This window comes from Daucus carota, chromosome 5, assembly GCF_001625215.2.
Source record: "Daucus carota subsp. sativus chromosome 5, DH1 v3.0, whole genome shotgun sequence".
NCBI classification, from domain to species: Eukaryota; Viridiplantae; Streptophyta; class Magnoliopsida; order Apiales; family Apiaceae; genus Daucus; species Daucus carota.
This window is the reverse complement of record NC_030385.2, coordinates 11,181,343-11,313,435: the sequence shown is the minus strand read 5'-3', so window position 1 is coordinate 11,313,435 and position 132,093 is coordinate 11,181,343. Positions and strand designations below refer to the sequence as shown.

Sequence of the window (132,093 nt, the reverse complement as noted above, 5' to 3'; positions counted from 1 at the left end):
CACACATATTGTACGTCTTTATTTTTATTGCTCGTAAGTGTAGATAAATTTTAGGTAGATTCGTTGCAATTAGAACAAAAAAGAAAATTCAATATAAATTTGAAAGCTAAATTAAGATCAATTGCAAGAAATCATATGAGTACTTGGTAGTTATCAGTTCAATATAATTACTCCTTTATAGCTAGACACACGCCACTTTACCTATGGGTATTTATGACCGAAAGAGACTATTAGATCACCACAGAAAGGGGAAATATTTGGGGGAGGAGGGTTATGATGTTGGTGTATAAGCATAAAATTCTTTTCTGCATTTTCCGAAGCTGAGTTAGGATGATGTCGATTATTTATTAAATTTATCATAAATTATGTTTAACACTAGAAATTAATGTCAAAACTCAAATGTTTTGATATGAAATTTTATAAAATTAATTAAATATGTAACTATTTAGGATATTATTAAGGTATATATTTATTAAGCTAAGCTATGATTGAAGCTCAATCTTTCTGAATTTTGAGGTATGATTTGATCTATCTTTCTCATTGTTAACATATGACCATCACAGCTTTTTCATCACTCAAATCTCTCTAGTAATTAAGGCCTAAGGCCGTTTGAGCGTAATTCGATCTACTAGAATCTTGTTGAGTCTCATCACTCCATAGACTCTCAAGATCATTAAATACCGACATACGAGGGATTGTTATTGATAGTGATATCACCCACGAATGACTGAGTGTGTCCTCTATGTAAAGATATAGCCGACACTAGTAATACTACATCAAGCTATTGTAACAATTTTCTTCATTATTGTTATATGTATTACTTTACGCATGAATTTTCATGCTTCCAATTCGGTAATATGAGGTATTTTAGTTCGAGTGATTGACACTTTGCACCCCTTATGTTTAGGCGTTTTTTAGATTTGGTCTCAAACAAATTTTTTTGGCAGTATGCACCCTAAAGTTTGAAAAGCGCTTCGCTTTGCACCCCTTTGACCACTCTCCGGTAATTGACCGTTAAAGTTAACAGATTTTAGGTTTTCACTTTGCACCCCACAATTTTAATTTTTTTTCATGAGGATTATGAAATATTTTATTTTTTTAAAAAAATATTTTCCCCAAGACTCTTATATTCTACAAGAGTCTTAAAATACGTGTCAATAAACCTTCTATGTCCGGTACGTCACAGAGGGAGTATATTATAGGTGTCATTATATGTTTACTCAACGAATGGAAGTGTGCTATGTGTAATGTTAGTTCATTTGGAACATATCAATAAGCATGAATAACTGTTAGTATGAAAAATTCAAACCCCATAAACAAGTGTGAATTGAAGAAGAACTAACCACATGCGGCCACGTTAAAACGTTTTCCCCACTAATTGTCTCCACCAATGGTTCTCGAAATGCACACTGTTTTGCCAAGGGTACCAACGGAGACACTGAAATAGACAGAAGCACTCAAGGAATGGCACCTAATGATTTGATAAATTCCAAATTAACAGAGGGTACATAATGAAAACAGGACCTTAAATTTTATATTAATTAATTAATTAGAGCATCAACGTAAAAGTGCGAGTATTAATTCATATATAATACGAGAAGGTTAAGAGGCATTAGACCGAGTGTAGTACGAGTCAACTAAATGATATAATATCACTAACAAAATTAAGAACCGAAACCAATAACCCGAGGTCTACTGCAGAGATTGAAATTTATCGAAAACATCAACCAAACCCCCTAATTTTGCATTGTCTCAGAGCTACCTTGCTCGCTCACAATAAACTTGGTTGTGTTTGCTTTTGCTAATCCTAATAATTGTTTTGTATTATAAGTATTACTTGTGGATTTTCTATATTTTTTGCTAATTAACAATAGTATTTATAGATTGATAATTGCTCAAAAAACATAAAATTAGTTTGAACAGGCTAACATTTGTGGTGAGTGTATGAGGGACTACATTTAAGACTTCGCAACATAAAAGAACTTGTGCAATTAGTCTTACAGTCAAAGTAGATCTACTCTTATAGACATCAAACTGCAGATCGTCAAATTTCTCATGTTCCTTGGCATGCCATGCACTTCTATGTAGAAGCCAGGGATGAGGAATCCTGACTGTTCACTTGTATGTGACACTTAAGGACATTCGATAGTCCCCTGTATTACCTCAATTCCTTTAATATCTATTCTTTTATACCAGATTACACTGATCATCATAAAAAACTATACACATGCACATGTCATAATTGAGGCTCTTTTTATTCGATTCAGCAAAGAAACTGAAGTACTGGATCTTAATCACTCGTCCAGCAACATAAAAGTACTTGTCACACAATTAACATACACCAGAGAGTTATAGAAATCACACACTCACACACACATATAGTGTATAGACGTGATTAATTTGCAATGAGATAGGTCTCAAAAATATTTTTTTTTGAAAAAAAATATTTCTAAATACTTATGAAAAAAAATTAAAATTGTGGGGTGCAAAGTGAAAACTTGAAATCTGTTAACTTTAACGGTCAATTAACTGAGAGTGGTCAAAGGGGTGCAAAGCGAAGCGCTGTTCAAACTTTAGGGTGCATATTGCCAAAAAAATTGTTTGAGACCAAATCGAAAAAGCGCCTAAACATAAAGGGTGCAAAGTGTAAATCACTCTTTTAGTTCCTTTTACATTGATCTAAGTTGTATCCACTATACATATACTTAGATCGCGTATTACAATTAACTGAAGGTTAAAATAGAAAAACTGTTCCAAACCGTTTAGTGATGGTAAAAAGATAAAATTGTGACCAAAGTGATATGTATAATGGATAGAGGTCATAATAATTCTAATTATCATTATCAGGTTACTAAAACCTTAGAATATAAAGCCTAGTTGATAAGGGCATGAAACATGAATTATTAATTGATTTTGTAAGCAATGAATATGGGCTAAAACGAGGCCCACTGGACACCCATACATGAGCTACATGGATGGTCAAAACTCATGAATTGAGCCCCCAACCCCTCTCAAGGCCCGAATCTGTAATCCTAGTAAAAAGAGGAAGAATGATAAGAAATATCTGAAACTCGGAGTTTTATATGTATTTTAACTCCTCAAGGATGACTATCTAGAGTCCTATAAAATCATCAACAACTGAGGATAATGATCGAAAATCATTCTATCCTACTTAAAACACTAACACCTATTTCTGGCCAATCTCTAACTCTTAAGATTTATTTATAAAGGGCTCTACACCTCCAAACTAGAACAATGTTATTGACTTGATTCTTCTTATAATTGAAGATACAGAGGCATCTCGATTACCGAGAACAGTCATAAAGTACGAAACTCACCTTTCGTTTTCTAATCCATAACATTTGGCTCCGTGTGTGGGAAGAAGACAACAACCATGGTGAGACCACATGGAACTGTTATTTAGAAATACATGCCTCATCAACCGGAGAGGACACCGGAACCCAGAATCCACCCGTTACTCACCACCCAAGGGGCTGGACCTTCAAACTCCACTACCAGTGCACAACAAGTCACGCTACCCTCACCAGAAGTGGCCATAATACAGCCCCTCAAACCACAATCCCATTGATTTTCGGCTGTATGCCCCCTATGACCAATGTATTGGCAACAACCACCGCTACTAGAACTCACTACTCAACCGTCATGACAATTCGACCCCTAATCACTCAAGCACGAAGTACCTCGAATGAATACGATGCTTGGTTAAAAAGCAGTGAATGTTCTGATGCAGCGATATGGCGAACTACAATCTACATATAATTTGCTTTAATTGTAAGAGTTTTTTGAAACATAGATCTAAAACATGACATGTATTCCTAACTATATTGTTAAATGCACTCACAAAAAAGACTCGGATTCTAGCAAAATGACCATGTACGAGTGTGCTAAAAATTAATTCAACTTTTCTACTTTATTGAAAATAAAATTCAAGAAAATAAAAGCAATATTCACATATTTTCTAAAAGAGTACCCATAGTTTATATAGTAGTTGAGAACATAGAAATTCATTATTATAAATAATTAGGCCTCAATGAACAAGGTGTCGTCATCAACCTACACATAGTTTCTTTCGCTCAAAAATTTCATTGAAACATAAATCTGAACCCCAAAATGTGTTCTTAACTATATTGACAATGGACTCTAAACATATTTTTATGTATGTGTCAAAAATTAAGTTAAATCTTTCTATAATATTCAAAAATAAATTAAATGTCATAAAAGCAATAATCATGTTTTGTCTAAAAGAACTCCGCATAATTTATGGTGTCATGCATGACATAACAATCCATTACTATATACAATCTCTCTATTATATACAATGACCGGAAAATAATTTTGTAATATGATTAATGCCCTAAACAAGCCCGAATAATAATTTTTATAGCAATTAACCACACCTTCAAAATCTAAATGTTGTATTTAATACCATGGACCAAACACAAGGATAAGAGATATAAGATGCGAGACAATATGCTTGACTTCTTTTAAAAAAATCAATGATAGATATTGTTGAGATAGAGATTACACACAAACACACACATATAACTTAATTGCATATAAATATTGCAAACATGAATAATTATGATAACATTACATTATTCAAAACACAGTTACAGACTAAAAAAGTCTCGTAGTATAGCCAACAATTCTACAACTAACACTTTTAGGTTTTGAAAAAAATTCCAACTTGTACAAACTATATCTTATAGAATCTTAATTAACTTGTAAGTATAGTTTTGATTTCAAATTACTACTTATTTTTATTATAAAATAAATAACTCATATTAAAATAATTTTAAATCATACAACAAAAATAAGTATTAAACATTAGTAAAGATGTCTTCCACTTACGGAGAAGTTATAGGGTTTGGAGCATCTTTTTAATTCATTTCTTGAAATATAGTCCATAAACAACTCATGGGTACCAAGATCAATATTTGTGGTACCAAAATGTGAAAGCAAAATCTTAATTATTAGCATCATGATAAGAATTGTTAGAAAGGTATTCAATTCCCCAAGAAACTTAAGAAAACAAATTGCATATATATTAATTTATAAATAGTACAAGTGTTATTCAGACAATTCAAATAATAAGTTAAATTGTAGAAGGGGGGTTGACTACAATCTACAAAAGTTTCAACCAATTTTTGCTGAACAGATTATATTCATAGCTACAAGAGAATATTATAACTAAAACAGAAATTTAAAGAACAAGGATTTTAAAAATTTCAGGTGGATTGTTTGATCCACCTGAGAGATTTTTATATTAAGAACCTTCCAAGTAAGAAATACTTCGCTGCATACAAAAGAATGAAGAAAGAATGAAGAGCAGAAGCTTACAATATCTTGCTTGCTATCTCAATTGCTTTGCTCTTCAATTCTCAGTATTTGGATACTTTAAAATGAAAATTACAAAGTGAAGATATACTACGACAAACAAAACTAGTCTGCAAAAATATTTTCCTACTCAGTTTCTAGCTATTACAAATGTAGAATTTCTTGGACTTGATAGAACTTTTGGCAGCTTGAAATTCTTGTTGCTTTGCCAGAAATGGTAGGCTTCGAGGTTCTCAATATTTGACTAAACTGCTTTTGGTTTAGCTTTTAAAACTGGTGCAGCATCTGTCAAATAAACCCATGTGCTTTCTATACTTTACTTGTCTTGTAGCTTTAAACTGCTAACTATCAATTGATAAATATATCGATTGATAGCATTCTTGAACTAGCGATTGATAGCCTTCCTTGATTAGCCATTGATGAGTTGATGTAGCGATTAATAAACTTACTATTTAGCCATTGATACTTCATGACTAGAGATCGATCTTCACTTCACTTGGTTAGATTATATGACTTCAAATATTTACAATTATGTCACCTATTTACTTATCCATTGATAGATCAACTGCTAATCTAAAAGTATAGATTATTAACATATCAACTGCTAAGAAGCTCCAGCTTTGTTACAGTACCACATCATCCGTTGATGGGTGAATCTGATCAATTGCTACTGCTTTAGCATGGGGTTAATAGGCAAAAAGATCACTGAACTCATGACCAGCTAGCAGTTGGGTCACTCAACTCAAAAAACTTGCAAACGGATCACAGAACTAGATTTAAGTTGCAGTCAACTTACTGACCTTATAAAAACTTGCATTTAGGTCACTACGTCGTTAAGTTTTAAGATTTTCTTCAAAATTTTTAGATTTTTTTGATTTTTTTCATATTTTTTCAAAATTTTCAACTTTTTTAAGTTTTCAGAATTTTTATTAAAAAAATCAGATTTTTATATTTTTCTCAAGGTTTTTTATATATTTTTTTAACGGATTCTGTTAAAGTCAACTAATACTTAACGGCACAGTGAACTAAATGCAAGATTTTATCAGTTCAGTGAGTTGACTGCAAGTTAAATCTAGTTCTGTGATCCGTTTGCAAGCTTTTTGAGTTCAGTGACCCAACTGCAAGTTGGTCATAAGTTCAGTGAATTTTTTGCCTATTAACCCCTTTAGCATGCTAGCCATTGATTGACTACATTTAATTTCATTCTATGTAAGAATAAAATAACTTTGTATCATCAAGCCTCACATATTCCTAACAACAAGGATGAAATTGAATTATGTTAACATGATTATAGAGGATCTCTATTAATATATATGAGAGATCTATACCATGTTCATGGAATCATCTAATCAAAAAGTGAAATACTCACACCGATAAAAAATCATATCACTAGAGAACATCTTATTACAAAATGTGTTACTACTGTTGTAATTTGTAATCAAAAAAGCAATGAAAAAAAATAAACCAATGATATTATACACTCCAAGGAATAGGATGAGAGAACTAGACTTATTAAATACAAGGGGCGGGTGTGTGGCCAACCCTCTAAAAACTAGGGATTATTTATAAGAGATTAGAATTATGGTCCACAAGGCTTAATGGGTAGCCCAGAATTATATATAAGAGATTAGAGTTGTTGTCCAAATAAGGTTTTACTGGGTTGCCCAATTTCTTAAATCATCCGCCTAACTCTTTACTATATATTTCATATATCATACTCACGGCTTAATTACTCAACCAGTTTGAGATTTTTTAAGGGATATATTAACAATATAATTTTTTTTCCATATAAATTTAGAAATTTATATTATTTAATTATAAGAAAAACTATTTTAAAATATAATTAGTAAGATATTAGTTTGATGATGATATTATATATTTCACAAAAATTGATTTAAATAAAAAAAAAACACTCTAAATCTTCATTATGTAATGTTATGGTTAAATAAAAACATCTATATATCTAATATTATATATTAAATAAGATAATTGACTCAGTCAAAAAGTTCTTCAAATTTCTCACTTGAGCGTAAAAATATAGCTCAACCTTCAAACTCAGAGTAAGTAAACAAAAGGAGAGAAGTATCTTGAAGTTATTAAAAGAGGATGATGGAGATAATGAGATAAATGTGATTGAATATGTCACATAAAAATCTCATATATAAATATTATTCGAGAATATAAATATAAATAAATGAAATAAAATAATAACATGTTTTATTAGATTAACCAAGAGTGTTAGTTAGATAATGCAGAACACAATTTATACACATAAAATAAAATATCTATTGGGAAATAACACACTAGTTCATACACAAACCTATAGTAATGAACTAACTTATTTTATATAATAGTTCATTGGCTACATACTATGTTAATTGCCCACAACTACATCCAAAAATACACCTTCATTATATATATATAAAAAATTGTGTGTTCAACACTTTTTATAGAGAAAGTCATTAGTGATAGAGGTAGTATTTAAATAAAAATTGTATAATTGCCTTCATTACTTTATACCCACCTCCTTCATCATTCAATCATCTTTACATGTGATGGCATTCATGAAATCTATTATCCAATCATGATCGGTGGATAAACTCTTCATCAAACTCATAGTTTACCCAAGATAATTAATAATTATTCTTCCGATACAAATGATGGGAAATATAGATGTATTTCAAATTTGTTGCTTGTAAAATCTAGTAGAGCCACCTAAGGTTCCACCCCAAAGGCACTACTATCGAAACCGTGTTTTACAGTGATGTTTTGTGCAGCCAATTCATCATGATTTGACTGATTTTGCTCACCCGGTTCTTTAGTAATATGAGAATTGTTTGACCATTGAGATGATCTCTTAAAGACAATCTCAACCGTCAAAAACTTTCAACCTAGTGAAGAAGAGGTAGTTCATAATAGGTCAGATCAAAATGAATTGATTTCATAAGTAATGCTTCTCAAGTGGAACTTTATATGCCTAAACTAGATTTGATAAGCAATCGAACACCAACATAGCCATATTTCTCTACAGAGAAATTACTACATCCGGTAAATTATCTATCAAATTTAAATGATCGGATACTAAATTTTGTGACTCCCACCCCAACTAAAAATGATTGAATGATGAAAAAGGTGGCTACAAAGCAAGGGAGGTGATTATATAATGTGTATATGACTCCTATATGTGTCAGTAGACACTCTTTGTTCCTTCCATTATATTATATGGGAAAATCAATTGATACGTCACTGAACTATTCCGTTTTTATTGTTCAGGTCCCTAAACTAAAGATTCCGCATAAGAGGTCATTAAACTTTTGAATTTTTCCTGATCCAGTCCCTCCGTTACGGAGATTCTGACGCCCGTCAGAATCTAGCTGATGTGGCAGACGTTTTTTACATGTAAGCAGCTGATTTGTACACTAATTAAGAGAATAAGCTAAATTTAATTCAAAAATAGTCTAAAAATATATCACATGTCCCTCACGTGATATATTTTTATGAAAACATCTACTTTATTAAGTAGATATATACATTAACGTATTGTAACGTTATATTAGAAAGGGGTTTAGGGTTCATTCAAGTGTCTAGGGTTCTTAAGAGGCTTCATTAAATTAAAGGAATCTCTGATTATACACGCACATATAAGGTATGTTATTCGATTTTCTTCGGCTTTTAAACACAATTAACACCATACATCTTGCATCGCTGTTAAAATCAATATGTTTTTGTGCTTTCACAGATGCAATCGGGCATTAATGTGGTGATTCATCACGGGGGAGAGTTCACTGAGAAGAATCGTCTCAAATATTATAAAGGAGGTAAACTCGAGTTTGCTTTTAATCAAAGTCCTGATGTCTTGTCTATTCCTATGCTTGAGAATTACATTCGAAATGAGCTTGGGCATAAAGAGTTTAAGATTTATTGGCACAAATCTGGTACATTGATTAATGATAGTAATTGTAAGTTATTGTGGAACGATGATTGTGTTAAAGAGATGATTAGCTATGGACAGCGGTGTCGTAAAATAGATTTGTACATTGACCATGCTTGTGATGACAGAGCTAATGAGGTAGAAAACAATTGGGAAAATGAGGGTAATGAAAAAGTCACTGGTGATCAGAGTGATAAGAGGGATGAAGAATTAAGGGGTGATCAGAATGAGAAGGGGGATGAAGAAGTTAGGGGTGATCACAGTGAGCATGAGGGTGAAGAAGCTGAGGGTGATCACAGTGAGCATGAGGGTGAAGAAGTCAGGGGTAGTGAGAGTGATAATAGTGAAGATTTAGATTTTAGTGAGGAAGGTAGTGGAGATGATAGTGAGGATGAAGATTATAACTATAATCTTAGTGACCTTGATGATGATTGGGATGAAGTGATGACTAAAAAGAAGAAAGTGGTTGAAAACAAAATCAACCCTACTCAAAGTACTGCTGTAGAACATGATCTGAACATGCCTTTAAGTAGTTTGAAATCTCAAAAAATAAAAAAGGATAAGAAGAAGGTTGTCGTCGAAGATGATGAAAAAGGATGGGATAGTGAGTACGACTCTGATTCTTACAAGATTATGGGGGAAGAAAGTACTGATTCTAGTGATGGGGAGCAGGGTAATTCAGTAGGAACAAAAAAGAAGGTGAGAAAGAGTAAAAAGAAGGTGCATCCATCTTTTAACAGCAGAACTCCGATGAAAAACATTGAATTCGAACCTGGATTAATGTTCACAGATGTGAAGACTTTAAGAAATGCAGTAATAGATTATAGTGTTGAACAAAAGAGGGAGATATGGTTTAAAAAGAATGATTCACAGAGGTTACAAGCCAAATGCAGAGAAAACTATCCATGGTATTTGTTTGCTAGCAAAGTGGATGAAACAGGTGCTTTTCAAGTGAAGACTTATGTCAAAGATCATAACTGCATACTTGTGCACAAGCACAAACTTGTGAGATCAGATTGGTTGGTAAGAAAAGTAGGTAATAAGGTGAGGGCCAATCCAAAATGGAGACTTAGGGAAATACAACAGCATGTGTATGAGGTGCATGGTCTGGTGACATCAAAGAACCAGTGCTGGTTAGCTAAGAAAAAAGCTCTTTCAGAGATAGAAGGTGAGATTGCTAAGCAGTACAAAAGGCTATATGACTATGGTGCTGAAGTTATTAGTTCAAATCCAGATAGCACAGTTAAAATTGGAGTAGACAGGGCTGATGATGTTTCTACATTCAAGAGAATATACATATGCTTTGGTGCTTTGAAGATTGGTTTTAAACAGGGCTGTAGGAAGATCATAGGCCTTGATGGCTGTTTTTTAAAAAGTTTTGTCAAAGGAGAAATACTAGCAGCAGTTGGTAGGGATGGAAACAATGGGATGTTTCCAATTGCTTGGGCAGTTGTGGATGTTGAATGCACTGAATCATGGGAGTGGTTCATTAAACTGTTAAGGGATGATCTTGAGCTTGGCAGTGGTGCAGGGTACACCTTGATTATGACTGATCAACAAAAGGTCTGTCTCTTTTAATTTTGTTTCAATTATGCTTTAATAACATGCTTCAATAACTTGCTATACTTATGACTCACCATTTGATATGCTTGTTTTTTACAGGGTCTGAAGAATGCCATAGATAACATCCTACCTAGTGCTGAACATAGGTGCTGTGCAAGACACATTTGGGCAAATTGGAGGAAAAATCATCCAGGAGCAGCTCTAAAGAATCTTTTTTGGATGGCTGCCAAGTCAACAACTGTTGAAGAATTCAATATGCACATGGATGAAATTAAAGGTATTTCCCCACTTGCACACTCAGATTTGTTGAAGACTGAACCTAGGTATTGGAGTAGAGCATTTTTTGATACAATTACAAAATGTGATATGGTAGACAATAACTTATCAGAATGCTTTAATAGTTGGATTGTGGAGGCAAGATATAAGCCCATACTTGAGTTGTTGGATGATATTAGGTTACAAGTAATGGAGAGATTATATAAGAAAAGGGACTGGATGAGTGGAGTTGAAAGCACATTGTGTCCTAGAATAGTTAGAAAGTTGAATTATAGCATTGAGGGAACTAAATTTTGCAAATCAACATGGGCTGGTGGGGATGAGTGTGAAGTAAGGGATATAGAAGGTGGTCAGTGGGTGGTAGATATGGTTCAAAAGACATGCAGTTGTAGGAGGTGGGAACTATCTGGCATTCCTTGCACTCATGCATGCCAAGCACTGCAGAGCATGAATGTGAGGCCAGAGGACAGGGTTGATATTCAGTATTATAAAAGTCTTTACATTGAGGCTTATTCTAACCTCTTGAGACCTATGAGAGGTGCAATTTATTGGCCAAAAACAGGGTACCCTGACATAGTTCCTCCTAAGGCAAGAAGGATGCCTGGAAGGCCAAAGAAACATAGAAGGAGAGAACAAGGTGAGAGGGGGGAGGCTCCAGACTTGGTAAAAAAGGGGTGATGATGCACTGTAGCAAATGCTTGAAAGCAGGTCATAACAAATCAACTTGCACTGCAACTCAGGAGGAGGTATTTGAAATACAAAAGGCTGCATCTGAAGCTAAAAAAGCTCAGAGTGAGGCAGCAAGAGCACAATCAGCCCTTAATGTAAGTCTGACTGTCTTTAATTTTTTGTAGACATAATGCACTTGTAATTTGTACTTACACATTTATTTTGTCAGAGGAGTAAGAAGGCAACAAGTCAAAAAAAGAAGGCATCAAATCCAGATACACAGCCAACTCAAGGTGAACCACAGCCAAAAAGAAAGAGGGGAAGGCCTCCAAAAGCCAAAAATACACAAGTGTTGCCTCCACCACCTCCCATACCACCATCTGGAGTTGGTGTGTACAAGTGTGACACAGATGGACATGTGTATTTCTCATCTGTTGGAGGTTCAGTTACAAGAGTGTCAGGTTCACAGCCACCACCTACAAGGCCAGAAAAACCAAAAGGGAGAAAGAGTGCAAGCCAGCCATAGCTTTTACTTTAAGACTTCTGAATTTGAACTAATGTAATCTAAGTTTTTGAAGCAGTTGCACTAGTATTTAGAATGCTTTGGATTCTAATTTAGGATGCTTTGGATTACAATTTATTTTGAACAATTAATGAATTTGGGATGCTTTGGACATGGTCTTTAGACATACAACTATTATGTAAGTAAACATAGTGCATTAGTATGTACCTCTCTATATACAATACACTCCTTTTATGTTATTACATAAGTGTGAACAAACAATTTGTTTATGCAAATTAGGATGGATGTTTTATTGCAAGCAGATCTAATTGATACTCTTGCTCAAGACAATAAAAATTGTAATTAAAAGTAATTTCAATGACTTATATTCATATTGTTAAATAATATTCAAATATGAGGGTTTTTTATTATTCTATATGAAGGAACAACAATTATCATGCCTTTTGGATACATTGGTACTAAATATTTTAGAGAATGATATTACAAAATTATACGAGATCATGTGTCGAAACCTTCACTTGCTCCTAGCAAAGGTTTTCATGGTATGAATGAGAGAAAAAAGCACTAGTGGAAATCTAAAGACATGACAATGATGAAATTTGTACAAATAACTTATATAACTTAACAAATATGATGGTAGCTTAGAGCAACTCCAATAGCTATTTAGCATTCTCCTCATAAATAACATTATTATATTAGCTCTTAGTTTTTCAAGCTACAAGATCAGCTTCACACTCCAAAAACCCTCCTCAAATCCAGAATCTATGTTATATATATATATATATATATATATATATATATATATATATATATATATATATATATATATATATGTATGTATTCACATTAATTATTCCGTACCAGCTCGGATCAAACAAGCGATCCACAATATACTCCTTTCATAGAACTTTGTACAACCATTCCCTCAAAATTTGAATTTGTACTAGCAATCTGTATGGAGTTTAGGTCCACCACCAATGTATAAAGAAACATGATAGAAATTATTTCTTGACTTGGCAAAACACTAAAGTTAAAGTATTTGAAGTATCCTATATAGGATCCGGACATGGAGGAGGAAAATGGGTGGCTCAAATCCTTCTTCCTAGAAAGATAAGCGCATATGGTTGGAATCTTTTGATACAAGTGAAGAGGCTTCACCGAAATATGATTTTTCTTCATTTTATATATATGGCCAGCACCCTCCACATAATTTATTTATTGAAAGAAGTACTGAGGTTGCTAGTGAGCTAATTGGTGGTGAGAAATTTCCTAGTATTCTATAAAATATATAAAAATATATATACTTCTATGGGGACTCTTAAAGATCCAGCTACTATAAGAGCATCGAAACTATCAAAAACTTTTCATCGTGTTGAAAAACTTGTAGTGCAATATGGGTCATTTCATGGTAAATTGATTGCACAAAAGGTTACTCTTTAACTCGTTGCCTCAAGTAATGCTTCTGAGGTGAACCCTTATATGCCTAAACCAGATATTACAAGACATAGATTGGCAACAGAACCAAAATTCCCATCATTTAGACGAGATGAGAAATTACTTTTTGAGAAAACTATTTATTTGATGAAGAATTTATCAAGGGATCAAATGATTGGATACTAGATTTCATGGCTGCACCGAGGTAAAAATGATTGAATGATGAAGAAGGTGGCTACAATGCAATGGAGGATATTATATAATGTACGTGTATTTGAATACTATCTTTGTCCCTATACACTCTTCATATAAAGTGTGGTAACACACAAATTTCTTTGAGTATTTTATAGTGGAGGTGTTTTTTGATATAGTTGTGGGTGATAAGAAAGTTTTCTCCATAAAAGTGTTATGTAAAGTTCATTGTTGTTGATCTGTGTGTATGCATTAGTGACCTTCCATTTAGTTATATAAATGTTTAAACTACCTTAATATCAATAATTTAATATCAATAATTTAATAAGCATGAACAAGAATGCAATGGAGAGCTTTGATACCACTACTACAAAACTCAATATCAAAAGCTTTTATTAAAAACAAATATACTCCATCCCATATTTATATTGAGAGTGATACACAATAATTAGGACCCATCAACTCAAGAGTCATTACATTAAAACAATTATTACAAAATCTGTGTTACCAGTTTAATTAACACGCCGAGTTGGAAGGTTTTTAGTTTAGTCATTAACAATAAATATGAAAACACAATTTATTTTGAATAATATAATGGGTGTTTTATATTATTATGGATGGTCTAGTAGTAATCTAATTCATACGATTTTTAACCAAATAATACATATTTATAAAATTTTAATTAAATTCCATATGTTCATATTGATGAAAAATATTCAAATACAAGATTTTTTATTATGATTTTATAACAAGGAATAACTATCATCATGATTTTTGGATACATTCGTTCTAGACACCAACTCATGAAGAATGCTCCTAAAAAATTCATTTTCTAGGAAATAATAGTACAAAATTATATGAGATGAGTATGTTGTGAAAACTTTCCTCCCACCTGGGCTTGGTCTTTATGGTATGAATGAGAGAAAAAGGAATGGTGAAAAGTTAAAGAGAAGAAAATTCTAAATCTCCCCTCCATGAGTAATATAATTAGCAGGGAAAACAATATCATAGCTTCTTTTACCAACAAATTCTAGTATATATTTTAATTTTCCCCTCTCCGCTTCAGTAAAGAATTCTATATATGTAGATCCCTGCAACATGAGGATTTGGAATTTCATATAAACATGTACGGTGTTCATATAAACATGTATGGTGGAACATGTTTTTCTCAAAATATCGTTATTGTTAATGTAAAACCCCCACAAACCTAATTTTAACTTTTAACCATGACTGAACGGTTTAGAACAGTTTTTCTATTCTGACATTCAGTTAGTTGTAATACGCAATCAAATAATATGTACAGTGGATACCACTTATATCAAAGTAAAAGAACTAAAGTATTTCGTATTATCGAATTGCCAACATGAAAATACATGTGCAAAGTCATGTAGTGTAACCGGTGCCCGCTTCAACATCTCTTTACATAGAGGACACACTCAACATTATTAATGATCAGTGAGACTTAAGAAGATTCTAGTAGAAAGACACCCTAATGGCCTTAGGCCTTAATTAGTAGAAAGAGTTGAGTGATGAAAAATCTCTAACTGTCATATGCTCACAATGAGAAAGATAGTTCAAATCATATCCTAATATCCACAAAGATTGAGCTTCAATCATAGCTAGATGTATTAGCTTAACAAATATATACCTTAATAATACCCTAAATAGTTACATATTTAACTTAATATATTAAAATCGCATATCAAAACATTTTAATTTTAACATTAATTTCTAATGTTGAACATACATTATAATAAATTCATTAAATAATCAACATCAACCTACAATAGCTTTCAAAAATGCATAAAATAAGTTTATGTTTATACACCAATATCATAACCCCCCACCCCAAATGTTTCCTCTTTCTCTTCTGATCAAGTAGTCTTTCTCTCTGTGGTAAATAACCAAAGGTAAAGTGATGTGTGTCAATGTATAACGGGGTAAATTGAATTGGAAATTAGCAAGTAGTGATATGATTTCTTGCAATTAATTCTACTTTTAGTTTTGAATTTATAATGAATTTAAATTTTTTATTTCTAATTGCAACGAATCCCGATAAAATATACTCTTTTTCTTTTACGATTATGAGCAGCAAAAAGTAAAGATGCACAAGGTGTGAGGGATGGCAAGGGTAAGAAAAGAAGTTTATGGCTGCCCGTGCACCATCAAAGCTATTTAAACATAATGGTCCTCATTATAATATTAACAACTCTATGTATTTAGCTACTATTAATTATGAATTTATTATTTGTAATATTGCTCATGTTATGATTTTATATTTTTTTACTTGAAATATAAGAGCTATAAATCACTATAATATCTTGGGGTTGAGGTTGATGTGTATATTATAGAGTTTACTAACTAATTTAATAAAACTAAATTATTAATACTAGGATTTATTAATGCTTGAATATAGATTCTTCATTATTATTGATGGATATTAATTTGTGTGATATTTGAACTTTTTACTATGCAAAACATGATTCTTCTAGTATTTAGATTGTTATTTTTAAATACAGATATAACTTAAATGTCTTAATAGTTAATTATTCTTATTATATCATGTACTATAATTTTAAATTCTCTCTAAATTGATGATTGATGATTATTCCAATGTATAAATTAGAAAACCAAATAAATCACATATGAATGGAATAATGTAGAGGGGCCTCAATGTATAAATTAGAAAACCAAATAAATCACATATGAATGAAATAATGTAGAGGGGCCTCTAAACACTGCTTAAAGAGACAATTTACAGCTACATCCTCTAACCTTTAATTCCAACCCAAAAATGCCCATATATAACATACAACTATTTACTACTCCCTCCATCCCATTTTAAGTGTCCTGTTTTGACTTTCAACGGTCAAACTGACCAAATTTTGACCAAGCATAAATAACAAAATCGTTATTATTTTAAAAAACTAAAAATTACATTTTATAGTATATTATGTGTACTTTATAATGACATAATTTTTTTTATTTTTCAAAATTATATTATATGTGTAAATATCAGTCAAAATTTGGTCAATTTGACTATTCAAAAGTCAAACAAGACACTTAAAATGGGATGGAGGGAGTATATGATATCACTCTTACAATCTTATACTTCTTGCATTTCTAAAACACTAAACTTCAAATACTTCATCTCTGCCGGACATGTATATCCTTTTATGTGTATATGTGTTCTACTCCTTTTATAGTCACAAAGATTTGATTTCGACTATCTGGCCTCCTATTATTCTGAGTACTAATCTAAAATCTTGTTTACCTGAAGTTCTTGTTTGTTTCTTTGGAGAAGTTTATGCTTTGTTAATTATGCAACCCGGTGAACTTAAAAATGTAAAAGTCTGTGACATTTAATCTCTTACTTAGCTCTTTAAATGTTTTTATGAGTAAATTGATACACTTATGAGTGTATCTCTGTTGGTGCATCAAGCTTTTTGTGTATGTTCTTCCTCTCATTTTGTGAAGTAATGTGGTATGAGATAGAAGTTAAATTATAATATGATGTTGCTAATGTGATAATATTCTGGTTTTATTTTTTAAACTTGTAATGCCCAAGATTATCGCCATAATGCCTGAATAGAATAGCATGTTGTGTGAGTTGTGACACTTCCGGTAATAAGATGATACATAATCAAGGACTTGGAAGTTACTTTAAATTCTCATTGACAAATTATTTTCATGGATCAAATCACAAAGTTAAAAATAAACGAGGCTAATGAAAGATAGAGTACACAGTTATTTGATCCATGAAACTAATTTTCCAACCAAAATTTAAAATAAATTCCAAGTCCTTAGATTATGTGTCATCTTATTCCCGAAAGTGTAACAACCCATACAACATGTTATTCTATTCAGTCATTATAGAAAAAACCTTGGGCACTACAAGTTTAAAAACAAGACGAGAACAATGTCACATTACTAACATGAGATTATAATTTAGCTATCACATACCACATGACTTCACAATATGAGGGCAAGAACATACACAAGTAAGCAACAACATATACTTGATGCACCAACTTAACAATGATACACTCATAAGCATATCAATTTACTCATAAAAACACTTAAAGAGCTAAGTAGAAGATTAAACTTCACAGACAGTACAATTTTTAAGCTAACCAGGTTGCATGCTGAACAAAGCATAAACTTCTCCCAAAAAACAATCAAGAACTTGAGGCAAATAAGTTTTAGATGAGTAGACTCAAAATAAAAGCATGTGAAATAACCAAAATCAAATTCTTTGGACTATAAAAGGACTAGAACACATATACAAATAAGAAGAGCATATATACATGTTAAGAAGAGATGAAGTGAAGATTAGTCTTTTAGCAATATTGCAAGAAGTGTATATTTTAAGAGTGATAGCATATGTTTAGTTGTGTGTTATGGGGCTTTTTGAGTTGGAATAGGGGGAGAGAATCATGATATAGCTGTAAATTGTCTCTTTGGCTGTGTTTGGAAGCCCCTCTAAATTATTCCAGTATATGTGATTTTCTTGGTTTCTTAGAACAATTAAGGGAGTCTCAAACTTTAACTAATTTATATATTAGAATAATCATCAATTTAGAGAAAATTCAAAATTTTAGTACATAGGGTTAAAAATGGGGTGGGGAAAATGGGGAACCCGCCCCAACCCGCTCCGAATGGGGCAAATCTACCCGCTAATATGGGGAATGGGGTAGTGACGGGGAATGATTTTCTGCCCCGTCAAAATATGGGGCAAGTATGGTATTTGTTGAATCCTGGCAGGGATTCCCCGCCCCGCCCCGCATATATTTAATATAAATAAATAATATATTTAATATAATATATTTATGATATTTACTATAATATATTTATTATATTTACTATAATATATTTATTATATTTACTATAATATATTTATTATACACAAAACTATAATTTTACAATGTATAACATGTCTCTTTGATTTCTATTATATTTAGTTTTTTGGTTTTAATATACATGTCTCGTATATTTTTATTAAATTCTGAAGAAAAAATTATTAAATTTTATAGTAATTATTTAAAGTGTAATCTTATAGGGGCGGGGCGGGGCGAAATTATATTAAATCGAGGGCGGGGATGGGGATTGAAAATAAATCCGCACGGGGAATGGGGCGGGGACGAGGCAGGAAAAATATATATGGGGCGGGGCTGGCAAATGAAGTCTCCGCCCCATATTTAATTGTACATGATATAATAGGTATAATTAACTACTAAGACATTTAAGTTATATTTGTAACTTTGTATATTTAAAATTTTAATCTAAATACTAGAAGAATCATGTTTTGCATATTAAAAACTTCAACTATATCACACAAATTAACATCCACTAATAATAATGAAGAATCCTATTCATGGAACATTTTCGCCCATTAGTAAATCCTAGTTTTAATAATTTAGTTAGTAAACTCTACAATATACACATCAACCTTTAGATATTACAATGATTTATAACTCTCATATTTTAAGTAAAAACTTATAAAGTCATGACATGAGCATTATAAATAATAAATTAATCATAACAAATATGGGATAAATGCATAGAGTTATTACCGTTATAATGAGGAATATTATGTTTACATAGCTTGGTTGGTGCAGGGAGGCCAAAGAGTCATGCAATGAGATTCTTTGCTTACCCTTCGGATCCCCACACATTGTATCCACACATTGTACGTCTCTACTTTTACTGTTCACAAGTGTAATAGATCAAAAGTTAATTTTTGCTAGATTTGTTGCAATTAGAAATCAAGAATGGGAAATTAATATAAATTTGAAAGCTAAAATTAGAATCAATTGCCACAAATCATATGAGTACTTTCTAATTATTAGTTCAATGAAAGATGAAATATTCGGGGGGAGGGGGGGTATGATATTGGTGTATAAGCTTTTGCTATTGCAATGATTTTCCTTATTGCTATATGTATGACTAGGGTAAGTTTTTGTAATGATTTTCCTTATTACTATATGTATGACTTTAAACATGTATTTTCATGTTTGCGATTTGATAATATGAGGTATTTTAGTTCCTCTTAATTTGATTAAGTTGTATCCACTATACATATACTTAGATTGTGTATTACAATTAACCGAATGCCAAAATAGAAAAACTGTTTTCAACTGTTTAGTGATGGCTAAAACATAAAATTATGATCAAAGTGATATGCATAAGTGATACAGGTCAGCATATGCTAATTATTATTATTATTAGATTATTAAAATCCCAAAAATATGAAACCCAATTAACAAGGGCCCTGAAACATGAATTATTAACTTATTTCGTAATTATTCAATATGGGCTAAAATGAGGCCAACTAGACAACCCATACATGAGCTACGTGGACTACCAAAACTCATGGATTGAATCCCCAGCCCTGTCAAGTCCCGAATCTGTGATCCAAGTCCAATTAGGAAGAACGATAAGAAGGATCCAGAACTTAAGAGTTCTATATGGCTTCTAACTCTTCAAGGATGACTATCTAGAGTTCTAGGTAACCATCAACGACTAAAAATATTGATCAAAGATCAATTCTATCCTACTTCAAACACTAACAACTACTTCTAGTCAATCTCTAAGTTTTGAGATGTCTATATAAAGGGCTCTACCCCTCCAAACTAGAACGACATTTTTTACTTGATTCTTCATAAAACTAATGATATGTAGGAATCTCCCTTTTCAAGAACAGTCATAAAGCACGAAGCCCGCCCTTCATTTTCCAATCCATAACATTTAGTGCGGTTAGTGGGAAGAAGACAACAAGAATGGCGAGACCATGTAGAATCGTTCATTCAGATATTCATGCTCCATCAACCGGAGTAAACACCAGAACCCAGAATCCACCTGTTATCCAGTCACCGCTGCATCTACTACAAAACTGATTCCATTCACACCCAGGGGGCTAGAGCTCGAACCACGCTATCACTATGCCACAACTCTCCATGAACCTCACTCGGAAGTGGCCATACTACAGCCCCTCAAACCAGAATCCCGTTGATTTTCGGCACCATGCCCCCTCTGACCAACGTCTTGGCTACAACCACCGCTGTTGGAACTCATTACTCAACTGTCATGACAATACGACCCCTAATCACTCAAGGACGAAGTACATCGAATGAATACGATGCTTGGGAAATAGACAACGACTCTTCTGATGATTTCGAAAGGGAGGTCGATATTCTCTCATGATGGAGGAGAGACGGAAACTAGGGCCATGGCACCCAAAATATTCCAGGAAAAACAACCCCGAGCCCCGTGGGGCTGCAACGAATCGAGAGTACAAATATAGAATTCGAGCTTTTGAAGAGCAAATTGCTCAGTTAAGGAGAGATATTCTTGCGAACCAAGGAAGGCAGAAACAGCCCAAACTCTAAGGACGAGACACACAGTTCGTTTTTTTGAGACACCGTCAAGGACTGAGAATCCTTAAAACTTAGGTGTGAATAGAATCCATTTATTACTTGCCGGTAATCCTGATAACCCGATTCCAACATTTACGAAGGAGATCATGGATGCAAGCATCTCAAGTAAGTTTAAGTAACCAACTATTAAGGCTTACGATGGAACGGGTGATCCCTTCAATCACATGTGGACGTTCATGAAGTCATTGTTGTTGCAACTAGTTGTAGAAGCTATCAAGTTTCGATCTTTTCCCCAAACCTTGAGTGTGATGTCACAACACTCGTATACCAAGTTACCTATGAATTCTATATCCTTGTTTGTAGCCTAAAGTAGGGCTTTCATAAGCCAGTTCATTGGAAGCAAGACGCATGCCAAGAGTACTAATTCGTTGATGAACCTCCACCAAAGAAGGAATGACTCCCTCCGAGACTACATGAACAGATTCATGAAGGATGCACTCAAGGTCACAGATCTAGACCCAAAGGTAGCAATGATTTCCTTTCAACAAGGAACGACGGACGATAAATTCCACCGCTAACTAGCCAAGAGGGCCACAGATAATATGAATGAAATCTAGGAAAGATCAGGAAAGTATATCAAGGCAGAAGAAAGCTTGAGGAAATCCCAGAACAACCAGGACAGACCATGAATTTTAAGAAACGTGACAACGTTATTGAGTATAATGCCGATAATAAGTATTCAAAGAGAGACGACTGTGAAAAATCACCCACCAACAAGAAAGTAGGATCAAGATTCACTAAGTAGGCAACGTTGAATGCGCCTAGGAGTCAGATACTGATGGAAATTGTGAAAGTGGAAGGAGCTCGATGGTAGAAGCCTAATAGGACTGATCCCGAAAAGAGGAACAAGGACCTATACTGCAGGTTTCATAAAGAGACGGGACATAAGATCAATTATTATCGGTAGCTGAAGGACAAATTTGATTTTTTGATTCGGAAAGGCAAGATGTCCAAGTGTGCCACAGATGGTGATAGGAATTTCTGTGACAAAGATAATCGTGACAGGGATAATGACAACCGCTGCTGGTAACTCGAGGAAAGCTTATGCTATAGAGGTAATGAGTATCGTTGGGGAACCTCGGAAGAGGGCTAAGATTGAGGTAGCTCTGACCTTTGATGATTCTAATTAAAAAGGGGCAAAGTTCCCCCTTGATGATTCAGTAGCTTCTTTCCAAGATGATCAAAAATATTCAAGCTAGAACTAGAGAATGTTCCTTCTCACTTTCCCTAGGATCAACCTCCTTTTGGGGTTGGAATCCTCCTTCTTGCCGTCTTCTTCAAATCCAGCCGAGTAGGCGTGATTTCCCGCGTCTTTTTTTATCTTTCAAGCTTGATTTTCAGTGAGGTAATCTTTTTGCTCATTCTCTGTATTTTGGCATGCATTTGCTCGCGTGTCAATTCTCCACCGGAATCATCATCATCACTTTTCGCATTTTCCTCCGGTGTCTTATGATTTCCAGAATATTTTGACATCTTTCTTCTCTAAGATATACTAAAATTGCCTATCCTTCTAGCGCTAAAAAGTGTTGTGAGAGAATTTAATACACCATCCCCAGAGTTATATATCTTAATTATGGGGTTGTCCGTGATTTTTGTATGAATGACACGCTGCGCACAGGGGCTGCAACTCCCGGAAAATATGGAGATTTGGTGATGTTTTAGCGATGAGTTTGCAACACAGCCAGCCAAGGAAGCCAGAATAATGTTACTCTGTATCACTAATGCTTGGAAAATAACCACAAAAGTTACACGTGCCTTTCTAGAGTGTAGAAATTGTGCGTCTGAACCCTTTGAAAAGTACGTGCATACCCTATTTATAGGATAAGCCCAATGTAGTTATTGAGATAAGTATAACCAATGGATAAGGCCCTTATCCCACCTGATTAGGTGATTATCCTGATGTAGATCAGCATTCATTGGAGTACTCCAAGTATGTTACTTGAAGTCTTCTTATCCCATGTAGAAACTAAATATATCCATGTAATTTCTATATATATGTAGTAATTATCTCTATATACATGACTTAATTAAATAGATACACTCTCAATCTTTATCCAATTCGCCCACCTAAACAGTAGGAAGAAGAGTCCTAGCAGGAGTGTTGCTAGCCTGCCTGCCCAGGAGGCTGCAACCCTGTGACTGAAGCCCTGCCAGATGTAGCCCTGCAACTGCAACCCGAGGTGCACACAGTGGTAACCCCTGAAACGTTACCAAATGAAGCCCCAACCATATGGAAGCCTCCCTAATGTCTCCAATATAAGCCTTCAAGCCTCCTTATACAGCCTTATTGGGTTCAACCCTCCAGGTTTGAAGCCCACTATCCTTTACCAAACAGCCTAAACAAGCACAAGTAATGTAATTGGCTATAAAACTAGGGAGATTTTATGGCGTATGGATGTTTTCTTCTGTGTGCATGGATTTAATTCAGTAGCGATTTAATTGAAACTTTTGGTCAAGGCAACTAATAAAACATGTAATTATCATTTTATTTTAATTCCTTATATTCATATTGGTGAATAGTATTTCATATATGAGATGTTTTTTACGCTTATATATATAGGCCAACATTCCAGAGAGGGACTCCTTATATGGAGTTACATAGTGCGCCACTATAAATCATCAATTTTATTATAAATTCTATTATAAAATTCATATAAAACGTGATTCTAATTTCGAATACTATAAAATATATCTATTTTAAGTAATTTAACACTTAAAATTTGATGGAAAAAAGTATATTTTCGAAACTGATTCTACAACAGAATAATTCTGGATGATTATTATTCTGTTATAGAATCATGTTGAGATATTGCATAATTTTAGATGATCTTTGGAATAAAAAAATTGTATAACTTCGTTTTCGGTTTAATAATCAAAATTTGCAATTATATCTCATAAAAAATATAATAAAATATATATTATGTGTATATTTATAATGGTGTGCTACGTAACTCCATATAAGAGGGTATGCTATGGAGTGCTACCCTATATATATATATATATATATATATATATATATATATATATATATATATATATATATATATATATATATATATATATATATATATATATATATATATGTCAAAGAAGAATTTCCATCATGCTTCTTCGATACATTGGTGCTAGACCCCAACTCCATGAAGAATGGTTCTATAATATACTTTTTGACGGAAATGTTGGTACAAAATTAGATGAGATGAGTGTGTTGTGGAATTCTACCATCATGTTTCTTGGGTACATTGGTGCTAAACCCCAACTCCATGAATAATCGTTGTATAATATTCTTTTTTGACGGATGATGGTACAAAATTATATGAGATGAGTATGTTGTGGAAATCTTCCTTGATCCTAACCAAGGTCTTCATTCAATGGATGAGAGAAAAAGTAATGATGGAAATTTGATGACAAGAAAATGCTCAAATATGCACAAAATAACTTCTGGAACTTAACAAATGTGATGGCAACTTACTTTCGTATTGGGCAACTTACTTTCATATTAATACCTAAGTTAGACATTACCTTCAATAATTATACACAATCTCTTTTTAGAAGTATACACCATACAAAATTGTAAGTCATGGTCAGATGACATTACAATTAGCATTGCCATAGGTGACTGCAATTGCACGTAGATGGAAGCAAATGAAGTCGTTCATGAGCATATTAAGTCTCATCTCGAATAGGAATAAATTTATTTATTATTATCATACACAAACGCTTTTGAGAAGTATATAACATGCAAAATCATAAGTCATAGACAATGTCCATTTCGATCAATTGGAAGTAAATTAAGATATTTAATCTGCTTATGTACAAATAAGCTACAAAATTATTTGGGATATTTTTAAAAAATAATTAATATTTACCATGAGGGGAACCGAACACCGGCACTTGCAGGGATATGGCCAACTACAATCTACACATAGTTTCTTTCATTATAAAAGTGTTTTGAAACATAGATCTAAAACATAACATGTATTACTGACTATGTTGTTAAATGCACTCTCAAAATAGACTCGGATTCTAGCAAAATGACCAAGAATGTGTGTGCTAAAAATAAAATTCAGATTTTCTACTTTAATGAAAAGAAAATTCAAACACATAAAAGCAATATTCACATAGTGTATTTTCTAAAAAAAGTCCCAAGAGTTTATTCAGAACATAGCAATTCATTATTATAAATAATTAGGCCTCAATGAACAAGCTGTTGAAAATATTGACTATTATAGCAACACAGAGGCAATTATATATTATATTAAACAAGCCAAGGCCAAGTAAATCATAACAAAGCGCGAAGGTAAAAAGCATGCATATTAGCAACTGCAAGAAAAGAGGAAGAACAGAAATTGTACCCGCAACCATAGCTTGAGCAGAATGATAAGAACAGGTACAACAATAAAAAACGGACAGCTGAGTCGCCAGGCCTTGTACAAAGCCTTGACTGCTCTTGAAGAGATAATCGCCCCCACCTGCTGCACTGGGGATGCTTGCAACACCTCCTCCAGGATAAAACAGCTCCGAGCTTTGAATTACAGCACCTCCAAAGCTCAACTACGACTGACTCCTCACTCGCCGGAAAAACCACTAACTGACTTGTGTTTGGGAGAGGGAGAGAGAGCAGAAAGGAAAAGTGAAGAAGAGAATGTAAGGTGTAGTGTGTTTGCAATCAGCTGCTTAGGCCTCTATTTATAGGAGAGGCTAAGTGTAACTGATACACCTCCATTTAATATAGAATAAAAACCGTCCGATTTAAATAAATAAATCAAAACGTATGATTTGTATTTAAATAAAATAATAACGGTTTTTATACATTAAAACCCACATTAAACCAGCCGTTTTGATATATATATATAATTAATTTATCATCAGTTACATGTCCAGGTCACTGAATCTGACTTGGCTTTGACTCGGCCCAGTCCAAGAGAGCCCAACGGGAGACAATAACCCAGCCCAACTGATTAAATATAATATATTTAAAACACAATCAGGGACTTAAAAAATCTCGTATTCATTTATTGTAGTATAGCAAAGAAAACCGACAATTCTGTATCTAACAATTTTAGATTTTGAAAAATAATTTAACTTGTACAAATTATATCTAATAGAATCTTAAATAACTTACAAATATAATTTTAATTTCAAATTACAGTTTGTATTGTATTTTAAAATAAATAACTCATACTAAAATAATTTGAAATCATACAACAAAAATAAGTGTTAAACAATATCAAACATGTCTTTCACTTACCGAGAAGTTATAGTGTTTGGAGCATCTTCTTCATTAGTTGAGATATAAATCCATAAACAACTCATGGGCATCAAGATCAATATTTGTCCTACCGAAATCTGAAAGCAAATTCTAAATTATTAGCATCACCATAAGAATTGTTAGAAAGGTATTTAATTCCCCAAAAAACCCTAAAAAAACACAAGTTGCATATATATATATATTAATTTATATCTCAATTAGTATATAATGATGAAATTGAATTGTGTAAACATGATTATATAGGATATAATAACATATTTCAGAGATAAATAACATGTACATGGAATTCAACAAGTGAAATACTCACACTGATAAAAAAATCATATCATTGGAGAACATCTTATTACAAAATCTGTGACTACTATTGTAATTAGTAATCAAAGAAGCTGTGAAAAAAATAAACCAATAATACTATACACTTCAAGCAATGTAGGAGGAGAGAAATAGACTTATCGGGGTAGGTGTGTACTGGCAAACCCTCTAACAACTAGGGATCATATATAAGTGATTAGGATTATGGTCCAAAAAGTTTACTGGGTAGCCCATAATTCTATATAAAAAATAAGATTATGGTCCAAAAAGGTCTTACTGGGTGGCCCAATCTCTTAAAATTGTGTATGGGCCTAACTCTATAACATTTCATGTATAACACTCAGTACTCAACAGGTTTGAGATTTTCTTAGGGATATATTTACAATATATTATTTTGATTCAAGATTTGGTAATTTATATTATTTGGCTTTAAGATATTCTAAAATATAATTATTGTATTAGCTTGATGATATTATATATTTCACAAAAATTGATTTAAATTAAAAATAACACTCTAAATCTTTCATTATGTAATTTTATGGTTAAATACAAACACCTATCTATTTAATATTATATATTAAATCAGATAATTGATTCGACCCAAAATTTTTTTTAAATTTTTTACTTAAGCATAGCCCAACCATCAAACTCACACTAAGTAAGCAAAGGAGAGAATTGTCTTGAAGTTATTCACAGCGGATGATTGAGATAATGAGATAAATGTGATTGAATAACATAAAAATCTCATTAATAAATATTATTCAAGAATATGAAAATAAATAAATGAAATAAAATAATAACATGTTTTATTGAATTAACCAAGAGTGTTAATTAGATAATGCATAACTCAATCTATACACACAAAATAAAACATCTATTATGATATACTAAAGTAAATTCTGTTTCATAATTACAAAGAACCACACTAGTTCATACGTAATGAACCAACTTATTTTATATAATTGTTCATTGGCTACCGACCTTGTTAATTACGCACAACTACATGGAAAAACACCTTCATCAAATAAGTCACTCAACTCATGGTCAACTTGCAGTTGGGTGAGTTTTTTTGAAGTTTTCGGAGTTTTTTTAGATTCTTTAAAAAAATTCAAATTTTTATATTTTTTTCATATTTTTTTCGATTCTTATCATATTTTTAACGTATTCCGTTAAAGTCAACCTATATTTAACGGCATGACAGCTACCTAATATAAGTTCTTATTGATTCAGTGAGTTGACTACAAGTTAATTCTAGTTCCGTGATTCCTCTTCAAGTTTTTTGAGTTTAGTGAATCAACTGCAAGTTTCTATGATGAGTTCAATGATTAAATACACGGTTTTATAATTACCTTCATTGCTTTATAGCCACCTTCTTCATCATTCAATCATTTTTAGGTGGGATGGCAGTCATTAAATTTAGTATCCAATCATTTTGATCCTCTCGATAAAATCTTCATCGAACTCATAGTTTACCCGATATAGTAATTGTTCTTGGGGTACAAATGATGAAAAATATGGATGTATTTCAAATTCAATGCTTGTAATATCTAGAAGAGCCACCTAAGGTTTGTGCAGCCAATTCATCAGGATTTGGCCGATTTTGCTCAACCGGTCCTTTATTAAACTGATAACTTTTTGACTATCTCAATCGTCAAAAACTTTGATCCTAGTGAACAAGAGGTAGTCCATGATACGTCATATTATAATGAATTTATTTCACAAGTAATGCTTCTCACGTGGAACCTTATATGCCTAAACTAGATTTGATAAGTAATGGATTGGCAACATAGTCATATTTAGGGCTGAGCAGAACCGAACCGGAACCTAAAAACCGAACCGAATTGTGAAAATTCGGTCCGGTTCGGTTCCATTTTTTTCAGAAATTCGGTTTTTTCGGTTTTTCGGTCCGGACCGAATTAAATTTCGGTTCGGTCCGGTTCTTTTGAAAAAAATTCGGTTCCGGACCGAATAGACCGAACTATTTAAATTAATTAATAATATATTAAATATAATATATGATATAACTTGAGTATGCTGACTTTAGTTGTAAGCCACAGCCCACAGCCACATACTCCCAGTTCCTTGCTCCTTCCCTGCAGCCGCCTAAACCCTAACCAATCAGCACCGATTTATACCCACTGGCAAGTATAATCAAGCTATCCAAGAATCATAATCAAGCATGGGAGATTCAAATTTCCAACTAAATAAGATTCAAACTTCAGAATCGCAGATCCAAATTTCAGAATCGGATGGCAGTAAGATTTGATGGCGGTAACCTGTACTCTGTAGTTTATTCATATATTAACTCTATGCTTGTGTTTGAAAAATATTATGCTTGAATCCGGATGTGCAAGAAGTGATTAACAGAAACAGACCATGTGAGTTTCATATTTTTGATAAAAAAAAGTTCGGTTCTTAAGGAAAGAACCGAACCGAACCGAATTATTTCGGTTCGGTTCCGGTTCGGTCCATACGTTAATTTCGGTCCGGTTCGGTCCGGAAAAAATTACAAATTCGGTTTTCGGTTCTTTCGGTTCGGTTCGGTTCTGGACCGAACCGACCGAATGCTCAGCCCTAGTCATATTTCTCTACATAGCAAATACGACATCTAGTAAATTATCTATTTGATGAATAGTTTATAGAAACCAAATGATTGGATACTAGATTTCATGGATCCCGCCGTCAACTAAAAATGATTGAATGATGAATAAGGTGACTACAAAACTAGGGAGGTCACTATATAATATGTATATGACTGCTATGTGTGTCACTAGACAATCTTTATTTCTTCATTATTTTATATTGGCCGTGTTTATTGATATAGTTATGGGTGGTTAACATGGTCTTTGGACATACAAATATTATGTAAGATAAAGTACTTCATTACAATGTACCTCTTTACGTACAGTACGGTCCACGGTCCTTTTATGTAATTACATAAGTGTGAAGAAACAAATTGTTTATGCAAATTATGACGGATGTTTAATTCAATGACTTATATTCGTATTATTGAATGATATTCATATGTGAGTTTGTTTTATTATTCTCTATGAAGGAACAACAATCATCCTTTTTTTTGATGCATTGGCGCGAGATATTTTAGAGAATGATAATAGGTACAAAATTATATGAGATTATGTTGTGGAAACCTTCACTTGATTCTAGCAAAGGTTTTCATCCTACGGATGAAAAAAAAGAAGTGGTGGAAATCTAAAGACAAGACAATGATGTAATATAAACAAATACCTTCTTTAACTTAACAAATATGATGGTACCTTATGGTCATGTTGACACTTAAGTCAACCACTTTGTACTTCTAGTTAATGTAGATTTGGAAGCAGATGAAGCTCTTCAAAAGCATATCTACTCATATCCAGATTAGGGATAAATTTACTTTTAATAATCATACATAATCTCTTTTAACAAAATCGTAATTAATGGTTTGATGACATTACAAATAACATTGTCTGTATTAAACTATACACAGTGTCCTCCCTTGTAGGTATTAGTATTGAGGTTTCTAGTGAGATAATTAGTGGTGAGAAAGCTACTAGTATATATTCTACAAAATATAGAAAAATATACATCTATGGGAACTCTTAAAATCCTGCTACTATCAAAAAACTTTTCATCCCGTTGAAAAACTTGTAGTGAAATATCAGTCACATCACGTGAATTGATTGCACAAAAGGTTACTCTTTAACTCTTTGGCTCAAATAATGTTTTTGAGGTGAAACCTTATATGCCTAAACTAGATTTTACAAGAAATGGATTGGCAACATAACCATATTTCCCATCATTTAGTCGTCAAGAGAAATTACTTTTTGGGAAATCTATCTATTTGATGAAGAATTTATCAAGGGATTAAATGATTGAATACTAGATTTCATGGATGCACCCCCACATAAAAATGATTGAATGATCAATAAGGTGGCTACAAAGCAATGCAGAATATTATATAATATAATGTGTATATGAATACTATGTATGTCCCTAGACACTCTCCCTATAACGTGTGGTAAGACACAAATTTCTTTGAGTATTTTACAGTGGAGGTATTTTTCATATATTTGTGGGTTATTAAGATAGTTTTCTCTATAAAACTATTATGTAATATAATGTAGTTCATCATTGTGGACGTTTGTGTATGCCTGCATTACTGTCCTTCCCTGTAATTATATAAATGTTTGAACTATCTCAATATCCATAATCTAATAAGCAAGAACAAAATACAATGGAGACTTACAAAACTTAATATGAAAAATATTCATATACAAGATTTTATTATTATTTCATAACAAGGAATAACTATAATCATGGTTTTTGGATATATTGGTGCTAGACTCCAAACCCGTAAAGAATGCTTGTAAAAAAATCCTTTTTTCTAGGGAATAATAGTACAAACTTATATGAGCTGAGTATGTTGTCAAAACCTTCCTTCCACCTGCACTAGGTCTTAATGGTATGAATGGGAGGAAAAGGAATGGTGAAAAGTTAAGGAAAAGAAATTCTAAAATATGCACAAATAACTTCTTAATCTCACAACTATGATGGCAAGGTGTCTAGACTAATTTAAGTTATGTCCATTTGCGTGTACATTTGGAAGTAAATGAAGCCTTTCATCTATATATGTAGATTAGACATAAATTTATTTTCTATGATCATATTTAATCTCTTTTAAGAAGTAAACAACATGCAAAATTGTAAGTCATGGTATGATCACATTACAATTAGCTTGTCATTGTTCAGCACTTTGTCCTCAGGTCTATTGGGATAATTTGGAAGGAAATGAGATGTTTAATTACCTTATGTACTTAAAAGCCAAATAATTATTTGGGATTTAAACTATCAATTTTCAATGTCAATAAAATAATATACATGACCAAAAAAAATCCATCTTATATAAAGATAAACACACATAAACATAAATCTTTTTTTTTGAAATCATAAACAGAAATCTTTTAAAATTAAGTTAATTATTTACTAGAGGGGAGATTGTATTATAATTTCCTCTTTTAATATACCTAGTGGTGCGCCCATTACAACCTACAGATCATTGATTTCACTGTATATTGAAATATACCTCCAAAACATAATTTTTATTACTAACAAAATTGGTGAATTCACTTTCAAAATAAAACCATATTGTAGAAAAAGGACCATTTATGCATGTGCTAAAAATAAATTAAATGCAACTTTACTTCTTTATTTAAAAGACAATTCAACGACATAAAAGTAATAGCCACATATTGTCTAAAACAAATCCCCATAATTTATAGAGTAATTGATGACTTAGCATCCATTATTATAAATAATTTTACAATATGATCATAGATGGCATAATCAGTTCCTGTAAATTTTTTTAGAGCAACTAAATTCATCTTGAGGATTTTAATGTTCTATTTAATATGTGGGGTTATTAATGCATATTTTGACCACCAAAGACAAGGATGACAAGATCTAAAATGCCACAAAGGCACAATATGCTTAATTTGTTAAAAAAAATCAAATGATATATATTGTTGTGACAATGATAATATATTGAATGTGTCGGAGAGTGAAAAAAAAAAAGCAAAAAAAAAATGTAGCCTCTTGCTATTCCATGTACCAAACAAATGATTGTATCTTTATTCTAGTGAAATAGAAAGCTTGTTGTTTTAGTAAAAACCCAACACCTTTTGAAAAGGAAGTTATAATGCTCCTCAGTCAAATCATCATTTGCTTTTATAACTTGGTGTAAATTAAAATCCTTCACTTCAAAAACTACATATATGTCTTTGAATTTTCTTCTAAAAGGAGGATTCGATGTGTTCGATGTGTTCGATGTGTTTGATTTTCACTATGTCTCGATGACGTAGGATTCGAAGTAGCTTGATTTCACGAAGAATGCAGTGGCATCGAAAACATGCCGGTAAACATCATCTATATTTTTTTCATGGCAACTTTCTCCTTGCTATGGGTATCATAAGGAGAGCCGACACCATAGCTTCCTTTACCAAGAAATTCTAGTAATTTCATGTTCTCCCTCTCTAGATTCAGTAAAGAATTCTATATTTGCACATGTGTGTAAAACATAGATTTAGAATCTCATATAAACATGTGCAGTGGAACATGTTTTTCTTAAAAAATCCATAATGTTTATGTAAAACCCGACCCCACAAAAATTATACATATCACTTTGATCACATTTTTATCTTTTAACCATAACTAAACGGTTCATAATAGTTTTTCTATTCTGGCATTTGGTATAAATTTTTGTGTATAGTGGATACAACTTAGATCAATGTAAAAAAAACTAAAGTACCTCATATTATCAAATTGCAAACATGAAAATACATGGGTACGTAGAGTCATACATAGAACAATAAGGAAAGTCATTACAAGAACTGACGGCTATAGTCATCTCTTTACACAGAGGATACACTCATTTGTGGGTGATATCACTATCATTAACAATCCCTTGTATATGGGCATTATTAATGATCTTGAGAGTCTAAGGAGTGATATGGCTCAAGAAGATTCTAGTAGAAAGACACTCAAATGGCCTTAGGCCTTAATTAGTAGAGAGAGTTGAGTGATGAAAAAACTCTAAGAGCATGTCCAAGAATGTCCTGGTAAGTGTCTTATAAATACAATAAAAGATAGTGTCCTCATAATTTAGGACATCTTTTTGATACATGAACTCCAACAACATGTCTTATAATTGTGCCTTATTATTAAACTAATAATTTATTTGAATTGGTGTTGGAGGGAAGTGAAAAAGTAAGAGGAAAGAGATGCATAAAAATGGTGAGAACTTAATATTGAGAAAATTAGTTTAGGACATGCTTAGTAGCGCCTCAAAAATGAGGCACTTGTTGGACCTGTATAAGTGATGGTAACGTCAAGGGCACATGCTCATTTGCAAGTATCCTTAACAAATCACCACACACCCTTTTGCTTTGAACCCAGCACTTCAATTTGTTATCTGGCTGTGCTATATCTATCTAGATTCTTGATTAAATGGTTAACAATAATCATTAAAAACCGAGCAAAATATATATTCTTGGCCCTTCCCTCATGAGGACCAAGTTTAGCAACAATTTCAAACATGACTAACTCCCCAATATTAAATAATCATCAGTAAGCATCATATGAGCAATAACTTGAATAGACATGGTGAATGCATCATAATTGGACACTTTACTAGAGAAAACTTTAATAATGAAATCACATAAGAAACTCCACTCTTTACGCATATGACGCCTAAGAATCTTGCCTAAGATAGACAAATCACCATTATAATGCATGTCTCTAAGCATCCTAATAATTTCACTATCATTAGGCAACCTACTTGTGGAATTAGCAGGCAACTTAAGTGCATTTCTAACAACCTCACCAGTAACAGCATACTCATTACCATTAATAACAACAGTAAGAGTTTTAGTTTCAGTGTTGTACCTGACAAAAGTCCACATTTGCTCCACAATCTCACAGTAGATAGTAGGAGCATGAAGCATGGCGAAGCAACACTTACACTCAGAGATAAAATCCATCATTGGGTGAAACGCCTTCCCAGGTTTAGTTGTGGCACTTTTGTCCACAAAGGCCACATGGTTGTTTTGCTCATAGGTAAAGCCAGTTGCACTTACGATCTTGTTTACTGGTGCCATTGTTGAAAGTGAAAGCTTACACTGAAAGGATTAGAGCGCAAGAGGGTTTTGGAAGGGGAGAGAGAGAGAGAGAGAGAGAGAGAGAGAGAGAGAGAGAGAGAGAGAGAGAGAGAGAGAGAGAGAGAGAGAGAGAGAGAGAGAGAGAGAGAGAGAGAGAGAGAGAGAGAGAGAGAGAGAGAGAGAGAGAGAGAGAGAGAGAGAGAGTAAAGTTTGCAAATGTAGGTAAGAAATGAAAGAAAAGTAAAGGCAAACTATTTATACTCTCAGTAAAATTAAATGAAATAACCGTTGAAAAGTAGCCAAGAGTCATCAATCCATATATACATATATGTATGTATACATCGATCGATAGATTTACAGGAGACTAACGGTTAATATTTTAATATATCAATAGCTGAGATTAAAAGCAAAATAGTCATCGATATAGTTAAAATCCATCCATCGATAAGTAATGGACTATCAATTGCTAAAAAATAGCGATTGATAGTAACAATTATGATTTAGACAAAGTCTTAGTCAAAAATTACATATCAACGGCTGCAGACAAATACAAAAGTTAACTAGAGAAATTTAACATACCAAGTTCACTTACTAATCTTGTGAATGTTGATTCATCAAGTGGCTTGGTAAAAATATCAGCTAGTTGTCTTTCGCTAGGAACAAAGTGAAGCTCAATTGTACCATTCATCACATGTTCCCTAATGAAGTGATATCTGATGTCCATGTGCTTTGTTCTTGAGTGCTGCACTGGATTCTTTGTAATTGCAATTGCACTTGTGTTGTCACATAAGATGGGAATTTTGGAGATTTCTAAACCATAATCAACTAAATGATTCTTCATCCATAAAATCTGTGCACAACAACTTGCAGCAGCAATATATTCAGCTTCAACATTTGATGTGGAAACTGAATTTTGCTTTTTACTGAACCAAGAAACCAGCTTGTTTCCAAGAAATTGACAGGTGCATGTAATACTCTTTTTATCAATTCTACACACTTCATAATCAGCATCTGAAAAGCCAATTAAATTAAAACCAGAATCTCTAGGATAGCAAATGTCAAGATTTGGAGTACCCTTGAGATATCTGAAGATCCTTTTAATAGCAATCAAATGAGATTCCCTAGGATCGGCTTGGAATCTAGTACATAATCATGTAGCAAACATTATATAGGGTGTTATTTTACACCAACTATGAGAAAGATTGTAGAAGGGGGGGTTGAATACAATCTTTTGCAAATTTAAAAGATTCAAGAATGATATACTAAAAACACAGTAAACAGAGAAACACCAAGTATTAAAAATACGGGTGGATTGAATGATCCTCCCGTGAGATTTTATATAGAAGAATCTGTGGATTGTTTACAATTCACACAGCTGCTGGTTCATCACTCAAACAAGTTCTAACTATCAGATTTTTCTCTCAAGTAATTTGAACAAGTTCAACTGATGCTACTAACTTGGTTATATACTCCAAGTTTTACAAAGCTTTTAGCTAGATTACAAAATGCACTCTAATCTAAAAACAATGCTGCACAACTTTGTCTTATGCATGCTTTCTGAGATGTCTTCATCTTTGACCATCACCTTGATTTGATCCAGATTGCACTGCATGAGATAAGTATGTTTCTGCTTCTTCTTTATTTTCCTAATTAGGCTTCCATGTCTATTTTAGTGTAATTCGATCCATGTGATTTGTCAGACTTAAGCTCTAGTCACTTTCAACTGCTCTTTGCTTCATCAGTTGAAAGTTCTGGTTGCTTTCAACTGCTCTTGACTTTATCAGTTGAATGCCTGGCTCATCAGTTGAATGAATTACAAACTCCATCAGTTGAATGCTGTTCCAGTCTCATCAGTTGAATTCCTCAGCATTATCAGTTGAACACTTTGTCTTCAGTTGAATGCTTGATTTTCATCAGTTGAAACATCATCCAGCCTTCATCAGTTGAACAGTTACATCTCATCAGTTGAATATCCTTCACTTAGATAAAATTACATGGCATTGGATATTTACAATTAGCCATCCTATTCTACCCATCCGTTGATAATTCCCAAAGACAAGAAACGTAACAATTACAACTGAAATTTGATAAAGATTCTAAGTAAGACATGTTACAAAATGTTTATGTTATCATCAAAAATTATTGATCCCTAACAATCTCCCCCAATTTATGACTGGAGAAGATGCAGACATAAATTCTACACTTGATGATAACAAAACATTAATAAAATAAAATGCAGAATTTAAATACAAGAGTTAGAAAAGATTACAGATGATTATGCTCCTCTAGACTGAGCAGTTACTTGTTCCTAGAAGATCTTCTTCTTCTGGACTTAAGTTTTTCTTCAAGAATATTAATCTGCTTCTGAAAGATCCTGTAGAACCATTCTTCATCACTATCTTGTCTGTTGAGCTTGGATTGGAGAGTCTTCAGAGTATTCAAGCTAGCAACCTTGAGTTGATCTTTAGGTCTGAAAAATCTCCTAACACCTTGATTGTCCCTAAATTCCATGACTGGAGTAGGTTCATGATGAATTTTCTTTCCAGTGTAGGGAATTTTCAGCCTTCTTTGTAGACTAGCATCTGAGTTCCATTCCTTCCTGATCTCAAGGATTCTCTTTAGTACCATTTGCTTTGCAGGTGGTGTAAATCCTCCAGTCATCTTCATAGATCCATATATTTTTGTTAGAGAACTGAATCCCTCAGAATTCAGAACTCTGTGAAGAGGCCAGATGACATCACCCTTATTTTTGTAAGAGAATACCAATCTTTCAGGTAACTTTGAAGTTGCTTCTATTCCTCTTACTTCTTGAAGATCATCCAGCTCCAGCTCCAACTCAGAAATTTCTTCAATGTTAGCAATGATCAGATAGTCATCAGGATTTTCAGGTTCTTTTGGAGGTTTAGGAGGGTTAGCCATCCTCTTAGCCACAGACTTGACCTTCTTCTTTGGCTTGGAAGATTCTTGGACAAGAAAAGCTGGAATTGGAATGTCTTCCAAGTCAATTGGCTCCTCCTTTGGCATTATTGGCTCATCATGGAAGTTGACATCTGGATGTACTACTGTGGTATCCTTGATTGGAGAAGAAGGCTTTGAGATAGGCTTTTCTGGCACTTCTTCTCTTCTCTTGGCTGCCTCAGGCATCTTAGTTTTAGATTTGACTCTCTTTTTCTTTAAAGAAGATTCAAGAGGCAATCCTTTCTCATTTAAAAGCTCAGCTGCCAACTCCTCTTCCAGCTCAATAGCAAACCTTTCATCCACCTCTATTTGGTTTAAAGAGAGTTGGGATTCTCAGATGAAGGATTTCATGATAATCTCAGATTTGAAAATGAAGGTGAAGGTGATCTGTATGACAGTGATGATGATGATGACATTATTCAAAATGTTGGAATTAATCCTGGAATTAATATTCCAACTGATGACTCTCTAGTGCAAGAAACAACTGCAATTGGAAATTCAACTGAAGCATCAGTTGAAACTACATTGGAGGGATCAGTTGAAACACCTCAAGGATCATCAGTTGAAAGAATGTCTCAAAGTTTCAATCAGTCTAGAAATAATGAGATGTCAAATTTAGGGGGAGCTTTCCAACATGGAAACCTGAACTTCAATAATGAAGCCACATCATCAAGACAATCACTTCCACCACAAAGAAAGTGGACAAGGGATCACCCTTTTGAGCTAATTATTGGAGATGCAAATGCATCTGTACAAACAAGAAGAGCAACTCAAGATGAGTGTTTGTACAGTGCATTCCTTTCACAGGATGAACCTAAAGTCATAGAAGATGCTCTCAAAGATGCTGATTGGGTTCTTGCTATGCAAGAAGAATTAAATCAATTTGAGAGAAACAATGTATGGAAGCTGGTACCCAAACCTAAAAACAGAACAATTGTAGGAACAAGGTGGGTATTCAAAAATAAGGTGGATGAGAATGGAGTTGTCACCAGAAACAAGGCAAGGCTTGTTGCTAAAGGATATTCTCAATCTGAAGGAATTGATTTTGATGAGACCTTTGCACCAGTTGCAAGACTAGAAGCAATAAGAATCTTCCTGGCCTATGCTGCTCATGCAAACTTTAAAGTTTATCAAATGGATGTCAAGAGTGCTTTTCTAAATGGTGAACTGGAAGAGGAGGTATATGTCAGTCAGCCTCCTGGTTTTGAAGATCCAGAATTTCCAGAGTATGTTTACTTTTTATTAAAAGCACTCTATGGACTAAAGCAAGCACCAAGGGCATGGTATGACACTCTGTCTCAATTCTTGTTAGATAATCATTTTTCCAGAGGAACTGTGGATAAAACACTATTTTACAGAAATGTAAATGGTGCCTTTATTCTGGTTCAAATTTATGTAGATGATATAATTTTTGGTTCTACAGATGAGAAACTTTGCAAGAAGTTTGCTAATCTAATGAAAAGTCAGTATGAAATGAGCATGATGGGAGAGCTCACCTACTTTCTTGGTTTACAAGTTAAACAAGTTAAGGAAGGTATATTCATAAATCAAACTAAGTACATCTATGATCTACTTAAAAAGTTTGATTTATTGGATTGCAAAGAAGCTAAGACTCCCATGCCAACAGCCACCAAATTAGAGTTAAGTCCTAATGAAAAATCTGTGGACATCTCTAATTATAGAGGCATGGTTGGTTCTCTTTTATATTTGACAGCTAGTAGACCAGATATTATGTTTTCTACATGCCTCTGTGCTAGATTTCAATCTGATCCTAAAGAATCACATCTTATTGCTATAAAAAGAATATTCAGATATCTTAAGGGAACACCAAATCTTGGTATTTGGTACCCTAAAGACTCTGGATTTGATCTAATTGGATATTCAGATGCTGATTTTGCAGGATGCAAAATTGATAGAAAAAGTACAACAGGCACCTGTCAATTTCTTGGTGACAGACTGATTTCTTGGTTTAGCAAAAAGCAAAATTCTGTATCAACCTCTACAGCTGAGGCTGAGTACATTGCAGCTGGAAGCTGTTGTGCACAATTATTGTGGATGAGAAATCAATTACTTGATTATGGATTAAATCTCTCAAAAATCCCAATATTTTGTGACAACACCAGTGCTATTGCTATAACTGAAAATCCAGTACAACACTCAAGAACCAAGCACATTGACATCAAATACCACTTTATAAGGGAACATGTGATGGCTGGTACTGTTGAAATGCATTTTGTTTCAAGTGAAGAACAGATTGCAGATATTTTTACAAAGCCTCTTGATGAATCCACATTCACAAGGTTGGTAAGTAAATTAGGTATGTTAAATTTCTCCTAATTTAGAGTGAATTTTTCTGTAATTTGGCAGCCAGAATTTGATTAATTTTGATTTATCAAAATTGAATTAATTATAATTCTGGATAAAGTCTATAATATTTCAACTGATGAACTAGTGAAATTGTTTCAACTGATGTTTGAAACAATATCCTCTTGCGTTGTTTTTCATTCAACTGATGACACCAGTTGAAGACGCCTTCAACTGATCTTCATCAGTTGAATAGGAAGTTTAAAGAGGCGCTTATTTCATCCGTTGAAAGTATTATCAGATCTGAGCCGTTGAAATTTCTTTTGTCTCTCACCTACTTTATACACACGATCGTGTGTGTAATTTTTGTAGAGTTCAATAAGAGTAATTTCTTCTCAACGGTAATTTCTCAGCCAATCACAGCAATTTTCTGAGAAAGTATTTAAGTGTTTTAATTCATTTTCACTTCTTTTCATCTCACTCTTTCGAATTCTTCAAGTTCTCTTCTCTCTCTCTGTGCAAAAGCAAACTCTAATTTTTCCTCAAGCTTTCTCTGCAACTACAATGGCACCCATGAAGAAGTATACTGCACCAAGTGGGTTTATCTATGAGAAGAACAACTTTGCGTCATTTGTGGATACTAAAGCTGTGGAGGAGAAGGAGTATCACAGGATGATGGAGTTCATCAAGTCAAGCCAGCTCTCTTATGCTATGACTGAAGCTCCTATCATCTACCATGAAATAGTGGAGGAAATGTGGACCTCTGCAGAGTTTAATAGTGAGCATGAAACTCTAACTTTCTCTATTAAAAATGAAACTCATTCTGTCAATGCTGATGTTATGAAAGCATGCTTTAAGATTCCTGAAGATACTGTTTTATCTTTGCCTAGTGATAATCAGTTGGTTAATTTACTTTATGCCATGTATTATGTTTTGCCAACTGATGCCTTAGGTAAAATAGAAAGAAGGGGTCTTAGGAGAGAATGGAGTTATTTATGTGATGCTTTTATTAAGGCATTTTCTGGTAAGATTAGTAATTTCAATGCTCTCACTTCCCAGATTTTACAAATGCTTTACATGTACCTGACTAATGAATATTTCAATTTTGGTGGTTTGATGATCCAAGAAATTGGGGAGAAACTAGGTGATAAAACTGGTAGACCTAGGAATATTTATTATGTCAGATTTCTTATGATGCTAGCTAATCATCTCAACAAAAAGCTGGTTATTACTAACAAGGAAGCCAAGCTTCCCAGTTTTGTGCAGGAAAAGAGAGTCTTTAAAGACCTCTTCAGGATGAATTTGTACCCCTCCTTGGAGGTGGTGTACCTGCCAATAATGGAGGCTGGAAAGCAAAAAGAGGTACATGGCTTTCCTACTACTCTTTCTCAACCCTCACTTTCTTTGCTTTCTGCCATCAGGGCTGTTGAAGAGGCCCATCAACAGTCCACACAAGTGGCAAAACCTTCTAAAAACAAGTCTTCTAAACCAACCTCAGATGCCTCCCAAAAGGCACCTGTTGTAAAAACCAAGAAAAACAAACCTGAGGGGAGTGTGATTGGAGGTTGTGAGGGGGAGGGAAAGGGTGAACATCAAAGAAGCCCTAAGCATAAGGATGGAGAGGTGTGTGTTAACCAGCCTGGCCACTCTGCAGTCTCCCAAAAGACTGTAGATGTTAATATGGAATCAAACTCATCCCTAGCAGCATCCTCCCAAAAGGATGTTGCTATTGAAAATAGTCCCCAACCAAGGACACAGTTAAAAAGGGGGAGGGACACCACTTCTTCACCAATAAAAGCCTATGGGAGAAAGAAGCTAAGAAGTGACAAACTGAAGCACTCTGCACACACACAGGCATCCATTCTGGATTTTATGCCTTTAACTTCTCAAAGTCAGATTGATGTGACTCCAATAAATGTGGAGTCACAGCCCCCTTCTTCATCTCAACCAATCACCCATATTTGTGATCTTACCATCTCTACTACTCAAACACAATCCCCAACCTCTTCTGTGGATGTGGAATTAATTCACACCACACTTGTAAATTCTCCATCTTTGGATTTCATGGAGAAGCCCCCTTCTGAGATTGATCATCATCATTTTGATGATTTGTTGGATCTTTCTCTTCCATTTCCTTCTTCTGTGACAGTGTGTTCTGTGGATTTTCCTTTAAAATCAATCACCACAGACTCAACTATCACAGCTTCTAAACCTATTTCTTCATTTTCTTCAACTGATCTCCCTCATCAGTTGAACAGTGTTTGTCCTTCAACTGATCTGCTTAACAGCTCTCATCAGTTGAATGCATCCTCTACTCATGTTTCAACTGATGTCTCTCATCAGTTGACAACTGCTGCTACTTCAATTACTTTACCTTCTTCTACAGCAGTTGATCACATGGTAGCACAAACACTTTTAGGATTGAGTGGAGTGAGCTATGGAGTGGAGAGGCAGCCTAGTGAGCTGGCAAAAGGAGAGGGTGTGGAGAGTCTGGCATTTTCTTCTGGCCAGGAAAAAGGAGAGGATAAGAGTGACCCTTTAGTAAGGGTAAGTGAGGGAGAGGTGAGTTGTGTGGTGAGCCAAGGGGAGCCCTTGATGCAAGAAAAGAGAGAAATTGAGAGAAATGCAGGTGTCAATGAAGGGTTTAGTGAACAAGAGTTTCAAGCTGAATACAGATCCATATTGGATGGTGTTTCACTAGACCCTGAGACTTTTACTCATGGGATGTCTTCCATTCAAGATTTTGCCAGATTGGATAATCAAGCAGCTGAGAGGCACCTCAATCTGATTCACACTACATCTTCTATGCTTAGAGCAAAGGAGGCATTTACAGCTCTGCCTGCCAATGCTGGAGATGATTTTCATTATGATGATAGTGATGAAGACCTCAATGATGCTCTTGAGGAATCCCTTGGTGAACAACCTACAACTTCTCTACCTTCATGGCTCTCCATGCAGTCTGCCAATGCAATTGTTGTTAGCATGGAGCTGGAAAGGCAAGCCTCCACTATTCTTCAATCACAACCTGGAAGCTCATCCTCCTCTCAAGCCATCTCTGCCACCATTGCCAGTCAAGCTCTGGAAAACCTCAAGCTTCACAAATATCAATCTCTCCACTTTCAGCAAGAGATAGAGCATCTCAATTCTCTCATTGGCTCTGTTAAGACTGATCTGACCAAACAAATTGATGAAAAGCTTCCAGCTCAGGTCAAATCAGCTCTTTCTGCATCTGAGCAAAAACAACTACAATTGGAGAAGCAAGTGGAAGCTCTGGAAGGAAATGTCTATATCTTAAACTCTAGAATGGATGAGATGTTGCAGCATCAAAGAATTCAGACTGGACTTCTTCAACATCTTCTTCTTGCCTCTGGTGTTTCACTTCCCAGTCCATCCCCTACACTTGCTGCTAACAAAAAGGGGGAGAAAGAATTACCAACTCCTGCAGAATTGATCAGCCAAATTCCTCCTCCTTTCCACACTGAAAGGGAAAAGCAAAAGATTGAAAGGATGAAAGAATTGGACTCCATTGCAAAGAGAGTGGCTCAACTGGGCAAGAAATCTTCCACATCTTCTACAGCCACCACAGCTCAAATCTCTTTTCCAACCACAACCACAATTCTCAGGGTGATTACACCTGAGATTGTTATTCCCTCCAAGACAGAAAAGGGTGAGCCATCATTTCTGAATGAGTTCAAGCCAATTCTGTTTCCAAACAATTGTGGTTACTCCAGGCCTGGAAAAGACTCAAGCTCAATCTACTTTCCACTAGCCAGGCCTGACAAAAATGAATACAAGCTTTTGGGCCAAGAAATCAAAAGTTATAAAGATTGTGCAGATGTGGCCTTAAAGGCTCATTTTGCCATCATCTACAGAGAAGGCCAGAAGCTGTTTATTGGAACTGGCCATCCTCATTACTCATATGCAAAAGCTGAAGAGGTGGCCAGAGAATGTGAAAAAGAGGAGTTTGAATCCCAACTCTCTTTAAACCAAATAGAGGTGGATGAAAGGTTTGCTATTGAGCTGGAAGAGGAGTTGGCAGCTGAGCTTTTAAATGAGAAAGGATTGCCTCTTGAATCTTCTTATCATCAAAAACCACATGGATTGATTCCATAACAATGTTGGTTCTCAGATTATATACTCTAAATGATTTTCCATCAGAGTATCCAACAAAAATAGCTTCATCTGCCTTGGCCTCAAATTTTCCAAGATTTTCACCTTGATTTCTTAGAACATAACACTTGCATCCAAATACATGAAGAAAGCTAATTGTTGGCTTCTTTCCTTTGAAGAGTTGAAAGGGAGTTAGATTATGAGGTTTGGTAATTAGTGAAATGTTTTGAGTGAAGCAAGCAGTGTTCACAGCTTCAGCCCAAAAATAGGTTGGAAGTTGAGCTTCATTAATCATGGTTCTTGCAGCCTCAATAAGAGTTCTATTCTTCCTTTCAACAACACCATTTTGTTGTGGAGTTCTTGGTGCAGAGAACTCATGAATAATTCCCTCTTCTTCACAAAATTCTTTCATCACAGAGTTCTTGAATTCTGTCCCATTGTCACTTCTTATCCTTCCAACTTTGACATCTGGATTGTTGTTTAATGCCTTGATATGATTGATGATGATTTTCCCAGCTTCATCCTTAGAATGCAGGAAGAAAGTCCAAGTGAATTTTGAAAAATCATCAACAATCACTAGGCAATATTTCTTCTTTGAAATAGACATGATGTTAACTGGTCCAAACAAATCCATATGCAAGAGCTGAAGGGGCTTCACAATTGATGAAAGAGTTTTGCTTTTGAAAGAGCTTCTCTTTTGCTTTCCTAGCTGACAAGCTCCACAAAGTCCATCTTTGGAGAATTCCAGCTTAGGTAGACCTCTTACCAAGTCCTTCTTTACTAACTCATTCAGGGTTTTGAAATTTAGATGAGACAGTCTCTTATGCCATAGCCAACTGTCATCTGTGCTTGCTTTGCTGAAAAGGCAAGTGATAGATTCAGACTTTACAGAATTGAAGTCAGCTACATACACATTTCCTTTCCTTTGTCCAATTAGAACCACATTGTTGTCATCTTCTTTGGTGACAACACAGGCTGCAGGAGTGAAATTAACTTTGTAACCTTTGTCACAGAGCTGACTGATGCTAAGCAAGTTGTGCTTAAGACCAGACACCAATGCAACTTCATCAATGATGACATTCTCTTTTGCAATCAAGCCATATCCCATAGTATATCCTTTGCTGTCATCTCCAAAGGTGATGCTAGGGCCAGCTTTCTCCACAAACTTTGTGAGCAGGGAGGAATCACCAGTCATGTGCCTGGAGCATCCACTATCCAAGTACCACAAATTCTTCTTGTGGTTTCCCTGCACACATTTCACAAACAGATCAAGTTGATTTTGGTACCCAAATTGCTTTGGGTCCAGATTTGTTAGTCTTAGCAGCCTTTTCCACCTTCTCAACCTTTTCCTTGGATTGAATAGGTTCAATCTTTGGTTTTGGTTGAGAAACTGGAATATCAACTCTGTTTTCAAACACAGGCTTTTGAGGCATGCATACATTGTTCACTCCATGCAAATTTGAATGAAATTGAGGCATGTTAAAGGCATTAAAATAAGGATTGAACATATATGGCATGTTAGACTGAGAATAAGGATTGTGAGGCAATAAACCAGGCATCATATTCATAGCAGATAAATTCATGTGAGGAACAGATGTCATAGGAATAGGCAAAGACAAATTAGGAGCAATCACAGTGTTACAATTGGCAGATAAATGATTTACACTACCACACTTGCTGCAGGTTTTCCTAAGAGCACTAGCATTGGGAGTGTAATTGGTGTGCTTGTTAACTCCTATTTTGCCATTTCTATTTCCTTTCTTCTTTTTAGTCTCCTCAGATTTATGCTCACTAGTATCCAACTTCTTCTTGTTCTTGTTACTGGAATTAAGAGTGTTATTAACACTATCACTGGTCTCAGAAGAACTATTCTCACCTTTAACAAAATTCTTTTTGACAGGACCATATTTCTTGTTAAGCTTCTTGAGAACACTCTTGTCAACTGATGAGTTTTTGTTCAACTGATGACTCTCATCAGTTGAGACTTTGCTCTTCAACTGATGATCATCATCAGTATTCTCATCACCTGAACTGTTCTCAGATATCTCAAGCACTTTCTTATTCCTCTTCCACTCATTCTCTACAAAGGTCTCTCTACCTTGCATGTTGATGATATTGGTGGAAACATCCCTACCAGATTTCCATTTGGCAATAATCTCTTGTTCCTTATCAAGCTGCTTTCTTATGATCTCTTCTCTTTTCAGAACAACCAAGAGATCATCCTTGGCTGTCTGACACTCAATTTTCAGCTTCTCAAACTCAATAAATTGAGCTTCTAAGACACTGTTTCTATCACTAAGAAAGGTGTTAGCTTCCTTAATCCTACTATTTTCCTTAGTGAGAGATTTTAAAGAAACATGCAAATGATACAATTCTGTAGACATTTCATTAATAGTAGCATTGCATTCATCTTTAGTTAACTCAACTAGGTTTGTAGTGAATACCTGACTACTGCTTCCAGTGTTTTCTTCTTGATCTGTGGAGTTGGCCATTAGAGCTAGATTGACAAACTCCTCCTCTTCATCAGAATCATCTCCAGCTGCCCAATCATCCTTTGTGATGAATGCTCTTTCCTTTTGTTTGAGAAGTTCATAATATTTCTTTTTGTAGTCAATGTTTTCACTTGACTTCTTCTCAACTTTAGGCTTTCTGCACTCATTTGCAAAGTGACCTGCATTCCCACAGTTGAAGCACTTGAATTTTGATCTGTCTACCATGCTTCTATCAGACTTGGGATTGCCTTTAAAAGATTTTGCAGAATTAAAATTCTTTTTGAATTTCAGTTTGGAGAATCTTCTTGACAGGAAGGCTAGATGCTCATCAATTCCATCACTTTCTTCACCAGAATCAGCTACTTCTTTCTCCTTTCTTCTTCCTTTGCTTGACTCTGAGCTCTCCTCTTTGACCAACTTCTCAGTTTCTTCAACTTGAGACTTTCCCTTGTCCTTGACAGTATCCTCCAGAGATGCAACTAGAGCCACAGATGAATGCCCTTTCTTTTGGCTTTTCTCAATCTCTTCATCTTGCTCCATTTCAAGCTCATAAGTCTTTAAGGTTCCATACAGTCTCTCTAGAGTATAGTCTTTAAACTCTTGTGTATTTCTGAGAGAGACTGTCATGGGTTTCCACTCTTTGGGAAGAGCTCTTAAGAATTTCAAGTTTGAATCCTTAACTTGATATATTCTTCCAAAGAGCTTTAGACCATTTAACAGTTTTTGAAATCTGTTAAATGTATCACTCAAACTTTCACCAGCCTTGAAATGGAATGACTCATATTGTTGAATCAGAAGCTGCATTTTGTTCTCTCTCACTTGCTCATTCCCTTCACAGATGGTCCTGATGGTGTCCCAAACTTCTTTGGCACTTGTGCAGCTAATAACACTATCAATCATTTCTTGATCCAAACCATTGAACAGAAGGTTCATGGTTTTCTTGTCCTTGTGCACTTCTTCAGTATCTTCTTGAGAATATTCATGGATAGGTTTTGGAATCATCTTACCTACCATGTCTTCACCATCAGCTCCCATACTTGTGCAGACCTTCATGGGGACATGAGGTCCTTTTTCAATGCAGTTCACATAGCTTTCATCAATGGACAACAGATGCAGATGCATTCTCACTTTCCAGTGAAAATAGTTGTCTTTGTCAAGAACAGGAATCTTCACTCCAGCATCCTTCTTTCCCATCTTTCTCTAGCAGTGTTGATCTTTTTCCCTGTTTGTTGGCAACCTCGCTCTGATACCAATTGTTATTTTACACCAACTATGAGAAAGATTGTAGAAGGGGGGGTTGAATACAATCTTTTGCAAATTTAAAAGATTCAAGAATGATATACTAAAAACACAGTAAACAGAGAAACACCAAGTATTAAAAATACGGGTGGATTGAATGATCCTCCCGTGAGATTTTATATAGAAGAATCTGTGGATTGTTTACAATTCACACAGCTGCTGGTTCATCACTCAAACAAGTTCTAACTATCAGATTTTTCTCTCAAGTAATTTGAACAAGTTCAACTGATGCTACTAACTTGGTTATATACTCCAAGTTTTACAAAGCTTTTAGCTAGATTACAAAATGCACTCTAATCTAAAAACAATGCTGCACAACTTTGTCTTATGCATGCTTTCTGAGATGTCTTCATCTTTGACCATCACCTTGATTTGATCCAGATTGCACTGCATGAGATAAGTATGTTTCTGCTTCTTCTTTATTTTCCTAATTAGGCTTCCATGTCTATTTTAGTGTAATTCGATCCATGTGATTTGTCAGACTTAAGCTCTAGTCACTTTCAACTGCTCTTTGCTTCATCAGTTGAAAGTTCTGGTTGCTTTCAACTGCTCTTGACTTTATCAGTTGAATGCCTGGCTCATCAGTTGAATGAATTACAAACTCCATCAGTTGAATGCTGTTCCAGTCTCATCAGTTGAATTCCTCAGCATTATCAGTTGAACACTTTGTCTTCAGTTGAATGCTTGATTTTCATCAGTTGAAACATCATCCAGCCTTCATCAGTTGAACAGTTACATCTCATCAGTTGAATATCCTTCACTTAGATAAAATTACATGGCATTGGATATTTACAATTAGCCATCCTATTCTACCCATCCGTTGATAATTCCCAAAGACAAGAAATGTAACAATTACAACTGAAATTTGATAAAGATTCTAAGTAAGACATGTTACAAAATGTTTATGTTATCATCAAAAATTATTGATCCCTAACATATGGCCTACTTGCAGTTAAATATAAAAGTGAACCAACCATGCCTTTATAACTTGAGATATCCACTTTCTTTTTCTTAGTATTCAACTCAAGTTTAGTTGCAGTGGTCATGGGAGTTTTAGCAGTTTAGCAATTTACTAAATCAAACTTCTTTAATAAGTCATAGACATATTTAGTTTGACTAATAAATATGTCATCACTAACTTGTTTGACTTGCAAACCAAGAAAGTAGGTCAGTTCTCCCATCATGCTCATTTCATATTTACTTTGCATAAGCTTGGCAAACTTTTTACAAAGTTTCTCATCTATAGAACCAAATATTATGTCATCCACATAAATTTGAACAAGTATACTAGAGCCATTAACATTTCTATAAAATAAAGTTTTATCTACAGTACCTCTTGTGATGTGATTCTCAAGAAGAAACTGTGATAAAGTGTCATACCAGGCTCTAGGTGCTTGCTTCAGTCCATAGAGAGCTTTCAAGAGAAGATACACAAATTCTGAAAAATTTGGATCTTCAAAACCAGGTGGCTAACAAACATAGATTTCTTCTTCAAGCTCACCATTCAGAAAGGCACTCTTGACATCCATTTGATAGACTTTGAAATTAGCATGTGCAGCATAAGCAAGAAAGATTCTAATTGCTTCCAGTCTTGCTACAGGAGCAAAAGTTTCATCATAATCTATGCCTTCTTGAGAATAGCCTTTAGCAACCAATCTTGCCTTGTTCCTTGTCACAACACCATTTTCATCCATCTTGTTTCTGAACACCCATTTTGTCATAACAATAGTTCTGTCTTTTGGTTTGGGTACCAGCTTCCATACTTTATTTCTTTCAAATTGGTTTATCTCTTATTGCATATCAAAAATCCAATCAGGATCAAGAAGAGCTTCCTCAACCTTTTTAGGTTCTTCCTGTGATATAAAACCACTATACAGGCATTCATCCATGGTTGCTCTTCTTGTTTTGACACCAGCAGCTGCATCTCCAATAATGACCTCAAAGGGATGATCTCTTGTCCATTTTCTTTGAGGGGGAAGATTTGATCTAGATGAACTAGCTCCATTGGTAAAATCTTGCTCATTTTGAGAAGCTTCCCCTAAGTGCATGGGCCTTGAACTACTAGCAGTTGATGAACTAGTAGTTGATGGAACATTAGCAATTGATGAAGTTTGATTTACATCAACTGCTGGTCTAGCAATTGATGTGTTATTAGAATTGATGGAATACTTCTACCAATATTGGAGTTTCCAACAAGGTCATCATCATCACTATCAAGTTCCATATCACCTTCAATCTCAATTTTCAAATTGAAGAGCTTCATGAAAACCTTCATCTTCAAGCCTTGAATTTTCTTGTCATCAAACATCACATGAGCATATTCCATAACAATGTTTAACCTTAAATTATAGAATCTGTAGGCTTTTCCAGCTGCATATCCAACAGAAATTCCATCATCTGCCTTTGCTTCAAATTTACCAAGAATTTCACCTTGATTTCTTAGCACAAAACATTTACATCCAAAGACATGTAGAAAATTCAGAGTTGGCTTCTTTCATTTGAACAATTGATAAGGTGTCATACCTTGTGCTTGATTAATCAAAGATATGTTCTGAGTATAACATGCTGTGTTAACAGCTTTAGCCCAAAAATAGGTTGGTAACTTTGATTCCCCAAGAATTGTTCTAGCAGCTTCAATTAGAGTTTTGTTCTTTCTTTCAACTACACCATTTTGTTGAGGAGTCATTGCAGCTGATAACTCGTGATGTATCCCTTTTTATTCACAGAAATCTTTCATAGTTGAATTCTTGAACTCAGTCACATTGTTTTCTGATCCTTGAGACCCTTTTTTAGGATCAATATTGTCAACTATCTTAATGTGATTGATGATGATTTCACTTGCTTCATCCTTGGAATGAAGAAAATAAGTCCAAGTATATCTTGTAAAATCATCCACAATCACAAGACAATATTTCTTCTCTGAGATAGACATGATGTTGACTGGTCCAAATAAATCCATGTGCAGAAGCTGTAGAGGTCTATCAATTGAGGATTTCAGTTTGCTTTTGAAAGAGGACTTTCTTTGCGTTCCTAGCTAACAAACATCACAGAGAGGCCATCCTTGGAAAATTCCAACTTTGGCAGTCCTCTAACAAGATCTTTTCTTACAAGATCATTCATTGATTTAAAATTCAAGTGGGACAATTTCTTGTGCCATAGCCAGCTGTCAACCAGACTTGCTTTGCTGAACAAGCAAGTAATTGAGTCTACATTTGTAGAGTTGAAATCAGCTATGTAGACATTTCCCTTCCTATTTTCAGTGAGCACCACTTTGTTGTCCTTTTTGTCAGAGACAACACGGGCTTCATTTGAGAACCAAACTTGATGTCCTCTATCACATAGTTGACTGATGCTAAGCAAATTATGCTCAAGACCTTTGACTAATGCAACATTATCAATGATGGCATTTCCTTTTGAAATCAAGCTATATCCCATAGTAAATCCTTTGCTGTCATCTCCAAAGGTAATACTAGGGCTAGCTTTCCTCAAACTTGCTGAGCAGGGTGAAATCTCCAGTCATGTGCCTTGAACAACCACTATCAAGGTACCAAAAATTCTTTCTTCCTCCCTGCACAGATCATAAACACTTTAAGTTGACTTTGGTTATATACCCAAGCAATCTTGGATCCATTTTTGTTAGAAACCACCTTAGGCTTAGAAACATTAGTCTCTTTGGATTTAGAAGGTTTTGAAACAACTTCATCCTCAGAGTTATGCTTCTTAGTTTCAGGCAGCCCAACAGAATTAGAAGATCCAATATTAGCAGAGTTCATAGAAAATTGATTGGCATAAGCATGATTCATACCAGTATTATGAAATGGCATAGCAGGCATGTTAAATGCACTAAAATATGGATTAGGCATTAATGGCATGTTATCATATTGAACAGGAGCATTGGAAAACATAGGCATGTAAGGCATGTGAGGATTTATCATAGGATTAGGCATGCAATGATCAGATAAGACAGTTTTTGCAATTATTGGCAAGATGATTAACACTACCACATTTAGAGCAAGTTTTTCTAACAGCATTTTTATCAGGTGTGTAGTCATTCCTTTTATTGATCCCAATTTTGCCATTCCTAGAGCTCTTCTTCTTTCCTTTTCCAGCCTCCACAGGTGCAGAACTGTGACCAATACCTTCTTTCTCAGTTTTCTTAGAACTACCAGATTCTTTCAAAAAGTTTTTATTGATGGGCCCAAATTTCTTGTTAAGCTTCTTAAGCTTCTCTTCATCAACTGCTGTCTGACTCTTCAACGGATAATTCTCATCCGTTGATGGAATATATGTCAACGGATGATCATTATCCAAAGAATTGTCAGTTCCATCAAAAATCTTTTTGTTCTTCTTCCAGGAATTCTTGCAATATTTTTCAAGAATTTGAGTGGAGCACATATTCTCAAGAACATTCCTGGACTCCTTCCACTTAGCAATAAGCTCTTGTTCCCTTTCCAATTGCTTTTTGAGAATCTCTTCTCTTTTCAGAACAACCAACAACTCATCTTTAGCAAGCTCTGCAGACTTTTTGAACTTATCCATCTGGATCAATGCTGTCTCAAGCTTTCCATTTCTCTCAGCAAGCAAATCATTAGTCCCCTTAATTCTAACATTTTCTTTTGTTAAGGATTTTAAAAAGACTCTAATATTATAGATTTCATTTGACATTTCATCAATCATTTGTTTGCATTCAGTCTTAGTAAGATCAGATGTGTTGGTGGTTTTTACCTGTCCATTACTGGTTGAGATAGAATCGGCTTCATCTCCAATTGCCATCAAGGCCAGATTGACATGTTCTTCATTGTCAGAGTCTTCTCCATTAGCTGCCCAGTCACCATCCTTAGTTATGAATGCCCTTTCTTTATTCTGCTTGAGTAGATCAAAATATTTCTTTCTATAATTCAAATGAAGATCCCTTCTTCTCAGCAGGTGGCCTTCTGCATTCATTGGAGAAATGCCCAGCTAGACCACAGTTGAAATAGTTGAATTTTGATCTTTCAACCATTCCGGATGGTTCGGATTGATTTCCTTTATTAAAAGGTCTAGAGGTGACAGTATTTCTTTTGAACTTGAGTTTGGAGAATTTTCTGGCAAGAAAAGCTAGATGCTCATCAAGATCATCAAGCTCATCTTGAGTTGAGAATTCCTCATTATCTTCAATGATTTTGCCTTTGTTCTTTCCAGCTTCATTCTTTCCTTCACAAGCATTGCTACTTGAAGCTTTACCAGCAACCATAGATTTTAATGCCTTCCCCTCTTCTTCTTCCTTTTCAGCTACAAGGGCCACACTCTTCTCCTTTCTGGAGTTCTTTTCTAGTTCCTCATCTTGCTGAATCTCAAGCTCATAAGTTTTAAGAATGCCATAGAGTTTGTCTAGAGAGTATTCATTAAAGTTTTGAGCTTATCTCAAGGCAACAGTCATAGGCTTCCAATCTCTGGGCAAGGCTCTTGAAAAACTTGAGATTTGAATCTAAAACCAGATAGATTCTTCCATAGAGTTTTAATCCATTTAAAAGCTTTTGAAATCTATTAGATAAATCATTTAGAGATTCACCAGACTTGGACTAAAAGCTTTCATATTGTTGTACAAACAACTGCATCTTGTTTTCTCTAACTTGGTCAGTGCCTTCACAGAGTGTTTGAATAGTGTCCCATACTTCTTTAGCAGTAGGACAGTTGATAACACTATCAAACATGTCATCATCAATGTCATTGAATAGAATGCTCATGGCTTTGTTGTCCTTGTGCACCTTTCTCATCTTCTTCTATGAATTCAAAGATAGATTTGGGTACTTCAATATCTTCAGCTTCACTTCCATCAAGTCTCACAGCAATATTGATTTTGACTGGAACATGTAGTCCTTTCTCAATGCAGTTGATGTAGCTTGGATCAAGAGAGAGAAGATGCATCCTCATTTTCACTTTCCAGTGAAAGTAGTCTTCCTTAACCAGCATTGGAATTTTGACTCCTTCATCTCTTCTTCCCATTGTTAATTGTCTTTGAGATCTTTGACTTCTTGTATGTTAGAAGACCGGCTCTGATACCAATTGTTATTCAGACAATGCAAACAATAAGTTAGATTGTAGAAGGGGGTTGAATACAATCTACAAAAATTTCAGCCAATTTTGTTTAACAGACCATATTCAAAACACAGGAGAAATTTAAAACTAAAAGTGAAATTAAAAGAACAAGGATCTTAAAAATTTCAGGTGGATTGTTTGATCCAACTGAGAGATTTTTATATTAAGAACCTTCCAAGTAAGAATTATTTGGCTGCTTACAAAAGAATGAAGAGCAGAAGCTTGCAATTTGTTGCTCACTGTCTCTAATGCTTTGCTCTTCAGTTCTCAGTATTTGGATACATTGAAATGAAAATTACAATGCGAATATATACTACTACAAATAAGAATAGTCTGCAAAAGTATTTTCCTACTCTTTTTCTAGCTATTACAAATGTAGAATTTCTTGGACTTGATAGTGCACTTGGCAGCTTGAAATTCTTGTTGCTTTGCCAGCAATGGTAGGTTTCGAGGTTCTCAATATTTGACTAAACTACCTTTAGTTTAGCTTCCAAAACTGGTGCAGCGCGCATCAACCCATGTGTTTTCTACCCTTTACTTGACTTGTAGCTTTCAACTACTATTCATCAACTGCTAAAATAATTAGTGATTGATAGCTTCTTGAATTAGCGATTGATAGCCTTCCAGGTTTAGCCATTGATGGAATTGATGTAGCGATTGATAGTATGTTTATTTAGTCATCGATGCTTCTTGACTAGTGATCGATCTTCACTTCACTTGGATAGATTACATGACTTCAAATATTTACAATTATGTCACCGTATCTACTCATCCATTGATAGATCAACTGCAAATCTAAAAGATCATATTATTAGCCTATCGATTGCTAAGGTACTCCAGCTTTGTTACAGTACCATATCATCTGTTGATGGGTGAATCTGATCAATTGCTATTGCTTAAGCATGCTAGCCATTGATCAGCTACATTTAATTTTATTCTAAGCTCACATATTCCTAATAGTCATATATGTGTATATAAATATGTATATTCGCGAGATATGCTATATATAAATTAGTGATATGTTATGTACAAAATAGTGATTTCTATAGTTAAAAATAGTGATAAAAAACTGACCGGAAACTGATTTTTAGTTTTTAGGTTAATTTGGTTTGTATTGGAGTATGACTCTATATATATATACACCTATATAAAGGAGGGTTCCGGTACAAACTTACAAACCTTTTTTTATTTTTCGTATGTGTTAATCATTAGTTATGTAAGGTACCCAGGTTGAAAATTATTGAAAATACATCGTTATTTCATTAGAAAACATATAAATAAACTATGGGTTCAACACATATATAACTTGAGTTCAACATTTTTTAACATATTTTGTTGAACATCGATGAAAATTGTGTTGGAGAAGTACATAAACTAATTTTTCAATGTAAGAACTAAGTTAAAAGTATTATATAACCAATATTTATCTTTCTAGACACTACCAATACCCTAGAAGTATAGTTTAAGCATATCTATAAATATGTGTTGAACCCCTATTACAAATGTGTTGAATGCAAGATTTATTTATGCATTATTTTTAAAGATTATACTATTTTTTTAATAATTTTCAACATTGATACTTTCTATAACTAAGGATTAACATGTTGGGAAAATTAAAAAAAATCAAAAAAAAAAAATTTTTAAGTTTGTGACTTAAAAAAGTTTTTATTCAATCCTATCCTTATATATTTGATTTCAAATTACGATTTTTATGTTATCTTAAAAGAAATAACTCATATTAAAAAATTTAAAATCATACAACAAAAATAAGTCTTAAATATTATTAAAGATGTCCTTCACTTACATGGAATTATTTAATCAAAAAGTGAAATACTAACATCGATAAGAAATCTTATCAGAACATCTTATTATAAAATCTATGACTACTATTGCAAAATCAAAGAAGCGATGAAAAAATAAACGGATGATACTATACACTTCAAAAGAGAAATAGACTTATCAAATACAAGGGGTGGGTGTGTGACCAACCCCTTGACAATTGGGATTATATATAAGAAATTAGGATTATGGACCAAAAGGCTTACAAGATAGCCCAAAATTATATATAAGAGATTGAAAACCAATATCTACTTTTTATTAATTTCTAATATTGTTCTATCATGAGGTAAATATATATAACTAATTTGCCTCACCAGAACTAAGATGCTCAGTCTCATCTTACTTGATCATCCATTGCTAAATAGGAAATTCTTATTCATGAATTTCTAAATCTTGAATTCCCCCTTACACTGTACTCTGCTACAAGCTTGGAGAATGAAGATGATTTGTCCTCCAGCAACTTTGTAGGAACATCATATTCTTGGATCAGCCCTATATACACAAGTAAAATAATATATGCAATTTAGTCTTTTGGAATGAAATTTAAGCAATAAACAAAAAAACGATACAAAACAAACCATTCTCCAAGAGAAGCACCATATCACTGTCAAGCACAGATGTTATTCTATGCGCTATTGTCAAGACTGTGGAATCCTGAAAGTGTTGCCTCAGGGTTTTCTGAATCATATTATCAGTGGCTGTATCAACTGATGCAGTAGCCTCATCGAGAATTAATAACTTGCTTTTCTTGAGTAACACGCGACCGAGACATACTAATTGCCTCTGTCCAACACTCCAGTTCTCCCCATTCTCTGAAACTGCAACACGAGGGGACACATCAGCAATCACACTGCAGCATTATACAACTTAGAAGATGTAATGCTGTAGGGCTGGATATAGATGAAACTAACCTGCTGAATCGAGCTTACCCTCCTTGCTTTTAACTTCATCGCCTAATTGACACATGTCAAGAACCTGGCAATCATGATAAGCAAGATCAACTGAGGGTATACGTAGATCAATGTGCATGATAATATTTATTTGATCTTAGTAAATGAACTATGACTTTCACCAACTCACTTCCCAAATTTGTTCATCTGTATACTCTTCAAGAGGGTCCAAGTTGCTTCGAACTGTCCCCTCAAACATCGTTGGATCTTGTGGAATTATGCTTAATCTAGATCGTAAATCATGCAATCCAATCAAGGAGATATTGATACCATCTACTAATATAACCCCGGCTGTTGGTTCCACAATACGGAATATGGTTTGTATAAGAGTTGATTTTCCACTTCCGGTTCTGCCTACAATTCCAGTCTTTTTTCCTCCTTTAAACGTGCAAGTAAGACCTCGCAACACCAGGGGCATATGAGGAGCATACTGAACCTAATAACAAAACAACAAATTCCTTTTAGAAAAGAGAATGTTTCTGTACAATGCGGCTACAAAGTGCAAATAAAACATGATAAGAGTACCTGTAGATTACACATTTCAACTTCACCACATGATGGCCAATGATCATCTGGCCTATTTACTTCTATAACTAGAGGAGGCTCATTGGGGATACTTGTGTACTGAAGTATCCTTTCGACTGATATTATTTTATTGTCGAGATTGCAGAGGTTCCATATCACTCGAAATTGTGACATGTTTAGACCAAGTCCATATGTAACTGCTAACCCTGCTATGCCTACAAATCAAAATGGTGTTATATATGAATTAAAAAAGGACTAGAAAAGAAAGAATGATACAGTAACTTTTTTAAAATGGGCTGAACTTAGAATACGATAATAAAAATATATATGATTTACTAACTTGGGTCAATTGTTCCTGAAGGGACAGAGATTAGGAAAACCAAGGTAAAGGCAAAGGTGAGATTAGAGAACATATCCAAACGGAAGCATAGCCATTCCATGACACCCGCACTGTGAAACTTTGGCCGAGAGTTTCCGTCAATCAATTTCATACTTGTTTCCTGAAATCTGTGTTCCTGATCAAAGCTCCTGATTGTTGTTGATCCTGAAATTGTTTCCGCAAAATGTTGGATAACTGGAGCTTTAGACACTCCAATTAGGCGTGCCAGTTCGCGTGCTGAAGGTATGTAATATTGCTGAAATATATTAAAGTACATTTCATTTGAGGTAACATTCAACAGAAACTTAATAGGATTATAATTTTGTCTCTAACTTCAAGTGTTGCTCCTCATTCTGTATTCATTTTTATGTGATCAAGATGTACTTAATAACTAGTTCATTTCCTGTTTTGAAAAATTAACTTGAAATCACATTCATGATTCTCCCTTCTATTATTAGCTCAAAATCTGTAAGATTTGAATTCTGAAAGTGAATGCAATCACCACCAAAATAGCATCGGTGGGATCCAGAATGATCCTGACAAACAAAACAAGATAATAGACATTGAAACTTCAGTTATCTATATATTTTTTGTCTTAATTCTAGAATGAAAATATGATAAAACCCAAGTTTATCATCGCTTAACATATAAAAATTGCCTTTATTGAGTAACGCAAAATAAAGAAGTTAATAGAAAAGGATACGAAAAGAAATGTTGCACTGCAGAAAATTAAAGCCTTCGAAACTATATATTACACTCATAAGTTAGCTGTTAAGTTTAAATGTTAGCAGTTGAAAGGGTTAAGCAACAAGCTCTGACTCTGTTATGAATTTGGACAAGTGATAAAAAGAGGCAATGGAACTACAGATTCTGTAATAGTAATCAGGTATCTAAGTTCCAAAGTTAAATGAGAAGGGACTGCATAAAATACCTGTAACCAGATGCAAATTGCAATGACAGGAACAAAAACTACGAAAACTTGCCATGCCACTAGCGCCATCACAGCAATATTTCCAAGGAGTTGTATAATCGAAAAGGCAAAAAGGCCAACTTGATTAGGCATGTTCATATCTATAGTGCTTTGGTCCATAGATGCCTGCAGATATCCAGATGTAAATTATAAATCATAATACATTCCTACTATTGCTGATAACCAATGTTTTACTATAAATATTAATAATAACGTAAATAGAACAGAAGATTCAAGTTAGTGCACAGACTCTATTTAAGATGCGGCCACTTGGTGTGGAATCAAAGAAAGACATTGGTGCACGAAAAATACACAAATGCATTCTTTGAAAGAGTATAGTTGCTGTCTTGTACCCAGCAGCTGCAAGAGACATAGCTCGACAAAAAATGCAGAAGGAACTTCCTATTGCCAACGCTACATACACTATAATGAGAGTAAAATTTTGAACAGGAGGTGCTTCATCCCCTGACACAGGAGTTGCCCATGCCATCCAATAATTGCTTCCAATTTGAAGTACCTGAAAGAGAACTTGTGCCAATAATATAACGGGAATAAGTGCACCCCCATACGCTGTTGTAATATACTTCCAATAGACTGAGAATTCAACTCTGCCTTTCTCTCGTTCTTCTTCTTGAACAAGCTGTCCTTTTGTGCCCTGGACATCTTCTGGTGGTTGACTGTATTGAACATCTGTGGTTTCTTCAGAACTTTTATCGCTCTTTGTCTTGCTGTCCACACTGATATTCATATCTTTCAAGGCTAATCCGGCTTCTAGGAGATTTATTGCAGATAAAGCTTTCTCATGTGCAACCACAAGTTCAATAAATTCGTTCCCTAAGTTGAGTATATCACCATATTTTCCAGCTTGTGTAATATAGCCATCTTTCATCACCTAATTAAAAGGGTATTATATGAAAATTGTACATTTATGTGTACAGTAAAAGTTAATGAATAGATCTTATCTCACAAGTATGAGGTCTGCTGAAGGTAGAAACTCCACTTGGTGAGTAACATATATGACTGTTTTTGACTCTAGAATCCCCTGTATGCACTCCTGCAATACATATCTTGTCAAATGATGTAATCAACAAATGTATAACGGAGAACTAGCAACCATACATAAATCAGAGTCGCTTACAATGTTCCTTCTACAAAAAGATTAGTAACTGATCAGATGGATAATACCTATTAAAACAAAGATTACACATACTATTAGGATGTTGTCATGTGGTACAGTTTCAGTTATAATTTAGTGCATCAAGAAAATTTAGATGCAAAAACAGTTACCTTAAAAATATGAGATCCCGTGTGAGCATCCAAAGCACTAAATGGATCATCAAATAGATATATGTCTGCATCTTGGTAGAGAGCACGAGCAATTTGTACTCTCTGCTTCTGACCCCCGCTTAAATTAATTCCCCTCTCGCCTATTATTGTCTTATCTCCATAGGAAAGAATTTCCAGATCCTTTTTAAGGCAGCATGCTTCAAGAATCTTCTCATATTTTTCTTTGTCCATCCCCTCACCAAAGACTATATTCTCTTCTATAGTTCCACTCTGTATCCAAGGTGTCTGGGAAACATAGGCCTTTGTACCACTCATCTCGATGACACCTGAAAGTTTTGGCACTTCCCCAAGGATACTTGACAGTAGACTTGATTTTCCTGAGCCAACCATACCACACACTGCCACCCTCATGCCATGAGAGACTCTGAAATTGATATCTTTTAGTGTTGGATTAGGTGAGGAAACATCCCAAGAAAAATTTCCATGTACTATCTCAATTGCAGTGTCTAAACTTCCTCTTGGAAGCCTCCTTACAACATTTGTCTGAATGTCATCGAGACAAAGGAATGAGGCAATCCTGTCAAGTGAAACTTTAGTCTGAATTGTTATTGATATTGTATCCGGAAGATTATAGATAGGCTCTTGAAGTATTCTGAACGTCGCAAGAGCAGATAGTATCTTTCCAGAGTCAAGTGGGATCCCTATAAGCATACATGTTCCAAATGTTACCACAGCCACGAATGTAGGAGTGCCCCAAAATACAAAACTGACCATTGCATTGGTGTACACATACTTTCGCAACCATCCTGTCTCATTATTTCTGAGCTCCTCAATTTTAGATAGAAATTTCATATCCCAACCTTGGAGCTTGAGAATCCTCATGTTTCTCAAGATTTCTGATGTTGATTTCATCCTTTGATCTTTAGATTCCATCAGGTTTGTTTGAAAATTCTCCTGTAATCTTCCCAATGGAAGATTTGCCATCATCACAGCCACGGTTGCAAACAGTGTTGCAATGGAAGCAACCCCCAGAGTTCTATATAAGATTACCAATGCCAGACCAACCTGTAGGAAGACAACCCATGGATCATGCATGCACCAACTAAAGTCACCTATCCTCTCAGCATCTACAGTCATAAAATTAATGATCTCTCCAGTTGTGTGACCCTGCTTCGATTGACATGACAAAGTCAATCCTTTATGGTAAATCAAGGCAATCAAAGCTGCTTTGATCCTGATTCCTACCTGTTGCAACGTAAAGAACCAGTGCCTCAGCGTCAAACACTCAATAAGCTTCGCAATTATAAAAGCTGAAACTAAGATGTAGCCTTCATTCTCACGCTCCCGATGTCCGTTCAAGTATTGAACAAACACATCAACAAGGTAGGGACCAACAAATGTAGCCACTGTGTTTACAATGGCTAAAAATGCAGTTAACAAGAGTTCCTTCCAGGTAGTGAAAACCAGTGCTTTTATCAGCCCAAATGTAGTCACACTATTATGATCACCCTGATCAAACACTAACTTACCTCGTAAAACTGGAAAGGCCCCATGTACATTGTCAATTCCTGCAAGCTGAGGAACATCCTCAAGGTCTAATGGCTTTTTATAACCCAGTGCAACCAAAGAACCAAGCCAAGAAAATGTCAAGACACTGAATAAACTAGCCGTAGCAAAAGGTGTCACACTTTCACCACCGCACTTCTTACACTCCTCACCATGACTCAATCTACTCGTACAATTCCCACTTATAAGGGGTTCTTGTAAAAGATCATCCTCATCTGATCCAACTCCACCCGAAAAACCCACACAACAGAAATACAACCCGGTGAGCGAATACAAGATATCAGAGACTAGAACTCGAGGCTTTCTGTCAAAAACACAGTGCACAACAAGACAATAACAAGACAACAAAAAGAAAACACACCACCAAATTCTCAATACTAAAGGATACCTAACTTCACTTGACAGTTGAGTGTATAAATAAGCAGAAATAGCTAACCAAGCAATAACTTTAAGTACTAAATCCAAAAGCACCAAAGCATCCATTGCAAACCAACCATTTTTATACCAACACAAGATGTTGAACAAACAAACAACAAGACTTAAAAGTGACAGACACAAAGTAGAAAACAAAGTGATCCTATTCCTATAATAAGATAACCTTAAATTACAGTTCTTGGATCCTTCTGTTGCACTAATTCTTAAAAATCTATTGTTTAGCCATGGAACAAATAATATGAGCAAGATTATTAGATGTAATAAGCAAGATAACCCATGTAAGATTATGGTTTTAAACAAGAAATCATCACCTTTAAGTGAAATAAATGACAGATTAGAAGACATGGCTCTTGTAAATACCATAATTTAACAAGATAATAAGCTGCAAATAAATAACAGTTATGAGTCTTTGGTGGGCTATAAATTTAGTTGCAAAACATGGTCCATAAGTGATAAGTTCTGGTGGTTGTGTTTCAGCAAATTGTCTATATATAGAAGTTTCAAGTTGCGAAGTCAGGGCAAAAGTGATAGAGTCGAGGAAGTTGAAGATTAGCGTTGAGCATTCAGAGGGGCCCACAAGGTCCCCACGGCAACTGAACAAGATATTACGCAACTTGACTAGCTCCCATGAAGTCAGATCAAATTGAATTTTGTTTTCTTGTTCGTTTGTCTTTCTCATCTAGGACCATTTAATTACATGTATGAACAATGAACTTGTGTATGAAGGGTTCGGGGTGTATTTTTAAAGTTTTTAAAATCCATCGAAATTTTATAATATTCAAATGTTGATGGATTTTTGTGGATTTTACATTTGTATGAAGGGTTTGGTGTGTATTTTTAAAATTTTTAAAATCCATCGAATCTTATGGTATTCAAATGTTAGATGGATTTTTGTGAATTTTAATGATGGATTTTGTGAGATTGCTCAGTGTATTATAATTTTTTTTTTAAATCCAGATTTTGAAGCATTGTGCCCAAATCCATGCGTGGTATTTTATCAAAGATCCGCACAAAATCAAAATCACGTACAATCCATTAAAATCAACCGAAAACAATTACAGGTTTGAAAGCAAAACAACCAATCACTCCGTATTACTTGCGCGAAAAAAAAAGAGTAAAAAACTAAGTATTCTTTTTCTTATTTACAAGTTATCAGCTCCTGAAATATGATTCTTCTTACTTCAAAGGAAAAATGATAGTTGTTTAATCTAGTGATCCTCTAATATATTTCTAGTAGAATTGGGCCTCATCTATATAAACCATTCATCATACAATACAATGAAGAAGATGTCGATACCATGTATTAAAATGTTCACTGCTGCTGTTTTTCCTCTAGGATGTTCTTTAGTGTACTAAAGTACATGAACTTATTCTGTCAAGTGCTCCTGAGGAATTAACATTATACTCCAGACATCTTACACTGCTAGTAAATATGGAATTTTAGTGCTTACGCCTTCTGAGGAGTATACGCGACAGGAATAACATACAGATCATGTTTTCTGCCAGCTGTGATGCCATAGGCCTCACTCATGTCTAGCTCTTCATTCTTTAGTCCCTCAGGGAGTTTCCAATCAAAACGATACAACATTTGCGCGAGTGGCAACTCAATCATAGGTAATGCAAACAACATTCCTGGACAAATTCTTCTACCCGCGCCAAATGGTATGTACTCAAAGTTTGTTCCCTTAAATTCAACTGAGCTATCTTCAAATCTTTGTGGATCAAAGGTGTCAGGATCAGCCCAAAATCTTGGATCTCTTCCAATCGCCCATGCGTTGACAACAATCTTGGTCTTGACAGGTACGTCGTAGCCATGAAGTTGACACTGTTCTCTGCATTCTCTTGCAACTAACAGGGGTGCAGCAGGGTGTAGTCTTAGTGTTTCCTTGATCACCTGTTTTAAGTAGCTTAGTTCATGAAGCATTGTTTCGTCGATATTTTCTTTTCCCTCACACACCTTTCGTATCTCTGCCTGTGCTCTTTCCATCACTTTTGGATTCTTCAGCATCTCGGACATTGCCCAATCTATAGTTATGGATGAAGTTTCACTACCACCAGAAATAACATCCTAAAATAGGAAGTGTACAAAGTTAAACACATAAAAAACCAATTATATCTTTTTTCTTTTTAAAAGCCAAGCAGGTTTTGACAGAAGCCCTTTACTTAATTCTTTCTTGCAGATGCCTACACTTTAGTTTCTATCATGTTCTTGCATTTGGGAGATCCCCAAAAATTGATTGCAGGAATTTACTATTAAATATGCAGTTAACTTCAGACAATATCGTTAAAATGAATACTAGAATGATAAATTAGCAACTTACTAAGATGACCGCTTTGATGTTGTTGTCAGTCAGAGGAGGGGTAATGAATTCATCCTTTTGAGTTTTTAGAAGAACGTCAACTAAGTCTTGAGGATCCGCTTCTCTGTTTCTGTCTCTATGTTCAGTCATAACGCGTGCAAGTACTTTATCCATATCTTTATGCACCTTCTCTAGTCTCTTCCGAAGTCCACTGATCACATGAAGAACTTTTAGTGAAGGGTACATGTCAGCAACACTAAAACCTGCTGACAACTCTAACATTTCCTTTAAGGTCATAGCAAATACTTGACTGTCGTTAATTCTTTTACCAAAAGCAGCTCTTGCTGTGATTCCACTTGTAAGTGAGAAAAGCTCTTTGCTAAGATTGATTGGTAATCCCTTGTTCTGAGAAACTGAATTAATGAAATTCAAGACCTCCTCTTCCCTGATGGATCGGAACTTGTGCACACTTTTTGAACTGAAAATCTCCAGAGTACAGATTCTTCGCATCTGTCTCCAGTAATCACCATAGGGAGAAGAGGCAATGTTGGAAGAGTGGTAAGAAAGAATATCTGTAGAAAGTGAATATGGTCTTTGAACGAAGTTGAGATCGTGTGTTTTCATCATGTCATGGGCAATTTCTGGAGAAGAAACAACAAAAACAGAAACTTCACCAAGCTTTAGGGACATCAGGGGACCATACTTGTTGGCTAAGTCCTTGAGGATGTGATGCGGCAGTGAACTAACCAGCTGGTGGATGTTTCCGATAAAAGGCAGTTGCCTAGGCCCTGGAGGAAGTTTTGATTTATCATTTCTGAAAACTTTTGCAACTTTGAGTAGAATGAATACCAAGAGGATCAAGGCAAAGGGAGTAACTAAACTTGATATCTGCTTCTCCATCAGGATTTTACATGCGTTGCTCAATTAAGTTACACTATCAGATTTTCTTTTATAGCCGTCTGGCCTTGTGGCAAAAGATGTTAATAATGAAATAATTGTGAATAATTGCTAGCAAAAATGATCATTCTTATCCTTATCGATTCTTCTTCTAAGTTGTTTAAGAAGATGACTTAACTCAGTTGTCTAGTTCCTCTGTATATGCATCGAGCATGATGAGATCCTAACAACTTGTCTGCAGGAGAAAGCCGTGCTTATGGTCACAACTGAGGTCAAACTCCTATCAAATGATTCTATATTTGGATCAAGTTATCACATAGAGTGATAGAGGTAACTTATCCTCCTATCTTATCTCATTTGCTAAATATATATGGATTTTGTTTGATGAAGCTCAGATTCAGACCCCTCCGCGAGCTTGCATTATATTACTGACTAGCGCGGCTAACAGAAAAGAATGGCATGGTCACATACTACACATGATTGCAAGATTGGACTAATAATTGATGCCACTGTCTGCACTATGTGAAATGAGTTTGTGTAGCTCAGTAATTTCATCATGATGCTATGTGAGTGTATGAGGATTACGACGAACATATAATGATGCAGGTCCAGATGCTTTTGTAAGTTACACAAGTAAAATAAATGAAGACTAACAAGGAGAAATGGATACATGATTTATGTGGCTCAATTTACATTCAGATTTAAATTTTTAGAGAAGATCAACTAGATTTATTCTTTTGTGGCCTCCTAAATTGATGTCATCTTTGTATGTTCACAGTGTTTAGATGAATTTGATGGATGAATATTTATGTAAGGTGGACTGAAGCTGCTGCTTCTGCTGCTACTTGACTATCAGCATTACTGCTATTTGGTTTTAGAACTGGGAAGTAATCTGTGGAATGCATTAAACTGTATTCACATGACAATAAAATTTAAAACTGATATATATTTACAAATATATTTACTCGGCATGATAATATAATAGTCGCTAATATCATATATTATCATCCTGTGAAACCATCCAAATATCAGGCCAAAAATTCAAAGACAAACCTCACAATAATACCAAAGCTAATGACAGAGGGCAAGAACACTTTCCGGTCATGTCTCGTTAACCGATCATAACGACGTCATGATAATGATAATTCTTGACACAAATTGAGAAGATATATTTACAAGTTACAAGAGAGAAAAAACAGCGGGACTGTTTGGATGGTAGATGGGAATTGGAGGCAGGATTGAGAATGAGTATCCAAAGAGGTGTTGAAGAAATGATCACCCACCGAGTGGGGACCCATTCTATACAATGACTGAGTGGGGACTCACTCCATACAACGAAATTGCTAATCCAAACACCAACACATGGGTTTGAGGTTCCGATTTCCATTAACAAGCTCATTAACCATGAACCAAATGTCCCTGCTGATTCCAGTTAGCTTAATAAAGAAAGACACTAGTTCCACTAGATGAATCAAAAACTGAAAACTCAAAAGAATCATTCCATGTAAAGAAAAAGACGCAGAGGGGACTTGGAACTAATCTCTTTAACCCCAACCCAGCTACAGTTACCTAAACCCAAAACAACAATTTGGTTCAATATCTTCTTTGATGTGAACAAATAACTGCCAACATTCCAGCTTATTCTTCTGGTGACAGTTGTTCACATCTTTGTAGCCATACAATAGCTTTAAACATCTCTATGGCAGATATCGATATAAACGGACAATATCTGTTTGTTGGGATTTGAGTAATTTCTACTTGCATCCTACCTTTCGTCGACACTACCACTGCATCTTGCATACTATTTTTGCTTGGATTACTTTAGTTTAGACATTATGAAAGAAAATTGTCTTAGAAGAAGAGAAAAAGTGAGATCCTCATTATGAATTGTGGTTATAATCCTCATGAAAGTGCATCCTTGTAACAGATCTGCCAAGGCTCAATTTCATACAAGTGACAACTTAAAAAAGGGAGACAAAAAATATATATTTCTACCAGAGAAATACAATGCTGCACAGACCAACACCAAAGCTTGTTCTAGATCACTTAACCACAGTTTCACAGAAGCAAAAGAACAAATTAATATATAAAAAGAAATATTCAGAGACCAAAGAGTTTATTCATATAGATGAATTTTGAGTAATACATTACAAGCTGTTCTAGCATTCTAGAACAAGTATACTTCACCAGAATATCTAACAGGAGAACCTCAATTCTCACTTGTACACATGAAAACAGAAACCTTAATCAAGTAGAGTCTAAATAACATAATCAGACCAACCAGAAATATGTGAAGTATGGTCCATAGTAAGACTTGGAATCTTATCCAGCCTAAATGGATTCTCCTTCCCTCCAATCAATCTAGCAGGGTTACCAACTGCGGTAGTTCTAGCAGGTATACTTTTTAACACTACAGAACCAGCACCAATTTTTGCCCCATCACCAATCTTAATATTCCCTAAAACACAAGTTCCCGCTCCTATCAACACCCCATCACCAATCTTCGGATGCCTATCTCCGCAGGCCTTACCAGTACCGCCCAATGTCACATTATGTAAAATGGACACATTATCTCCGATAACTGCTGTTTCTCCAATAACAATTCCAGTAGCATGATCAAACAATACCCCTCGTCCGATCTTTGCCCCCGGATGGATATCCACAGCAAAAACCTCAGACACCCTACTTTGAATCAAAAGGGCCAATATTTTCCTATTTTGTGACCATAACTTATGTGCCACCCTATGAGCTTGACAAGCTAAAAATCCCTTAAAGTTCAAGAAACAGTGTACATAACTTATACAAGCAGGGTCTCTTTCCCTCACAGCCATTATATCAAACACAACACATTTCAAGATTTCTTGATCATCTGTGAACACCCCAAGAAAAAGATCATAAAGGGTCCCACTTGGTATACTTGCATTACTGAGTTTCATTGATAAATGATTGGCTAAAGCTCTTCCTAAAGACTCATGAGCCAAGATTGAGGTGTAATAGTAAGTTGACAAAATGGGCTCTTGATCAACATCTGACCTTGCTTCCTCTTTCATTTTCTGCCATACAAAATCTTGATTTTTATCAATACAACAAACGTGAGATTTCTTTTGGTGATACGATGAAATGGGCAAGCAAGAATCATAATCTTGAAAATTGGGTCTGCATGATTTTATGTAATTATAGACACGAACATGGTCATCGATTTGGGACCTGTTTGTATTGCGAGAAATGGGCTTTGTTTGGATACAAGTTGCCATTGAAGCAGAGAGTTTGTGATTTTGACAAGAAAGATGGAGAATTGAGATATATATATAGATATACATATACAGATGTATATGTATATAAGGTTCGGGAGGGAAGGATTATACCAGAAGAACTTTCATGGAAAACGATTAGTTTGTGCAACTGAAGAAAAGAGATTATAATAAGAGCAGACAAGATCATTCAAAGTGTAATATTGTTTTTTATCTCTTTTCAACCCAAGGTAAGCAATGACACAAGCAACATATTTTGTTTTATTTTTCGTTAATATCTGCCTTTAAATTTCTCTTTACCATCGTTTACTCCAAAGTGTTGGAGTAAATTGCACAATGATCCTTCAAACTTACTCCAATTTGAGTATATATCCGGGAAATCTCAGCCTGTAGTTTGACCTTAGTAGTGTATTTGGGTTTGCTTAAAAAAAGTAATTTTTTACTTAAATTATATAAGTGAAGTAGAAGTGAGAAGTAAATAAATTAATAAAGTGTTTGGAAAAAATTCAGAAGCTCTGGGAGAAAAGTTAGCATTCTCAGATCTTTAAAAGTGCTTCTACCTATTTACACAAACGGATCAACAAAAGCAGAAGCCGGAAACGTTTGCGGAAAACAAACCCCCTGTGTATTGTGTACAATATAGATATATTGAAAATCGTTCATTGTTGCATATGTTTAATTATCCCACCAATCTATCTTTCAGATAATCAACGGTCAAATTAAAATAAAATTTGCATATTTCCGATATATAATGTAGCGTATTCGTTATAGATAAGTACAGAATTTGTGCATAGCATCTACTTAATTTTTTTGCCTAAAACTAAAAAATTTTGAACTTACACTAAATTATATAGATAAAATACTGAATTTGTACTTAATTTTTTTACTTTAAACTAAAAAATTCTGAACTTACTCTGCATTATATAGAATAAGTACAGAATATGTACTTAATTAGTACTTAGTTATTTTGCCCTAGAACTAAAAAAATCTGAACTTATTTTGTATTATTGGGAGTAAGTACATAATTTATGCTTAGTTTGTGCTTATTTTTTTACCTAAAATTTTTTTTAAAAAAAAAACTCTAAACTTACTCTGTTTTATATAGACTAAGTACAAATTTGTGCTTAGAGTTTTCTTTGTTTAAAACTAAAAACTTTTGAACTTACTCTATATTAGAGTAGGCACAGAATTCATGTTAAGTTTGTACTTAGTTTTTTTTTGTCTAAAATTAAAAAATTCTAAATCTTACTCTCTCTATTACATAGTTTAAGTTCAGAATTTGTGCTTGGTTTTCGGATTTTAGATTTGGATCAGGTTGGTATTAGATTTCGGATTTCGAACTGATATATCCAGTATCCAAATTCAAATCCAAAAAATTTTTATTTTAAAATCCTAAATACAAAATATCATGTTTGGTAAATCCAAAATTTCGTATATCGGATCAAATACCGTCAAATCGAATTATTTTATCATCACCGATATAGTTAAATCGTTAAACATTTAAAAATATTCAAATTTTAAAAATATTAATTTAAATAGTTTAATTATGAATATTAGAAATGTGTGTAAGAGACGATATTTTTATATACTCTCTTTATGCATCTTCAATTCTTTATCTCGAGGACAAAAGGTTCGGCATGTATTTCAAACCTTTTATAAAATATAGTTTCATAAATTATTTTAAATATTTGTTAATAAAATATTAGTTTTTAACTAAAAAAGATAAAAATAAATTATAAAAATTACCGAGAAATCGGAGGTACGAACGTCATATAATTTTTTTCGACGTCACCATTCCTGGGATACGCGCAGCTAATATAAGTAGGGCTGTGCATTCGGTAAAAACCGAACCGAACCGAACCGAATTTCGGTTAACCGAAACCGAAATAGTGGAAAAACTGCTGCCGAAAACCGAACCGAAATATGTTCGGTTTTCAAACCGAACCGAAGTTTTAATTTCGGTTAATACCGAAACCGAAAATTAAAACCGAAATTCAGAAAATTCAGAATAAAATTCAGAAAAACAAGTCACAATTCACAGATATTACTAGTTTACTTTCCATCAGAATAAGTTTCAATACAAGAACCCAGATAAGCATAAGCAGGCTCTACAGTCCAGGTTGCATCAGATTGACAGTACACCATTGATCTTTCTCCCCCACAAAAATCAACATATAACCCATGTTTCAACCCAACTACAAGATCCAAGCAACAAACACCACAATTAGAATGAGAATCGACATACCTCCGCGGCTCTGTGCGTCGTTATTGAGAGAATAGAGGGGTTTGCTGTGATTTGGACTCCAAATCTTTAATTAGATTGCCTTCATTTGGGTTTATGCAACTCGGCTGTCGCGAGAATCTCTGCTGGGTGCATCGTGACTCGTGTGTTGTTCAGGGAAGTGAGGAATAGAAGTGAAGTTATATTAATTATTAATAGATATTTCGGTTTTATATTCGGTTTTTCGGTTAACCGCGGTTAAAAACCGAATTACCGAAAAACCGAATTTCAGAAAAACTACTACCGAAAACCGAACCGAATTATGAAATTCGGTTAACCGAACCGAATTTTTTTCGGTTATTCGGTTCGGTTTTCGGTTAACCGAACCGTTTGCACACCCCTAAATATAAGGGTCAAATTGACTGGATTTGGCAGGCTCCAATTTGAAATTGGCTTCCTTACAACTTTATCAATAATTAGTGGTATCATTATTGGAAGTCGAAGCTGCCTGGCGGCCGAGTTGAATAAAAATCATACTATAATATCAGGAAGGAAGCATTATTCAGTTAACACAGTTAAAAGCAAGTCCAATGCTAGATGCTATATATCTATTGCTCTTGTTATAATATAGTACCAAAAAGTGTTTTTTCTGTTAAAATAAAACTTGCACTCCAATGCTAAGTTCTATAACTAGTTTCAAATTTAACCAACTCATTAATTTTTACCTAACTTCTATAATAGAACCAAGGATGCATTTATGCATGGATGCATCCAAATATAACACATCTTTGGAGTTGAGTTTCTTTACTTTTGATGTTATAATATAGCAATAGAATCAAGTATAACATTGCATTGGAGTTGCTCTAATAGAACGAGAATATAAACTACAAATGCAAGAGAGTGAAGCTTACGTTTGAGATGACTCTCGGGGCTTTTGACAAGTCTTGACTCTAAATATTGTACTTCACATGTCACTTTCGTTTATTTACGAACTCAGTCTTATAAAAATTATATTAATAATTCAATATTTAATATTTATAGAATGTAATAATTTTGTGGCTGTTTATAAAAAGTATATTAATGATTAAAAATTAATATTTATAAGATAAAATAAATTTTATATTATAAAAATCTTGATGTAATACCAACACTAATATATAAAATTGCAAAATTGGATTATAATTCATGTTGAAAAAATGAAAATAACTTTCTACACGTAATTAAGAATTTAAAGCACGACGAATCTTAATTATATTTGTGTTTTTTTTTTTTGAAAAATAATCATGTTCTTACATTAACACCTTCCTCCAATTTTTTTGGATTGATTGTGCACAAAAATATCTAACTTAAATCCGTGAGATAACGGTCTATAATTACCCTTATTTGTAACAACCTTTATTTTTTAATGCTATATGAACAGTCTTCACTTAAAAGTTGCTTGAACGGAGCAAATAGATAATGCATGAATAATTTTTTCATGTGTACAAAGTAAATCATATAAAAATTAACAACAACAAACATGTCCGATGAACAAAACAAATACTCTAAAAGAAGAACCAACAAACATACATCACTAATAGTTAATTTATTGATATCTTCCATCAATATCATGTCAAGACTATATTCTTCTCCCATGTGGATTTGTCGACTCCCACATAGCGATCTATAACTACCTTTGTTTACAACAACCTTTATTTTTTTTAATACCGTATAAACAGCCTTCACTTATCGTTGCAGAAGAACGGCACAACCGAGTTAGAAATGGAGCAATAGAACTATCACCACGGAGAGGTAGGGTTGTGGTATTGAGAGAGAGTAGGTTGACCCTACAACCTATAGGGGTATTTACATGTGCAGAAAGCTTGTGTGCTACTCTCACCCATAATTAAATAATTTGAAACAAAATCAGATTAAAACTTTCAAGTTTCTATATTCCATAAATAATCTGAAACAAAATCAGATTCTGAAACTTGCTTCTAATATATCCGAAACTAAAAAAGGTAGTTCTAATTTTTGATATTTTTCATTCGAAAATTCCAAAAAATTAGAAAAATAGAACAGAATGATGTGAGAGGCGCCACCTACACGCCCCTCACTTTTCCTTTATATAGAAACAAAATCAGATTAAAACTTTCAAGCTACTATATCCCATAAATAATATGAAACAAAATCAGATTCTGAAACTTACTTCTAATATATCCGAAAGTGGACCGAAACTAAAAAAGGTAGTTCTAATATTTAATATTTTTCATCCAAAAATTTCAGAAAATTAGAAAAACAGAACGGAGCGATGTGAGAGGCGCCACCTACACGCCCCTCGCTTATCCTTTATATAAGTATATTGATATTTTTTTTCATATTATTTGACACGTATTATTTATCACGTGATCTAGTATCATATTAAAATAATACATTCCATTTATAACAATTTAAAACAATAATAACATACTACATTTAAAATATAGCCAATCAATTAATATATTTAGTATCTCGAAACAAAATGTGTTACATGTTGAGCAAATTTTACATAATATCTTATGAGTCCAATTGAGATTATTTAAAATACGTTAAAATCTTGAGTTATTTAATTAGAAATTTACATTTGGGTATAAAATCCGGTGGTATTTAATTATGATTTTAAAATATGCTTAAAAATCCAATGATATTCAATTGAGATTTTTTAAAATCTGATGGTATTCAAATGCTCGATTTTTTTTGAATTTGATAAAATGATGAATTTATGGATCGCTCAGTGTATTTTAAATTTTATGAAATCCCATCAAATCAATGAGATTTTGAAGCATTCTGCTTAGATTTTAAGAATTTATATCAACTCTCCGACATTTTATTAAGAATTCGTACAAAATCAAAATCACATATATATAATTCATTAAAATTCATAGATTAAAACAACCCATTAAAATCTCTATCAAATACACTCCAGAAGTTCTAATTATGAGCTTACTATTATTTTATATGTTTCATAAAATTCCTTGACAAAATTATATAACATGTCTCAACTCTCAAATAGTATTTGCTTGTTCTCCATCTCTCATAACAAGGGTTAATATCAAAATAAATTGCACTTAAATGTGACTCACATTTCTGAAGGGAAACTCATTTAAACTACTTAATTTACCACATATTTTATTTTGTTGAATTTCTCAAAAATAATTATGATAAAAATGACAAAATTAATATAATTATTCGTTCTTTTCATACTTTATCAGTAAAATAGGTATCCTGCAAGTGTTACATCAACACCAAATCTCCATTATATCATATCCTATTTTAATTTTTGTAAGAAATTTAATAAAATAATATATAAAATAATTTAAACGAGTCCCCCATTCACAATGATGAATCGAGTAAAATATTTAAATACAATTTATTGTAACTCTGATATAAATCCCTCACAACAATGATACACAATATTGCTTAACCCGTATAAAAGTATTGCACATAAGTGTATTATGCCATCTACAACCATAATTCGTCCTAAGCTCGTATTACAGTGTTGGGCACTAATCATATTCCCTCCGTCCCTTTCATTTCTTTACACTTTCCATTCGTCCTAAGCTCGTATTACAGTGTTGGGCACTAATCATACTCCCTCCGTCCCTTCCATTTCTTTACACTTTACTTTTTGGGGTGTTCATCCAATTCTTTACATTTCAAAACTTACCAAATGTGGTCAATGGGTCCCACCACTTCTCCACTTTTCTTTCCTTTTCACACTACTTTTACTCCACTATCTCCCTTTTATACGTTAAAAATCAGTAGGTCCCACCACTTCACCCACTTTTCTTTCTCTTTTCAACTATTTTATTCATATTTCTTAACCTCCGTGCCCAACCCATTCGATAAGAAATGGGAGGGACGGAGGGAGTAATATTTAATGCATTTAAAAAATGCTACTGTAAAAGGTAAATATTGCGAGTATTTTCTCAGTAGGTACTCGTACTTAGGGACGGATTTACACAACGAGGTTTGACGGCAGTTGCTCCCACCGGTTTCATTAATATATTAGGATAGTATCGCTTTGAAAACTCGGGCTTCGGATCCGGTTTCAGAAAGGAAAGCGTGCTAATTGTGCCTTAATTGAGGGCGGTAATTGTGCCTCGTTAATTATGCCTCTTTATTGAGGGCGTAAATTGTGCCTCAATTATTGAGGGCGTAAATTGTGCTTCTTTATTGGGGGCGTTAATTGGGCCTTATTTTAAGCATTAATTGTGTCTTAATTAAGGATATTAATATTTTATTATGATGCCTTAATTAAGAGCTTAATTGTCTCAATCATGAGTTATCATGATTGTGGGAATATTTTGATGTAATCTGTTAAATATATCGACTTATATTTTTTTTGTTTCTCTTGTTTTATTTTCAGGATTCTTGGAAGAAGGCCGGTTTTCTTTTCGGACATTAAAGTTTTATTGTCTAAATTTCCCCGGTCATCTTGCATGTCCGACGGTTAGATGATAAGCTTTCTTGAATGAAAGAATTATCACGGTGAATTGCCGATTCTCGTTGAGATTTATTCTCATTTTCAAAAAAAAAAAAAAAAAAAAAAAAAAAAAAAAAAAAAAAAAAAAAAAACTCGGGCTACCAGTGAATGAGGGTTCTGAATGGCTTTCTTCTTATTTTTAATGATCCCATGATTAATGCAAGTAGTTCATTATCAGCTGCTTTTGGATTTAAATTCTAATAATTTTGCTTTAATATATTATATATTTCTTATCAAAAAAATTATATCTATCTAATTAATTAACTCTTATCCCGCTTAACTAGATTCCTAGATCCATCACAACACGTACTTATATTTTTTACAAAATTTTCAATTAGTTAAACTTGAGTTATCATTATTCAGGTGTTCGCTCTCATTATCACTATATCCATCATTAATATCTTGAATATCATCATCTGAAAAAATGATCGCAAATACCATTTATTAATGCTACATCGCAGTGGCAGACCGAGGAATATATTTTATCGAGGGCACAACAATTAACAAAAAAAGTTAAAGACAATATACTATGATGAAAAGTGATTTATTAGAGAGAGTACATTACTTCATCTTATTATAAACTAATCCAATTATAATTTTGATGGGCTGGGATTTACTAATAAAATACTTACATAATGCATTCGCCATTCAGTGTTAATATTAGAGGGACACTTGTGTTAGATCAGCATTTTTCCTCAAATGCCCTGAATTATCACTATCTCTTGGACTTGTTCTAAATAGTAGAGGTGATTCACTTACTCTTCTAAGGTGCTATTATTGATATGATTCCTGACTCTAAGGTTGCATGTATTTCCACCAAAATCAAACAGACAGAACAGTTGTCACTTGGGTGCTACTGCAAACGGTTGGCATCTATAGATCACCTTCTGTTACTGTTTATTTGAGGGACAGGATATATTTTGCAGAATTCAGTATAGGCAGTTATAGGAAGTGATGGGATGCAAGCACTTGCATTGAGGATGAGTGCCAGCTCCAAATCCTCAAGTTACAAAGAAGCAAGGCCCTTTCTGGGGATGGGATTTATATATGCAGCAAAGTGGCTGAGACTCAGTTATGTCCAAGCCATTCTTTTGCATTTAGCATGCCAAAGTTTATACAGAGGAATTATCCACAACTAGAAGACCAGAACAATATAGTGCCACAACATTACATGTGATTCAACTCTCTCCTAAGGATGCAACCAAGTAAAGCTTGTCATGAAAGGAAGAAAGAATCAAGTACATACACACGGTATAAGTTCAGACTTGGTTTAAAGAAACCATCACAATATAACATTTATGCTGTAGAGCAACTTTAGCTTTATATCTAAAAAAACCTTCATGTCGGTGATGAACAAACCAATACAGACACATCCACAAGGTAAATACAATTTAGAGAAACTCCAGCTTACAGGTGAGCTTCTACTTGAGAATTTCCATTACAATGGTCTACTTGAGAAACTTCTATCACAATGGTCCTACATAATTAGTAAAATAAAGTCCTATCAGACGGCTAATCTCAGTCTGGTATACACCCAACTCCCCGCAGTCGACAAAAATGCCGAACAGAAGTCATGTTACATCTATCTTTATATGTACGTCTATCTCCAACTACATTCCGATAACAATAGGAGACACCCTTTGGAAGTGATCCACTTCCATTAATGCCGGCTCGGGTTTCCTCTCAGAGTTTTCAGATTCTTCTGGTGCTATGCTATTGTCATTGCTATCCTTGATTAGTAAAACGTTATTATCATCACAAACATTCTGAACAGTAATATCACCACTATGATCATGAGTACGGTCTGCATCGTCCATCCCATCACACTTATCGGTAATGCTTTCATTACTTTTCTTCCCCACGTCTTTCAACTGTAGTTCCAACTCATCAGCACAGTTCATTTTTTCCAATATTACATCCTGTAGCGAGGAACAAGCTATATTAACTTTAAGCTCTGGACAACTATCCTGTGGAGCCAAACAATCTAACTCAAGCTTCTCCTCGTTGGTAATTTTGACGGAATTGATCAAGTCTGTACGACCTAAAGCTGGAAAATCATCTGACTTGGCCTCGTCAAAAGCATATCTCGTAGAAATCTTGTCATCTGATATGTTTGCAACAGAAATGGCTGAGACAATGTTGCCATTTGCTTCAACATCAAGCCAACAATCGCCCACCCAATCTCTTGAAGCTCTCAAGTTCTTTCCATGTACATTGAGAAACAAGTTTTCGCCTGATGGAGATAAGAGAACAAAAATTACCAAACATACTTGGAAGTTGGAACATACTTAAAAGGATATAAAAATTATTAGCATACTCGGAACAAAAATTTGCAGTATTCCATCTTCAGAGTTCCCAATTCCAATTAATACTCCTTCCCACCAACCATCACTCCACCATGCATCTACCGCAGCTCCAGCCACCAGATCCAGGTGTGATTCGATGCAAGAAAGAGCTGGCCTGATTGTTGGGCGCCCTTTATGCCTCATACCAAGTTTATCGGGCAATGCGGGCCTGAATGCTGGTATCCATTCCTGTAGGGCGTTCCAGAAATCACCAGGTTTACAAGCATGCACAATAATATATTATTATCAGTAAAAGAAATAAGTTACATGTATTTTACAGACATTAATATTTAATTTCATGTTTTTAGATAGCAATATTCCATGTGGTCAAACACTAATCTCAGAGGAGACTATTTAGGAAATATAGTAACTGAAATGCACTCTGGATGGGTTATCAATATTACCCCAAATGAAAAGCATAGAAAACTTGAAACAAAGGACTAGTTCATTGATTGTTTTTAAATGTCATGGCATACCTCAAGATTGCTACATCCATCAGCATCGTTTAGGTCATCATACTGGACCCGTATCATATGTCGGGAGACCTTCAAAATCGTACACCTAAACCAGCAACCTCGAATTCCACTATCTTGGCAAAGTAGCTCTATCTTGTCATTAACCTTGAACAGTGTAGTTGCCAGAGGTGGGCATTCAGCACGTTTTGAATGGATTAACTTCCTCTGCACACCATACCTCCAGTTCCGGCCTGATGATTTATATGACAATGGTTGACGATCTCTACAACTCCTGGTTCGCTTACTTCCTAGTTTGACATTGTCTCGAGGCTTAGATTCATCATCATCCATTTCATGACCCAAATATGAAAAAATTGGTTGATTAAAATAGCCACACAATTTATTCAACTTGAAAGGCTTCACACGGTTACTTTTGAACTGTCTGAAGCACAGATGTACTTTATCTAGCACATCTTGCGGAAGTACAGCCACAAATTTATCATAGTGTTCACGAGTTACAACTATGGCAGGACCGTCAACACATTCCACACTGATGACTTGAACATAAGGTGTCATGAAAACTTCTTTAGGGTGAGAATTTTGTATAGAATCAACATTTTTGACTTCTTGATTAAGGTGGAACCACCTCACTTTGACTTTCTTCTGGCCTTTTCTGTCTTCATACAAATCTTCAAGGTATGCAAGGTGATGGTTCTCTTCTTCAGCCATTACAAAGACAAATGATTGTATCTGACCCATGAAAAGAGATGGAAAATCAAAAGAAAGTTAGCATTAGAAATGAAAACAAAGGACATAAGAAATTGGTTTGCCTAATTTAGTACGAGTAATTAGCAGTAGGCCTAATGGTCAAGTTTTTACTTCTCTCCTTCCCTTTTGCTACTATGACTCTTTCAAAGGATTTTCAGCATTTAAAGAACACCTCAGTCCACCCATTAGATTTAAAGATGCTCATAAATGTTTACCGCAATAGTAATCCCATTCTTGCGAAATGCTGGATAGTGTTTTAGTTGTTTTCCGCAGGCCCATGATTCACCTGACCACTCAATGCCTGAATTATGAACTTTCAGATTCCTTGAATGACAGCCCTAACAAAAAAATTACAGGTAAGAATCTACTTGTACAACTAAAAACAGCAAGAACTAAAACAAACACAATATTACCTTAAAAACTGGCATACGGAACTGTTGAATAGCAGAGATCGGATCACCTTGTGAAGATTCTGCAAGAATGATAAAATTGTTAAACTCGCAATATTCATTTCCAGCTACGCATTGTCGTGTAATGAAAATTTTAAATTACTTTTAGGCATGATAAAAATGTTAAAGTTTAAACTTGATGAGCAAATATAGAGGGTACTTGAGGTCCTCCGATACCCAAAACAAACAAACCAGTGAAGGAGCTAGGGATGATGTGTCATGTGCCTGAGGTCACCCTCCGGGTACTAGGTTATAACATCCTCCCATGTATAACGGAAGGCTAGTTTTATAATAAAACAACTGAAATATGAATTTACAAATGTACCCTTATGCTTTTACGTATAAAATCTTTTAATATCAAGCTTGTTACCTGAAGGTGTCCTCAGGCCCATTATTTTCTATAAATAGATATTTTTAACAGCAAGCAATATTGCACTATCTATTTTTTGAGGGGGGAAGTTATTACATACAATTACTAATATATTATTAAAGAGTGGGCGTACGACACCCAGTACCATACTTGGCAGGATTTCCACTGAAAACACTTGCATTGGACATGAAGACCGTGTTGACTCAATTTTTTCTTATTAGTTTAGACTTTAGTTTAACAACTACATTTTTACACTACTAGGATGGAGCACATACAAAGTAAACCTCATCAGTTCTAATGACAGTGAGTTTTTTGGCTTCCTTTATCAGTGTTGTGAAGTAAATAGTAGTACCGTCAAAATCGGAATCAATCTTACTCGCTGAGAAACTGCATGAATCATGATGTCACATTAATCAAAAAGAGTACTAAGAGAAGTTCTTGAATGTATTACAACCAGTGTTCTAAAAGGCGCTGATAGGTCTAAGGGAAAAAACCTTTTAGAGCAAGTCCAAGAGTATGTCCTAGTAATTTAGGACATACTTTAGTAATTTGAACTCCAACAATGTGCCTTATTCTCACAATATGTCTAATATTTTATTTTCATCATTAAAGCATAATATAAAAGTAGAGAGAGAAAGAGAGTGTTGATGAGAATTTATAATAAAATATAGAATTGGGCAAGGAGAGATGTGCCCCAAAAATAGGGCTTGAGGAGGTTGTCCTAGTGATATAGGGCATCACTAAGACATTGTTGGATCAAGTTTTTTCATCAATTGCCCTAAATTATAACTTAGGACATGAGATAGGGCATCTCTTGGACTTGCTCTTAGCACTTGAGCAGTTAAGCGGACACTTGAGAGGATTTTTAAGTGGATCATCAATGTATATATAAACACGGTTCCCCTTAATTCAAACCTATAATTAAACAATGACTAAGTAATAACAATCTAAATTCGGATAGGGCATATTCTAATAAAACAAAGAATTTTCAGTGTGCAATATAACTTATTTATAAGAATCAAATATCGGCAGCAAAACCTCTTTGGACACTTAATCCACTTAATTGGCCTCTTAATCATTAAAAAAAAAAAAAAAAAAAAAACTTTTCCACTCGGTGTAAAGATCACGATTGATTAACTTCTCAGAACACAGATTAAAATATAAATAGATATTTAATGAGTAATGATTCATACTTATAAATTGTTAAATATTACTCAATACTATTTAATACTCCCACCTTCCCGTTTTTATTATTCCCACTTAAAATTTTCATTGCCCAAAATATGTCCAAATCAAATAACTATGGTAAATTGATAAACTTATTTCCTCTTACACCCTAACAGTTTTAATTATTCATAATTTAGTAGTTTGTTAAAGGGTAATCTTGGGAAAAAAATTATAATTTAGGAAGTTAACGATTCATTTAATTTCATTAAATAAAAAGGTGGATTTTGAAAGAGGACCAATAGGAATGGGACAGAGGGAGAATCTAATATTCTAAAAGTATAATTATTTTCTAATTTTATAAAGTAAATCATTAATACAGGTATAAGTCATATTGACACTACATATTTAATATTTATATACCAGTGTCATTGAACATGCAACCCGCGCCGAAGTGCAAAGGCGACTTCCTAGAGTAAAAGCGCAATGCGCAGATTCATCTAGGACAAGTAAAAAGACATACATGGTATACAGTGTAAAACATTATAAATTATAGATAATAAGACATTTATAAGCAAAGCTAAATTATCATAAATGATGAGACAACTAAATTCAGCATACAATTCAAAGTATATTACAGTTTGAAGTCAAAGTAACAACGAAATGCATAGCTAATTCACCATTCTTTGTCTATCTTCATACAACACCTCAAATATGAATATATAATCACACATTCACACTGACAAATAGTATAATAAATGATATGTAACTATATATAGCTCAGTATAGACATATATAGTTTAGTATATACTAACTAGTTACAAATAGACATAGAAAAGATAAATATAAGCATAAATAGTGTATATAATCAGTAAATATAGTATAACCTATGACAAAGTATCACTTGTTAGCCAAAAATTTGGGTTAACCAGTATGGGTTAAAAGGATGTGCATCTTCAAATTTGCTATTTGCTTCTTTACTGCAGATCACCACCGGAGTTTTGGGTGGCCGGCTGACATTACTGCATCAGTGCGTGTCTGATCTGTATATCAATGTCTACATATAAAGTTTAACAGTGTGTGTGTGTGCGCGCGCGCGTGGGTGCGTGTAGTAGAGAATATCTATGTTTTAGTCACAGTTGATATAGATGGGAGGAGAAGTTGAGTGTATACGAGTGTCTGCTGAGAAGTAGGGTTTATATGACCCAGTCAAAGATAAAGTCAACATCTGAAAATAAGTGCACTTCAGCCGTTCACGCACCACACATAAGCCTGCGCTTCACTGAAGGCATGTTTCTTCAGCAGAGCAATGCGCTTCGCGTTGCACATATATGCAGCATCTCACATAAGCGAGCACTTATGCATTTAGCACCCGGTTTTCAAGTACTCCCAATTTCAAAACGCTGGCAAATAGTGAAAAACTTGAAATGAAAATATAAATATTATATAACATTGTATATTTTATAATGATTAAAAATTAATGTTCTTTCCATACAGATTTCCATAAAAAGACACCACTCGTGTCGCCAATTTTCAGAAATCCAAGAGTCCAACACTTGGATTTGTGTCATTACTACCCAAGTCCAAGCAACATAGCCTCCATTAGAAGAAATTAAAGAAATGAACAAAAAAAAAAGTAATGCTCAAACAAAAACTATAGAATGTAAATACATCTAATGTAACTCACTATTCCCACATTGTACATAATATAATAAAGCTTAATTTTTGGCAGAAAACATGAGAGGCACAAGTTGCTACAGATATAACAAAGCCACAACAGAAGGAATAACATACTAGAATTGTTACCAAGTTGATGCTGCTTCGATAACATAGATGTGAGCCAATTCACGACCTCTCTCCTTGCTCTCCATTTGTACCCGGCATAGACTGAATTCTCCGCTCCATAAGCACTCAAGAACTGATCAGAAACAACATAAAACATGTGCCTAACACTCCTCTCGGTTCCCACAACCGCTAGAACAGATTCCCCTTCAATGTCCTTCAAGTAATAATGCACAACACGGTTTCCCCACTCTTTCGAAACAATCTCCTCTCTCCACTCGATAAAATATGGGGTACCGTTATTAGCCATAATCCAACAATTTTAAACAACCCCTTTGACTAACTAACAAAAATAATCACAATCCTAGAATAAACCACTTACATGGAAGAAAGAAATCATAACCCACCCACAACCCACCTAAATCAATTGCCTAAAAGCTAAAACCTAACTAAAATTGAGTAAGAAAACACAAGCTTTACAAGTACTTAAGGCCAGAGTATATCAATCATCTAAAACCTTCTAAACTATGTTGGCCCACGAAATCCAAGGAACGAATAAAGCTGCATACTCATGGGGTTTTGGAGATCTGCAACATATACCAAAAACCCAGAAAAATTAAGGCAGTTGAGCAAAAGAGATTAAGAACAAAAGAAATGAAATGGGGATATTCCTATAGAAACAAATGAATTTCAAACACACATACCTCAGAAACATGATTGAAATCGCAGAAAGCTGAGGTTTTAGACTTGCAAGAGACTGAGCATTGAAAACGCTAACAGCGGAGGCAGCACACATGAGGTGATGCAGGTGAAGAGTAAGCAGGGTGAATTGGGGACGAAAATAAGTGGTGTGTATACACGTATGTATTTATTGCTAGTACAAGCTACGCTAGTCGCTAGTATAAAAATTAAAAAGACCTATACTTAGTGGCATTTCCGACTTTTAAACCTTGTTTATTGATATATATCCGGTTTATAGTTGTAAATTCAAAAGCACGGGACCTTTTCAATTGTTTTATAAAATTTTATTTTTTATATATTAAAAATGATGAAAAAATTATTAATCAATAATAAATCATAATTTTAAATTAAATAAAAATAACATATGAAATTCTATTATTTTTTAAGGCAGAGCCACTTGTGCATTACTAACCTCTGGTCTGCTCCTTTTAGTTAGGTCATAATTTTGATCTTTATCTTCATGTTTGTTCAGTAGCATTGTTATAATGTTCGCAATATTATTTATTATGATCATCTCTTTATTCTTTTATGTATCTTTTGAAAAAAAATTCATGAAATTTTATGCTAAACTTTTTTTTTCCTCTGAGATATTCATATTTTGATATTAACAAAAATTTACAAAATGATTTTTACAAAGATGAGAGGAGAAATTAATGAGCGAGTGATTTATATTCAAAATCTTGGCCAGTTTTATATTTGAAAGATTTTGTGTTGCTCCGGGTGTCGAGGATTCTACTATGTATAATATTTTTGATTAATTTGTATTTATACGGGAGAATTTCATATGTACCATCAACTTCAATTACAATAATTTCACGTCTTTCTCTTAATATTCTTGTTGATATATGTAGTAGGGTTCTATATATGTGATGTCAACTTTTATTAGATAATATTTATAAATGTATTTTATATAAAAAATATGATACCTAATGTGATTTTATTTTTCTAAGAATTTATATGGTTTTAGAATTAAAATTGATAAACATAATTTGTTTTGAATTAAGAAAAGAATCATAAACATGCAAGTAAAAGATAAAATTTGTTTTGGTTTAAGAAAATGTTTTTGTGTTCGTTTCCAACATAAATTCGACTTATTAATTTTAATATTATGTATAATATTATTTTTATTTAGTATGTTGTTTAAGAAAATCTATTAGATAAAAATAAATTTGTGACAGTGTGATTTATATGCTTCCACAATTAAAACTGGTAGGAAATATATTTTTGGGATTAGAAAAAATCACAAACACGTGACAGGTAGAATTTGTTTTGGATTGAGAAAGTGAATCATAAATATACAAGTGGATATTAGTTGCCTTATAGAGCTGAGCATAATTTTATTCTAATCTACCTGTGCTTTTTTGTTTTGTATACGATCGAAGGGATGATAAGTTTATGGTAGTAAGACCACCGTGAGACAATGCAACCAAATTATCTCCCTTACGCTTATTATATATATATAAGTATATAATATGTTTCAAAAACATATATTTTTCATTTAAAAGAAAACTTTACTCTTAAAAATAAAAATCAGTTTAAATTATGAGATATATCTCATATAAATACATGTCAGTGCAAAATTATAATACACATTGAGCATATAAACTATAAAATAAAATTTATTCTTAAAATAAATTAACATTCAGATCCAACCTATCCTTATACATACATATCACAAGAACCCGAAATTTATTCGAACTATGAATCAATATTTAGATAACAAGAAATATACTATTTAAACGTTCATCCTTAAAAATCAACTACAATAAATAAAAAGAGAAACAAGATGAATTATGATATACATATTTCTAAATTTTATTTTGAAATTTAAATGTGATATAAGTTAATATAAAATATTTATAAATTGTATATGTAAAATAACATAATAATAAAATAACTCATTAATTAATCTTGGATATATATGCAAAATTTCCCGAGGGTGTTCACAACTTGAATCTCAGCAGCCAAGACATGGGTTTTTAATAATAAGGCATGAGGGGGAGGTATGGTCATTTTTCATATACTAAATTTTGTCTCATCAATTAAATATATATTTAATATATATGATATTAATGATACAATAATATTTTAATTTTATAAATATTTAGAATGTTTTGAATTAATTAAATTAATGACTAGTTTTTTTAAAAATATAAATATATTTATTACAACAATTAACAAAACACATTATATTATATATAATATCGCAAAACCGTATATGTTGTCTTCATTCCTCCTTCTAAACCTAAATTGTAACAAACATAGGTTTTTATGTTTCGTTAGGTAATATGTAGAAAGCAACATAATTTTTTCTTAAAAAGCATATAAAAACTGTTTGATAAATCTAAAAATAACTTTTCTAGATCAAATAGTTTTTTGATTCGGCTTCCAGAGAAAGCAAGTCTTCCCAAACTTTTTGAAAAAAGGTTGTTATTCAATTTTGCGGAAAGCTGTTATATATTTCACTATCAAATCTCATCAAAAATATTACTTTATATATTATATATAATTCAAAATATGCAAATATCAAAAAAAAATACCAAATTATTATATGATTTCCACAACATAATATTTTTTGACCAGCATTTTTTCTATGCTAGGCCTAAATCCACTACAGAGGGGTTGAAAACTTTCTTGAATTTTGATAGTACAAAAGAACAATAGATATTATCTAAGACAGAAATTAAGAATCAGAGGCTTTCAAATTTTCAGGTGGATTGAGTTGTCCACCTAAGGATTTTTAGATTGAAGAACCTCCCCAAGTAAAAATATATTTGGCTGCTTACAAATATTGAAGAGCTAATTTTACAAAAATGTCTTGCTAATCTATTCTGAGTTGTTCTTCATTTCTTATTTAATTAATACATTGAAATTTAAGAAATACAATGTGTATATATATTAAAGCAGACTAGCTATTTCTATTCTAGTATTCAGTAGCATACTCCCACTCAATCCTTTGCATCCATAATTTGATAAATACTTGTCATTTGTGACTGAAAACATGGTTGCTTATTTCCCTATTGTTTTGCTTAAAATGGAAGGCTTCGAGGTCTTCAATATTTGACTAAACATTTTTATAGCGTAGCTTCCAAAACTGTTACAACATTTTTCTAGATCAACCCATGTGATTGTTGTCCTTTTCTTTGATTTGTTACTGTCAACTGATAACTATCGAATTAGAAGTTGATAAGCTAATTCAATAGTTGTTGATGGTTTCTTGAGTTATTAGTTGATAGTTCATTTTGAGCTCAAACGTTGATGAGTTAAGATAACAGATGATAGCACTTTTATTTTTCATCCGTTGATACTTTTATTAGTCGTTGATCTTCACTTATGTAGTTTATATAACTTAAAATATTTATAATTGATCATTCTAACTACACATCCATCGATAGAAATGGAGATTAACAATTAGAATAATTGAAATGAAAGTGCAAAACGAAATCTTACATAAAATGAATGGTCAGCTGATTCACTTGTAATTTAACAATTCAAACGATGAGTTTAGATTGTAGAAGGGAGGTTGAATATAATCTAACATATTCCTAACAATCCCTCCCTATTTATATCTGAAAGAATTTATGACATAAAAATTGAGTAAATGATGATAACAAAACACTTAGCAAAAAAGTCCATAGTTGAGCAGCATAACAAAACACTTAGCAAAAAAGTCCATAGTTGAGCAGCATATTTCACTTGTGTTGAATATGAAAATATACAAGGAGTGCAAAGTAGAAATATAATTGAATTGCTAGGGTTGATAAAAATACAGTCAAGCTGAAGATGCTCTTTTAGATTAAGTAGATTAATGTCTTCTTCTTTTCCTGTCAATTTCTTCACTTCCTCCATTGAATTTCTTCTTCTATTGATTTTCCCTTTAGGAAGGCATCCTCGTCTTCAACTTTTGGATCCAGCATAGATTGCATAAGACTTAGGGTAACAGTAGCAGCTATTTTGGCATGATTTTCCATTGTGAAGAACCTCCTACCGCCTTGCTCATATCTGAATTCCATCAGCCAAAAAGGTTGAAAATTAATTGTTATGCCTGTGACAGGATGACTTAGCCTTAGTGGCAGACCGACAGGTTGATTCCATTCTCTTTAAATTTCTGCAAATTTGTTATAGATTTCTGATCTAGCTACTCTTGAGAATCTACCTGTGTTCTCTAATTTAGTATAAACATATATCAAAATATGGTAATCCTGATCTGAAATATTTTGTAGATACCATGTCCTTCTGGATCCTGTGAAACTTCTGTCTCTATGACATTTTACCGTTAGCTGCCAGCCCTTACTTTGTCCAATTCATATGGATGAAGCTCTACGTTTGGTTGTTCATAAAGATGAATGGCATAGGTATAATTGGACTTTGGCATTCTTGCAATTTCAGGTATACTGGCAATTGCAATTATCTTGGAGGGTGTCTTGATCTGCATTGGACCTACTATATACATCAAACCTACACAAATTATTTTGCTTATTTTAAATCTGTCGAGGCCTCTATTTCACATGTTTTACAGTCTGCTCCTTGACACCTTGACCTGCAGCTTCCTTTCTAGATTCTTCTTTAGTCACATAGATTTTGGAAAATTTTAGATTTAAGACATCAAATTCCCCCGGGCTCTTTCTTGGGTACATTTAGGAGAATGTCCCCTAGGGTAATGTTTGAACAACTTGAAAGTAAGGGTTCCTTCTCTTCAGGTATCTTGGCCTTGACTCTTGTTCTTTCCTTCTTCTTGTATTCTTTCTTTTTCAAGTTCTTGTTGGCTTATTCTATAATTTGTCTTTGCATAGCCACAGTTGCTTTTCTTTCCCCTGCTCTCCTCTTAATTCATTGTCAAGCTCAGCCTCCAACCCAGCTGTTAGTCTAGTTGCCAAATCTTCATTGGATCCTCTAAGCCTGATTTTTTCTTCTTTGGCTTTAAAAAATAATAAAAAAAGAGTCATAATGACAGCTGAATTTAAAATAATGAATTGCTAAGATGTTGATTTACAATACTACAATTAAAATATGATATATAATAAATTTTATTCTTAAATATTATATAAAAATATTTTTATGTCATCTTGACTGTTAATCAAATAAAAAGATCCAATAAATTATAAGTATTTGATAATATTACACCAAACGACCAATTTATTTTTCTTATAATTATTATATATGTGAATATAATTCAACTTTGGTTATGGACTTGATTTTTATATCATTATTGCACAAGTAGCACTTGTTCATGGATTCAACCACGATTTGTTATGTATTATTATTTAACTATATGATAAGGGGAACAAATTTTGGTTGATCGAAGATTAGTAATATGATTTTGATTGAAATTCATTATATATGAAATATAGATATGCAGTGGAGGAACCAGGAGACTAACTCACTCGGGGCTCAAATAATTAACAACATTTGATTGGGAAAAATATCAGTTAATACAAAGATTTTTAAAATTTATCCGGGGCTCAAAAAATTTCTTTATATCATTTTTAGAGAATATATGGGGTTGGAAAAAAAACTTTTTTTCAGGCCGGGACTCCAGCCCCCCTTCGCCCCCTGGTTCCGCCCCTACAGATATGTATTTGGTTGAAATATATCATCGGTTGTATATTAATAATTATATATAATAATATTATGTTTTTATATGTATATTGCATTTATTATATTTAGAAAATTGATTTATAGTCAGAATTCCGAAAAGGATATATAATCGGGATACCAAATTTATTATTAAAAGTTTTAGACAAATCGAATTTGTGATAACTTTAAAGCGAATATTTTAGTCATTGCCATGCAAATAAACACAAATAAGATCCGACAATTGCCATACTTATGAAAATGAAAAATAAAAGAAAATCTGAACCGTCCACGTGTACAAAATTAGGGCCATGAGAAGTACAAGTACTGATCCGACATGGCATTATAGTTGTTTTAAAATCCGCTTTTCAAGTCCGGTCCATAAAATTACACACAATTCTGTCTCTAAAATTTTCAGTACTTTGTCGCAACTCTTTTAAACTCGTACACACTAGTTCATATCGGTGCGAAGAAACGAGCCCTAAATTTACTGTAAGTTTTTGATTTCAACTAATTTGTATCTCTTGTTATCTAATTCTTGTGTATTTGTTTGTTCTTGTATCATTGTATGCAAAGATTGAATTTTTATAATTGTGAGTTAGGTTTTTTGTTGTTTCTGCTTACATGCTTTTGTAGATCTTGCCTGCTTTTGCTTTTACATGCTTATCTTCACTCTTTTCAGCTTCAAATTTTGATTTTTTGTACAAGTGTACATTGAAATTATGGGCCTTTTCTGTGTTTGATTTTGTTTCCCAATTAATCTCTCTCCCTCTCTCTCTCCCTCCCTCTCTCTGGTTATGCGTGCATTTAGTTTTTGTGGTTGCTATTTAGTTGAATTTTTTATTTTCTTTTGAGATTCTTTTGTGTTTTATTTACATTCGAGTAAAATTTTATCCAGATATTTTTGTTAGTAATATTTTAAATATTTGTTACTGTTCTGGGCAGATATAGTCGGTGAGTTTAAGCAGTGTTTGGGTGGGTAGGTGTTAATTGTGAGTTTTAATTTGTTATGGGCAAGGAAGGAGAGGAGGTGAGTGAGGTTAAGGAGGTTGTGGAGAATGGAGTTGCTTCCATTCAGGAACAAGGTGATTCTGTGGTTGACAAGACGGACGATGCCAAAGATGGAGTAAAAGATATGGAAGAGGATCCCAACGGTGAGGAGAAATTTGAGACTGAAATGGATGTAGACAACGAAGAAACTCGGGAACCGGAGAAAGAAGATGTGAAAGAAGATTCTGAATCAAAGGAAAAGAAAGACGATGAAGAGCCTAAGAGCGCAGCTGTAGAAGAAGAGAATGGGGCAAAATCGGAAGAGGAGAGCAAGGATAAAGTCGAGAGTGCTCCTGGATTGTCGGTGGGTGATGAAAGTGCCGATAAGGACGCAGAGAAAAGTATCTCAAAGAGAAAACGTGGGAAAGGAAACCCGAAAGCAGATGAGGAAAAATCCAAAAATAAGAAGACTGTGGAAAAGAAGAAAGAGGAGCCCAAGACCCCTGTAGCTCCTGCAAGCGATCGCCCAGTACGTGAGAGGAAGTCCGTAGAAAGGCTTGTCGCAACTATTGAGAAAGATTCGGGTAAAGAATTCCATATTGAGAAGGTATTACTGTTTAAGAAATTTGTTTTAACTTTTGATTTCTAAGTTAAGGTTTAAAAGTCTTTTGTTAAGGAGTTCTTTTTGTTAAATGTGGAAATTGCAGGGCCGTGGTACTGCACTAAAAGACATACCCAATGGTAAATTACTTTTGCTTCTTCTCTGTTTCTTGCTTACTTCATATATCATTTGTTTTTTATATTTGTTGCCCATATAAGTATAGCTTATACTAGATTGGGCATTAAATTCTAAAAAGAAGTTAATATTATTTTGGTGACCCCGGTACAGGCCTTTACCCACAACATGTTTTTCCTGTAAAAACTTCATCTTATTGGCTATATAGGTCAATAATTTTTTTAACGGAGAAATCTTTAATAATTTGAGTATCTGGTCACTGGTGCAGCTTATTCTGTTCGAGGAACATTTAATATCTGATAGGACACTTTTATGTGATAAAATTGGCTGTTAGATATGATAACTACTATGTTCACTTTCCTTCATTCTAAAATCTTTGCTCGTTGTCACTTGCAGTAATTGACAAATCTTGGTTTATTATTGGTTGTATAATTAATCAAAGCTTATATTTCAGGACTACTATCCTGTATGTTCAGAATGTGTTTCGTGTAAGAAAACTGTCAAGCTTAATCAGTTGTTTTAGTTTCTCAAGGAAACAAGCTTCATTTGGATTTCCTTTAATATAGTTTTCAGCCTACTTGAGTAATAAATACTGAAATGTAGTGGGTTAAGGTTACATTTGGCATAACTCATCTCCTATCAGTGCAAGACAATTTTTAAAACTTCTAGATTAGTTTTTGCTAATTTTTGTAACATACTTTGGTCCAAAGTTGTTTTCAATTTCACTAAACAAAATGAAAAATTATCGATTACTTATATAACATGTGTAAAATTATCAGTTCGTTAGTTTTCTTGTGTGCTACACTGCTACTATATATTTTTGTATGTATATCTTGGATGACTATTGTATGTTTGAGTATAAGTGTTTTGGATGTGTGTTTGGATAGCGGCTTGGGAATGGAATTTTGAAAATCTCGTCCGAGAAATTTCAAAAATGAAAACCTTTAGTTTTAGACGGGTTTATAAACGTAGGTACCGTTTCTAATTGTAAGTGATTTCTTGGAAATCTCATTTTTCACTGTCGAGGAGGCCTATATATAATGATGTGATTATACATTATAAACATGTATGTACAATTTTACAAGTGCATAGTAATATAGTATATACAAGGCTATAGGTGTCTATATACTATATGTAATATGTATGAGTTTCATTCTCAACCTAGTATTATTATACTCATATACAAGCACACATGTAGAGCTTGCGCCTTGCACTGCATATTAAAAAAATTCTTTTTTTATTTAAAAATGATATTGTTAATAATTTTGAGGTGCAGCAGTTCTGTTATATTAATAAAGACAATGCAGACATATATATTAATTGGACATGTATACTTGCTATATATGAACATTTTATGCGTACAAATATGCTCAGTTGGGTTTCTCTGGCGTCTTGCTATCAAAATTGCTACTGTTGATGGACTTTGGCAACTTAAGCAATACAGATGTATTAAGTCTTTGGCTAAAGATTTTCATCTATTTATTATTCTGTACTCTTCCTTTTAGTCATGATATAATGGTATGCAAGTCTAATCCCCACATACGACATTTAAGTTATTTCAAGAGACTGCAACTTTTCGAAACATCATGTACTATGTGGTGACAGTGATCAATGACGTGTTCTGTTGATTTCATTAACTTGAGTTTTAATTAATATATTTTGAAGAAAGTTACAATACTACAAAGGTATTGCTAACAAAGCTCACTTGCATAGTAAAAATTCTAATCTTTTTTTTTTTAAAAATTTATTTAATCTTTAATATATCTCCTTGAGGTCTGAAGTGACTGGACTGAAGGAAGCTCCCACATGAGCAACTAAGCTCTGAATAGATAGTGCATCAAAGCCTTAAACTGAAATTTTATGGAGACAGTTTATGTGATTAAATGCTTTGGCTCAAATTTTATGGCAACTATAGTATGATTGCAGCAGAAGTTTGTCATGATTGGTCATGCAATGAGGAAAGCAAGTGAATTGTTATCTTAATTCTTAAATAAATTTAATCTACTTGTGATAAATGAAGTACTGAAATATACAACTTGGAGCCCTAGTATACTTCTATATCTTTTTCTAGTTTGTGTCAGTAGTAAAGTTATTTACTTGTTTTGAATGCAAAGCTCTGTAATTATTGTGGTAAACCTGTTTGAAGATGCTTTAGTATCCAGTTAATAGCACTACCTTCTATATATTATTTTATGCTGTTGTGGTGATTTCAAACTGTTCTATCATTGCACTGTGTTTTTTGAATTTTCTAGAGCAACTCATCATTTTGTTGATCTTATAAGCTTATATAACATTTTAAAATTGCTTCTGTAGTACTCTATTTACCAACAACCTGGGCAACTAAAATTTGTTGGAAACTCACTCTGTCTTAATTGCTGTTACAGTGGCATACAAATTATCAAGGAAGAAGAGTGAGGAGACTTACAAATTGCTTCATACAATTCTGTTTGGAAGAAGAGGAAAGGTGGTACTCTTGAAAATTATATTTGTTTGTGCAAAGATCGCTGATGAGGGGCCATAATTACCTCATTGATATCTTGTGTTGTATTATGATCTTCCCATCTCTAATTTCTGCATAATGGTAGGGTTTGTTCAACCAATTACAATTTATTATAAATTCTGGTGCTATGATCTTGACCATTTTCCGAGTAGATGACCAGTCTTGTATTTTGAAGTCAATTTGGCTTCTATAAATATGTGTTTTCATTCAAGATTGGTTGACATAGATGTTGCAAGTATGTTGTATAATTATCTACAACTTCATTCATTAGAATCGGTTATAGATATTCACTTGCTTGTTTGTAAATGAGTCAGTTGGCTATTAAAAATCAACTTGGGACCATCTGTATTTGTAGCGGGTGGAGGGAATTATTGTAAATATGTAATACATAAAGAATATTAACTCCTTATCTTAACTTTTGGCTTCCATTTCCAGAAACAATAGTAAATCTGATGTGAGTGTAATATGTGGCTTTTGCAGGCATCTCAGGTTAAGAGTAACATCTCCCAGTTTTCTGGCTTTGTATGGCATGATAATGAGGTAAGAGTGGTACTTTACCGACTATTTACTTAATGTTGTTTTGCTTACCTTGGCTAAGTTGGTGAATTGTTTGAAGAACCAACCCATGGTATTTGACATTCCGTACTGCAGGACAAACAAAAGAACAAAGTTAAAGAAAAGCTCGACAAGTGTGTGAAAGAAAAATTATTGGAATTCTGTGATGTCCTCGATTTGCCAATAGCCAAGGCTACTGCTAAAAAGGTTTGTCAAATAACTACAATTCATTAGAATCAACGAAAATGGAGTTTGTCATTTAACAACTTGCCATTCTGACAATTCAAATGTACTAGTTGTACTCCCAAAGCTTCATTTGATTTCAGTAATATCCTTTCAGTATTGAAGCATTTGATATATCACTGTGTATCATGATGGTAACTTGTATTTATGAGAACTTTTGTGTGGATACAGGAAGATATTGTAACAAAGTTGTTTGAATTTTTGGAAGCTCCTCAGGCTACTACCAGCGAGTTACTTGCTGATAAAGAACTGGTTAGTAACATAAAAAATAGTTATATTATTGTGCAAAGTATTTTTGTACATGCTCTTTACTTATGTTAGTGCATATTATGTATGTCTATCACAATCAGTCAAGCAAAGGTGACAAGCGCAAGAGATCAAGCAAAAAGAGTACCTCAACATCTGAGAGTGCACCTTCAAAAAGCTCAGCTAAGGTATAAGCTCGTTTAGAACCTTCCATTTCGTTACCAGCCAAATGATAAACACAATAGTACTGTGAATTCTACTCTATTTAAAAGCATTGGTGTTTACATATATTCACATGAAATCTGTTTAGACATTCTTTCTGAGTATGTACATGTTTTCATTCTTTCTTATTATCTCTAAGTGAAGCATTTACGTAATTGCCACCATGCTGATTAAGTTCTTGCTCTTTGATGTAATTCAATTGTGTCACTACTAAGAGCCTGTTTGCCTGGGCTTAAAGCCCGGGCTTTAAGTCATCTCTGGCTTTAAGCTGAAAAATGTTTGTTTGTGTTATAAGCTAGAAGCCGGCTTAAAGTCAGAAATAAGCCAGAAACTGACTTAAAGCCAGAAGTTAGTTTGAGGTACTTTTTTCAGTGATTAATTTTTTTTGAACTTTTTTTTTGATAAAAATAACTCTTAAGTCATAAATTACCCATAAATCACTTTTATTTTCATTATTATTTTTTTAATAACTCATAAGTCATTAATAAGTCAAAATTATCCAAACAGGCATTTTAAGCTAACAGCTTATCACATAAGTCACGTTAAGTCATAAGCCATAAGCTCAGCCGAACGGGCTCTAAATTGGAAAACTCTTCATATGATTTGTAATATACCAGTTGCAGATTTGTAGTCTAGTTTTTAAGGTGAATGTCTTGTCTCACGGTGAAGTAAAAATGCTAGGAGGATTTTGCCACTGGTACCCTGGGAAGCCTCTTTTTTACTTTATCTTTCTCGTCTCATGTTGGAATTTTATGTGTTGAATATCTGTAGAGTCGGAAGAGGAGTGCCAGTGCATCCAGAGGGGAGGAGAAAGACGATGCACCTGAAACGGACAATGATCGTGAACAAGAAGATGATGCACATGGAGGACAGGAAAATGTGGATCCTAGTTCCGATGGATCTGAAGATGAAAAGCTTGAGCTTGCCAAAAGTGAGAATAAAGAAATGGATACTGGTGCCGAGTCTGAAGAAGAGACTAGAAAGCGCAAAAGGGTTTCCTCAAAGAAATCATCTGTAAAGAAGAATACACCAGAGAATGCTAAACCCAAAAAAGCAACGACAGTTAAAAACTCGAGCCCCACACCAAAGAAAACACCGTCAAGACCATCCTCTAGTCATCTTAAGGTTTATGACAGTGATAAGACTCCAAAGGGATCCGCGGGGAAGAAGAAGACTGAAGCAGTCAAGGAGAAGTCACCAACAGCAAAGAAATCTGCTTCCAAAGACATTACTGGTGAGAGTATGGCGTCTCTTTCTACACACATTTAGCTATGTTCCTGCCCAAACAAATAAATTTTCAAAAGAATTCAATACCTCGGCACCTCGCTAAGATAAATGTTCCGAGTTCAGTAGTTCCTTTTAAGCAAAGCTAATAATTTCAGCAATTAAGCTACGTTGTGCTCTGATATCCTTCTTTATTCTTTAGGCAAAAAAGTTGTGAAAGGAAAGGAGAAAAAACCTAAAGCGGAGAAGTTAAAGCCCAGCGATGCTGAGCTTAAAATTGCAATATGCGAAATCCTGAAGGAGGTGGACTTCAACACGGTGAGAGTATATTCTTTATCCTGAGTTTGATAATTGACACAATGTAGCATATCTACACACTATGCAATGATATTTTATTTGTTACATTTCAACAATAGTTGAATAATGATCTTGACCTTTGGATGCCCTGCAGGCTACCTTTACGGACATTCTAAAGTTACTTGGTAAGCTCAACAGCTCTGTAGTTTGTTTCCATGTCTTACTTGGCATGCTTTATTCCCTACATGCTAATATATACATCACAGATATCGAGACCCGTGTAAGAGTGTGTTTTCAGAAGTAGAAATAGTAAAATCTGAGTTATTGTTGAAGTAGCCTTGTGGATTCTTTTGGAATTGCCTTTTTTTTTTGGGATCATTTAAGTGATGATAATGATGTTGTGCATGTCAATTCAGTGACGAAAAGCTTTATGTATCTGCAGGTGAGCGGTTCAGTACAGATCTCGTACCCAGAAAGACCACTATTAAGCACATGATACAGGATGAGCTAACCAAACTAGCCGAAGAGGAGGAGGATGAGGAAGACGAAGAAATTGAAGCTGTAAAAGATGACAAGCAGGCAGGCAAGGGGGTGGAAGTCTGATTCTCAGATGAAAGTTCTTCATTAAGAGTAGTATGTAGTACAGGCAATTAAGTTATCATTGCAATCATAACCCCTTATATGTTGTTTGAAGTTATGTTTATGTTGTCCGTTCAGTTATGACTGAGTACAGCGGGCTGTAATATATTAGTGGGATTGTTTATATGCTGGCATAGTCTGAAGTCGGTAGAAATTAATAGGAGCAGAAGATAAGTTATATATCCATGAACGTGGGGATTTAGGTAATTTTTCTTTCTAGTCCTTAATGTGACATTGTAACCATTTAGCGGATTGAATTTTATAGTGGCTGGAAATTGGATTAAATTTCTCTTATCATCTTCAAATTCTGTTGCTAGTTTGCTATCAAGTTTATGCCTTTTTCTTGTCAGAAGTCGGTAATAATTTGATAGTCCATTATTGTCAGGGTCGTATTGTTTTAGAGCAAGTCTAGTGACATGCCAAACTTGGTGGTTGCTAGTCCCAAAGTGACTACTTAGCCGGTTATCAAGATATTACCACATTGCGCCTCTAATTTGGAGTACAGTTGGCGCAAAGTCTTTTGGATATGGCTAAAAAACAATCTGCATATACTTTGTGCCAAGACTTAACAGAGGACAGTGGTGAGGCGCAACGTTATGTTATTTAGAGAAAAACATAACCTTTCTCAGCACCTCGAAGAGTGGGTGTCTCACTATCGCGTTCTGCAGGTGTATCTCTCATTTCGTTCAAGTCACCGCTTTAGAGGTGAGGTTGTATTTAACGAGTTTAATTGTTACTGTTTCCCTCACATTCAAAAAGCCTTCATAAGAAGATGTACCTTAAAAAAATCATCCTAGCCCCTCCAAGAGAGGTCACAGATGGTGTAATGGGGTTTCGTAAATCCCTATCTTTATTAGACTTTTTAAATGAATCTGATTCATAATCCTCAAGTTGCCGACTACCAGTCCTTAAGCAGATGCAGAAGTGTTGGTTGGTTTCCCTCAGAAGCCTGTGAAGGCGTGTGATTCTGTAAAAAATCCTCCAATGACTTATCACTTTGTAAAGTGAAGTTTTCACCACTAGACAAAGACGTTCCTTCCGGGAGGGCAGAAGTATTGGTTGGTTTCCCTCAGAAGCCTGTGAAGGCGTGTGATTCTGTAAAAAATCCTCCAATGACTTATCACTTTGTTAAGTGAAGTTTTCACCACTAGACAAAGACGTTCCTTCCGGGAGGGTAGACAAAGACGTTGAAGTTAGTGATTCGTCCAGGTTTCTCTCGGAAGCCCTGTAAAGGCACTTGACCTTGTAAAGGATCTATAACACTCTTGTATATCCGTGACATGGACGAAAAGGTGTTAGTAACCTTGAATTCCTCCAAAGTGCGTGCTATCCCACTATGCAACGAAAGTAATTGTGGGGGATCTAATGTAATAAAAGAAGATGATTAGATGCGTCAAAATGACGATAACTTGGGTTTGTAATCTCGTTAAATTCCCCGTTCTGTATAATTCATTTTGGCTAGAACAAAATTTGAAGCAATTTTTAATAAATTAAAAATGACTCGTTACAAAAATTTTTAAAGCCTTTTACGAATTTTTGAGAAAATTAACGAATAAAAACAATCAAAATTAACCCTAATTCAAAAAATCTTGATTTTTTTTATAATACAATATGTTGTTTCTATTGAGATTCTAAGAACAATAATGTCCATTTTACAATTTTTTGACAAAAGATTTCTTACAAAAATTAGCCAAGAAAGTGAAAATTTTCAAAAACATCCTCTCGGAAAAGTTTAATTCACAAAAAAAATAATCTAAAATTGCCAATTTAGCAGCTATACAGGTAATGGACTTAAAATTGCATGTCAGGTTAAAAATCAATCAGTATTCAAAAGTCTTGCACAAAATGCACTACGAAAGAATTAACCTCGGCCATTTGTGAGCCTGTAGTCAACTCTTGGGAGTCTGTAATCTAATATACATCAGTGCCACGAGAGGAGCTAGTCTTTTCTCAGATGTTTTACATATATCCCTGCCCTTCTAGCAAGTAGCAGTTTTGGACATCAGCTCAGCTTGATATGGAGTCGGCAGCGCCTCACTGCTGTTAGAATCCTTTCCGTATACTTCCAGCTGTTAAATTACTAACAATTCTCTAAAGATTCATACTATGAACTAGGAAGTGTACAGAAAATGGAACTGTAGTTGTGAGTTGTGACTGTTAGAGACATCCAGATGTTCAATGAATAGTTCGGGCATGCAAATGGGTATGATGATTAGGTCAGCCCCGGAGACCAAGAAATTCTAACCCATTAGCTCTGGGTATCAGGCCATGCTGAGATAGATATTGAGCACTGTGAAACTTACTCAGATGTCTCATCCCACTATCACACAAAATTGTAACGATAATGTGGCCTGGACCAAGGGATTGTGCAACTCTTACTGCTCCAACGCAATTCATAGCTGAAGAGCTCCCAACAAAAAGCCCATCATTTTTCAACAGAAACCTAAATGTCAGGAGGAGCAGCATTAGTCTGGAAGATTGAAAAATAAAAACAAAAAAATAACTGGTTTTACCTGAAAAATCACCAAAACTTTTATAATTTCATTATTATAATCATTCCTCTGTATCAATGTGATAGCACTTGGCAAAGACCTCGTCATAAGATTTAGGTAATTATTGAGAGTAGTATAAATCTTGTCCACCAAGTTGTTCTTAGCCAACAACAGTAGTCCAGGTTACTAACTTGTGGTTTCTATATACTAGTAACGTATGGAAATTTGTGCACACTATACCCCAAAAAAAAATTATTTTATTGTGCACACTATTAATTTCAATGTCAGGATTAGAGCCGGCCAAACGGGCGGTTTGGCTCGGCCCGAACCGGCCCGAACCGACATTTAGCCCGTATTTTCACGTGCCGGTTCGAACCGGCACGAACCGGCCCGAACCGAGGTTTAACGACGAGCCGGTTACGGTTCACATATCTTCGATTCGCAAACCGTCACAAACCGGCCCGCCAAAACCGGTAAAACCCGCTCGAACCGTCTGGAACCGCGATCCGCGAAAGCCCGCGGTTAACCGCGACCCGCGAACCACGGTAGCCCGCCAACCCGCGTGAACCGCGGTTCCGTGAACCGTGTGAACCGTGTTACTTGTTTGAGCATGTTTGCATGTAAACTATGTTTGGTCAATCTCAATCATGATGTTAAGTTCACGCAAATTATTACTAGAATATATGAACTAGTAGTAAATATTGAGTATATTTTTTTATATAGATTACAAGTTCTATTGAGTTAAAATTTGACAAATTGTTAGTTTAAAAATTCTACTCCTTTTTGTGGCTAGTTTTTATTCTTAAAATTTGATTTAACAAAGTATAAAAGATCATTTTAAAAGATAGTTTTTAATATTTTATTATATTATTAATGATTTTATACTCGATAAGTTGTGAATATAAAAAATATTCAAATATATAAATTAAATATTATTTTTCACTTATAAATAACTTAGAACTTCTACAATAAACACTTATTTGTAATTAAGTCAAAGCGACCAATTTGGGTGAATTTAAAATAATTGCTTTTTGTTTAAAATAAATAAGTGGAGTAGAAGTTAGAAACAAGATAAGATTTTGAAATATTAACATGGTGGAGAAGTCATGAGATACAATTTCCAGTTTTAGCTAAAATTGCAAGGGACGTATTAGTAGTCCCTGCCTCTACAATTGCATCGGAGTCGGCTTTTAGTGCAGGTAGAAGAGTTTTGGATGAGAAAAGATCAAGTCTCGCGCCAGATGCGGTAAAGATTTGTGTTTGTAAAAAAGATTGGGACCAAGCTGCGAAAAGACAAAGACAACAAGGACTTCAAGAAGATGACTCGGATGAGGAAGAAGATCCTTGGATGTTGATGGATACTTCGTCGTCCGAAGGCGGCAATTCGGCAAATGAACAAGAATAAATAAAAAATTTCTTTCGTTATGTATTTTTTTATTTAGTTTGTACAAGCGGTTTGTTCCGTTAAAATTTTTAGAGAGGAGTCCTCTCACATTATTTGTAAAATCTTTTTCTAATTTATAAAATTTACAAGAGGTACTGCCCTCTTTTTACCATTTATTTATTAGTTTATAATAATTTATTTATTAATTAAATGAAACAATTAAATTCCAAAATCAAATTACATTGCAAAGTCACAGTTGCACAGTGCACTAAAAACAAACACTTGCACTTGCATTAAAAAACAAAAAACAAACAATGATCACTTAATTGACTACTGTGGCAGTGTCTCTGCTTCTGTCTGCTAAACCGCGGCAATTGAACCGTGGAACCGTGACCGGTTGAACCGCCAATCCGCTTAACCCTTCAAACCCGTAGAATCCGTATAAGCCGGTTCCGGTTTTCACTTTCCTCAGCCCGGCCCGGCACGGACCGGACCGTCAACCAATACGTGCCGGTTACGGTTCTTCCTGTGGCGGTTCGGGAACCGTCTGAACCGGCCCGAACCGCCCCGGCCCGCCCGTTTGGCCGGCTCTAGTCAGGATAACATATCAAATAAGCACCATGACAACATGGTGACATTACAACTGTAGCCTCCAAGTATGTTGACATCATCATTACTGCTAAAGGAGTGGCCACCAAGTTTTCTATTTAGTGAGGCTCCTGCCTCCTTTGCAATATGCAGTGAAAGTATCAATAGTATACATTTCCAGTTTCTCTGCCCACTCTTCCTATTTCATTCTAACTATCCCATTTTATAGATTCATGTTTCTCATAAACTTTGAGAATTAACACCATAACAAGTGTGAGCAAACTAGAGAGTTGTGTATTGAGGGAAAATATACACAGGAGAAAGTTGTGCGCGCCCGAGGGTCATGAATATAAAGCTTTTGTATTTAAAAGTGGGGAAGTGTCAAGTGAGAGAACAACTCTATTTGTCATCCTACAATCAATAGAAGATCCAGGATTGGCGTATATTGCACCCTAGAGGTTTTCCATGCACATGCGTGCTGTTTCCTATAGGGTTAAACAACACAGTTTGTTTGTGGAAGCCACCATAAAATTATCCCAATAAAAAACAGACAATAAGTCAGTATAATATCATTACTAGGTTGCCAAGGATTGACCTATACTTGACACTTAACGGTTCGGAAGAGATGATAAACAAGTGGTCACTACCAATACAGTTGGAGATATCTATAATTTTCTACAAAGAGAAAATGCGTAGAGACCAAGCACTAACCTGGACATTTCAACTGCTTCCAAATCAGTACCACGGAAAGCCCCATCAAGTTCTGCCATTTTAAAGTTTTCTGTTAATCTATTGATCCCAATTCCTTCCGTTATGGTGTCAAATGGGTTCTTTAGTCTCCGCCCTTCAGCCTCCTCTTTTGTGTACATCACTCCCCGTGTTACCTTGTTAAACAGTCCGGAACCAGGAGGATCAATAAGGAAGCACTTGATATTTGGGTCTTTTTCCTGTTGAAGATGCTAAAGCTTATATCACAGAACTAGCAGCACTATACAAAAGCGAATTACGGGGAACTATAGAAGCAACAAACCTTCAGAAATCGTGAAACACCTGCAACAGTGCCACCTGTGCCTGCAGCTGCAACAAAAGAATGCAAGTTGCCACCAGTCTGTTTCCAGATTTCTGGCCCAGTACCCTCATAGTGAGCCCTGAAGTTTGCAAGATTCTCAAATTGATCTGCGAAAAACCCACCTTTGCAGTCTCGCGAGAAAAAAGTATCCTGTTTTTCTCCGTCAATTATATCACCATTACTTTGTTCTACATCTTTGCCATTTGTTTGTTTCGCTATGTCTTGCTTCAAGGCTACTTCATTTGCTTCCACTGCCCTTCTTTTTGCAATATTGACGTAGTGGTCTTTGTGTGTAATCGATACTGGCCTTACCCTTTCGACAGTAGCTCCAAGGGCCTCCAGTATTTGAGACTGAGCTAAGTGACAAATACAATAGTCGAAATCTAAGTATAATGATGATGATGTGGACCACAGATTATTTGAATAGAAAAATGGTCCGGAGCATCTATACATACTTTCTCTATAGCAGCATCATCTGGGATAACAACATGACATTGACATCCATAAGCAGGAGCAACTGTTGCAAGACTAATAGCAGTGCTCCCAGCACTTCCTTCTGTAACTATCCCACCTTTAGCTAGAAGACCAAGTTCTAGAGCCTATACAGCGAAAAAGGTATGAAAATCAAAGGCTGGTGCAAAATAACTGCTGTATAATTTCCCAAAAGTTCATCATATCATATACATATATAAGATAAGATGTTAGCAATTTGCAGCTCAACATTTACTTATATCACTACCAGTCTACCACGTATACACCCGGCATATACTTCAAGTGAAATTGATAAATATTTACTTAAATCACTACCATGTATACATTAAGTGAAACTGATTAAACATCACGATTCATGAGCGTACTAAAAATGAACCTACTTAATTACTCATGATAAACAAAAACATAATACAAAAGGTCATGTTAATCTGATACCCTTTAGTCATGAAATCTGATAATGGCAACTTTATGTTTGATCACTAGCATAATCTATGAATGCAAACAAAATTGACTAGAGAAGGCATGATAAACAAGAAAAAGGTAAGGCTGATTGAAATGCATATCACTGTGATAATAATTAATGTAAATGTGGAATTGAATGTTGACATCTAGCATAATATTACACTCGTGCAAGGAAAATTACATAAACTCATAAGTCATAGACAATCTTGCATGAACAAGAAAGGGAAGATTGCTAAATGATGCTCCAAAAGTCAGTAGAATGTGCAGTATTCCTCCAAGGCTCCAACTTTAGAGAAAAATATATGGTTCTCCGGTCTGCCTACCCAACTTGTTGAATACAGGATGAATCCATTGTATGGCATCCAGCTCACTAACTACTTCAATTCTAACGCAGAAAAGAATCTCATCTACGAAAATTTCAAACTTTGAAAATGCGTTTTTCTTCCACGCAGGTACAGGGGTTTGTCTATTAAAGCAGCGAAGGCAATGAGGATTGTTAATGTCAAAATTGAAATCACTGAACCCAAACTAAAGAATTTGACAAAAGAGACATTTTCCGGGAGTAGAGGGGTGGAGAATAGGAACAAAAGTGAGAAGTTTAATCTCTTCTTATTTTTTCTGCTGATATTAGTAAAGGCCAAAGAATCATCACCATAAGTTATACAAAAGAAAAAGGAAAAGAAGTAAGAGTAGGGTTTTTTTGAACAATTACTGATACATCAATTCATCTCTCCATTTTCGGCGAAAGGTTTTTTATCCAAAAATAAAAAAAGGTTTGTCAATATAACTGTTGAGAAAAGAAAAAAAATGTAATTTATTCATTAAAAAAGGGCTTCCGTTTTTCATCATTTTTTAATTAAGAATTGATATTTATTAGAGCATCTCCAAGAGCCTCCTTGTTGGCTCCTAAATATAATATAAAAAATGTGGCTCTTAGTAATTTAGGACAAAGTTAAGAGTGTAAACTCCAACAATACTCTCTACATCTCCTTTCTATTTCATATTTTATTCATATATTGGGCTCCACTATTAAAAAAGAGAGGGAAAGATGGAGGTGAATTGGAGGGATGGATTTTTTTATTGTGAAAAAATAAGTTAGGAGCCATGTGGTTACTCTTAACTTTGAGGAGAGAGGAGAGAGAAACAAGAGGCTCTTAGTGATTTAAGAGCCACTTAAGAGTCTCTTGGAGCAACATTTTTCCTCTCAAGTTAGGAGCCTAAATGAAGAGCCTCTTGGAGATGCTCTTAGACTATACTTTGGCCACTAAGCTAGTATGAGTCTGGAATCCGAAGATGGTATTGCACTCCCCCCATCATAAATATAAATGAATTTTCGATGACAGTGTAGTGTATGTGTGAATACAATAACTAAATTGAAAGATAAAACAATAACATGTAGGTACTTGATTATAGTTGCAGGGAAATGGTTGTAAAGACTAGCTTAAATCTCGAACAATTTAAATAACATAACATTCATCGTAGGTTCTTCAATTATGTATGTATAAATAGAGAGAAAACACACCTCCTGGATGATTTTGACAGCAACCCTGTCTTTGACACTTCCACCAGGATTTAAGAACTCAGCTTTCCCAAGAATCTGATGAAATATAATTAACATTACATACAAATAAGACATAAACACAAGCAAATGAAACAAACCCATTTTGAAAAGGAGGAGAGAGAGGGGGGGGAGAGAGAGAGAGAGGGAGCGAGAGAGAGAGAGAGAGACCTGACATCCAGTGGCTTGGGAAAGGCTGTTGATTCTGATGAGGGGAGTGTTTCCAATAGCTTCAATGAGTCCATTTTTAAGTTCATTTTCAGAAGAAGAAGAAGCAGAGGAGTGATTGGAATTGTAGAATTTAGAGAGAAAGTAAGCAAGCAGGGCAATGGAAGAAGCAGCAGCAGCTGTTGTGACAGCCGCACTAGTTGTCATCTTCGCAACTCAGTCTCCACTCAACCCACATAATTAGTCTTTTACATCACATGTTTAAAGGGCCAGTTACATGGATTTCCTCGTATTCACAAGCCCAATTGTCACGGTTTACAGCAACCAGGCACGTGATCGTATACCTGGATGGTCCGCTCCGAATCCGATTTGTAAATTGAGACGGCTTTTCTTGTTTAATTAAATTTCTTAAATCTATTATCTATCTAATAGACCAACTATGATTAATTTAAATCGAAATGACTAAACTACCCTTGCTCATTATACATAATTTAATTCAAAAAGACTAGACTACCCTTACTCACTATTAATATTTACTTTTAATACCAACCTATTTATTAGACATTAATGTCTTTTCATTAATATGCATTAATTACTTTATAATTAAAACTCTAATACATATAAGTATATAACATTTATAGTTATGATTTAATAAATAAATAAATATCCAGTATTATAAAAAACGAGAATAAAAATATCGACGATTAATCGAAATGGTTAACATGGTCATTATTTGATCAATTTAATATTATATATGTAAAAATAATATATATAATCATTTTTAAAATTTTAATTTCTCTTCACAAATTTTGTAAATTTTTATATTTTGCATGATTTTCGACCCATTATTCAAATTTCTGACCAATTAGACATCGATTAAACGGATTTTACCAAATCGGATCAAAATCCGTCCGACTATTGATTAATAGGTTAACTCGGCCAATTTTTAGAATGTTTAATTATTATTATTTAATAAAATTATATACATATGTATTAGAATAACTATAAATAATATATATAACTATATGACAAAACTCTAATTCGGCAAGAATCTCATTTTTCGTATTAAATTTTCAATAATTTTAGGTGAGTGGTAATTTAATTATATAATTTTATATAGTGTACTATATTTTTTGTATTTATATTATAATAAATATCATAATAGTGAGGATATGTGTACATATATACATCAATATAGAGTGTATTTGAGTAAATCTTATGAAAAGTGACTGCTTCTCAAAATAAAAAAAGTGGACTATTTGTGAGAAGTGAGTCAATACTTATAAGTGATTAAAATGTTTGAAAAAAAATTGAAGTCCTCAAAAAAAGTTAGAATTTCAAGTTCCTATGCGTGCTTGTGATTTTTTACACAAACAGGTAAAAAAAAACATATGCGACTATTTTAGAAAAAAAGCCGGAAGCAAGGACAGATATACACATAATATAACTTAAAATACAAATAAATATTAAATTGAAATTAAATTTACAAATAATCTTAATTTAAAAAAGATGAACAACAAAATATGAGATACGTACGTTTCTCAAAAAAAAATATGAGATACATTAATTTAATTCAAAACGACCAATTTACCCTTTGCTCACTATACAATATTTATATATATAAAGGTTATTATTGACGTTTAACGCTAATGTATTTATTAGACATTAATGTCTAATCATTGTAAATTAATTCGATATGACTAATATACCCTTCTCTTAATACACATATTTTAATATATATATATAAGTTATTATTGAATTTTAATACTAACGCATTTATTATACATTAATGTCTAAGCAATGTATTTATTATACATTAATGTCTAAGCATTTATATACATTAATTATAACATGATCATTATTTGAAATTATTTTAATATTATACATATAAATAATATATATCTAATCATTTTTAAAATTTTAAATTTTCTCCACAAATTTTGTAAATTTTAATATTTTACATGATTTTTGACTGATTAATCCAATTTTGACCAATTAATCATCGATTTAATCGAATTTTACCAAATCGTATTGAAAATTCGTCTATTATCGATTATTCGGTTAATCGGCCAATTTTTAAAATATTTAATTATTGTGATTTAATAAAATCATATATATGATTTTTTAACTATACGACAAAGACTCTGATTCGACAAGAATCTTATTTGTTTTTTTTATCAAATTTTCAATAATTTTAGGTGAATGATAATTTAATTATAGAATAAAATTTTAAATAGTGTATATTTTTTATATTTACATTTTAATAAATATCATTATAGTAAGGATATATGTACATTTAGACATCAAGATAATAAGACTTAAAATACAAGTAAATATAAATTTAAATTATATCTAGGGAAATTCTTGATGGTATCCTCGTAGAAGTGGTTTTTTTCAATGGTATCATCGCATTTTTGACTTCTACCGATGGTACGTTCGTACTTTTAATTTACTCTCTATGGTACACTCGTGTACTTTTTATTTACTCTCTATTAATTACAAACTTAAAACAAATTGTATATTTGAAATCCTTGCGAAAAGTTACATAAAATAGATCCTTAAATCATGTAAAACAGAGTCAAAATGATGGTATTCTTTCTGAGCAGTTTAATGTTCGATCGTAGATGAAGGTATACTCTTTTGTCATAGTCAAAACTCTAAGCTGACGATTGCTGCGCGGCTGCTGACAGAATGAGATGTTATATTTCCAATTGCGTTTAAACATCATGTAATATATACTGTAGTTGATGATAAAAGAAGCAGTTTGGCTGTTGACATAATGAGATGTTATATTTCCAATTGTGTTTAAACATCATGTAATATATACTGTAGTTGATAATAAAAGAAGCAGTTTGGCTGCTGACATAATGAGATGTTATATTTCCAATTGTGTTTAAACATCATGTAATATATTCCGTAGTTGATGATAAAAGAAGCAATTTGGCCAAGCATCCCGGTACAGGGGCTAATGACCAGAAGCCTGAAACAGTGATTAGCCGGTAACTATTTTTTTTATTCTATATATCTAAGTATCTGACACATACTTGTAGCAGTAAAATTGAATCTTGATCAATTTAATCCAAAATGACTAAACTATCCTTTACTCAAAATACATTCAGTTTGTTCGACTCGATCATTGGTGTAGATGCCGTATGGCTTTCTATTATTAGATTAACACCTTTGTTTCAAAAAAAAGAAGAAAATATTTTTCATTCACAAAATTTGAACGTACGTCTATCAAAAAAAGATGGGGAAAATAAAAAATTTTAAAAATGATTAGATATATATTATTTATATGTATAATATTAAATTAATTCCAAAATCATGTTATAATTAATGTATATTAATGATTGGACATTAATGTCTAATAAAATACGTTAGTTTTAAAAATCAATAATGACCTCTCTATATATAAAAATATGTATTTTGATATTGCAGTCAATGGACTGGCTTGATGTATAATGTAGGAATTAAGTATCTATGGGGCTATATTTGGCAACGAAAGTTAAGCCTTAATGTTTATTTGTTTTTATAAAAATGTATATTTTATAATTTTTTGGATATATCATATATAATTATGATTTAATAATAAATAAATAAATATTTAGTGTTGTAAAAAGCGGGAATCAGAAAATCAACGATTAATCAGAATGATTAATAGGATCATTATTCAGAATTAATTTAATATTATATGTGTAAAAATAATATATATATATATATATATATATATAATCATTTTTAAAATTTTAAATTTTCCCCAAAATTTTTGTAAATTTTTAATATTCTACCTGATTTTCGACCCTATTAATCCAATTTTCGACCAATTAGTCATCGATTTAACTGAATTTTAATATATTTTTTGTATTTATATTTTTAATAAATATCATAAAAGTGAGGACATGTGTATATACAGATATCAACATACTATGATTTAAAATACAAATAAATATAGAAAAAGATAAATAACGAGATATAACATATATTGAAGAAAGTGATTTAAAGCAACCCGTGCTTTGCACGGGTTAAGAAGCTAGTTTAAAAGAAGAGGATAACTCGTATAAATTTTATTAATCTAAAAGATATTTTATAAATAAATTGAAAGAACTCCATTCTAAAAACTTGAACAAATTGTATATATACAATAAAAAAATTTTAATATCAAATAAATAAAATAAAACTTATGCAAATCTTAAAACTATAAGAATAAATTATTCAATCCTTCATTTATGGGTTAATGTTCTATTTGGTCACTGCACTGGATCAAAATTTTCAATTGGTTTACTGAGTAAAAAAAAATTCATTTAAATAATAAAACATCTAAAAACTTTCAATAAGGTGATTAATCTCAGCGCTGTTAATCATGTCCTTGACTTTAACGGCAAACGTTAATTTTAACAGAATTGCATATTTTTTTCAAATTTGCGTGTGTAAATTAGAGTTCTTGTTCGTGGCGGCTGGAACTATGACAGTAGTGGTGGTGAGTTTGTCTAGATGCGAAAAGCGTGTACTTGGAGAGAGAAGCGAGAGATTAAGCCTGTTTTAAAAATACGGAGCCGGTGATGGTGTTAATGGTTACTTCCCCGTGGTTCTTGTTCAAATCCCCAGGTGTAATGAAAAAGGGGTGAGTGAGTTTTGGTCTAAATTGTGACAACAAAATCAAAATTTAGTTACTACTGGTTTACAACCCACCTGACTTTCTGAAACAAGAACAACTGATTGTAGATGGGTGGAGAGATGGAGTATGAGAGGTAGAGAGAAGATGAAGGGAGTGGAGATCTGTTTTGTTAAATTTTTAACAAAAATTGACGAAATAGTCTAGTTTGAAAGTTTTAAATGGTACAATTAGTTGACTGAAAGCTTTTTTAACTCGGTAGACCAGCTGAAAATTTTGTTCCAATACAATGACCGAATAGAGCATTAACCCCTTCATTTATTGTTGACCGGAGATTTTAATAAAGTATTCATTATCACTTATGAATAATTTTCATCATTCGAGTCCTCATCTTCCTTTCTTTATCACCTTTTTTCAACTTAATCTCAATTTTTTTATAAACACACATTTTTATCATGCCTGACACAAAAATTATAATAATTAATTAGTTACTTGCGAAATTCAACTGTCGTCAATCATTGGAGCTTGAAAGAAATAAGTGACGAAAGTGTGGAATATTGGAGGTTGGTTCGGGCGGGATGGGTTGTGGAGGACGATTAGAGCAGGGTGGCTCGAGAGCGTTCCAAGTTCAAGTCTACAAGTAAAGAGTTCGTAGCCCGTTTGTTTTTACGATGGTTCTCGCCGATTCCGTTCAACCTGTTGTGTATCAACAGATTGCATCTGGTCGATGTTCCTGAACTGTCGGTTTGGTCAGTTCTGATTACTACCATCCTTCGTTAAAATTCAATTTCAATTTTCATTTTCTGTGTGAAGTTTAAATCATGTCACTAACTAAAGTATTATATTAGAATAAAAAGACATATAAATCAGGATATAAGAAATAATATTAAATTATATATGAGAACATGCATTTTATGTAAAATTTAAATTGACATGTGTAATTTCAAATTTTCAATGTTATACTTGTATCTGGAAATGTTGAATTTCAAATAAATTTAAATTAGATTTTTTCAAATATGTCATGTTATCAAATTCAAGATTTTAAATAAAATTCAAGATTCCAAAATTAAAGTTTGAATCCGAAAATCTAACCCGACAAGGGGGAAGCTGAAAAGTTTTAAGAAGTGCAAGTACTTAAAGAGAAGGATGATGAAAAGGGCCAAGTCCGAAGCCCCCACCCTCTCCCAATTTGAAAACCCCCGCCCCAAACCCAGTGAGAAACTCTAATTGCAATTGCAATTGAAATGAACACAGCGGATCTAAACAAAGTATGGGAAATCAAAACCCTGACAAGAAAAGATAAACAAGATGAAGCCAAAGCCATTCTCAATCGCATCGCTAAACAAGTCCAACCCATCATGCGCAGACACAATTGGCGTGTCAAGCTCCTCTCCGAGTTCTGGTAACTCATCATCATCATAATTTTATCTTAACTGCTTTCATGTCTTTATTTATACTCTTCTATACATATATCGCTTTTGTGTTTGTTTTATAGCCCCAAAGATCCCGCCCTTTTAGGGGTTAATGTGAATCATGGTGTTAATGTCAAGCTGAGGCTTCGGAGACCCAATAGGGATTCTGAATTCTACCCTTTTCATCAGATTCTCGATACCATGCTTCATGAGCTTTGTCATAATGCTCATGGCCCTCATAATGCTGTCTTTTACAAGCTTTGGGATGATCTTAGAAAGGTTAGTTTACCCCCTTTTCTGTTATGTAATGTTTTCTTTTTTAGTTTCCGAAATTGATTTTAGAAACAGAATTGGTTTTAGCTCAGGGACTAATTCCCACTTCTATAATTACATTAAACATCCGTTTCTGCTCTTTTTGATGTTTGTATTATAATGAATTTCTCAAATCACTTAGCAATTCTACTGCCTGATTTTTCAATTCTATGATGGTGTCAATAACCGAGGGGTTGAACCGAGCATGTTGTTAGTAGGTATAATTTCGTTAAACCTAATGATATCTAACTTTGTCGGGCGTCAGCCCAGCCTTCCCTGTAATTTTGATTTTTCTTATTAGGAAACCAACAGTGTAAGCAATCATAAAATTGCAACACCTGATTTTTTTTATTTTTTTAGTGGTTATACCTATTTAATACACCGACTAGTGTGATGTAATAACAAGGTAGATTTTTCCTAGTCTTGCTTCTTTACTTATCACTTCTAAATTCTCAGGAATGTGAGGATCTTATGAACAAAGGGATAAGCGGTTCTGGGCAGGGCTTTGATCTTCCAGGGAGGCGTTTGGGTGGTTTCTCTCAACCTGCTGTTTCATCTTTACGACACACTGCATTGAATGCGGCCCAAAAAAGGGCTCGTCTAGGATCTCTTCTACCATCGGGACCTAAGCGTCTTGGCGGTGATAGCTCTTTGATGACTGCTCTTAGTCCCGTCCAAGCTGCTGCAATGGCTGCAGAAAGGAGACTACAAGATGAGCTTTGGTGTGCATCTGGATCTTGTGAAATAGAGGAAGCAGAAACTAGTAATGATTTGTTGCAGAAGCAGATGGACCGAGGTTCTGGAACCTCAAGGAATTCTACTGGTTTTGATGTAAATAAGTCAACCTCAATATCTGGGAAAAGAAGTCGTGATATGAGTAATATTAATACTAATGCCTTATCTCGTGATACTCCTATGGAGCCTGATTTTCTGGACTCGACACCAGATGGTATAGTGTCTGGATCAGTGGTTTGTGAAAATGATACATCTCAAAATAGAAGTGACCAGAGAAAAAAGTCATTTAAATCCTTTGATTTTCAGAATAAATCTAATTTTATTGATCTTTCGAATGATTCTTCGGCTTCTGCCTCTACGAATTATCAAGATGCTACAAAGTATGCGGCTAATTCTTGTAAGTGGGAGTGTGGAGTCTGCACTTTGGCAAATCCAGTAAGCATTCCTGTTTTATGATTTTTTGGTTATATGTATTTCTTAATAACATCTCCACCACATCCCATCTTCCCATTTGTTTTAGTAAATAGCATGTGTCCTTCCCCGAGTCCTAATATGCAACGTTTACTGCCATAATTTAAGATACATGCTATTTAGCTTATACAGTTTACTGGGAAACCTAAATTCTATTGTTGGCAGTATTAGAGTTTGAATACATATAATATCGCATATGTTCGATAGTAAGCCTTAACTTGTTTAAGTCATAAATTTGAAAGTCTAAACACTAATAGTCGAATAGATATATTATCTATGATGAGATATGTTTTTTTAACTTACGGCAAATCTTGAAAAATGACAATTTTACATTGTTGTACATGTTTCTACGTCCTACCAATAGTATATGGTTAGCCAATAGCCATCACTACTACTGAAGTAACATGCCCAGTGTTCAGTCAAAATTCTACTCGGTATATTTTTATGCATGATTAAATTTATTAGGATGATTATTTGATGTTCTATTATAGTAATAATAGATTGATAAGCACCCTTGCTAGGGTACTTGTCACCACTTTCACGTGTCTTAGCTTCAGTCACCTATTATTGTAAACATATATGCAAGAATTAATACGATTGAAACTCCTAATTTTGGTTGTTTATCTTCATCATCACTTGTATATGAAGCTTCATGTAATCATAGCACCTTGATATGTTTGAAGTATAATTGGTAGTGCTACCATATTTTCCGTCCAATATACCACAATCCACCATTAAAAAATATAAAATTCTTTAAGAAGCTTTTAAGTAGTTACTTCTAAAATTAAATAAAAACATAAGCATCAGCAGCACAGGACCATTTCCTTGTAGTTAAGATTTTTTTTAGCCGAAAAAAATTAAGTTGGGAATTTGCTAACTTGTGCTGAAAGTAGAGGAACACTATTGAACTTTTCACATTCAACTTATTTCAGTTGTATATTTGCTCTTTATAAATATATTAACTTGTATTGTTGTCCTCTGGAACTGACATCTGAATGTTACAGCCCCTAGCGCCAGTATGTGAAGTCTGTGGTACACTAAAGCCCAGAGACCTTAAAGACAAGTACAAGATCTGGTCATGTAAATTTTGTACGTTAGAAAACAGTGTGGATTTAGAGAAATGTATGGCATGTAATGAGTGGAGGTATTCACATGGCGCGCCTGTGGCAGCCCCTGCACCCAATATTGGTACCTGATGTAAAATACTTGTGAAGAGCCTATATTTGCAGGGTTTAAATTTACCATATCGTGATAAAAAGCTTGTAACAAGGCCTTACTGGTGGTTCTGTCAAAAATCTTCTTTGCACTTTTGAACTTTGTTTTATTGAAGTTTTATGATTATTGGCTAGCCAAAGTAGTGTTTTCTATTTGGCCCTTTACCAATATAAGAAATGGGATCAAGCTTCTCACCTCTTATCTGGTCTCAATCCCCTCCACATTGTTAACATAAAACCCAAACTTATGAATTTTTATAAAAAGATTGTCAATTTTTAAAACAAATTGCAATTGTTTTAAAAAAAATTGCAAAAATTTGGAGGTTGCATTTGCACCCATATATGCATCTGCTAGCAATCATATATGCAAAAATATAACTTTAAAAAAATCCCTTGAAAATTACATTTAGCTACAAAATAAGTTGTAAGTGGTGGCAAATGACACAAAATTAGTGCCCCGCAAAGTAATATTAATAACATAAAAATAATCAATCGTAGTTCTTGTGTATGTATCAGTTAGTGCCCCGCGAGGAGTACTCACACTGGTGAACAAGCTCAATGTGATGCCGGACTACATTCCAGATTGGGTTTTTGATTTCATGCCAACTCATGGCGGTTACTTTGTGGGAAATGTGAGTCCAGCAAGAATGGATTTTCGGTGGTTTTGCTTAGAAAAATTGTATTGCAATCTTGTCATGTAATGCAACTCCTGAGCAAGCCTCGGCAATCATGGATCTTATTGAAGCACGATGGGGGGAGCTTGTCGGAGAAATGCCATTGAAGCTCTTTTATCCGGCAATGGAGAGTCACAAATGGCGCATTATCACAGGCTGTGATCTAAAGATCACTAGCCGGAGTTATCATAATGGAGGTTCTTGGCCAGGTGCTCAAATATGTTTTTTCTTTTATGCCTTTTTGCCTTGAACATGCATATAGTCCACTCACTTTGTCAAGATAAGATACTCCCTCTGTTTTGATATATAAGTCGTTTGACTTTTTGATACACATTTCTAAGTCCTTTGATCCGTCATATTGCAAGTGCAGTGCTCCTGTGGCTGCTGACTGCTGCATGTATCAAGACGGGACAAGAGGAGATTGCAAGGCGCGCCATACAAGTTGCAGAGAGTCGATTGATGAAGGATGACTGGCCCGAGTACTATGACGGAAAGCTTGGAAGCTATGTGGGAAAGCAGTCTCGTAAGTACCAAACTTGGTCCATTGCTGGCTACTTGGTGGCTAAAATGATGCTGGAGGAACCATCTCATTTACATAGGATGGCACTTCAGGAAGACAAACAATCTACACACCGATGAGGAAATCGGCTTCTTGGGTTAATTAGTGATTTATCATATCAAAATCATGTCAACCACTAAATTTCAAAATTTATTACTCCGTCCCATTTTACATGTCCCTTTTGGAGAAAAAAATTGTCCCAAAATACTCATCCCTCTCTTTTCAAAACAATATTTTGAATGTTTTTTCTTAAAATTCTCCCGGAATACAATTTTCAATGTCTAACTACTATACATACTGACAATTTAATATAGTGCAATTATCAAGGATAGACACAAAACTTATATCCAACTAACATTTTCTTAATTTCATTCCTAATAATCTGAGACTGAACAGAGAACAAGGCATCCTGGCTGCAAATATTACTGATGCATTGCCACAAAAAGAACAAATAAGTAAATTACACAATATACACGCAACTCAAATCAAAGAAGATATACTGCTGCTATTTTTCTTTACAAGCTCGAGACTAACATTATTTCAGGTAGATCTAAATTTGGCCGTACACTAACATAAGAAAGGAATTATCACAATATGCATGCCGAGGCCTGGTAAATATATTCAGATGACTAACCATAATATGGGCACAAGGATTCTAGTACATCATGAATATCTAGGAGAATGCATCTTTTTCTTGCTCTCATCAATGTCCAAATGCCATTTCAGATTTACCATCCTCATCTCCGCTGTCATACACTTCAAGGTACGCTTCTTCATCGTCGTCCTGCACCATAGAAACAAAACCAATATCATGTCGATCAAGGTTGATCTAGCAGACCTTTTTGGGCTAAATAGTCTAAAAATCAGCAGAACTGATCATCACTGCTCTAGAATGATGCTTAGCTACTGCAGGAAAAATTAGAGCTTGAGAGTCCAATTATAGAGTCCACATTCTTTGATATTTTAAGGATTAAAACAGAAACTAATGTTGTGTTTGGTTGGGGTAGAATGAAAATGGAGGCAATGAATGAATTTGAACTATAATTTAGTTAAATGTTTAATAAATTCATTCCCTCCACCATTCCATTCCTATCAACCTTAACGAGAGCTCAAGCCTTCCACTTTATGGAGCAAAGCTCCATTCCTTATCATACCTATTTTCTACCCAAGTCTTATCACACAAAATTTGCATCCACTCATTTTTTTCAAGTCCTCCCTTCTACCCTCAATTATTTCCTTTCATTTTCACTCATTCCAATCACCCTAACCAGACACAACATAATGTTCTTTCATTGAGGAAAAATATGTTTAAGCAAGCAAAATATCAGTTATATTTACCTCCTGCATGCTGTCGTCATCATCTTCATCACTGTCAGAAGCATTATCTACCCTTGAGTAAAAGGTATCCTCACTAATCCTGTTTACGACTGTCATATCCTCCTGCAAATTTTATAACAGAAGTCCATAAAAAGTATGTTATAATAAGTTAAGAGCTTCTTTATATTTGTCTGTCTTAGCATGTTAATTGTGAGGAGAAAACAAACCAGCTCAAGCTTGAGTTTCTTAATCTTTGCTTGTAACTCTGTAATATGATGCTTTAGTGCCTGAAAATGTTTGGACATAGATCAGAAATAGACCAACACCCCAGAACATAATTAATTGAGATATAAAGAATGCAGGTAAAAATGTTCCCTCTTAATATTCAGTCCGATTGCAAAATTTTTATATTTTGAGAGGAAGAACCTCTTCTTTGACATAGGATTCAGATTTCTATTACCTCACGTCTCTGAAGTTCAATTGATCGAGCTAAAGCCTGCCTTCTGGTAAGAAGATTCTTGGGTCTCACGGCACTGGGTCGCCTATAATTTTTTCCACGATAAACTATAATTGCATAGCCTTTAGTAGTTCTGTCCACAGATACTAATACTCCACCACTTTCTGCCTCGAGAGCAATAGCAATATGCTTGACTTGAGCAAATCTTTTACCATCAACTATTATCTTTACCAGCTCGCGATACTTCCAGTGCAAGTGCATATTTTCAATGGTGCCGTCAAAAATTCCTCTTAACCCTAAAAAAACCATATAATATTAATCTCAGCTCTTATTATATATCAGAAGGATACTACGAAAGTGGGAGTGATTACCTAAATGCAAAAAAGGCTTCATACTCAGGCCAATCTTACGAAATAGAAATCTTTCCTCGTCACTTAAAGTTTCCAGATCATCAGGGAGTGAAGCTGGTTCCAGATAATCCAGCACCTTTCGTAAAGCCTTCTCAGCCCTTTTCACTTTCCTGTTTGCCTGAATTATTATAGCACATTAAACGTCATATATGGAGTGATGTTTCGATGTAATTTACAGGTAACGAAAGGAACACTCGTACTAGTGTATTTGATACTTACAAGGGAAAGCTTCTTCTCAAGAAACCTAACTAGAGAAGCATGTCTAGCCAAAGCTAAGTCTTTCATCATCTTCTCTTTTTCTTCAGCGGTTGGCTGGTTTCCCCAGCGTGAGGTTGCTGCCATGGTCTCGGCAAGCGTTCCTGCAACCAGCGGGTGTTCCTTAGAAGCTTTGGTATTTGATTCCATAAGATCAAACGCTTTTTGACGGGCCCGATCTTCCTCTTCCTGGTTGATAGCAGCTAGGTTTTGCGCTTTTACCAGCGTCTGTGTTACATCAGGGGGTAAGAAGTCATTACCCCTGTAAAAGACAATATAGTCCTTGTTTCTAGATATCAGTGTTCCCCCAGTTAATATCTGCACAAATGATATAAATTTGTATGAGCTGAAAGAATGTAAAACCGGATACAATATATTAAAACATTAGGGTAATCTGGATCACATCTCAGTATTGCGGATGCAAGCATCAAGATCCTAAATGTATGTAACACGGGTTTATATTTATAAGAAAGCAAGTATTTTTGTTGTACTTGAACATTAGCTTATGACCCGTGCCAAGCACGGACTATGATGCTCAGACTCTTTTAGAAGGATCCGAAACAAACACATATCAGGTTGTCAGATCTTTTGAACTACAAAATTAAAGACTTGGGGATTATAAGGATACGACACTTGGATTTGGACACTGCATTATTATTTTAAATTATTCTTATAAATAAATAACTATCATTCTATTATACTGCATAACAAACAATTGCAAGAGTTGCTTCTTTTCTCCTTTTACATCCATTTCACCTATGTTTCTTCATATATGTTCTTATTCCTATCTTCCTCTTAGAGATAGGTCACTAAAATTAAAGATAGGTTGTCTAAGATGGAGAGGCTGATTTTTGGATGACGTCCAGATCCGGATCCCGGTGTTAGTGTTGTGTCCTCTAGACACGGGTACGGATGGGTTTTCTAGAGAGTCCGAGAATCACATAGCACGGGTTTAAATAAATATTTTAAATATCGGTCTTTCTAATGTGTGCCCAAGGGCACACAATAAGCACCAAATTTCATGAAAATGGCTTGTTTAGATTGGTGGAATTGATGTGAATGCAGGGGGGCCATTTACATTTATTATCTATCCACCAATCAAAAGTTAGAATTTTCATGAGAGTTGGTGACTATTGTGTGCCCTTGGGCACACCATAGAAAATTCGTTTAAATATATTATTTTTTCGAAATATAATGTCTTTTTATTTGATTACATTATCATCTTTTTAATATACTTATTTAAATTATTGTTGTTTAGATATAAAACTTTTTATTTGATATTTCTGATGCACTAAAGCAGCGTTTCACTTATTAATAGACGGTGTAAAACATATACATATACATAATTAGTAGTTTCATTGAGGCATAGAACAATATCTTTCCAAATAGATCTTTACCAAATTGATAAGTTACAAAAGTCAATGTTTCTGAAGTATACCATAATATATAATAGCAGTCCACCTTATCTTTGACACAGTTTTGTATGTTGCAATATAGCTTGTGAATAAAGTGTTTCTAACCATAGAAATTAGGAACTAAATCTAGAATGATACAAAACATTCACAACTCTGAAGCAAACACCAGATGTGCATGCATGATAAACAGAACAAAGAACCACAGGCATATGCAGTTATGCACAACAAAATGGTATGTTTACCTTGAGTTCTTCAGCCATCCTTTCATTGCGAGTATTATGCACACCGCGCTTGATAGCTATCTTAGCAATGGCGCTTTTTTCCCACAGCTTCACCATAGCCTTAGCCAGGCCTTGCAGCTCTCTATTTCGTCCTATAGAATGTAAGAATGACAACAGAGGTGATTACATATTTTTAGGTGTGAATAATTAACATTCATTTTCCACATACCCAGGGCAAAATGTGGAGGCATATTCCTGGCAGCCCTGCGGATATAAGTCATCTCCCTGTCTTTCAAAGAATGTCGTATCCCGTATGGAAGAAGTCTGAATGGACGCTTATAACCAGAAACTACATTTGGAAGTAAGTCAGCATCAACAGGCAGCGGATCACGGCCTGCCCAATCTACATACCTTGGACCAATCTCGTCTAACAGAAAGTTCAACTCACTTAGATCCATGTTACCACCTTCAGAAAGACCCTTTGTGTAACTTGCTGAATTGGGTGTTGATGCCTCTGAAGAACTACCTGAGCTGCTGGGAGTAACATTTGGAGAATCATCTTCGAAATACTTTGGAGGCTGTGATACTTTAACATTAGGCTGATTATTGGTGAATAATTTGACACACTGAAGCTTGTAGGCCATTCCTCTAAACAAAACTATTGAACTACCTGACCTCCATATCACCAAACCTCCAGTTCTTCGCTGAGATTAAGAAACCAACATGTTAAAATATTGAACATTCTCAAAGCCAGCAAGTTTAGAATTTAAAAACTCTCTTAAAGTGAGATATCTTTGAAATCACAAACAAGTGTAATCATAACACTGGAAAAGACATTGTTAAAAACTCTTGCCTACTAGCTACATTTTACTGATCACACAACATACTAATCATATAGCAGAATCATCAGATAGTGCAATTTAGTTCATTCATAAAATTACCAATACAAGTGATATATATATCAACAACATGTTGCTGAAATTTAATAATGGGTGGCCATAAAATTTAGGCGTGTCAAGTTCAGGAGCATTATAAAACCAACCTCCAAGATATCATGGCTCCTCTTCATGTTTACAGCAGTAGGTCCTTCAAATTTCAATTTAACAACCTCGTCAACTTTCCACTTCTCATGTATAGAGTCAACTAGGGCCTGCGTGATGCCAGCTGCTCCAACTTTGATCCTCTCTACCATCCTTAATGACACATTTCTTAGCCTCTTCAGTTCAGGTTCCGGAATTAGTTTTTCAGCCAACATTGTATTGCTCTTCATAGACTCCTCCTTCGTAGATTCCATAGGCTCCCAAGGCATCATCTTCTTCAGTTTATCTTCTTCTCCTAATTTATCATCCAATGGCCCCATTATATCACATCCATCTATAGAATCCCCAGCCCTTCCAACTTCTTGCTGGATAATACCAGATAATATCCCTTCGTAAGATAACTTTTCATCAAGCTTATCAAATTTCCTGTCATTTTTCTCCAATAGTAACTCACTTGAAATTGCATCATCCACATTATCAGTTTCTTCAACGGTATCATCTTTCTCGAGAACAATACCTAAATTCTTCGATTGTAGAAGATAACCCTGTGGAAACTCGTCAACCGTCTTTTCCCTAACAGTACTAGTTTCTAGATTTCCAGCTTCATAATCGATTTGGCCCTCGTTGGAATTGCTTCTTTGATCCCAAGGAGCAAACTTTACCTGATTACCCACATCCACTGAGTCACTCACCAACATATTATTATCGATTCTCGACTTAATCCCAGCAAATTCATCAATCGTTTGGCCTCTAACACTACTACTTTCTACACTTGTACCATTTAAATCAATTTGGGCCTTCTTGGGTTTGATTCTTTGATCCCAAGGAGATAACCTTGCCTGTCTATTCACATAACTAACACTACTTGAATCACTCACCACCGAGTTATCATCAACTCTTGACTCAGTCCCAGCAAATTCACCATCCCTTTTGCCTCTAACACCACTACTTTCTTCAGCTTCAAAATCCATATGGGTTTTGTGGGTTTTGCTTCTTTGATTCCACTGAGCTAACTTCACTCTATTTTTCACAAATCCAACACTGACTGACTCACTCACCACCGAGTTATCATCAATTCTTGACTCAGTTGCAGCAAATTCAGGCAATTGTTGAGTACTTCCTTTCTTATGACCATCTTCTTCCCATGGGAATTTTTGGGTCAAACAAGGGGTTTTCACAGACCATTTATCTTCAATTTGTTCCAAGAAACTGGGTCTGGGTTTTCTCTTTTTCTTAACATTTTGGGTATCCAATTCAAGTGTTTGATGGGAACAAAAAAGTCTAAACCTTGAAATGTTAAAACTTCTTAAGGAAATGGTCTGAGGATTATGATAAAGAATGCAGAGAGATGAGAGATTACAAGTGGAAGAAAATGAAGGGCATGAAAATAACCAAAGTGGGGGAGAAGAAGAAGACATGGACATGGGCACAGTGATATCTATTGCTGAAACCTCATGGATAGAATTTTCCAGTGTTTCTTACTCCCTCCCATTTGGTTTGCAACTGAAAAATGAAAATTGTAAATTGTTTTCTCTAATTATAAAATTGAAAATTTTATTTTTGAAGAAGACTACATTCCAATTTACGGATATAATTTTATAATATTTTCTGTTTTTCGTACAGATCATTTGAATTTTTTTACATATTTTCAAATTTTTGACTGCATAATTAAAATTAATAGTATCTGTAAAAAATAATTTTTCAAATAAAAATATTATACTTAATTTGATGAAGTTTTGGATGGTTAGAGTCCAAAATATCTCAAGTAAATGTTTTACTGTGTGTAGAACTAGAAGGCTTGTTGAATTCCCTTGACAATGCTTCAGCAAATGGGCACATTCCCGGGTGTAGATTAAGCCAAATAATTTTCAAAAATCAGGGGTCTTTTAGAGCTAAAATGAAGACGAATAAACAAGCTGAATTGTGTACGATGCATAGCGATATTACTGATAGTAATTACCCGGGACTCCCATCGTTGGTGGGGAGATCAAAGGAACGGGGTGTTTGGCTTCATTAAAGAAAGAGTGTGTTGAAAGCTGGAGGTCCAAACTAGTTTCTAGAGCTGGCAAGTTGATTCTGATAAAAAAACGTAGGACAATCCATACCATCATCTGCTATGTCATGTTTTTTGGTGCCAAAATCTATGTGTCATTTAATGGCTATTCAGGCTCTGAGCAGAGGAAAGGTGTGAAATGGCACTCGTTGGAAGCAATGAGTATGGCAAAGAAGGATGGAGACTTAGATTTTCGAAACCTACACGGTTTCAGTGTTATTCTGCTTGGTAAGCATGTCGGAAATTTATTCAAGAATCCAAATTTGTTAGTCACAAAATATAGTGTCAAGACAGGATACCAAGTTTGGCACGAGCAACATAGGACCAGTTCTGCAGCAGTTCCTTCTGGTGGTTGGAACAAAATTTGGAGATTAAACATCCCTAACAAAATGTGGATTTTTCATATGGCGTTTCTGTCAAAATAATGTTCCAGTTTGTAACCGGCTTCCATATAAAGGTGTTTCTCTTCCTATCACCTGTCTTTTGTGTGGAACACTTGCTGCATGTGTTCTTTGATTGACATTTCCTAATAGGTGTTGAGACATTTGGGACTCTGATATGATATGAGCTCTATGATTTCAGCTCCGGAATGGCTACTTGGAAAGTTGGAAACAGTGTCATAAGAAGAGATCATCTGGAAAGACGGAAACAGTGTCATAAGAAGTAGTCTTCTCCCGCGGAAGGCACACTCAAAGTGAATGTTTCATGTTCATTTTTCCAGGAGGCTGAGGTTTTTATGATTGGAATGGTGATGAGGGATCACAATGGTTTGTTCATTGAATGAAAGACTCTCTCATTGCCATGTCCATCTACAATATTTGAAGCGGAAAGTATTGGTGTTCGAGAAGATCTGTCATGGATTATGAGCCGTCATGAAAGCAGGGTGGTGGTAGAGACACTCTCTGTTAACTATGCGTGATATATGATAAAAGTGACAACTTACACATAATTGAACATTGCAGAGACATGTTACCGTCCATATTGGGGTTCATGTTTCACATATTACAAGGCAAGCAAATATGATAGCTCATGAGTTAACATCTCTTGTTTAGTTAATGGGTTCATTGTATTCACATCTCCTCTTCATTTGTTAAAGACCAGTTTGCCTGACATTTCCGATTAATGAAAGCCCTTCTCGTTTTTAAGAAAAAAAATGCAAAATATTCCTAAACGATATTCTTTTAATCGGGAAGATATCACATTTCAAAAATTAAATTAGACTAGAATCAATTATTTGAACACTTAACGTTATTTATTCCTAATATTTATCGGATTCTTCTCCTATGTGGTTTGTTAAAATAATTTAAATTCGGAAAGGTGTGAAATGGCACTCGTTAGAAGCAATGAGTATGACAAAGAAGGATGGAGGCGGTTTCAATGTTGTTCTGCTTGGTAAGCATGTCTGAAAATGTATTCAGAATCCAAATTTGTTAGTCTCAAGAGTCCTAAAAGCGAGGTGTTTTCCAGATACACATATTTTGAAAGCTAAAAAGGGTCAGGGCTCGAGCTTTCTTTGGAATGACATTTGGTCTGCGAAAGAGGCTATTATTAAAGGTTTCACGTGGGTTGAAGGTGATGGGCAAAGTATAGCAGCTTCTAAAGATCCGTGGCTGAAAAAGAAAAGGGAATATTGAGTGAGTAATTTGCAGTTCTATGAAGGCAGAGATGAAAAGGTTGTGTCTTTATTCTATCCTGGTACTAAAACCTGGAATGATTGGCAGATTAAGGAGCTCTTCAGTGAGGAGGATGCAAACGATATTCTGGCAATTTAAGTGCACAACATTTAGTTGATGACAGAGTAGCATGGCCCAGATTTGTTGATGGAAATTGAGTTAATTATCTTACTCGGCACTCACTTCACACCAATATATCATCCGGGGCACTCTTGAAATTTCGGTCTCATTTGAAACACTGTTTTTAGAAATTATATCAGTCTTAAAAGTTAAAAGTTAAATTCAAAAACAAATCGACGGTTTGAGAAGTGTTACTTATGGGGATTTAACACAGTAGGCTATAGAGATTATGTAGGTACGATTAATTGAATTTCTAAGTAAAAAAAAATGGCTATATATGGATTATTAGGGTTCTTCATGACCCATCTCTTCCACCATCAATTTTACCCATTTTCTGGACACGGAAATTCAATTAATTGTACCTACATAATCTCTATAGCGTACTGTATTAAAGCCCTATGAGTAACAGTTCTTAAATTGTCTATTTGTGTTCGAATTTAACTTTTTATTTTCAAGACTGATACCATTTCTGAAAACGGTGTTTCAAATGAGACCGAAAATTCGAGAGTGCCCCGGATGATATATTGGTGTGAAGTGAGTAACCAATTAGATAATTAACCCGATGGAAATTATAGTGTTAAGACAGGATATCGACTTTGGCACGAGCAACATGGGACCAATTCTGCAGCAGTTCCTTCTGGTGGTTGGAACAAACTTTGGAGATTAAACATCCCTAACAAAATGAAGATTTTCATATGGTATTTCTGTCGAAATAATGTTCCAGTTTGTAACCGGCTTCGATCTAAAGATGTTTCTCTTCCTATCACCTGTCTTTTGTGTGGAACACTTGCTGCGTGTGTTCTTTGATTGCCATTTCGATAATAGGTGTTGAGACATATGGGGCTCTAATATGATATGATCTCTATGATTTCAGCTCCGGTATGGCTACTTGGAAAGTTGGAAACAGTGTCATAAGAAGAGATCATCTGGAAAGACGGAAACAGTGTCATAAAAGTAGTCTTCTCCCGCGGAAGGCACACTCAAAGTGAATGTTTGATGTTCATTTTTCCAGGAGGCTGAGGTTTTTATAATTGGAATGGTGATGGTAGGGGTGTCAAATGGATAATTCGGATACGGATCTGCCTGTATCCGGATCCGGATCCGAATCCGAAGATCTATATCTGTATCCGTATCCGAATCCGAATATAGTTATTGTATAATAATAATAATATATAATATTTAATATCATATATATTTAATTTCAGATTCGGATATTATCGGATACGAATATGCCTATATCCGTATCCGTATCCGGAATTGTCGGATTCGGATGCGGATAATATCCGCTTTGTCTCAGATACGGATAATATCCGCTTTATCTCGAATACGAATGCGGATTTTTCGGACGGATATCGGATTTTTCGGACTTTTTTGACAGCCCTAACTTATGAGGGATCACAATGGTTTGTTCATCGAAGGAAAGACTCTCTCGTTGCCATGTCCATTTACAGTATTTGAAGCGGAAAGTATTGGTGTTCAAGAAGATCTGTGATGGATTATGAGCCGTCATGAAAGCAGGGTGGTAGTAGAGACACTCTTTGTTAACTATGCGTGATATATGATAAAAGTGACAACTTACTTGAGGCTGGACACATAATTGAACATTGCATAGACATGTTACCGTCCATATTGGGGTTCATGTTTCACATATTACAAGGCAAGCAAATATGATAGCTCATGAGTTAACATCTCTTGTTTAGTTAATGGGTTCATTGTATTCACATCTCCTCTTCATTTGTTAAAGACCAGTTTGCCTGACATTTCCAATCAATGAAAGTCCATCTCATTTGTAAGAAAAAAAAATGCAAAATATTCCTAAACAATATTCTTTTAATCGGGAAGATATCACATTTCAAAAATTATATTAGACTAGTATCAATTAATTGAACACTTAAACGTTATTTTTTCCTAAAATTTATCGGATTCTTCTCCTATGTGGTTTGTTAAAATAATTTAAATTCAGAAGATATCACATCTTAAAAATTATATTAGACAGAAATCAACTAATTCAACATTTAATGTTACTTATCTCTAATACTTATCATTTATCGGATAAGAGCGTATTCAATTTAGTTGGCTAAACTAATAGAAAATACTGATTAAGTTATTATTTTTGAACATATAAGATATTGTGCTTCAATAGTACTGGTTATATTAACTAATTATATTTTAAAAATAATATGATTTATTATTATTATTTTAGAATCTGTTTGGCGACAGCTTTATAGGATTCTATGCCACAACTTTATAGGACACGGGCTAGTTTATAATTTTATTTAACATTACAACACATGTATTAGGGTCACTCATTTTTTATTTTTTTTGAAATAAAAGCATCGCTCATTTATTTACATTATAGTAACACAAAATGGAAAAAGGTGACATAATCAATCACGAGAAGCTACAAGACATATCCTGACGTGGGTTTTCTGCCCAAAGATAAAAGTAAATTAATAAATGGTTCCTTTTCGTTTACTAAAAAATTTACTCTTGTTGTTATAGCATCTCATCGTGTTCATACACACAAAGTAAATATATTTAATAATACATTAACAAAACTGTATTCTTTCAATAGATATACTCTTTATCCCATAAGTTGTTTACGTTCATTATTTACACGTATATTAAAAAAATTATAAAATATAATTTTATATTTGTTTAGACACATGTCTATTGTTGAAACAACAATTACAACTACAACCAAAAACTAGAATTTTAGTTATTTTTTGTTATACATCTTTTTGTGATTTGTCACATGTTAATGTGAACTATCAATTATTGACATAATTATTTGTTGTACATTTGTGTCCAGTCATAAACATATGAGTTTGAGTTATTGAACAACTTACACCCAAACATGATAAAAGAACTTGAAGAAGAGGCGGTGCTATGCGATCTCTGAATCCCTAAGTTTGATGTACACGATTGTACGACAACCCACTTTAAAAGATAGAATTTACCAAGGTGTTCTGCATCATACCTCTAAACATCTTAATTGATCAAGAAAAGATAATGTTAAAGTGCTTCAATCGATGCCTTATAAAATACTGTTAACACACTTGTTGTTTTGCAATTATTTTGTTGCAAGTATTGTGTTAAAGAAAGTATTATGCTGCAAGTATTTGCCGATATTTGCACCTGCCGTATATATGAAATATTTTTTCTTTAAAAAATTGTAAAATATATAAATTCATCTCAACTGTCCAATCTTTTCAAAACTCAATGATGGATTTTTAGGTGTACAAGGACTATGAAATATGTTTTATTTTTTAGATAAGTCAATATTTATAGAAGTCCAGGGTTCTCACTTGAAAAATGAGGTGACCATGACGAACATACAGACTTGAAGCTGCATACAAGCAACCTAACAGAGAACCAAAACCTGAAAGCCTAACCAGAGGTACAAACATCACCAACAGCTAACCCTAGCGACTATATAGCAGCAACTGATAACAAAGGGAAGTAAACAGCGACGCGCATGCCAGGAGTATTACTATAGCCTCCGGCGAAACTATATCCTAACCAACCTAGTCCATCTCCCCGAGGGGTGGTTCATGAGCCCAGAGTGGCCCCTTCAGGCCAAAGCTAGTGACAAAGAAGTCTTCCACGCACCCTCGATCACATCGTTCATCTCGTCAACGTCGAGCTCCAACCTAGAGACCCTTGGGGCGTTGATCTGTCCTAGGCCAAGCTCGCAAACTTGGTCAGCCAATGGAATGCTGACATTGAAATCGACAGGGTCTGGCGCTTCAAATGGAACCATGATGTCCATGAAATCTGGGTGTTGAAGGCCCATGCCCTGGTCCAGTCTAGCAGTTCCTCCGATCCACACCACCTACTGGCCTATCAAACGAGTAAAGTTGCTTGCATGTTTCCATGCCTAGTTTGGCCAGAAAGCGAGCGACACGGTTCCTGGAAGGGTAGACATAGGAAACAACACAATCCTGCTTTCATCACGAATCAAGGTGTCAAGTTGGTTTGTGATGTCGAAGATCGAAGCTGCAACGCCATCTCGGAGATGCTTGATTGTCATGTAGGCTTGATAGTTGTCAGTTTCAAGCCTAATGTCGTTGATTCCTTGAACTGCAGCACGACGAAGAGGGGCATACATGGCCCATATTTAATTCCCCAGCTGAGTAAGTCCACGGATCACACCAACGGTGAGGAGTTTCATTTCTCCCTCGGAGTCGCGTTGGATTACTCCCTATGTCCCGCTCAATACTTTACATATGAGAGGGACACAGAGACCAAGATAGTACTCTTTCCGTCCCAACCAATTGTATACATTTGTTTGGGACACGAAAACCAAGAAAAAAATGTAAAAAATGAGTAATGTTTGATGAAAAATGAGTATAGTGGTGGGACCCATTTATATTTAATAATGGATTTGAGATAGTGGAGGAAATTAGTGGGTGTAATAGTGTTTATATTATTATAGAATGGAGATATTGGAAGAAAGTAGTTGGTGTAATGGTGTTTTACATTATAAGAGTTTACTACTTTTGAAATGTATACAATTGGTGGGACATTTCAAAAAAAAAAATTGTATACAAATGCATGTGATGGAGGGAGTATATATTATAAGTTTTTGACACCAAAAAAAAAAAGCAATTTCATTAACCAGAACATAATACGGTCGGGACAAACCTTCAACTGACAATACAACCAGGTTGGAAAACAAATATCATACTAAAAACAATTAGCTGATTTGTTTCCTGATCGTTTGACACATAGAATTTAAAAATTCTTAGAGCTAAAAATAAAATCAAAGATCTTCCCAGCGATCCAAATTGCACCAACATCACAGAAAGCAGCAACATCACAATTGACCTTATCACATAATAACTGGTGTTAGAACATTGTTCGAGAACCCTAATCTCATAAACTGAGATTGGAGGAGCGACACCCTAGCTATCTACATGCCGGATACCAGCTATAAACATGCCGAAAGTGTAAACCCCAAACATATGAACAATCTTTGATTGTGAAAGGTGACCTCTTGCCATAATTACCACCGGCTGATATTTGACGCGGGCTTTCCAAATCCCAAAAAACATCAATAAAATCATTCTCTATAGATCCAACATCGGATGAATCCAAACATAACTAAACATGAACATAACAAGACACTCCAAAAGGAGAGACAAACCAAACACACTCCAACAGGAGAGACACACAAACACCCAAAAAGTTGGGTTTTATTGAAAGAAAATTAACGAAGATGAAAGAAAACAAAGGGATTAGGGCTTTCCACCGGAGAAGAAACCGATGGAAGCCCCTCAACTAGCTTGAAAAAAGACGACGGATTTCTAAACCTTAATTTTTGAGAGCTAGAGAGGGGGGAGGGTTAGTATATATTATAAGTTGATTAATACTACAATCAAGATATCCAAAAAATAGTACTTAAGGAAAGATATTATTGTGACATTATGGGGGAAAATAAATTAATGTAGCCTACCTAAATACAAATTGATTTTACCAAGTCTGTCTATATACTCAACTTTGCACAACAACTTTACACAGCCGATTATCAGACTTACTATCCACATTACAAATTTATCTCTCAATCAGTGATAGCACCAGTATCCAACATCCTCAGACTTAAATGAAAATCTAAGCATATATGATTCTACGTACCATTCCATATTTAAATGAATATCCAATCATCATTCCAGATTTAAATAAATATCCAAGCATTTTTTGTTCCCTTTATCTCTATTTCTCTCTGCATAGACAAAAATATTTTCTAGGAGAGGATATTAAAATTAATAGCCAAACTATTAAGAAAAAGGCATTCAACCAAAAGATCAACTGAAAAAAGGTCGTACCAGCTCTTAATTGAAAAATTAGGAAAGGAGAGTCTGCAACATGTCGGTTGGGTCATCGAACTACAATTTTTTTCTATAAATTGATTGACTCTTGTTTTAACATGCGTTTCTTCACCCTTTTCGGAGTATCTTCCATAATTTCAAATATATCAAGATAATTTTCATTTATATATACGCGTAAATCTGTAACCAGAGATAACAAAAACGGAGAAGATATGATTTCAGAGTCAGAATCGATAATAGAAAAAGAGAGAATAGAGATGATTTCAGAAAAAAAATGATGGAGCGAGTGTGAAGAATGTGACAGAGAGTAGGCATGGTTCATGAGAAAAAGTGATGGAACGAGTGTGAAGAATGTGACAGAGAGTGTGCATGGTTTGAGTTAGCTATTAAAAGTTAAGTGTAGATAAAGTGATAGTTTAATTAAATTAATAAAACTTCATTAACTTGTAATGATAGATTTGTGGGGATAGAAAGATAAAAACATAATTTTTATAATATTAAAAAAAACTATTTTAGGTAATGTAAAGAAATAAAGAGAATGATCCAAAATAGAAATCTTAAACAAATGAGAGGGATAGAGAGAGTATATTAATTATATCATAATATATTATAAATGAAAGATTAAATATTCTCATATTTTATGAATAATATACTATAATACATGTGTTAAACGGTAGACAGCCATGTGAGTTTAATTAGCAATATTTATTAAGCATATAAGATACCATGCAGATTGGTTAAAAACATGGCAATATTTATTAAGCATACGACATACCATACAGATTAGTTCCAAGTGAATGCTTCCTCCATTTCCTTGTCGTTGTATATATTTTAACCGAAAAGTAGGATGGTTGTTAGAAGTGCTGTGATACTTTTTACGTCAGATTTCTTTCAAAATTAGTTGGAGTTGATCTGCCATGATGATTATTGATTAGGGTGTAGTTGATACTTTAAATTTTTTTCTCATGCATTAAGCATTATATGTCGAAAGTGAACAGAAATCTCATATATAAAAGTTAAACACTCCTGTATCAATGACGTTCGAAGGATAATACAAACTGGCCATATTCGTTTAAAATTATTCGGTCAGTTATAAAATTGATAAAATTTTGTAATATGATAAAACTGATAAAAGCTTTCGGACCCAAACTCAAATATATATATATATCAATCCTCTTCGAACCAATATTTTGAATTATAAATTTGTGACGAAAAACTCAAATTCTAGTTCAAGCTCAAACTATTTAATTAAACTCGAGCATAATAATATTCGAATCGTCTCTGCTCACTTACATTCCATGCAGAAAAGTTGGCACAATAAAACAAAACCATGCATGAACGTTGGTGATTCACGTGGCTACGTGACTTTTGATGGACAATGATAATGTTATATATCTTTTCTCGTACAAACCCAAAATATAAATCAAATTAAACAATCAGGTTAACTAAGAGCAAGCATGTCGGTAAGAAGTTTGAAGTAATTAATTTATATTTTTTTGTCAAACAAATCTTAACATTTCAGAACAAGACAACATGCCGGCAAAATCTAAAATTAATACGATCCTTTATTGAATTTATATTTTAGAAAAATAAACCAACCAATATACTACAATTAAGAGGCATTTGGGTAAATTTAGAAAAATATTTTTTGCTTAAGTAAAAAAGTTGACTAAATGTGAGAAGTAAATTAAGACTCACGATTGATTACACTGTTTTGTTCCTAGTTTCTTATAAAACAGGCACTAAGTAATATATATTTTAATAGTTTATAAGCCATTATATAATAGAAAAAACTAGCTCCATGTGCAAATTAAATTATGGTTCATGATAGAAGAAATCTCAATTACAGTTCCTATTCTCTTGCAAAGATAGGAGCCCTAAATAATAGAGTAATTTCCGGATGGCTTTATTAGAGATGGCGCACAATATAATATTTCAGGTTAAAAACACAAGAATAGATACTGGATCAACTTATTTCGTACTGGAGCAATCTATTAAGTGTAGGAGATATAAATTCACAGTTTGTACAAGTGCCATGGACGCAATTCTCTGTGAACATTGACTAGCTTCCACTCCCCAGCAGAAGCTTGCAAGGTCTAGTCTCGAGGCTGTGCCTGAGAAGGAAGCTAAAGGTGGTAAATGGTTTCGCATATGTGTCGGTGTTCCTAAAATTAGGTTATAATATGTGACCTCTTCTAGTTCTCATGTCATAGGATACATAGACATCTCAGTGTATGCTGTTAAGTGTTAAGGGCGTCAGCATGAAGTATGTATATAAATATTAGAATTAAATATATATAAGTTACTTATGTTCTTATAGAAATATAGATGAATATAAATTATTTAGTATTAGTAGTCAAATAAAATAATATTTCATAATAGAAATGTTTTTAAAATAGAAGTAGCAGTAAATTAAGTATACAAAAACTATATCTTAAATTTTTGTAATTTGTTTGTATTGTAAATAAAAGAACAAGTATATATTAGATAAATAAATTATATTATAATGAATTTATAAATACATTAAATTTGATAAAAATAAATAAATTTTAAAGAGAAAATATCTCACAAAAAGAAATAAAAAAAATTAACAGAAAAGAGGGAATATATTATGGAACAGAAAATGAGACCGAGGATCCCGACTCTTTTTTTGCATGGATGTAATATTCTTACACTCCTTTAGGGGTCGTTTGGTTCACGGGGCGGTATAGGGTTGGAATAAGGAATCGGGTTAAGGTGGTATTATGAGGCTGAGGTATCATTCTTGATATCATGTGTTTGATTGAGTGATGAAATTAATATATTGAATTTAGATA

The 132,093-nt window shown here is 34.2% G+C and overlaps 8 protein-coding genes and 1 pseudogene across 11 annotated transcripts; 3 read left to right on the top strand and 6 right to left on the bottom strand.

Moving 5' to 3' along the window:
- Positions 1 to 55,792: 55,792 nt before the first annotated feature.
- On the bottom strand, positions 55,793 to 62,392 carry LOC108223841 (ABC transporter C family member 3). 2 transcript variants are annotated; one of them, XM_017398277.2, is made up of 10 exons: positions 59,810 to 62,368; positions 59,490 to 59,576; positions 58,773 to 59,414; positions 58,484 to 58,648; positions 57,514 to 57,808; positions 57,174 to 57,388; positions 56,779 to 57,084; positions 56,610 to 56,673; positions 56,277 to 56,516; positions 55,793 to 56,190 (listed from the first exon to the last, which is right to left on the bottom strand). In XM_017398277.2, exons 1-10 carry the CDS (start codon positions 62,171 to 62,173, stop codon positions 56,075 to 56,077), a joined length of 4,494 nt encoding a protein of 1,497 aa, XP_017253766.1. In that variant the 5' UTR covers positions 62,174 to 62,368; the 3' UTR covers positions 55,793 to 56,074. The 2 variants fall into 2 exon arrangements, with proteins under 2 accessions (XP_017253766.1, XP_017253769.1); XM_017398280.2 differs by lacking the exons at positions 55,793 to 56,190; positions 56,277 to 56,516; positions 56,610 to 56,673; positions 56,779 to 57,084; positions 57,174 to 57,388 and having other exon boundaries at positions 57,524 to 57,717; positions 59,810 to 62,392.
- A 645-nt stretch (positions 62,393 to 63,037) lies between these two features.
- On the bottom strand, positions 63,038 to 65,102 carry LOC108222442 (desmethyl-deoxy-podophyllotoxin synthase). The gene is made up of 2 exons (XM_017396362.2): positions 64,132 to 65,102; positions 63,038 to 63,878 (listed from the first exon to the last, which is right to left on the bottom strand). The coding sequence occupies exons 1-2, from the start codon at positions 65,008 to 65,010 to the stop codon at positions 63,258 to 63,260; spliced, it is 1,500 nt and encodes a 499-aa protein (XP_017251851.1). The 5' UTR covers positions 65,011 to 65,102; the 3' UTR covers positions 63,038 to 63,257.
- A 2,004-nt stretch (positions 65,103 to 67,106) lies between these two features.
- LOC108221073 (serine acetyltransferase 1, chloroplastic) lies at positions 67,107 to 68,466 on the bottom strand. The gene has a single exon (XM_017394973.2). The coding sequence runs from the start codon at positions 68,325 to 68,327 to the stop codon at positions 67,266 to 67,268; it is 1,062 nt and encodes a 353-aa protein (XP_017250462.2). The 5' UTR covers positions 68,328 to 68,466; the 3' UTR covers positions 67,107 to 67,265.
- A 7,819-nt stretch (positions 68,467 to 76,285) lies between these two features.
- On the bottom strand, positions 76,286 to 83,192 carry LOC108223770 (uncharacterized). Of its 2 annotated transcripts, none has more exons than XM_017398181.2 (7): positions 83,021 to 83,192; positions 82,329 to 82,903; positions 78,965 to 79,023; positions 78,767 to 78,889; positions 77,805 to 78,533; positions 77,301 to 77,517; positions 76,286 to 77,216 (listed from the first exon to the last, which is right to left on the bottom strand). In XM_017398181.2, exons 2-7 carry the CDS (start codon positions 82,624 to 82,626, stop codon positions 76,594 to 76,596), a joined length of 2,049 nt encoding a protein of 682 aa, XP_017253670.1. In that variant the 5' UTR covers positions 82,627 to 82,903; positions 83,021 to 83,192; the 3' UTR covers positions 76,286 to 76,593. The 2 variants fall into 2 exon arrangements, with proteins under 2 accessions (XP_017253670.1, XP_017253671.1); XM_017398182.2 differs by having other exon boundaries at positions 82,341 to 82,903; positions 83,021 to 83,162.
- A 5,798-nt stretch (positions 83,193 to 88,990) lies between these two features.
- On the top strand, positions 88,991 to 96,588 carry LOC108223124 (DEK domain-containing chromatin-associated protein 3). 2 transcript variants are annotated; one of them, XM_064093498.1, is made up of 12 exons: positions 88,991 to 89,123; positions 89,577 to 90,228; positions 90,329 to 90,362; positions 92,742 to 92,821; positions 93,338 to 93,397; positions 93,509 to 93,619; positions 93,827 to 93,907; positions 94,006 to 94,089; positions 94,895 to 95,357; positions 95,550 to 95,665; positions 95,799 to 95,829; positions 96,087 to 96,588. In XM_064093498.1, the coding sequence occupies exons 2-12, from the start codon at positions 89,641 to 89,643 to the stop codon at positions 96,245 to 96,247; spliced, it is 1,809 nt and encodes a 602-aa protein (XP_063949568.1). In that variant the 5' UTR covers positions 88,991 to 89,123; positions 89,577 to 89,640; the 3' UTR covers positions 96,248 to 96,588. The 2 variants fall into 2 exon arrangements, with proteins under 2 accessions (XP_063949568.1, XP_063949569.1); XM_064093499.1 differs by having other exon boundaries at positions 89,004 to 89,123; positions 89,583 to 90,228.
- A 1,481-nt stretch (positions 96,589 to 98,069) lies between these two features.
- On the bottom strand, positions 98,070 to 104,754 carry LOC108223126 (cysteine synthase 2). Its single transcript, XM_017397223.2, has 6 exons — positions 104,500 to 104,754; positions 104,293 to 104,367; positions 102,272 to 102,415; positions 101,778 to 102,167; positions 101,459 to 101,694; positions 98,070 to 98,726 (listed from the first exon to the last, which is right to left on the bottom strand). The coding sequence occupies exons 1-6, from the start codon at positions 104,701 to 104,703 to the stop codon at positions 98,501 to 98,503; spliced, it is 1,275 nt and encodes a 424-aa protein (XP_017252712.1). The 5' UTR covers positions 104,704 to 104,754; the 3' UTR covers positions 98,070 to 98,500.
- A 5,466-nt stretch (positions 104,755 to 110,220) lies between these two features.
- On the top strand, positions 110,221 to 113,386 carry LOC108220844 (uncharacterized). Its single transcript, XM_017394714.2, has 4 exons — positions 110,221 to 110,510; positions 110,604 to 110,799; positions 111,289 to 112,002; positions 113,043 to 113,386. Exons 1-4 carry the CDS (start codon positions 110,353 to 110,355, stop codon positions 113,232 to 113,234), a joined length of 1,260 nt encoding a protein of 419 aa, XP_017250203.1. The 5' UTR covers positions 110,221 to 110,352; the 3' UTR covers positions 113,235 to 113,386.
- Positions 113,387 to 113,525: 139 nt separating this feature from the next.
- LOC108221317 (probable alkaline/neutral invertase B) lies at positions 113,526 to 114,743 on the top strand (annotated as a pseudogene).
- A 222-nt stretch (positions 114,744 to 114,965) lies between these two features.
- Positions 114,966 to 121,114, bottom strand: LOC108223288 (CRM-domain containing factor CFM3, chloroplastic/mitochondrial). Its single transcript, XM_017397457.2, has 9 exons — positions 119,603 to 121,114; positions 118,790 to 119,264; positions 118,582 to 118,712; positions 116,889 to 117,242; positions 116,631 to 116,787; positions 116,263 to 116,555; positions 116,030 to 116,089; positions 115,824 to 115,925; positions 114,966 to 115,269 (listed from the first exon to the last, which is right to left on the bottom strand). The coding sequence occupies exons 1-9, from the start codon at positions 121,022 to 121,024 to the stop codon at positions 115,189 to 115,191; spliced, it is 3,075 nt and encodes a 1,024-aa protein (XP_017252946.1). The 5' UTR covers positions 121,025 to 121,114; the 3' UTR covers positions 114,966 to 115,188.
- Positions 121,115 to 132,093: the final 10,979 nt, after the last annotated feature.

Excerpts from the sequence above, each read along its gene's own strand:
- LOC108220844 (XM_017394714.2), top strand. The coding sequence starts at position 110,353 with ATGAACACAGCGGATCTAAACAAAGTATGGGAAATCAAAACCCTGACA. Across the intron at positions 110,800-111,288 it reads TTTGGGATGATCTTAGAAAG|GAATGTGAGGATCTTATGAA; the intron begins GTTAGTTTACCC and ends CTAAATTCTCAG. Across the intron at positions 112,003-113,042 it reads TCTGCACTTTGGCAAATCCA|CCCCTAGCGCCAGTATGTGA; the intron begins GTAAGCATTCCT and ends TGAATGTTACAG.
- LOC108222442 (XM_017396362.2), bottom strand. The coding sequence starts at position 65,010 with ATGGAGAAGCAGATATCAAGTTTAGTTACTCCCTTTGCCTTGATCCTC. Across the intron at positions 63,879-64,131 it reads ACATCAAAGCGGTCATCTTA|GATGTTATTTCTGGTGGTAG; the intron begins GTAAGTTGCTAA and ends TTCCTATTTTAG.
- LOC108223288 (XM_017397457.2), bottom strand. The coding sequence starts at position 121,024 with ATGTCCATGTCTTCTTCTTCTCCCCCACTTTGGTTATTTTCATGCCCT. Across the intron at positions 116,090-116,262 it reads TTGAACTTCAGAGACGTGAG|GCACTAAAGCATCATATTAC; the intron begins GTAATAGAAATC and ends AAACATTTTCAG. Across the intron at positions 115,270-115,823 it reads ATGACGACAGCATGCAGGAG|GACGACGATGAAGAAGCGTA; the intron begins GTAAATATAACT and ends TCTATGGTGCAG.
- LOC108221073 (XM_017394973.2), bottom strand. The coding sequence starts at position 68,327 with ATGTATATCTATATATATATCTCAATTCTCCATCTTTCTTGTCAAAAT.
- LOC108223841 (XM_017398277.2), bottom strand. The coding sequence starts at position 62,173 with ATGGTATTTACAAGAGCCATGTCTTCTAATCTGTCATTTATTTCACTT. Across the intron at positions 59,415-59,489 it reads CTTCAGCAGACCTCATACTT|GTGATGAAAGATGGCTATAT; the intron begins GTGAGATAAGAT and ends CCTTTTAATTAG. Across the intron at positions 57,809-58,483 it reads CAATTTGCATCTGGTTACAG|CAATATTACATACCTTCAGC; the intron begins GTATTTTATGCA and ends AATATATTTCAG.
- LOC108223770 (XM_017398181.2), bottom strand. The coding sequence starts at position 82,626 with ATGGCTAATAACGGTACCCCATATTTTATCGAGTGGAGAGAGGAGATT. Across the intron at positions 79,024-82,328 it reads TCAACTTGGTAACAATTCTA|AATCTTCACAAGGTGATCCG; the intron begins GTATGTTATTCC and ends TCATTCTTGCAG. Across the intron at positions 78,534-78,766 it reads AGAATGGGATTACTATTGCG|ATACAATCATTTGTCTTTGT; the intron begins GTAAACATTTAT and ends TTCATGGGTCAG.
- LOC108223124 (XM_064093498.1), top strand. The coding sequence starts at position 89,641 with ATGGGCAAGGAAGGAGAGGAGGTGAGTGAGGTTAAGGAGGTTGTGGAG. Across the intron at positions 90,363-92,741 it reads ACTAAAAGACATACCCAATG|TGGCATACAAATTATCAAGG; the intron begins GTAAATTACTTT and ends TTGCTGTTACAG. Across the intron at positions 92,822-93,337 it reads TGTTTGGAAGAAGAGGAAAG|GCATCTCAGGTTAAGAGTAA; the intron begins GTGGTACTCTTG and ends TGGCTTTTGCAG.
- LOC108223126 (XM_017397223.2), bottom strand. The coding sequence starts at position 104,703 with ATGACAACTAGTGCGGCTGTCACAACAGCTGCTGCTGCTTCTTCCATT. Across the intron at positions 102,416-104,292 it reads CTGTCAAAATCATCCAGGAG|GCTCTAGAACTTGGTCTTCT; the intron begins GTGTGTTTTCTC and ends TTCGCTGTATAG. Across the intron at positions 101,695-101,777 it reads GTGTTTCACGATTTCTGAAG|GAAAAAGACCCAAATATCAA; the intron begins GTTTGTTGCTTC and ends CATCTTCAACAG.